This window comes from Dichotomopilus funicola (assembly GCF_033296635.1).
Source record: "Dichotomopilus funicola strain CBS 141.50 unplaced genomic scaffold C8A04scaffold_23, whole genome shotgun sequence".
In the NCBI taxonomy this organism is placed as follows: domain Eukaryota; kingdom Fungi; phylum Ascomycota; class Sordariomycetes; order Sordariales; family Chaetomiaceae; genus Dichotomopilus; species Dichotomopilus funicola.
In genome coordinates this window covers 223795-356921 of record NW_026944044.1, presented here as the reverse complement: position 1 = coordinate 356921, position 133127 = coordinate 223795, and the positions used below count along the sequence as shown (strand labels likewise).

The window sequence follows — 133127 nt, the reverse complement described above, 5'->3', positions numbered from 1 at the left end:
AAGTCCACTTGATTCATCATCCGCGCAAATGGCTTGGCCTTATTAATCAAATCCCTCTCCTCTTTCGATCGTTTCTTTTCCAGCTTGCTGTTTTCCCTGTAATCCAGCAGGTTGTGTTCGAAAATGACCTTCTTTCGCTCCGCTCGCTGCGTTAACCTACAGTTGTAGATCTCCATGACAGTAAGCTTCAGTTCCATCTCCGGTTCCAGCTCGCCCGTGCGAGGGTTGATGCCATCTCCAGGGTCAAATTGCATGAGCTGCACCGCTTCCTCAGCTTCGTTGGCGTATTCCGTCTCAAATTCCAACCGACCGGGCATGTAGCCTTGGATTTCATGGCAAGACGGTACGCTAGCTGTCGGCTTCGTCTTAGGTTGTAAAGCTGGCGCGTTCTTGGCAGCTTCACGCCGCTCCTCGATCCTCCTCTTTTTGCGAGACTGGAACTCCTCTCGGGATATCTCGTTCGCGAGCTCGGTATCGTGTGGACTACATCGCTTTGGTAACGGAAACGATGGCGACTCAACATAAACTTTGTAGTAATGGTCGCGGACCTCATCCTTGTGTCGGTATCCACCGATATGGTCGGAGATATCTGCCCAAGACCCCAAGCCGTAGGTGTCGGCACCTTCGAGGAGGAGCAGCTCTTCGTCGGCGCCCCATTCTCGGTCGAAGATCGGGAAGGAATTCTGTTCGATCACGCGATACGGGTGTGTTGCCGGTTGGTGGGCATTACTGGCGGAACCGTTGGAAAAGCATTGAACGCAGAGGTCGTACTCATTGCAAGCACTATGGGCGCATCTTATCCGAACCTGTCAAGTACTTTGTTAACTTGCGTACTGATCGGAAGGTTCTTGCCCTGGTCGCTGAACATGCGCCGTGGATGCGCCAGGGAGAAACCCAAACCGGGACCCAGAACCGTGGACAGGGGATAAACCGGGCGAAGTACTTACGGTTGACGTGATATCCGCCGAGCAGACATCGCAAACGTATTTCACACCTCCTTCACCACCCCTCGCCGCGATCTTCTTCCGGATGACGCCCATTTCAGGCCGGCGCGTGGCGCCAGTGGAGCGCGAACTCAGACAGGGGTAAGGCGAGCAAGCACGGCAAGCGACGGGGAGCGAATTGATCGGGCGCGCAAACGGCGTCCCGGTGACGCACCAGGAAAGCCTGGTTCAATCGCGTTCAGCTACACGACGCCGGCGCGACGAGTATTTTGATGATTTTCCTCTATGACGTTCTGGAAATCGATGGAAATAGAAGGCGATTGATGTGCGCGTTAGTGGTCGAGTTGCGATCCAGCGCTAGCGCTTTGAGCGCGATTCCCACTCTTAGTTTGGGTGCTTGGTGGCCCCAGCACGTTTGCGGGGAACCGCATCCGAGAATCTACCGGCGAATAAGCAGGTTGCACACGCTAAACCCTAACCCTGAATAGGCCGCGTTTGCTTCCACCGGCAGCAAGGAAATCGTGGCGGGGGTTTGGTTTCCAAGAGGCCCTCTCTCCCAGGGATGCCAGTGTAGATGAATCTCGATCATCCTGCGCCCCGGGCCGAAACTAAATGCTCCTTTGTGAAGATTATTCGTCAGCTTCCAAATGGAAGGTACCTAGGCTTCTAGGTACTCATCCGTGCGATAAGTGGTTTTGCTAGTACAAAGAACGTGCACGCACCCTGCATCCCCTTTGCTCATTGTGAGGTGAAATGCATGGACGTCGGCCTCCTCATATCTTCGCATGGCCCAAAAGCTAGCTGACGTTCGACCTTGGAGGGGTCCGGCATTTAAATTTGAAGAGCCCGGGCCAACACATTGATTTTCTGTCTCTGTATAGAAACCTGCTTTTCTGCTTCGGCGCCCCAAAATACAGCCGGGACAAGGCCGAAGAAAGTCCCGAACAAACCCCGCGTCCATCATTTTAAGCGACTCAGCGGTTGCACAATTACAATATCAACTCCCACGTGGGCAGCCCACGCGTAGGATAGAAAGTTTTGGTGAATCCGGAGTTCCCAATTGCGGTATTTTCTAGTTAAGTTTCCGTTCTAATTAGATTGGGAGTTTCTAATTTCCCTACAGTTCGCTACCTGGTGAATTCGGCCGTCAAGATGCCGGACCAGGTTCTGGATGACATTTCGCATCGCCGATATAACCCGTTGACCGGGTCTTGGCTCTTGGTGTCGCCTCATCGCACCAAACGCCCCTGGCAGTTAGTTTCTAGGTCAGGGCTAATGAATTGCATTGCCAATGCTAACCCAGAACTAGAGGCCAGCAGGAGGCACCGTCCAAGAATGTGCTTCCCGCGTACGACCCCAAGGTATGTGGGATAACTCACCTTGAATGAAGTACCGCTTACACCAATTCCAGTGCTACCTTTGCCCCGGAAACAAACGTGCCCAGGGAGACAGTAACCCTCAATACAAGGACACCTTCGTCTTCGTCAACGACTACAGTGCCGTCAAGGAGCAGCAGCAGGACTACCACCCTGAGCCCACCGACAAAAATGATATCGCTTCGCTTCTCCTCCAAGCCCAACCCGTCACGGGCCGGTGTTACGTGCTCACCTTCTCACCGAAGCACGACGTCACCCTTGCTGACATGACCGTCTCGGAGATCCTGCCAGTGGTCCAAACCTGGACTCGCATTTATGGAAGCCATTTATCGGCGACACATCCGCTCCGGCCAGCAGCGGAGGCGACGTTAGCCCGGATCCCTACCAACCCTAATGGTGAAGTCGAGCCACCAAGCACAAATCAGCTCCGATACATGCAGATCTTCGAGAACAAGGGCGCCGCCATGGGTTGTTCTAACCCGCACCCTCATTGCCAGGTGTGGACAACCAGCACCATGCCTGAGGAGCCGGGCAAGGAATTTACGCAGATGGCCCGGTACCGGGCCGAAAATGGCCGCCATCTGCTTGCAGACTACGTCAAGTTGGAGATGGAGAAAAAAGAGCGCATTGTGTGGCAAAACGATGGGTTCTTGGTAGTCTGCCCGTGGTGGGCTGTATGGCCCTTTGAGGTCATCATCATCGCCAAGCGACACGTGCGCGCACTGGTTGACTTGACGGACGAGGAGCGCGTGCAGTTTGCGGAGGCAGTGCAGGAGGTCACCCGACGATACGACAACTTATTCGAGACCAGCTTCCCGTACAGTAGGTGATCCCTTTTGTTTTGGGCAGGGGTGTAGCTCACCGTACTGACATGATCCAGGCTCTGGCATCCACCAAGCACCACTCGACTGCACCGAGGACGAGGCCGAAACTAGCTGGTTCCACATGCACTTCTACCCACCGCTCCTGCGCTCGGCTACTGTCCGCAAGTTCCTCGTCGGATACGAGCTGATGGCCGAACCACAGCGGGACATCACTCCCGAGCAGGCCGCTGCGCGGCTGAAGGATTGCGGTGGCGAGTTGTATCGTAGGCTTCTGAACTGATTATGGATGCAGGACACACCTGATTGGCTTTTGTAACGGAAAATCAATTATCATTAGCTAGCCTAAGGACCTTGCCTAGTATTGAGTAAGAGATAATCAAGGCGGGAACAACAATATGAGTAGGTATCGGCGATACACCTCAATTTTCCAGCCTATACCGTTTATTGCACATAGTGGTTGTATTGCAAGTACATCCAAATCGCGCCACTGTATCCGGCTAGGAACGGGAGCGCCTGCGGCCCGTTAAACTTGATGGTCTTGAACACCAACAGCTCAGACGTGAAGTGGACAGAGGCGATGATGTGTGTCCACATGGCGAGTTGGTACAAGCTGGGGTTCTCGAGCTGGTAGCAGGCATAGAAACGGATGATGCCCGCAGCAAATGTGTACATCCCAAACAGGCGGGCCGCGAGCGGGGAGACCTGGTCCTTGGCCTTCTCCGCGTCCTTGCCCGTTGACGAGGCCGGCTTGATGATGTTGGTGCTATCCTCGGGATTGAAACGGTCGGTGGCAGGGGGCAACGAGTGGTTTGTCACGAAGAGCCCATTGTAAATCCGGCGTGTGTAGTGGAGGGTTGCGTAATTTTGAACGGCGTTGCCCATCGCCACGACGGAGACCTGAGATCGAAAAAGAATTTAGCTAGGATATCTTCGACGGGTTTTCAAATTGTTGAGAGCTCGTCTCGTACCACGAATAAGTAGTAGGGCAAATAGCCCTTCTCCCCCGAAGGAAGGAATTCTTGGAGTTTGTCCATCGCTGTGAGGGTGTAGGAGTGGCTGGGTGTCGCAGAAATCTACCCCGATACGGTCCGATGAAGTCGAGATGAAGCGTACTTGTTGTGCGAGACGCGCTGACTTGCGAACTTCGACATGTGAATGGTTAAGTCAACGCTAGCGCGTTGTGGTGTCGCGTTGAACCACTACCGAGTGGACCGTCAGCGTGTTGGCCAATGCTTCTGGGATTACGCCCCACCAGCAGGCCCCTGATTCTAAGAGCAGCTCCCCAACATTTTTTTGGGCCAGCGCAGCCTCCGTCATCAACACGGTGCTGCGACCTACATCCGCAACATTGGTCACCTCGAGGCATTGTCACCGTTCTCAAGTACGGGAAACCGAAACACGATGGCGTTCAACGGCAACATTCAAGAAACCCTGGATCGGGCCGTGGACCTTTGGAATTCGATTCCGCAGGCCGGCCAGTGGGCTCTTACTGGTGTTGGGGCCCTTTACGTTGTCTCGAAAGCACTGTCATTCCTCCAGCTTTTGCTGAATTGCTTCATTCTCAGTGGCACCAATGTATGTCTAATCCCACATGAATCTACCGTGAACATTGGGGCTTTTCTAACCATTCCCGTGGAACCAGCTCCGCAAGTACGGCAAGAAAGGCACCTGGGCTGTGATCACCGGGGCATCCGATGGTCTCGGCAAGGAGTTTGCGCAACAGCTGGCTGCGAAGGGATTCAACCTTGTCCTCGTCTCCCGCACGCAGTCCAAGCTCGACACTCTCGCCCGCGAACTAGAATTAAGATGGAGTGGTTTCAAATCCAAGACACTGTCCATGGACTTCTCCCAAGACAACGACGCCGATTACGAGCGCCTTGCGGAGCTAGTCTCGGATCTTGACGTCGGTATCCTGATCAACAACGTCGGCCAGAGCCACAGCATCCCCGTTTCATTCCTCGACACCAGCCGTGACGAGCTCCAGAACATCGTGACCATTAACTGCCTCGGCACCCTCAAGACTACCAAGGTGGTCGCACCTATCCTGGCCAAGCGCAAGAAGGGCTTGATCCTGACCGTTGGTTCGTTCGCTGGCGTCATGCCCACTCCGTATCTCGCCACCTACAGTGGTAGCAAGGCCTTCCTTCAGCACTGGAGCAGCTCGCTGGCCTCGGAACTTAAGCCTCAGGGTGTCGATGTGCAGCTTGTCGTCAGCTACTTGGTCACCACAGCCATGAGCAAGATCCGCCGCACCAGCCTGTTGATCCCCAACCCGAAGCAGTTTGTCCGCTCGGCTCTGAGCAAGATTGGCCTGTCTGGTACCGAGCAGTTTCCCAACACGTACACGCCGTGGTGGTCCCATGCCGCTTTCAAGTGGGTAATTGGAACCACCGTGGGCACTACCAGTGCGATCACCATCTGGTTCAACCGGAGGATGCATGTTGATATTCGCACTCGGGCATTGCGGAAAGCTGCGAGAGATGCCAAGAAGCAGCAGTGAGCGGGATATGGAGTGTAAGGAGTGTACAGAGTATGACGAAGGCATGAGTCGAGGATGTGTACAACGACCAGCTACTAAAGCTACTAATTGATAAGGACTGTTGAGGCACGGCGGGCTAGCTAGCTATATTCGGGGTCCTGAAGGCGTGCAATACAAACCCCGGTATTTCATAATGAATTTACAATCAAATGTGTTGAAACTGGCCACTGCAAAAAGTTGATTCCCGGGGTGTCGCGTGCTTTGAGGCATGGAGGTGATGGACGTTTGGAGTGCCCCAAATAAAAGGCGGTGGCAGAACCGCGCTCAATGCAGCTTAGCGCGCTGCAGCTTGACGACCCCGGCGCGTTGGCGCGTCAGAGCTGGCCTGGTTTGGCGACTCCAGTTCTCCAAAAATTGTTTACGGCTCACGAACCGCCATTTGTGCCCGGCTTCCTTGGCCATCACAGCGCAAAAGCATTCCGCACCCTCAGCATCACGCTCTCGCACCAGTCTTGGACGCCCGGGCGTGAGTGACAAAGCTTTATTCAAAGAAGCTCACTTTGATGATGCAATTGTTCTGACTTCCGAACTTCAAAAAGTCGACTCCGCATCGACAGGCGAGGCGGGGAGCTTTCATCGTTCCCATCCCAACCTCTCGCCACAACCAACGATTGATTTAACGATCAACTTAATCAAGCTGCCTACCTATCACAAGAACAACATCACGGCTTCACCTCTCACGATTTCGGCTCACCAGAGCCCCTCAAATCGCCCACCATGAACCCCGTCACGCCTGCGCGCCCGATTCCCGGCGCATTTATCAACACACCAGCGCAAGGCCCGAACACGGTGCGACGACGACTCAATTTCAACGAACCTTCAACCGCGGGCACAAATGGGGCGTCGGGGTCCGCTCCAGTATCTATTACGAGTACCATGGCAGCAGGGCAGCAGGATATTGCTACTGGCATGCTTCCACCGCCACAGTTGCGCGATGACCTTCCTCCCGTCGTCAAGGCTGCGCAGGTCGTCAACCAGACCCTGCTTCAAGATGAGAGCTATCCAGATCTTGATTCCTACTGCAGGCGTACGTTGGTCTCTTTCATCTGCTCCCCTCCATCTATCCTTGCGGACAACTGACCTTGAGAGTTTGCAGCCGGCGCATCATCGGACTACTCGATCCAACACCCGGATTCCGCATGGGCTCCGTTTCTGAAGACCTCGACGTATCCCATTCCGGACAAGGTTTTCACGTATCTCAACGAAAGCGCGGTTTCCACCAAGATTGGCCTGTTCCCGAGCATCAACTACGCCTGGGCCGCGATCGACGACTCCCTCTTCCTTTGGGATTACACCCACCCCAACCCCGAGCTCATTGGTTATGAGGAAGCCACCCACACTATTACCGCCGTCGCCCTTGTTCCACCCAAAAAAGGGGTGTTCGTGGACACGATTACGCATATCCTTGTAGTCGCGACATCCACCGAAATCACCTTGCTTGGTGTCTCCGCGGCCCCCACTCCTTCGGGGTCCAGGTCAGTGGCATTGTACCAAACTAAGATGTCGGTCCACCGTGGGAGCAGCGATGTGAGCCACATTGTCGGCACCGCGTCAGGCCGAATCTTCCTTGGCGGCGACACCGACACCGACATACACGAGTTGTTTTATCAACAAGAAGAAAGATGGTTCTCCAGCAGGTGTGGCAAGATCAACCACACACATCAGGGGTGGTCCTCCGTTGTACCAGGTTTACCTCTTGCGGGTCTTCCCTTTGGCCAGAGGCAACAAGAAGGGCTCGTTACCCTCGCTGTGGACGATACTCGGAACCTCCTCTACTCCCTGTCTAATCGCTCAACGATCCGCACGTACCACATAGAAAGCCCGGAGAAACTCACGAGAGTCATCGAGAAGGACAAGACCAGTTGTCTACGTGACTTTGCACACATGGCAGACAGTTCGCCTCTGTTCACAGACCGGACTAGCATTGTTTCTCTCAGCCCTATCCCGGCAACAGAAGCGTCCAAACTCCATCTGATGGCACTCACAGATACCGGATGTCGACTGTTCCTCAGCGCCACGAGCTCCGCATCGTATACGATTGGTGGCTCGACCAGCCTTGCCCCACAGAGCATGCAACTCCAGTTCATCAAATTCCCTCCCCCCGAGCCGGATGCTCGCCGTGGAGTTGTGGCGGGGACAACGCCCGACGGAGCGCTAGACAAGACTTCTCGAGCTCTCGAGGCTAGTGCCCTCGGTAACCGCTTTGCGCCTGGCTACTTCTTCGACGTCGTCCGAAAATATCCCACCTCAGATATCCTTTTTGTGTCCGCCCCCGATACAGCCAAGATCAAGGCTTTTTCGCCTGCCTCGGCACTTAAGTATTTCGAGCAGGGAACTTGGATCGAGTTGATAGAGGGTAGCCGGGTCCTTGAAGTTGGTATGACGACCGCTCCTTTCTCCGCCTCGAAGCAGCCCCTAGGATTCGGCAATGAACTTGCGGTGCAGTTCGACGACGCTCCAGGCGAGTTCGCCGTGCTTACCAACACGGGTGTGCATATCGTCCGTCGGAGGAGGCTCGTCGATATTTTCGCCAACGCTATTAGGACTAGCTCTGGGGAAGAAGGGCTCGAGTTAGAGATGCGCGCGTTTCTCAAGCAGTATGGCCGTGTTGAGACGATCTCGACTGCCCTGGCCGTTGCGTGTGGGCAGGGGGGCGACGCACGTAGCGGGGTTGGGCGGGTGGCAGACCCGAAGATCGAAAACCTTGCCCGCCTAGCTTTCGTTGATTACGGTGGTCAGCCGAGACTGACGGAGTCCGACGGGAAACAGCTTCTTTCCGACTCTGTGAGGTTGTCCTCCCGCCACGACGCCCTGGCGCTTTACCTTACCCGGCTCGTCCGCACGGTCTGGAAGTCTAAGGTCGTCGCTACAAAGGTTGAGGCGAAGGGTTCCCTGGCCGTCTCTTCGACTGTTCCCGCGTCAAAACTTGTCATCATCCAAGAGACCATCGAACGCCTGCGGAACTTTTTGGAGGCGAACAAGAGCACGATCCAGGGCCTTTCGGGACCGTCCGACCGCACTTTCGACCGGAAAGAAGAGATTGCCAACCAAAAGGAACACCAAGCCTTGCACGGCTTGCGGAAGCTAATGGAGAGCGTTTCCGAGGGCATCTCGTTCGTCCTGATGCTGTTTGATGAGCGTGTTTCGGACATTTACGCGCGCCTTGACGCAACGTCGCAGCAACACCTCCGCAACCTAACATACGAGCAGCTCTTCTCTCAAACCCCCGGCAAGGAGCTTGCCAAAGTTCTAGTCAAAGCTATTGTTAACCGCAATATCGCCAGCGGCGCGAACGTCGAGACCGTTGCTGATGCCCTGAGGCGTCGGTGCGGCAGCTTTTGCTCGCCCGACGATGTCGTCACGTTCAAGGCCCAAGAGCAGTTGCAGCGCGCCAGCGAGCAGGTCCAGAGTCCCAACGCCCTACGCACTCTCCTTGCCGAGAGCTTGCGACTCTTTCAAGAAGTCGCGGGTACGCTCACCCCCGCTAACCTCGGGAGCGCCGTCGAGCAATACCTGCAGCTCAACTACTACGCCGGCGCCATTCAGTTGTGTTTGACGGTCGCCCAAGAAAAGGATCGCGGTAACACAGCCTTGACTTGGGTTAATGACGGCAAGCCGCCCAATGACACACGCAAGAAGGCATTTGACGAACGCAAGATTTGCTACACCCTAATCCATGACGTGCTCGACCGGCTCGAGGTTGCGTTTGCGGGTGAACCCGAGATCATCGATGGGCGGCTCACTCTTGCCGCTACGAAACGTGCCGAGGCTTACAATGTCGTCAATGATTCGAGCGACGAGGTCTTCCACTTCGACCTCTACGAGTGGTACATCCAAAAGAACTGGACTGACCGGCTCTTGTCTATCGATTCGCCACACGTCATCACCTACCTACAGCGGCTGGCGGAGACAGACTATCAACACGCCGAGCTGCTCTGCCGCTTTTACACTCACCGGAACAGATTCTTTGAAGCCGCCCAGGTCCAGGCCACACTCGCCAAGTCGGACCTCAACATTGGGATCAAGGACCGCATCACACTCCTCAGCCGCGCCAAGGCAAACGCCAGTGTTAACACCATCGGCGTGTCCCGGCAACAACAGCAGCTCCTCAACCACGAGGTGACGGAGCTCCTCGAAATTGCGCATATCCAGGATGATTTGCTCGAGCGTCTCAGGGCCGATTCACGGATTGCTCGGGAGAAACTTCCCGACATTGAAGAGAGGTTGGACGGGCCGCTGAAGGGTGTCACAGAGGCAAGTAGTTTTCTTCTTTCTCCTTTTCCCTCCCCACCATTATTCATATCGTGTCTATGCCGTTACTAACTTGCATATTCTCAGCTCTACAACGAGTACGCCGACCAAGCGGCCTACTTTGACATTTGTCTGCTCATTTACCATGCAGCCGACTACCATAACCCCCGTGTCATCATGGACACCTGGCTGCGCCTGATCGAGCAGACCTCCTTCCAAAACGAAGAGCGCCAGGAACACTGGAAGCTCATCCAAGCCGGTCGCCCCCTTCCCGAGGGCGCACAACCCCTCACAGGCGAGCCCGGTCTACCCTACGAAGCTGTGTCACAACAGATCCAAATCATCGCCCACCGCACATCGCTCGACAGTCTAGTATTCCCCGTGGACGCGCTGCTCCCCGAAGTGTGCAAGTACGCCATCAACAACGGCCAGGACGCGTCCATCGGCGCTAACCCATGCTGGCCGGTACATGTGTTCCTCAACCTGGGCGTTCCGCATGCTCTCGTCGCGCAGGTGCTCGAGGACGTGCTAGATGCGCAGGAGTCGCCCTTCACCGGTCGCCGCCGCAAGGCTGTCGTGCAGTGGATCGCCGCGACGGTCGAGGCGTGGGCTCGGGAGGTGGAGCGCCGTGCTGCAGGCGCGGTACCGGCCGGTGGACTGGGTGTCGCGAACGGCGGTGGCAATGGGGATGGGGTCATGGGTGCATGGGTGAGCGAGCTTCTTGCGCGCGCGGATGAGTGCCTTGCGCAGCTTGCGCCGGCACCGGTTAGTGCTAGGGCTGCCAACGCGATGTCGGCGGAGGCGGAGGAACTGTTGGAGCTGAGGCGGTTGGTCAAAGGGTTGAAGAGAAACGTAGATGCGATTGTGAATAGGGATGCGGATGGGTTTTTGGGTGGGAGTTTGTTGCGGTAAGGGGGGTCCAGGTTCAGGCCAGTCGGCAACCGGCACTTGTCTCCTCCTATCCTGATTGTAAAGTAACAACAGGACGATACAGAAAGGAATAGTGAGTAGGGAGGAAAAGTCTAAGCATGGGACGGGTGGAGGCGGAGTTGTTGGGTGGGTTGGGTACATGATGGATTGGTCAACCCCTGAATGGTTGCCAGTTGGTGTTTTGTCATGGGTGGCCGCGGAGGGAAGCAGCAGCCAGACCAGCGTGTTTTGCTGTGGTGTAGTTTAAATTCTGTTTTGTTGGTAGGGCGTAATACGGTGTATGTACATTTCTACACAACTGTCATTGGGAAACGGGTGCCACTCGAGTTTTGATTTTAGGGTTTGCTCCGATTAGTGCGTCTATGGGTGTCCGGATTGTGCCAATCTCCTCGAAGTTGTGATTCATACACACGAGCGGCTTCATCCAAACTAAACCCGTAGGCAAAGTAAAGAATTCTCGAATTCTTGACGTATGTCACACAGGCAAAGTATATTAAAGTTATTAGTTACTAAAAATTAGCCCAATAGTTGGATGGTATGGTCAATAACTACCTACTTAAATTATACGACCGGATCAAATAACAAGCATTATTGACACTATCGACACTATCGATTTAAGGTTAACACCGAATCCTACAGATCAGCACAGATCACCTTCACCTCTCCAGTTTTAATACGAGAATACCTAGGCATTTCTCCGCACACATATAACACGCCGCGGTTTGGCTCGGCCATCGAAAATGATGATTGGGCCGTCCAGATCCAAGTTTCGTAGCCGGGCTTAATTAGTGAACACCGCGATCAAGAATCACCGCCCAACCACGAAACACATCTAACCACGCCGGCCTTACTGGGCGACAATTTATGTATAAGTCACTCCGCCACTACCGCGTCCCGATGAGCCAATCGGGACGCCAGCGCCAACACCAGCGGGGGCACTCTCTCGAGTTTCGACGGTCTCTTGATAGTGGTGCCTGTCGTGTCTGTATCCCACGTTAATGTCCGCCTGGATTCCTCTTTTGGGTCCATTGAGGCAGAGGGGAGGGGGGTAATAGTGTGACTGGTGAAATACATACCGGCGGTTCTTGCGAGATCGGTAGATGCCCTGAGTAGTAACAGTTAGTCGGGGACGGGAGCGGGAGAGCTTTGCGGGACGACCGAGAAGTAACTCACCAAGATGCCGCTAATTAGATATAGAACAAAGGCAATGAAGCAAAAGGCTATCACGGCACGCCACGCCGCGCAACCCGCCCATCTTCTCAACCGGCCTCCTCCCGGTCGTAGACCGGTCTGGCGCACTCTGCTCCAGTATAAGCCCCAATAACCCCTAAACCAGCCAGACCGGCACGTGTGCAAGCCGGTCAGCTTATGGCGAATCTTGTTAGCCGCTTCTTCTTCTTCTTAGGGTCACCAACGTCAAGTTATTAGGTCAAAAGGTTGCAGCAAGCAAATAGAAAGACGATTCCGAGTGAAACGTACCGCTTCCAGCACAATAAACGCCACCAACCACGCGACTGACAACACAAAGTCGACCGGGAAGGCCCAGAACGAGAAGGCGAACGGTAGTATGGTTATCAACGCGGCTAGAATCGACAGGGCAGCGATTACCGCCGTGTAGATTAGCCGGCCGCTAGGGTGCGGGGCGCCGGCGCTCCGCGCCCGGTGGAAGAAGTGGCTCAAGAGGCCGAGAACGATGGCGCTGCTGGCAAGCTGGCCGAAGCGGAGGAGCACTGAACAAACTTTGGTGACGGCGCCCATGGTGTGATGTAGTCTGTAATGTCTCTCTAATCTCTACGTGTGTGTCTTGGGTCTGGCCTTGGTGGTAAACTAGCTAGAGGAGGTTGGGAGCAAAGAAGGGGGGGGACGGCGAGCACTCCGGATGATGTAAGTGCTCAAATTATACATGACATGGGAGCTATTCTGTTCATTCTACGACTGCTGTCATGATTAATCACACCTTCATCGCGGCGGTGGAAGGGCTCCGGTTGCTCTGGTGTTTCGAGTCAGTTGCCCATGGGCGAGGTGAGTTCCGGAGTCCCTTATGACACAGGCATCCTAGCATTGTGGCCAGTGACGTTGGTGTTTGTCTCGTGTGCAGGGGTGGGAGTTGAGACGACGGAAATCTTGGCACTAATTCACACACTGCCAAAGATGATAATGAAGAAGAGGGAATTCGGGGGGCCATGCGTAGCAAAGCGCCGAGTCCCTTGACAGATAAATTTTATACCCTTCGATGTCTAGAATCTCTTTCAGCTGCACGGCACCAGGCAGTTCTCGCGTGGTTTTCGTTTACACAAGGACCGATGTTGTGGCTTCAGCAATTGGCGAAGCTACAGATATGACGTATATATCATAACTCACCGAGGGGCGAGGTTGTTTGTGCGGGGGGCCTGACAAAGAGGTTTTACACAGAGGTGTTGTAGGTGTAGCTTAACAGACGTGCTTACAAAATCATCTCCCTAAGGCAGTCAGAAGGGCATTGGGGGTGTTCTTGAGCCGGGAATCTGCCGGTTCTGTGGAATTACAAGAAGTCGATACAGTGCACCCCTCCCTTTATCGTACGCTTCAAGAGGAATGCAACGATATGGGAAAGTATTACCTTGCATTTAGTGTATGAACGACATGTGGATTACAATGGTCATCGGACCGCCATCATGATATGCAGAAGCTCTCCACTTGCCTCAAGAGCAGCCTGTACAACTCGGTAGTGTGGACACCGCAGGAAATAATGATTCGGATCGGGTTCATGGCGGTGACACAGGGCGTGGGCCTTCAACCTCCTGTGCGGTAGCCAACCGTTAACCCGGAACACTTGCTTGCTCGCCGAGATCCTCCCCTGGAAAGCCGCAATTGTCTCGAGATCACAGACCGACGGATGCCAAGCCTGAATTAGGAGCACGGAAGCGAGGAACGGAGTGACCTTTGGGGAAAATGACGTGTGTTCTATGGAGAACTTGAGCCGAAGCCCACGTTGTGTTCTGGCATCTCGAACGCCGAGGCTGTCCTCTCATTAATCTCATCAAAGGTCCAAATGAAGCCGCTGCAAGGAACGACGTCCTAACGATGCAGTGGGCACGGTGCGTTTAACCACGCTCGAGCCACAGCGACGATCGGGGACGGACGGAGCTTGGCTCCCGGTGTTACTCCTGGGCTACTGCATGGCATGCCACGAGGACAGGTGGTTCCTGGTTTCTCCTGCGGTATTAATAGAAAACGGAAGAAAAGGAAGAAAGGGATATCGGGTGGTCTTATTTCCCCGATACTAAGGCACTCGTCGTCCGCTTGAGCGAGTAGGATAGGAAACGAGAGAAGGGGAGAAAAGAAGCCACAATATATGCCCGCTCTTCGCGAACTTGGCTCTAGTGTATGTATGTACACTAACGTAGGCCCGTCATCGAGCCGTTCATCCGTGTGTGGTGTGTGCGACTCGAAATTTGAAAAAGACGGCACGGTTCCGAAAAGCCATGATGGTTGCCGGCATGTGGGAGCTTTCAACCTTTTCCCCTAGCAAGGTCTGCACTTTCCAGACCCAGTTTGTCGGATGGTCGGAAGTATGGATAAATTGACAGACACTATGTATTTGAAACGGGGATTGGGTGACGTTGTGGGAGCAAGACGCGGGTTTGCCTTCCTCTCCGGGCTCCGAGACGTCGTCTGATTCGGTGGCTTATTGTTGTCGCAGATGGGGGAACGAACTCCCACATCTTGAAGAAACGGGTGGGTTGAAGAGGAGATGGCTCGATGTTTTGTTGGAACACCGGGGCCACCAAAGCCAAAAGCCCCAAAAAGAGTCCCAGTTCCCGTTGTTCTTGTCCAACACCCTGTGTGGTGAAGATCGTTCCCCTAAATGGACACTGGACCGGCCGTCGGTGTTGCGGGGACCCTCTGGTCTGATTGGCTCAACCGCCGGAAACCCTGGGTCTCTCGGTTTCTGGGCCATCCAGCCAAGATGCCGGAAATGGTTTTTTTGATGAATTGGGAACGGAGCGGAGGACAGCCTGTTCTCGCTCTGCAAGTTATCGACGCGTTGTTGCAGCCCGGTTATGGGCGCAAAAAAGAGCGGCGGAGGAGAGAAATGCCAACCTGGGAAAACTTGGAAGGAGAAAGAACAGTTGGCTTGTCTTGTAAGTGAGACATGATTGCTATTTTGATGGTGCCAAAAATTGAAACGGGTCTGAGCTCAGCTGGAAAGTTGTGTCCCACCTGGGGGTGGATGGATTGCATCTCTTCTCTCCCCATTTATCTTCGATTTGCGGTTGAGTCCCGAGACAACAAGCTGCACAAGTTCACAGCCAGGGGGCCAACGACGCTTCAATTGCTTGCATTGCATTGCTTCCACCTCTGACCCCTTTTCCACAACTCCGACCTGCCGACCTGGACATCCAGGCTCGCTTGGCTCGCCAACCATTTGGAATTTCATTCAATGTAACACTCCCCAACGAAGCCCGTCCGCTGCTTCCGAGTTTAGCACTCGTTCCTTGCGGAAATCACTGCAGATCGCCGACTCGAAGCCGGGATCCCCTCCGCCTCGACCCCGGCCGCGTTCCCCATTGTCTCCCCAGTGTCCGCCCCCATTCCTGATCTGTCGTGTGCTATCTCCATCCATCCTCCCCCAATTCCCGGCGCCCAGGTTTTCCTCCCCTCGTCCCCATCCTCGCCGAGAGTTCATATTTGTCGTTGCATCCCATTGTCGCGGCCAGCCGGTCAAGATCCCTGGGACCTGGGCTTGCTCCGCCAACACCGACACGCCCTCAAACTCACACGCCCCAGCTTCACAGCGTTCGCCACCACAAATCCTACCCCTCGACAACGCCCTCGTCCATTCCAGGCTGAGCGCCGTGCAGATTCGGACTTGTACAGACCAACACAGACGTATCCATACATATCTGGACATCCACCCTTCCCAACCTTTGTTGGCGCGAACTTCCGAGGGGTGTGGTCCCGTCGTCTTTGTGTTCCTGGTTCGCATTCTCCGCAGGCTAGCTAGCCTTGGTCTTTTCTGCCATCCCTCCCACACGCTCGTTACATACCTGGCTCGTTCGCACGCGTGGCTTTCATCCCGAAAAAGGGACGCTAAAACAGTCGCCCTGTCCTTCAAAGCCCCGCGCCCGTCCCTGAATAAAAACAGAGGCCCCGAAAAATTTCCCCGGAAATAAAACGCGTTCCCGACCGTTGGACTCAAACCCAAACCGAAAACCGAAACTCGCCGTCAACCATTACCTTTCAAAAATCTACCATCTCAAAACCTAGCATCTCAGCCTTCCTTCTTTTCTTTCCACAAGCTGCACCGAACCTCATCCCTCCCGCCAAGGATCGACAGGTCCTCTCGTACGCCGATCACTTCAGATCCTTGAATCCATCAAGTCACCAAGTCAACATGAAGGCACGTCATATCCAAACAAACCCCCAACCCCTTTACCGCCCCACCGCAATTGGTCACCGCTCTGAGGCATGATCATCAACCATCCTATCCTCTTCATCAGACATCAAATCTCCATCAAGTCAACCACGAACGTTTTTGCTAACCGCCCAACAGCTCATCGCTTTCATCGCCAGCGCCTCTGCGCTCCTCCTCGCCAACGGCGTCGTTGCCGTGCCGGTCTCCAACACCAACCAGTCCTCTAGCAACACTTCCAGTGCCTCGGCTGCTGCCGCCAACGCGGGCACCCCGCAGTGCAAGTCGGCTATGATGTCCGACCTGTGCCTGGCAGATAATGCTGGCGCCTACTGCGATGTCACTGGCTTCCACAATGACTTCATGAAGAGCTGCGAGGGCAACTGCTTCTGCGCTTAAGGGGTCTTCTCTTTCTCTCTTACGAAGGAAGATTTGATGGAGTGCAAGGCATTCTCATTTTCAGCGGGGGTTCTTCAACGTCTCTTTTTGATGTTATGATACTTCCTCGGTTCGTTTTGGGAGCGATGAAAGGAAGAGGAGAGGGGATGATTGCCAGCGGTAGAAATGAAGAGAAGGGTGGTGAATCTGGAGGATATGAGGGAATCGAGGAGCTCGGAAGACAGGGAATATGGCAGCGTCACGGGGAGAAGGTATGAACTCCAGATGCCAGGGAAAAGGAAAGGTCATTTTGATGGCACCCATTATCGGACCTCTTCCATTGCATGTGTGACCATTGGGGGAGGATGATTGATTCTGTCAGTGGTCGGGGTTTGCCAGCTTTCTTGTTTTGTTTCCGGTGCATTGGAGTTCCGGGAAACATGCCGCCATTTTGGCCCTCTTCTTCATCTTTTGTTGTCCTTGCTTTCAGCAGGCTTGTCAGGATAATAATCCTCGACGGCCAATCATGCTGATTCTGTAACGAAATCGTGAACTTGGAAGAACCGGAGGTTACGATTGTGCACCTGTGTTGATAATATCAAACGCAGCACTTCTGTTAAACGTGACGACACATCGTCAGACGTTAAAACTTTCGGATCAGGTGGGAAGAAGGTCGGTTACCAGGTCACAGGTGGAAAAGTGTGAGGACGATGCGGTTGCAGAGAAGAAGGGAGACGTATATACTGTTTATATGTGAATGTTTATATACTACAGTTGGCGTTTCTACATTAGAGGCTTATTATCCTTCCTCGTCGCGCTTTTTGTCCTTCCCTTATACAAAATACTCCTTCTTTCACGCTTCGCGCCCTCTCTTCACCATTGGTTTGGTCAGCCGTTGGGTTTAGTCGGTGCCACACTTCCCGCTGACACAGTACCACGGGTCCGAGCAGTCATCGTCGGTCGAGCAGCTGGCACCCTCGCAGTGACCGGCCCATTCACAGTTGTCGCCGCCGCCGCCGTTGCCGGGGTCGCCGCCTTCGGTGCCATTGCCACCGATGCGCTGAATGAGTTTGTCGCCGAGGGACTGGATCGACGACTGGAAGTCTTGCCAGCTCTGGGCGCCCCAGTCGGCACCGTTGGCGCCCGGCTTAGCGTTGGAGCCGGGGAAGGCGATGTACAGGACGTCGGTCTGCTCGTGGCCGGCGTTGCCGTTGACACCGGTGCCGAAGCAGGCCGTGGCCGTGGAGATGGCAGCCTCGCCAACCATCGGGTGCTGGCCGTCATCGCCGTTCTCGTCACCCCAGATACCGTAGATCTAAAGGCGATCAAGAGGTGTTAGCAAGGACATGTCATGGGCAAGAATGAGGAAGGAACTGGGACATCAGCAAGAAAAGCATGTACCAGCTTGTTGTTGCACACAACGGCCATGAGGGACAACGGCTCAATGCCGTACTCCTTGGGGTCGAACGTCTTCCAGCCCGACTTGCTCCCCGTGTTACCAAAAACGACATAGGTATGGACGAAAGCGTTGAGGTTGTCGACGCCCTTGTTGTAGCTAGCGACCTCATCCATGAAGGAAGTATCGCCTTGGGTGTCCGAGCTGCTGCCGCAACGACCATCATTACCGGGCCCATCACCGATACCGTCGCAGTCGATATCCATGTCGGCAAGGCGAGCATCTGTGCCCTTGATGTAGACCACATTATAGTCGTCGAGGTGGTCACCGCAGTACGAATAAGCTAGAGACAGAGGCACACTGGCGTTAGAACGTAAAAGGTTTATCTCCCAGAGGAAAAATATTATCTTGGGGTGATGAGCATACTGTTGGCGCCTCCGTCCAGGGCATAGAAGCCAGTGGCGAGCTTGTTGGAACAGGTCCCAGCGGACTTGACCTGGTCGTAGAAGGCTTGGACGTTGGCCGGGATATCGCGGGCGCTGGCGACGCCCAGGAGGGCTGAGATCAAGAGTTGGTTACGCATCGTGGAGGTGAGAGAGGCGAACAATGATACTTCGGGGAGCCTTGCGGGAGGTGACGGGGACGGACAGAGGGTAACACATCTCAACACATGGTCGGATGAGATCGTCTTATACCCTTCGCGATGCCTCACGTCGGCGGGCAGCCCCTTGGGCCCCTTTGGATCATCTCTTTTCTTCTCTGATCTCTCGGCTTGGCTGCCCAAGATCTTGCTCCTCGGTTTCAACTTCCATGTCCCGCATGCGCCTTGTGGTGATGTTGGCCCGCTCGGTGCATTCTGGCCGTGACGGGGTGCTTCTTGGGGCCGAACCCCTACCAACCAAGTCCCAATACGGACCCCAATATCTCGCGTACGTCAAGCCACCAACAGATCTGTGGGGAAGCTGGCGACACTGCAGCTAGGCAACGTCGATTTACAGTCGCATTGTTCTCGTACGGTTCTGGAAGCTTTACGCAATGTGGAAGGTCAGGGCTCGAGGAGTCCTGAGGTGCCTCCCGATCTCTCTGATGCCCGCTCGGCCGGCCGAACTCTCGGCCTCTCGGTCAGGGCGATGGGCATGTTACCCCCCGTGTGGCGCACCCGCTGCGGCAAGCCCTAGCCGCGGCGGCGAAGGGGGTTATACATGCAGACTCCAAGTCCCAATTGCTTGCTAGCAGCCAATAAGATAGGACATCCAGCCCATCGTGACCATCAAAACGCCCCGATTTGAAAGCTTAATTGTTCGTAGGAGTCCGGACTCAAGAACGGGCTCCGCGGGTTAGTTTGAAGCGCGAGGTGGGGTGAAGTCTCTAGACGTGCGATCGAGGTTACCCCACTGCAAAGGGTCGTTGGTGGTGCATTTTGGCGCTTGGTCGACGAAATGGGCTACCCGTCAAGGTAATCCGAAAATCCCCTGGACAAAACACGCCGAAACTACCACAGTACCCCTTCATTCCAATGCAGACAAACGAGTTACTGCCGGGCCTCTCCCGCCCGCATTGAAGGTTCCCCTGAGCTGAAACCCCAGCCCAGCCTTAGGTAGCCGCAGACGGTTGCCTGGTCGCAGCGCCTCGGTACCTCGGTATGGTCACAGCTGTGGCAGCCGACAAGTTTATTGGCTTCACAACCCCATAGTGTAGTATATCCCCGTTGCTGCAATATGAGAGCAAATGGTTCAGCTAGACATGGAGCCATGTTACGTTGTCTGTGGACTGAGGTGACATTCGAGGTTCGAATTGGAGTTCCCGTCACCATCGTTTTCCCGTTGCGGACCCGACCATACTGTGGTAGAAAGTGCTTGAGGATGCAAAACAGGGAGAAAAGTTATTGAACAAACGTCTATGTTACTGCGTAGTTGGAGGTGGAATTTCCGGGTTCCGTGGCAGCACCATCACTTTTTTTCTCTTCCATGGTGTCTGTTGACGGAGGAGGATATGTGTGTTGTTAGGGAAGAACAAAAGTTGTCGGTCACTAAAATGCATGGGCGAGGAGTGGGTCCACAGCTGGCTGTGTCAGGAGAGAGCAAATGATGTTATTGGTGGGCTGAGGTGCCCGGGCTCCAACGAATGCTTGCGACTCTTTCCCCTTCGGGCTCAATGGAGACCCGAGAAGCGATGCAAACCACACACGAGCCTGAAGTCGAATCGCGCAGGATTTTACTGACATAGTACTATGTACTTTATCCTAGGAGCTCAAACCTGTTGCGAGCGGTACCATGACCGAACGATGCCAGTCAGTTTCGTTCGTAGCTCCACACGACTCGGATCTGGGGGAAGTGTTTGAGAACGTTCATAACCGCATCCATGGTCCTGCCCGCGCATCTATTCACCCCGGAAGCGCTATCCTTCAACAAGCAGAAAGGATCATCAGCGATCGTTACCCCGCTACCTCGGCTGGAGTCTCACCAGAGGATCTTCTCCAATGGTTTTCTGTCCTCGGTTTGGAGGGATACGACGGAATTCGAGGCTGGTGGCATACGTATCGCCGCCCTGCTCCCAAGCCCGAGATTGCCAACGGAGGCGGTGTTTCTCTCTTCATGACGACATCGACCGACTTCGACTCCCGTACCGAGGAGGAATGGAGTTCCGTCCAGGTCATCGGCCAATCGTCTTCGAGTGATTCTGGTGGTGGCTACCAGGACGGACTCTTGAGTCTCTGCGATTTCGCGTTGGGCGTCTTTGCCTGCCAGCCGACGCGGCTCTTCTTGCATGGATTATACATATGCGGATCAAGGGTGGAGCTGTGGGTCTTTGATAGATCCGGGTTGTATTGTTCGGATGTCCTTGACGTCCACAAGAGCCCGGACCTGACGCGTTTTCTCAGCCATGTGCTCAGCTACAGGTTGATGACAGACGAACAATTAGGAAGGAGCGACCTCATCAAGAGCGACGAAGACGGCAACTATATCATGATATCGAACGCCGTCGTTGGCCCAGATTTTCCGAGCAAGTTCTACATCCAACCTGAACCCATTGCACTTCACGGCGACCAGGTCAGCGCGGGGACCACCTGCTATTTGGCTCGGATGCCGCAGATGGATCGGTGGAACTATGTGGTCAAGTTCAAGTGGCGCCGGGCTAGCGATCGCCCCGAAGAAGAGATGCTGAAGGCCGCTGACGAGAAAAAGATCTCGGGTGTGGTATCTTTGGCCTACCACAAGATACATTCCCTACTAAGCACCGCAAATTTGCGCCAAGGTCTCTACTGTGGGCCGTACAGGATGCAATGGGGGAGGTGTCGTGGAGTGCACAGAGGAGACCGACGAGGGCTTTGAGAATCGTACGCTGGTCTGCACTGTCACTTCTCCGGCTGGCAGGCGCCTGGGGACCTTCAAAAGCCGGATGGAACTGCTTCTCGTCTCTTTCAGGACGCTCGGATCATTCACCAGGATATTTCCGCAACCAACATCGTCATCGTGGATTCTGAAAGCGAGGGGCGCCCGGTGGGGTTCCTCATAGACCTCGACGTTGCCCTACACATAGACGTAGGGCCGAGAACGCCGGGAGAGGTCACGGGTACCCGTCCGTTCATGGCCATCGGCATTCTCAAGGGACGGCATCGGACATATCGGCACGACCTCGACTCCTTCCTATACGTCTTGGTATGGATGCTCATAACAAATGGAGAACACAGCCCCCCAGATACAAGCCTGCTTCGAGGATGGAGCCGTGGGACCAGGGAGGACTCCGCAATGCAGAAGATGCGTTACATGACCAAGGACAGTTTCCCGACGATTTTGGCGGAGTTCCCGCTGCAGTTCCACCACTTGAGCTCGCTCGCCGAGACTCTTCGCGCCATCCTATACCCGGTGATGGACGACGGGACAATTTGGACGGGGACCGATAGTATGGCTGTGGATGAGATCTACGATGGGATGATTAGCGCTTTCGAAGAGGCGATCGCTCAAGAGCTAACCGAGATCTAAGAAATTGGAGTCTAAGACAGGTGGTACCAGCCGAATCTACACGCGTTGGTTTTATACTTTAGGTCTTGAACCCGAGGAGCGCGAGGGTGACGGGTAAGGAATAGTGGATGATGGAGCGCCTTTCCCACCACGTTCTCTTGCTAGGAGCGGCTGTATTTGGGCACCGGCAGGGCGTGAGGGAGCCCGCTGACCCCTAGTTCTGCCCAACGACCGTTTGTTGGATGCACCGATCCTGCGCCACTTCGGTGGCAGAGAGGCGTCACAGCCGCTGAGACCGTTACCCTCGTCGTCGCTAAGTACCAGCTAAAGGGGTAAAATTATGGCCATTGACTCAATTAGGGTTTGCCCATCATCTACTTTATCATAGGCACTTCACCACCGGACACAAGCTAACCTCCACTGCCCTTGGTCAGAGTCTGGTTCGGGGTCGCACACCTCGGTGAATTAGCACACCGATGGCAATCCTGGTGTACCGACCAAGGTGGTTTTTCGAAATCTAGTGTATGACCTCTTCGCTGCTCGATATCTCGCTTTGCTCTCACATTTCTTATAACTAAACTTAACGTTACTCGCGCCTTTCACGGGCCAGCCGTCCCAATATCGGAGTACTCCGCGACCTATTTTCGCCGACAATCCTTTTAATCGGGGGAACTCTTCAATACCCTTACATGCCGTACTTCCTAATTCCTAACGAATGAATCTTAGCGTTGGCACCCGCCGCGGAGATAGTTCGTAGTTTGTTTCTCCATAGTTACAACCAGCGTCATCTTACGTATTGAGTCGCATTCGTCGTTAGTAAGCGCCCTAGCAACCAAATATGACGACTAGATGTGTCATTCAAACCGTTGTCCTCGGCCAATGTGCTGATAAATACAAAAACATATGACTCAGGGTACTGTGTTATAAAGATCAAGTGAAAATTCAATCTATTGTTCTTGTCGCGGCTCATTTTCCAAACCATTGCGTTCTCCTACCGTTCAGCTAATAATTGCTCTTGACCATGTCTGATACCATTGCCGAGCACGGATGGACTGCTGTCCCCGTGGACGCTGAGGCAATCTTCAACGGCAAACCATACCTTCACAAACCCGGCCCAGCCAGTGTCAAGGACTTTCCTTTCCCATCTGACGACCCCATCGTGGCTAAAACCCAAGCTTATGCCAAAGAACACCTACCGCAGCAGACCTACAACCACTCCATGCGCGTCTTTTACTGGGGTAATTATATGTCCACCCTCGAAGCTTTCAGCAGCAAGTCATGACCAGTGGTTAACATCTCCCACAGCATCCATCATCCAAGCCCAGCAGTTTTCCTCACTCACCAAAATCCCTCCCATCTCCCCATCCACCATCGCCCTGACCGCCCTGCTCCACGATCTCGGCACCGCCCCAGCCTTTCTCACCACCACCCACCTCTCCTTCGAATTCCGCGGCGCCATCGCCGCCCACGCTTTCCTCTCCTCCACCCCGCACGCCGCACCCGTCCCGCAAACCGAAGCCGTGGTCGAGGCCATCATCCGGCACCAAGACCTCGGCACCACGGGTGCCATCACCTGGCTGGGCCAGTTGATCCAGCTGGCCACGGTGTACGACAACCTGGGGGCACGGCCGTACTTGGTGCATGAGACGACGCGGGGGGAGGTGAATGAGGCGTTTAAGAGGGAAGGGTGGTCCGGGTGCTTTGCTCGCACGATTCGGGAGGAGGTGAAGGCTAAGCCGTGGGCGCATTCGACTCATCTGGGAGGTATGGATGGGGAAGGGTTTGCGAATGCGGTCGAGGGAAATATACTCATGGAGAGTTATGAGTGAGCTCGTATCCCCAGGGGGTTAAAATAGTATCATAGGGTGGGAGAACAGGACTATTAACATGCTATGCCACGATAACCTCCGAGAAAGCCCGGTAAATACCGAGAAAACTCTTAGGAAATGTGTGAGGGAAAGTGCTCGGTAGCTGAAGCGCGGGATAGAAAAGACCATGCAGTCAACCAAGTGGTTTAACTCCGGCCTCTCAACGACTTCGAACCTTCGTAGGTCACCTTATTAGGAAGGGGGGCGGGGGGGGGGGTGGATTTGGATATAAGTTCATTCTGTGATATTCAGACTGCCTGTGACTAAACAAGGTGAATACAGAATATAAAAAGGCTATCCCACAGCCTATAGTGCGGAATACTGGTCAAATTCGTGTGTTATACCCGGATTCCTGTGCTCATCCGTTCCCTGAAACTCCGTTCCAATCGCAAAATGGTGCAAATAAACTGACATGTCCCAAACAAGCGGTCTGTATCCGTTCTTGGCTCATTCGGCCTATTCCCAACTGATTCCATCGAGCCTTTTGTGCATATCCTTGAACGAGCGTGTTCATCTCTTCAAACGGTATCCAGAGTTGCGATCAACCGACAAAGTAAACTCACTCATCATCTTCCCAACCACCACTGACCGTCCTACCACCCCCAACCCTCGGTCCTCCTCCAACGCCAAGATATCCCCCACGATCGCCTTCCCCATACACATATCCGCCGAACTCGCCCTCTCCACCTAGACCCCCTTCATCCACATCCATCTCTACCTCCACCTTCGTCCCCAACGCCTCCCGCCCCTGCCGAATCATACTCAACAACTGCGCATTGAATGCATCCACCTTGGCATCTGTATCCCGTTCCACGGCCATTTTGCGCTGCGCCAACTGTCGCGCTTCAGCGTCTAGTCGCGGACTTGTGGATTTTTGGTGCAGGTCTGAGGGACCTTTGGCGCTCTGCCGTCGATTCGAGACTGACATCGTCGTCGCGCTGCTGGCGCCCCCGGCAGCTGGCCCCATATTGAATGACGATGCCGCGGAGTTAGAGGCGGAGGAATGAGTCCGGCGGTGACTAGGCCCGGCGGAGAGCTTGGAAGGAGAGTTGGGACGGAGACCACCGGTAGTGATACTACCTCCGAGGCTTTGGCGTGCGCTGTGGCGAGATATCGGGCGGGAAGCAGGTCGGGGGGCCGAGCGGGCGCCTGCCGTGGTTTTGAGCGGTGTCAAGCTGGTCTTGGCACGAGAAATGGTTGGACTGGGAACGGCAAAGGGGTTGGGATTGTAACTCTGATGGGCGGGTGACTGGATAGGGACGGGGATTCGGCTGGGTGTAGAGCCGGCAACGGGGGAGGAGCGCGGAGAAGCGAAGCTGGCAGGTTCGCGTTGGGCAAGGCTAGGCGAGCTAGTCTGCGAGACGTGGAGCGATGGGCGTGCGCGGGTTCGAGGGAAGGTTGGAGTTCCACCTGTGAATCGCTGGGAGGGTACCGAAATCCGGCGATGGCCGCTCACTGACGCCTGGCTGTGGTATCCAGGTCGAGACTGGGCTGGGCCATAGGGCCTCGTCCCTGCAGCTTTGGCTTCATCAACAACAACCCAGTTCCTAAGTTCGTCGTTGTTCGCGCTGACTTGCCGTCGCTTAGCTGCCGGCTGGGGTGACCATTCGCTTGGTCCGGGGTCATGATATTCGGGAGAATAAAGGACAGGGGCGGGATCTGGCGCATACGTTGTCGGGTTCGTAATCATGCCGGTTTCTTCAGCGGATTGTATAGGCGCATCCTGTTCTGTCGCCCACGGCTTTTCGCCCGTGGTTTCGGTCACTGTTGCTCCGTCCATGTTGTAGGCCTGGCCGCCCCCTGCCTGGAAGCCCCTGAATGCGCCTTTCTTGCAGAACTCCCAGACCTTGCCAACCATCTCTCCTATCGTTTGCAAGCTCAACAAACTCCAACTCGCTACCGGCGCCACCGTGTCTAAGGCGGGCAGGGTCTGGTCAGATGGCGATTCTGCTTCGAGCATCGCCTTTGGTCCCAGCGCCCTTCGGTAGTCAACATCCGAGTACACACTGTCCTCGAGCAGACCGTTTTCAGCCCCCGCTGGAAGTTCAGCTGGTGAAGTGCTGATCTGCCCCGCGAGCGTATACCTGAACGCCTGATTCCTATGTTCTTCCCGGCTATCGTAGGTACCGTCCATGTTCATGCCCCAGTTTAATGGGGTTGGGTCTCGCATGGTCGCACGCTTTCGCTTCATTGTTCCCGTCGCGGGCGCATTCGGCATCGAAATGTCGGAGAGGAGGCTGCCGGTTGATTTAGCTAGATTATAGCTCGAAGAGGTTGGCGATGGTGGGCGAAAGATATTGGCATGGAGTGGCTCGCCAGGTCTTGTAACTGCGTCGACTTTGAACCCACCAGGGGATTGAAACTGTGGTGGGAACGACATGATTGGAACGACGCGAGACGAATGAATAATCTATCGAAAAGCCCCACAACGATGTCGATGCCCGACCAGATCACCACCGCCGATAAGCGAGCTCAGGCCTCTGTTTGGATCGTCGTATGCAGGTCGCAGCCGGGTCCTGTCTTGGAGCTGGGGGCTTGTGCGCCGGGCGTGTTGAATCGTAGGTATGAATCTCAATAATCGACCACGGGCATTTGGTCGCTGGCGGTCTCTCAACTCCCTCCTCTGCTTGAAAGATTCAAGCTCGATTCGAGTCTCGATGCGCCGGCGGCGTGTGATCGCTGAGCGCGGGGTGTCGGACAAGGCTTCGAGGTGCAGCAAGCCGCTCGGGGCAACCAACCAGAGCTTCGACCGGAGCTGATGTGGTTTGGTGGGGTTGTCCAGGCACACAGGCACAGTTCGCCGCTATCGTCTATCCCTCTCGCTAGCTAAGCAGCATGATATCTGAACCTTTTGTTCCCGTTCTTGATCGATCGCGGCTCGCGGACTTGAGTCGGTCAGTATACTTCGTATATCGGGTGTGGTCAAAGGAGCGAGCTGCAAGCGGCGCGCATTGGGGGGTTCGTTCAAAAATCGGGGGTTCGTTAGAAATCGAGGGGTTCGAAAAGCGCGGTTTATTTCCCCCGAAGAGCATCCGCTTCGCGATGCCGAGAAACCGAAAGATATTCGGGGTTAGAAAGGTCCGAGAACAAGTCGCGGTCAATGGCTTCGAGAGCAGAGCAAGTGGAGCCTTGCCAAGTGGTTCAGCCTGTGGGGCGTATCCGAAATTATCTGTCGAAATTACTTAGTAACTATCGAAAATATATTATTACGAATTCGTGGCGTGTCAATCCCCTGTTCAGAGACGTTCTCACAGTTTTGGACTTTGTTGAGGTCGCTTCGTGGACGCTGGCTGTGATGGATAAGCGTATGGTTGCCGTGCCAAAATTGATGATAAACAAAGCGCATACGGAGCCGGAGGTGAGTCCCAGTGGGAAGTTTGGAGAAAGTGCGGGCAACAGGCGAAACTCATGCGACCAAGCATTTCCAGCGAATTTCAAATGCGGGGCACCTCCATTTCCCCAATACACAGCAGCAGTTAGGACAATGCAACGCTGGGCACTGGGGATATTGAAAGCCGCGAGGGTTACTACACGGTCACCGATGGCCAATCCCGGAATGATCTCAAACCTCGCGGTGTATGGTATCTAGTCTCGAATGCAATGCCAGTTTCAAACCCACCAAACAAGATACGGATCCTCCCTCGCTCATGTTCATACCCGATGCTCGGTTCCCAAAACTAGTTAGTAAAAAGTCCAGAATATAGGGCCGGCCTGAAGACAACACCAAAAGAAGAAAATACCCCATCATCTACTCCTTGTTATAGTATGCATCCTGCTTTGCCTTCTTCTCAGCGGTCACGCCCCCGTTGACCCCCGCCTCGCCGTTGACGTGAGCCTGGCCCGCCCAAAACGCCTCCCGCTCCGCCATCACTTCCTCAGCCCAGGCCTTCACTTCGTCAAGGACGATCTTAGTCTTGACGTACGCAAATTCGCCTAGGTCGAGCCTCCCTTTCCCGCGCTTCTCATATTCGACCATCTGCAAGAGCAGCTCCATCTTGTCGATGTCGTGAACGTACAGGCTGTCCAAGGTCTTGGAGTCTTCGTACTCTTGCCAAATTGCGCGAATATCAACACCAACATTGCCGCCATCAACACCACCCAACAGCCGCTGCGTAATGTAGTCCATGGTGGTAGCCTCGCGGCGGCTCTTCTCGGGTTTTGGTACATTGTCGACAGGCGTAATGTCCCCGACCAGTAGTTCGGCCATATCGTGGATTAGGCACATCTTCATGCACTTGGTAAGGTCGAGTCGGGCGGCGAGCGAGGGGGGTGCGAGCATGCTCATCATGGACATGCGGTACATGTGGTCGGAGATCGATTCACCTCTGGAAAGGTACAACCAGTTAGTATGTGCGATCAAAGGGGGGGTGGGAAATGTACGGCCAGGTGGGCGTCCACGAACCGGTTGATGTCAAACCTCCGCCAGCCCTCGCGCTTCGTGGTCTTGAGACGCTCAAGAATGTGGAAATAGCTAACTGGAGAGCTTGTTCCCTCAGCGGGCTTCCCCGTCGGGATTGTTTCCAGAACCTTGTCAACCGCCCATGGCCCGGTGATGGTTGGGTTCGGGTTAGGCACGATACCGACATCTTGTGGAACGTCGGCGTTCTGGATTGGTTCAGCACTTGGGGACATCTTGACGATCTGAGGCTATCGGGAAAAGAGAAGAAAGTATATATATATGATTCTGGGACCGTATAAGCGTGTAAAAGCCTTGACTAGCCTTCTAAATAAACAAGGGAGATGGTGTTGAGGAGGGGCGAAGTGATTTTGGGCGAGGGATGGGTTCCTGTGCCCCACATCACAGGGCCAACCTTCTGGAAGCCCAGGGTCTGGAACCAACAAATCCCTGATCTCCACACGCTGAGAGCCAGTCTCGAGCCAATCTTAAGTGGTTGCAGCCAGTGATGTCACCCTGCAGGGACTACCTTAGTCGGGATGGTTTGTTTACTTGAGCCATCGACGTGGTGACCTCCTGGAGTAATAAAAAGAGATTGGTTGCCCGGCTCACCTAAGCCCGGCTGTGCGCATTGTATGCCGTGGCACTCGAGAGCAGACTTACATAGGGTACTGTATCGGGGACATTCATTCCCAGCAAGGAAGGAATATCCCGCCAAACCCAAGCATGCTTGCACCTGAGCGCCCCTTCCTGTTGCCATGTCCGATGTATGGCCGACAGGGGTATTTTCAAGTTTTGAGTGCGTTCGTGCTAAGTACAAGCTCTTCTTGCCTGTTCCCCGCCCTAAAACGGGTATCTAAATCATGAACCGTCTTTGCTTGCCACCTCGATGGACATGATAAACCAGCTGGGCCAAGTGACATTGCCTAGATGTGTGCTCAAATCCCTAAAGAGCACCCAAGGCGTCTTTCATGCATAGGTACCTAGGTAAGTAATCCACACACCCATCTCCTTAGTGCCTTGCCAAACTCTCCCGCCCTGTTTCCTCCTATGGCTACCCAACCTGGTACATAATTAATTACGTACGGCTACTAAGCGGGTACATGTACGTATCTAGCTACCCCAAATGGTTACCTTCCCCCAACTTCTCTCTCCACCTTTGCACTACAAACTTGACTCTGTCTTGATGCCCCCCTATCTCAGCTTTCAACACATGATACCCAATGCCTTGCCCCTTTAAAAACTCACAAAACATCTCATGAAACCCTACCCACTCCCCAAGGTCCCGTGGCATCAACCGCACCCCATCATCTGTCAACCATCCAGCCGCGACGCCGCTCGCCTCACAGACGACGACCACGGAGGCACGCATCCGGTCGCGTAACTCGCTCGACCATTCCGAACAGTTGATCAAGTCTTGAGTCGCATCTGATCCGACATACCGGATTGCATATGCGATGGGGTCAGCACCAGAGCGGTCAGATATGAACCATCCTGGCCCTGCTTCCCCTTTTGTTTGTGTGGCCGCCGCTGCCTCAACTTCTGATTGCGTCTCCGAAGATTCCGACGGGGTCCTCGCCGCCGTCGTTGGCGTTAGGACCGCTCGCTCGGCGATGGCTTGAGCCTGAAGAATTAAACGTTGGAGCTCAAGACTGCGGGCGGGGATGCGAACGTCGCGGGCGGTGAAGTGATGGGTTTGGAGGACGGTGCGGGCGACTTCAGTCACAATGGCTGGTGGCAGAGCGGAAGGAATTGCACTAGCAAAGTAGGCTCGGAGGTTGTTGACCAGGGTGGTCTTGCCGGTGCACTGGGCGCCGACGATATAAATACTGGGTGGTGGTTTTGATGTATCCATTGTCTCTCTTAATTTGGGTTCTTTTCTCTCGGTCTTACAAGATTGAGTGTGGATATTTCCTAAAGTCCGTGGCTGCCACCCAGTTTATCACCCTCAAGCAGAAGGATCTTTAACCCTGATATGCACCAACATGGCTCACGCAGTGAGGCCTACAGCGACATTGAGCGGGGAAAGTCAGGTATGGTGGTCAATCACAAGTTCTCGCGGCCTCATCTTCGCTGTTGTGTAACTTCACTTCTATGCCTCCAGGCCACTGTCGTTCCTTTGTATATAATTCCTGCTCCGTGTAGAAAACAACCCCATGATTTACAACGATTTTTGCCGGGACGTCAAATTTTAAGTTTCCCAGTCTACTGCGCAGCCTGTTCTCATTCCCAAATCACCCGCGCCCCCAAACATCATGGCCTCCAAAAACACCAAATCTGCGACAAAGAAACCGAACCTTGCAAATCTCCGAATAAAACTGCAAGACCATGTCAGTTTAGATGACCATGAATGGAAGTACCAAGTCAAAAACCTCCCGTCGCCTCAGGTACTCGACCAGAAACGGCTAATGAAGACCGTCAGCGTCATTACCACGGGAGGGAGGAACGAGATAGTCCTTACCTTCGCAACCGCCGAGGACAATCGGGCCATCCGCGGCGATCCTCTAAACAAATTCCTCGTGGTCTCTATTGCGGAGCTCCGGGCCCAGCCACGGGGTCAAAAGCCAGAAACGAGCAAGACTACCACCAATGCCCCAACGGCAACAACGACAACAACGGCCGGATCAGCCGCTACACAACCTCTGACCAGCAGAGAATGTGCCGACTACGCCACGCGTCTCCTTAGAACAGGCATCATTCTCCAGGGCGTGCATTACAACTTCTACGGCCACAGCAACAGCCAGCTCAAGTCGCGGACCTGTGTCCTCTATGCCGCACCTCGCGATGTTGTCTCGCGCAAGGTAGATTCCCTCGGGGAATTCTCCAAGATGAAAACAGTTGCGAAGAAGGCGAAGCGGATCGGGCTCTTGTTCTCTACCGCTCGGGTAGCAATGACAGTTGATCCGAGTCGTGTGGAGGATATCCCGGATGTGGAGACGGCGGATTATATCTTCACAGATGGGTGTGGGCTGATTGCGCCTCGGTTGGCCCAGGAGTTGGCGAGAAGGGTTGGTGTGGTGTTTCGGGATCGGAGATACACACCGTCGGTTATGCAGATTCGGTATCGTGGGTATAAGGGGGTTGTGACGGTCGATCCGAGGATGGGGGCGGCGGTAACCGGTGATAAGAAGGTTTTATTGAAGATGAGGAAGTCTATGAAGAAGTTCGCGGGAGGGGATGATTATTCGTTTTCGGTTGTCGAGTACTCCAAGGTGAGATGCAGGCCCCTAAACTTCGCGTTGTGTTACCCCTATTTATTTGCTGACCATACCACGGACTGAGTCCAGCCATATACGTATGGGTACCTCAATGACGAGGTCATCGTTTTGTTAAGTGCGCTAGGTATGGATCGTACGGTGCTCAAGCGCAAGCAAGAAGAACACTTCCAATATCTGGCCGAAGCATCTCAAGACCCCCGCGCCGCTTTCCGATTTCTCTCGTACCTAAACATGCCCCAGCTCGCTGAACAGGTCCTCCTAGACTCGCTGGACGCCGTCCGGCCAAGGATCCAGGCTCTTGTGCGGAACGAGTACACGAAAATGTTGAACAAGCGGGAAGAACAGCGATGTCGGATCCTGCTTCCTAAATCAAGACTCCTATTTGGGATCTGTGACGCCTGGGGCGTTCTGAAGGAAGGTGAATGCGCTGTCAAGATCACGCTGGAGGGTGATGGACAGCCTACTGCGTTGAAAGGGTGCGACGTTCTGGTGACGAGAAACCCCTGCCTCCACCCGGGGGACCTACAAAAGTTCAAAGTTGTAGACAAGCCGGAGTTAAGCCACTTGGTGGACTGCATCGTCTTTTCTACCCAAGGACGTAGGCCAGCCGCAGACATGATGTCGGGAGGTGACCTAGATGGTGATACCTGTGAGTATTCCTCCCCATCTAGCGAAAAGCAACACGCATACTAACATGTCCAACAGTCTTCGTCTGTTGGGATAACGCCATTGTCCCGCCCCATCTTTCTTGGCCTGCACAATACCCTGGCGTCAAGGAGCGACTCCAATTCAAGCCCATCACCGACGACGACCGGCTCGAGTACTTTGCCCGCTACACCAACGCCTCACTCGGCCGTGTCAAGAACCTCTACCTCGACTGGGCGCGGGCACGCGGGCCCATGGCGGAGCAATGTCAGGAGCTGAACCGGTTGTTCTCCCAGTGCGTCGACGGGAATCGCATCCGGGTACCGCCCAAGCTGGAGCAAGCGCCCGCCCCAGCCGCGGATGCGCCACCGTTTATTCTAGATTATCTGCATGACGCAGCGAAAGAGCTAATCCAGCGGACCCAGGCGCCGTCGTCGAGCCGCGTGACTAGGTTGGAAGGGTACGATTTTGACGCCATCGAGCTTCTGTTGAGTCGTGAGGATGTGGCCATGTCGGAATTTGATCTCCTCCGTCTGACCCTGCGGTGGTGTCGTAAGACCGGCACCAAATTCGAGGACCTGCTTCATTTCTTCGATATGAACGTCCTTAACAGCGAGGAGAGAGCGTGGGTCCTCGAGCAACTGCCACCCACATCGCCGCAGCTCCCAGTCCTCCTCCGAAACGCCGTCTACTCCTCAAATCTCCTCCCCCGAGAAGCGGCTGCTCGCTTCCAACTGGACCATCCCAATGTGCAGTGGAAATGCGTCTTTGACTCGACCACCCAAGACCGTCTCGGCACCTTCCTTGACACGGCGGCCCGCACCATGGGGATGCTCCACCGCAAACTGCTCATCCTGCGCGTGGACGAGCGCCTGACCGTCGCCATCTACGTGCCGAAGATCATCGAGCAAGCCCAGGATTGCCTCGTCGACGACACGGTCCGACTCTTTGCATTTCCCCATTCTCAGGGTACCGAGACGCAGAGCCGGACGTCGCTGCCGACCAAAAAGACATACCAGCTGTTCTGCGACGACGGAATCTTTCAGCTCTTTGAAGGCCAGCGGGCCAATACGTGGGTGTATATCGCCCGAGGCCGGTCAGACGATAGCACGTATCGGAGTACTGAGAATGTAGGCGACCGCCGGAGGCAGAGGCAGGAAACGGTGGACGCGGGGAAGAATTTCGACTATCGCGTCAGTATTGCGCTGAATAAGTTTAGCAGCGGGCTTCAGAAACATGTGGGGAGGGTTAACCGGAATGGACTTTCTGCTGCGGTGAGTTCTTGATTTCGGGAAGAGCGGCCGAGTTCTTACTGACAAACCTTTTGCATCAGGAAATATATGTAATCAGTAACCGAGATGTCAAGTCCATGAGGACGTTAGACCTTTGGATTGAACACATCGACACCGAGAAGAGGCTGCCGCTCTTTGACAATGAGGTGGAGGACTACACGATCGCCAACTTGAAGGGGGTCGACTGGGACTCAGAGCCGGTATTCATCGTCAACATCGCGCGGCGCCAAAATTTTGCCGCGTACAAACGACTCGAGAGGGCCGAGCTATTCAACCAAGCATTTACGTGGTTGCTACGCCGAAACCAGCAGCACTTGCTGTTGAAGAGCTTCGACTACCTCCTGGCCAACATCAGGGACAGAAGTGCAATGGACCTGCCAGCGGGAACTCTCCTGCCGGTAATGATCAGCTTCCTCCGCCCAGCCCCTTTCCTTGCCCTTGCTTTCGGTCGCATGGAACCCCTCGGCTCTAGCGAGGATGACGAGTATCTCGCCCACCTACACACCCTCCTCGACACCTACTCCCTCGACATCCTCCGCGCCTACATCATGTGTGCCCACGAAGCCCAGGACCTCGTCATCCGGCCGCTGCAGAACTTCTTGTCGCGAGTGGCCGGCCTGAGCTTTGCCGCTTTCGCCAGCTTGGTCGAGCTTACGGCTCTCACGGTGCGCCAGCCCACTCTAGCAACCGATATCCTGCTGGAATGTTTCGAGCGCGAGAGCCCGCGGCTGTTGACAGGACGCCCGGCGGTCGTCCGCCACTTTGTGAGAAACACGATCGCGATTGCGCTGGATCATGTTGGCGAGTGTCCAGAACCACTGGAGGACCGGACCAAGACGAGAAAAGACCTATTGAAGCTAAAGCTTCTACCAGAGGAGTCGGAGGGGTTTCAGGTCGTGGAGATTACATTTCGCATCGACTCGACCGGGGGTACGCCAGAGAGAGCAGCACACGTACGTCTGACGGCGGCGATGGCGCCGTCAAATGCGCCCCTAGCTACGCCGTACTCAATCGATGCGCTGGTGACACACTCGGAGCAAGGTCTGGCACGGTTTCAATGTCTTCACCCGCTGCCGCCGTTTTATGAGGCGTGTCCGTGGAAGTTGACGTATTGCGGGCCGTTTACTACCGCCAAGACAATGTTTGATGCGGTACGAAACTTCGCCATCGACTTTGAGGATTGCTGCGGGGTAGCAAATCAGCTTCTGTTAGGTGATGTGCCGGGATCGTCCAGCCCGGGGGTCCTGGAAGGCGGACTCGAACGGGTGCTGGATGATTACCCTGAGAAGGGAAACCTCAACACCAGCCAAAACAAAGCAGTCCAGGCAACACTGAACTCGCCCCTGACCTGTCTCTGGGGCCCACCGGGGACGGGGAAGACGGAGACCATTGTTGAGATCATCCAGGCGCTCCAGATATGCTTCGACAAGCCACGGCTCCTCGTCACGGCCCCAACACACAACGCCGTCGACAATGTCATGCGCCGGTACCTCAGTCGGGTCAGCGCGACAGTGCAGAAGGCAAACCCGCATCTCGCCCCACTACGCGTCTCGACGGAGATCCGGAAGGTGGCTGAGGACTTGAGGAGGTACACGTGCGATGCCATGGTAGGGAAAGAGATCTATGCCGACCGCCGCGCAATGGACCAAGCCAAGAAGCAGGTCCAGGCCTGTGGTATCATCTTCACCACCTGTATTGGCGCGGGGCTAGGCTTGCTCCGGGACCAGGTTTTTGACATCGTCATCGTGGACGAGGCATCACAGCAGACGGAGCCAGCGTCGCTGGTGCCGTTAGTGAAGGGGTGCGAGAAAGCTGTGCTGGTGGGTGACCACGTCCAACTACGCCCAACGGTGACACAGCCGGCCCTCGGGATGGAATTCGATAAATCCCTCTTTGAGCGGCTGTTCAACCAACCCTCCCCTGGAGACGGTAAAACCCAAGAAGACGAAGAGGAAGACACCTCCCTCTTTGCTTCGCCGCCATTCCTCGCCCGTTTGATGCTCGACACGCAGTACCGCATGCACCCGTCCATCAGCGCGTTTCCCTCAGCCGAGTTCTACGATGGCGCTCTCCTCACGGGTGTAGCGCCCACCGCCCGCCCGTTGTTCCATTCGGCGTTTCCCTGGCCGAAGGATCCTAATGGGGCGGGGGACCACGCGAGGACGGTGTTTGTAGACTGCGTCGAGAGGGAAGCGCTGGGCGGGAAGTCCAAGACGAACCAAGGCCAGGCCGAGCTGTGCGTGAGAGTCTGCCGACTGTTATGCACCCCGTCCTCGGAAACATCGCCAAAGTCCCCCACGCCACCAAAACCCCAAACCATCGCCGTCCTCACGCCCTACGCCAAACAAGCCGAACTCCTCAAGCGCCTCCTCTCAGACCTCCAAACCGCCAGCATGAGCGATACTACCGTCGAAGTCTCCAGCATCGACGGGTTTCAGGGTCGCGAGGCCGACATTGTGGTGCTGGTTACGGTGCGGTGTAACGAGAAAGGAAACATTGGGTTTCTGGGCGACCGGCGGAGGATGAATGTGGCGCTGACGAGGGCCAAGGCTGGGTTGGTGGTGGTGGGCAATCGGATGACGCTGACAAAGAGTACTGGGACTAAGGCCGGTGAAGGTACTGAGGGTGGTGAGAGCAAAAGTGACGTTGAAGAGGGTGGCGATAAGGAAGGGAAAGAGTTATGGAGGCGGTTGATCGCGGGGTTCGTGGGAGTCGAGATGGAGGAACCGGAGGGTGGTGAGAGTGAGAAGTGAGGGGGAAAACACAGAGAAGAAAAGGAACGAGGTAAGGAGGTATTTATACTGGGAAACTCGGGACGAGAGAAAAATGTGGCCTTGAATTCGATTACGTCCTCAATTCGTTATTCACCGTCCCTGGCTGTTTCCATCAAGTTCTATTGGGTGTCCATTTTGCGGTGATAGAGGAACCTTAAAAGGTTTCGGACGGCTGCCAAGGCTGCACAACACGACAAATCCCTGTACTACATGGTAGGTACGGGAGTATGTACCCCTGAGCACAGGCCGTTGAGCCTCATTTCCAGCAGTAACCTTAGCGTGTTTGGCCCCACTTCTCTGCTTCCACCACATTCCCACTGGGGCCTTTCCAACGTCATGTCTTCCAACCCGCATACAAAGTTCGTGACAACGGAGAGTCCTCGACATATTTAAAGCAGGCCGTGTGTCCGCCATTCTGGCCATGGCCGCTTATCGATCGCTCATCTCACACCCGAGTCCTAAACTACCATCGCCCCCATGAGAACTCCACCAAACCCACCGCCGACATGTCCATCCTCCACCGCCATCTCCGCAGACCACGAACGACCCCCGGGTTGGTCACGGCCCTCAAGCGATTGCTCCTAGTCTTTTTTATTTGGACCGTCATTGATGCGCACTTTATCTACTACCGCATCGCACACGCCGAGCGCGAGGCGCAGACTCGCACCGTGGTGGTCGAACCGACGCGCATCTTCATCGCGAGCTTGCACTGGAATAACGAAAAGATCCTGCGGTCCGACTGGAACCGCGGCGTTATGGAGCTGGTGCGCGCTTTTGGCGCTGCCAATGTTTTTGTCAGCGTCTATGAGAGCGGGAGCTGGGACAATTCCAAGGGCGCCCTGCGCGAGCTGGACGCCGACTTGGAGAAGGCGGGCGTCGCGCGGAAGATTATTCTCGAGGATGAGACGCACAAGGATTTGATTGAGGGGGCATCTGAGCAGGAAGGGTGGATTAAGACTGCCGATGGGAGGACGATGCCGAGGAGGATTCCATACCTGTCCCGCCTGCGGAATTTGTCGCTACAACCGCTGGTGGAACTGGCTGAGAACGGCACGACCTTCGATCAAGTCCTATTTTTGGGAGATGTCGTGTTCTCTGTATGTTCCCCCGCTCTATCCCCACCAGATCTGTCTTTTCAATCCGAATTCTCCCCGCTGACAGTAACACAGGTTTCCGACATCCTCAACCTGCTCAAAACCAACAATGGCCATTATGCCGCTGCGTGCTCGCTCGACTTCAGCAAGCCGCCCTCCTTCTACGATACGTTCGCCTTGCGTGACGCCCACGGCCATGAACACGCCACGCAATCCTGGCCCTATTTCCGCTCCGCTAAGTCGCGCAAGGCAATGCTCCATGCCGAGCCCGTCCCTGTGTCGAGCTGCTGGAACGGCATCGGTACGTCCTATCCTATGCTTACATATTACCTCGCTGAAATGGTCCCTAACACGTTGTGCGTGCATACTTTAGTCTCCATGCCCGCCTCCACATTTACCGGTCTCCGCGGTTTACGTTTTCGTGGCCTCCCAGACTCGCTCGCCGCTTCCCACCTAGAGGCTTCCGAGTGCTGCCTGATCCATGCCGACAATCACATCGCCTCGCGCGCTCGCGGAGTCTTTGTGAACCCGGCCGTACGTGTTGGATATAATCGCGCTGCCTACGATTCTGTCCATCCGTTCGCTGCTGCTGCTCCTCCCGCTGGAGATGAGGGAAACAGTGAGAGTGGAGTAAGAAGCAATGGGGGGAGCTGGGTATCTTTGAGGCAAATTTATTTTGGTCTGTGGAAGAATAGGCTGGCAAGGTGGCTGATGACGCCCTGGTTCGAGGAACGCCAGGTGAAAGGAAGGATTGAGCGGTGGGCAAAACAGGAGCCGGGGAGAGAGGAGAAAGGAGGATTTTGTGCTGTGGATGAGATGCAGATTGTGGTGAATAATGGGTGGAAACATCTGTAATCAGCTTGGACTGGTCATGGTTGATCTTGTTTGGATGTGTCAACATGGGAAAGCAGCGTATATCTGGACTTGGATCTTGACCATATGGGATTACAGCTTGCGATTTGGATTGTGGTTAAAGATACCCCGTTTGTGTATAGACAGTGATAGATACTGTAACTCAGCGATGTCTTGGCAACTTCCTTCTTGCGGGAGCATCTTTTCATGCCCCCTCGTTAGTGATCCTAATGTGTTATCTTGTATTATTTCTTGCGGATTTATCACGGAATTTCACACTCCTTTGCACTCTTATCTCCCTTCGGTGAGATACGTCCCCTGTTTGACAAAACTCAGCGCCGATGTTCGGGGTTTTCTCTTGTTTTTGTTGTTCAGGAGGAACAATGACGTGGACACCAACGACAGACAAACATAACGGGAAACACGGCGTAATGACTGTCCTGCCAAATATAACAAGCAGCCTCACAACTATAAAGTGAGGGCGGAGCAATGAAAGCATTATTCGAACCCTCTTCCGACTGAGATATCGTTAATAACGAGTATGGAGCGTGATGTCTGTCACGTTTCAAGCTAGAGGTAGTTTTACCCAAGTCCCATCCCCGCGCTCCTTCCAGTCACCAGTTCATATGATTTCTATGTCCGTTCTTGCACTCGGGCACAGTTCTGGTCAAGAACTTTCGTCTCAGGTAGCCAGAGGAAAGAACAAGTGTGCAAGGGTAGTTAATCCGAGTTCAAAAAGCAGTCCCTGCCTACTATATAGTGCGTGACCGTTTCCTCCTCTTTCAAAGTTACTTCTCCCTCTCCCACGCACAACACATTACACCAAAGGTATCAGAGACCCGACTTTATACGCTCCCACAACGCCCATCTCTAGGGCATGTATCACACGCAAAGACTAACTCGTGAATGTAGATAATCATCGAAATGACTTCAGCTTCTAGAAGTAAGTTGCCTACTTATACACTTTATCCACTCCGGCCCCGGCCTGCCGGATGACCCTCGATCCTCGCATACCTAAGCTAACCACCACACCCCCCGGGGTAAATCGCAGAATCCTCACTCGGCCACTCCCAACCGGAGGGTTTGGCCCCTTCCTCAAAATTTCTCCTGGGAGAGGAGAAAACCCCGACCGTCCTAGGCAAGACGGTTGCCCACGTTTCCGAGTAAGCTTCTACCGTCCTCCTCGTCATATCCGCATGGTTCATTCCAAATACACACTACGAAGCACCCCTCATATTTACCCCTTTGGCGGTGTTTCGTGCCCATTTGGCGATTTCGAAATCCCCATCGCATATTTACCATACCTACACTTCCTCCTTGGCCTCTACCGACACGTGCGACTAGCCCTCAACCCTCGGCGCGAACGTTTCCTACTTTCTACACTTTTTTTCAGCTCCATGTAGCTCTTCCTTACCAAGGCGAGAAGCTAAAACATACAGGACGGAAACCACGAGCACCCCGGATGCGCTTACTCGTAGAAACAAGTACGCTTTACCTGGTCGCCCTCAGGAGGCACCTCCTGGCCCCGTGTGCGGGAACCCGGTATGTCCCCCGTCCGGCCACGCCATCTTCAAAAACGAGTATGCTGAAATGCTCATTCCCAAGATGGTGGCCATCACTCCAGAGCCCATCGCAGCGGAAACCATCGCCGCGGAGACCATCGGCACTGCTACCCAGGGGTATGCCCAGCGCCCTGCCGATCCCGCCCATTCTCCCGACCAGCAACCCAAGGACCGACGTGCCACGGAGAAAAAAGGGGAAGCCTTGATTGCCGCGGCAGTAGCAGCGGTAACAGGAGGAGCGGCGACGTTCCCGATTCCCGAAACCGCCACAAACACGTCCGATTCAACCTCCTCCTCAGCCGCCATAGCGGCGATTCACAACAATACTACGTGCCACAACGAGGCTACTGCTGCCCCGAGCCGTCCTCTTACCTACGGCCAAGCCGAGGAAAGGCCTTCCGCTTTCGAGCCTGACAGCCCTGAGACGTCCATCCCTAACAGGTTTCAGGAGTTTTCAGAGGCCATGGAAGACATGATCAAGTGGGTGCAGAAAATGCAGAGCTCTTGAGCCTGTTGTTACACTCCTATGTTCGTGTTACAACACTTTGTTTTCGTTGTGGATACGTGGAATCGGCCGTATAGACATGTCGAATCGGTCGTATCGTTAAAACACGCAATATAGAAGTCACGATGCGGTGATTCTGCTTTTCTTCTCTTGCCAATGAGTTCATCAGAGCAATGTGACTTTTTCTCTATTTCCTTGCTTGTCTTCTCTTTGCCAATGAGATTGGCGTTGAGATGTTCCTTTGGTTCAACTTCTTTATATCCTTCCCTTTGCCGATAAGATCGTCATAGGGGTATTTCGCTATTTCTTTTCTTTCCTTCCCTGTCTTTTGATCTCTACGCCGATGAGTTGTCAGTGGCATAATCCGATCCTAGTCGGGCATCAGTTGTTTGTCACAAGTCACAAATCCTGGGGCCAATTCCAGCAGCATAATGATAGGTGGCACAAGCAGGGATTCAGTGTGGGAAGGATGGGATGGGTTGTAACATGAATTCATGGTTCATAGGAGGTTAGCTAGGTAGGTAGGATTGATTATTTCACCACTTTACTTTTGTTCTCCTGTCTCGTGACTTTGACAATTCCTTTACCAACAAGACTCAACAGCATGTCGATCAATTCAAGCTGACGAACCGGGTTTCCCTTCGTCGCGGCGAACTGTTGAAGTGGTTGGCTCAATTACCTAGGATAGCCAAATTCAGCACCACAGTCCTGTCATGTAAAGCAGGTCTGATGCCGTGGTTATTTCAGTCCTAGTCTTTAAGAGGGACGGCCCGGACCGAGGACCTAGAGACAACTTGAATAATGTTGACAAATCAAGTTTCAGCCGACCGCTTCTCTCGCACACTGAAATTTCAAGCATGCAGCCCCGATTAGTGAATCCGATTTCTCGCATTCTTGTAAGTTCGAGCCTGTGAAACAAAGCCCCACATGAAAACTGGCACCATCCATCACCTTTCCACCTCCCTGATTAATCATCTTAGAACTCTATCTCACATTTGTAGTTTTGTGATCGATAAGCGAGTCAGGGGGTTACCAGACCAAGGTAAATTTAGCCGCCGAATGCGGAGTATCACGACATCGGTATCGGCATCGGCCGCAGAAGTTTCTACCCCGTAAAGGCGCATTAGAAATCAAGCGTCGCACGAAATCAAGGTCCCTTGTGGGCCCCTGAAAAACGATACACCCCTCTCTTTAACATTCGAAAGGTTTCGGTCTATTGCACCTTGACTCGCTGCTTTTTTATAAATCGTGAAGCCCCTCGCTTTCGAAGTTAACATTTGTCCATCCCATCATCGGCTAATTAGGTACTTACATTATAAGAGCCTTTAAACCAAATCATAAGGACTCGACACAACCAATTTAATCCATCAAACCTCCGACTCCATATTTACGTTGCCTGACCCAGCAAACAAACCCCTTTCCGCACCTACAACCACCATCATCGCAACCACCACCTCAACCAGCCTTTCTATCAACATTACCAAAATGGGCTCTATCCCAACCGCCGCGTCTCGGCTCTTCCAGCCCCTCCAACTCACTCCCTCCATCTCCCTCAGCCACCGTCTTGCCATGGCCCCCCTCACTCGCTTCCGTGCCACCGACGAACACGTCCCCGTCCCGGCCCTAGCAGGCACCTACTATGCCCAGCGCGCCTCCTCCCTACCCGGCACTCTTCTCGTGACCGAAGGCACCTTCATCTCCCCCACAGCCGGAGGCTTCGAAAACGTCCCCGGCATCTACAACGCCGCACAGATCGCAGCCTGGCGGCAAGTGACCGACGCCGTGCACGCCAAAGGCGGGCATATCTTCGTCCAGCTGTGGTCGCTAGGCCGCGCGGCCGACGAGAGCGTGGCGACGAAAGAAGGGTTTGTGGTGCACAGCTCGAGCGCGGTGCCGATTCCGGATTCCCCGTCGGCGGCAACGCCTGTGGCGATGACGATCCCTGAGATCCGCACGCGCATTGCCGAGTATGCGACGGCGGCGAAGAACGCGATCGAGGCCGGGTTTGACGGCGTGGAGATCCACGGCGCGAACGGGTACTTGGTCGATCAGTTCACGCAGGATACCTCCAACCAACGGACGGATGAGTACGGCGGCAGCATTGAGAACCGGTCGCGGTTCGGCGTGGAGGTGGTGCAGGCCGTGGTGGACGCCATCGGCGCGGAGCGGACGGCCATCCGGCTGAGCCCGTGGTCGCGCTTTCAGGGAATGCGGATGCAGGACCCGATCCCGCAGTTCGAGGACCTGATCCGCAAGATTAGCGTGCACGGGCTGGCGTATCTGCACCTGGTCCAGCGGCGCATAGATGGGAGCAGAGATGCGCCGGAGTCGACGCCGGTGGAAGGGGAGAGCCTGGACTTCGCGGTCAACTTGTGGAATGGTCCGCTTTTGATCGCCGGGTCGCTGTCGCCGAACCAAGCCAAGTCCCTCGTGGATGAAGAGTATAAGAACAAGAACGTGCTCGCGACTTTTGGACGCTATTTCATCTCCACCCCAGACCTCCCTTTCCGGATCAAGGAGGGCATCCCCTTGAATAAGTACGACCGCAGCACCTTTTACTTGCCCAAGTCCCCCGTCGGATACATTGATCAGCCGTTCAGCAAAGAGTTTGAGGCCTTGCACGGGGCGCAAAGTGTCAAGTTGTGAAGGGTTGGTTTTTGAACGGTGGGCAGACATTGGGTTTGGATAAACGGCGTAATTGGTTGAATTATAGAGCGACTTTTGTTTCACACATGTGTTTCGGCTTGTAGAGGAAGCACATTAGGATATTTCCGGCTAGGTCAGGTCATAGGTCACTAGTTCTGGTTTTAGCAGTGTTTACAATCTAAGGCTTAGATTATATTTTGATTTTGGTCGGCCCGAAGAGGTCGGTTCGACTTAATTAGACTCCCGTATTTCCCATCTCCCGCCTCACATGCTAGAGACGACTTAGCGCGACTAAATACCGTACAAACAGGCCCTGCCGTGTTGGTTGTCCGTTGCCACCATTCTAAGCCGCCTGGTCGTTGAAGTTCTCGAACCCCTGGGCCCTCGAGACCTCCGCAACACTCAGGCCGGTGGCATCAAAAGGCGTTGCCAGCGATGTAGCAGAGTTAGCATTCTGAACATCGGCCCCGTCAACGGCCGGGTCAACAGCCGGGATGATACCACGGAGCTCAGGCGTGGCCGGAAGGCTGGCGTCACTACAGAGGTTTGGGGTGTCTTGGGCGAAAGGATTGAAGTTCTTTTCGGCAGCAACCAGGGCTGCAGCAGCCGCAATAACCTCAGGGTCGGTCCCGAGCTCAGCCACGATCTGGTCAGCGAGCTCAAGCTAAGATCGCGTGTTAGTCAATGTATATACCCTGTGTAACGCTGTGGCGGAATAAGTTCCTCCATCGGTACAATACCTGGGCACAAGCGCTAGCACCTGCAAGAAGGACACCAGGGGTTTGACCAGCGAGAGTGCCGGCGGCCCCGGGGTTGCCAAAGGCGCCAAGTCCTTGGATAATGTTTTGTACAGAACCTTCCTGGCCAAAGCGAGCTTCGGTCAGAGCCGCGAGAGCGACGAGAAGAAAGATCTTGGTCTGCATCTTCGGGAGTAAAATGGTGAATAACGTCTGGGGGATTATATGAGAATTAAACATGTTACTACCGGCAAGCCGTGTTGAAGCAAAAGGAGCGTCAGAAAGGAAAAGCGATCGAACCCGTCGGTCAAAAGAGAGTAAAGCCAGCGTGCGGTTGAGGTCGGTGAAAGCAGAGGGAAGGGGGAATAGTCCAAGTATTTATGTTAGTTGCCATTCCGAGCCATGCCGGCGAGGATTTGGTGATGCCACCGCAAAAGGCCCCGGGACAATGCCGTGCCTGATTTTGAACCCCTCAAAGTGTGGCGATCACACAGACTCGCGTACGACAGGGCTTGGCCAGCCGCAGTCGGCGGCTAAGGCCTGGTGAGAGTCGCAGACATGAATGAGGGTCCCGTCGAGTGTCCTCGGAAGGGCTGTGTAGATTCGCGACGTTGGGTTCGGTGCACCCCCACGAACACAGGCCGCATCGCATGCCCAGAGATATTGCCGAGCTGTGGCGTCTCTGGGACGAGCCGGAGTCAAGCACTCTTGGCTGATGCGGCTCCTTGCCAAGGGCTATTTACCCTGGCGAATTCGGCAATCTGCATCTTGAATCGAGTTTCCAATACCGAGCTCAAACCCTTTTAGATTGCGCAAGGGGCAGGACTTGTCTTGTGCTTATGCCGTGGGGGTCGCAATTGTGGTGGTGTCGCATAATCGGCGCGTGTGGACGGGAGTTTAAGTAGGGCGTTTTCAATGTTGTACGAAGTATCTGAGCTAATTAACGGGCGGGCCGGCTGAGCGAGCCTGCACGTTGGTGGAACACCTCGTCCCCGCTAAGGGGTAGAGACGATGGGGTTGAGGAGCCTTCGGAGGGAACTCAAATCTATCGGGCCCGGCCTGTCGGGAGGAACGGCCCGTAACCGTTGCGGGATTGTGACCGTACCTAAAGTAGGTAATTATTGCGGCACAAGCAGGAAGCAACCAGCCGTGACACTCACGAGAGTTAATCCGGCAAAGGTCGTGCAGGACCCCGTTCGGGGTACTCCGCTCAGGCTGTGTCTATCGTGCCTTCCCTTAAGGTACCCGTGCGCAGTCCTATGAGTGCAGTTGTTTTAGCCCGGAGTCCCTGCAAAATCTTCCTTCCTTTTCCAACGCCACGTCTCATCAACTCGAGTTTGTGGCGGCTTCATCGCGTCCGATTTTCGCACCTGGGTGTATTAGCTTTTGTCGCGGGCTAGCTTCAACGGCCTTGTCGAAAGTCGGGGTTGTCGATGCGGCCTCGATTGATCCACCACTTACCCCAAGTCGCACACCTCTGTTCGGCGGCGGGCGACCGGCCCCTAGACTAAACGACATGACCACACAACTAATCGCATACATCGATCGGACCGGCCTTGTTTATATTGGGTATTTGTTATTAGTTATAACTTATCTAATGCCCACTCGGGTTTGGGTAACGGCAACGGTTCAACGCGCCGCTCCAAACCCGGTCCAGCAACGCCAACCGATGGAAGCAAGTGCCCCGACTTGGTCTAAAGCAAAGGTTATGTACATCGAAAACGGTAAGTAATGCATCCCATCCAGACACCGATATTTTCCTTCGTTGTGGCGCCCGCCAGTCACCGTCGGCCCATCTCTCGACTTCTCTCCGGGCCGACGGTGCCGTGCCGGGAGCGAGTCATTACACCGTGACCCGCCCACCCCTCCCTCCCACCGGCATGGCTCCGGGTTCGTCGTACATAGACGTCTCTCATTAACTCAAACCCCTAGGAACTCCACAACGCAAAACAGCCCTCGCCGCTCGAGGAATGCTGAAAACAGAAAGCTTCTTGACTCATGTGAACCACCCAGACTTCTTCTCCTGCTGGTTCTGGTTGCCCCCAGCCGCCTTCCCCTTGTCCTTAGCCGCCTCTTCCTCTTCCTTCTTCTTACGCGCAGCGGCCTCTTCCTCTTCTTTCTTCTTCCGTGCCGCCTCTTCGTCCTCCTTCTTCTTCTTATCAGCTTCCTCCTTCTCCTTCCTCTTCTTCTCCTCCTCAGCTTTCCTCCTCTCCTCGGCTTCTTCGCGCTCCCTCTGCTTCTGGTCGACGATCTTCTTCTTCTCCTCGTCTGACAACTTGGAGAAAGCCTCGACGTCCTTGTCCCACTGCCTGACGCAGTCCGGGTTCCAATTGCAGCGCTCAACCTCACCGTACGCCGGGTGGCTGTAGCGGGGGTGCCTGCTAGGCCAGTTGGACGCGTGGTAGTGGTGCCTGACAAGAGCGGCTCGGGCCTCGTGGTTACCTGAGTGCGAGTGGCCCTGGCCAGCAGCAAACGCCTCGACGGTAAGAACAAGTACACGGCTGACAACCCTGGACTCGCCCAAGTCGTGGAACAAGTCCCAGTCGATCTTGGTCCTCGGGTCCTCCTTGTGTAGATCCATCTCGATCATGATGGCCTCGGTGAAAGCAGACGGGCCGGTGCCGCTGATGATCTGATCAAAATCCAAATCGACGTCGGAAATGGAAACGCCCTGCTCCTTGGCAACACCGTGCAGCCACGACATGATCTTCTCAATGAGCCTCATCATCACAGGCAGCTGGGGTTTGCACATAAATGTCCACTGGCAGAAGGAGCGCGACTTGGGGCCGAGAATCGGGTGATCCCTCCAGTCAGGCTCGTCAATTTCGACGCCGATCACCATGTCGATGTCCTTTTCGGCGTATCGCTCTGGGACAAACTTTTGAATCGGCTTCAGGGCCTCGACGTCGATATCGGCATACAGGCCACCTTCAGCATACATGATCATGTAGCGGAGAAGATCGGCCTTGACAATGGCCGCCTTGAGATCGCGGTAAAAGTTGACAATGTCGGGTCGGTTGAAGCCGTCGGGGCCAAAGTGGTATTCGACATAGCGGAGGTCATTGCCGTCCGTCAGGACCTCGTATCGGTAATCGGGGTTCTTGGCAAGCCATGTCCGCGCCGTGTTGAGATCACGCTCCTCGAACTTGAGCGGGTTCACTTTCCACGTCTGCCAGATCTTTTTCGGAAAATCCCCGCGGACTTGGGGGACGTTGGCGCCCGAAACGGTTGGGCGGCTGAGAGGCACGCGTCCGCTTGACTGGAAAAGGTTGAGGTTGAAGATGAATAAAATCAAGCAAACGGCGCCGATGTAAATGGGGAGAGCCCGCCGGAACTGGGTGGGCAGGCGGTTTCTGAACTGAGCCGCTGTCGCCGCCAGGGAAGGCGCCCCAAGCGGTGAGCCGATTTTGGCGATCATGCTGGGAAGAAGCGGTGCCGAGACTTCACCAGCTCAGCGAGAGTGATGTGCTGCCGCCTAGAGGAAGAAAGCGAGTGGCATCAATTGATGAAGAGTAATCTTTGCTATGGACAACGGACGAAAGAAACGAAGGGCAGAAAGAAAGGGAGAGGGGAGGAAAAAGATGTCGGCGTCAGATGGAAAGGGGGTGAGAGAAGAGAAAACGCCAGACCATCATGAACCCGTCCGCAACCAGGGCGCCGGGCCCCTAATCAAGCGCCCCAGCAGTCCTTATCATGTCCCCGGATTGGCCTGGCCGCGAGCCTGCGACCAGGAAATTCATCATGGAGGCAGGCAATTTGGTCGCGGAGCGGGACTCGTCTGACCAGGATCCCAAGCCGTTTGCCCAATCAGCCCATCGAAAAAATCTTCCCAGCAGGGGGAAGCTGGCGTCGGACACCCACCGGGTGCGTGCCTTCATGTGGCAACGCTGATGCGAGAACAGGCGTAAAATTTCGCAGCTGCCGTTCCCGGCCAATCGTCAAAGGCCGACACCATGGCTTGGGGAGAAAGAGGCAAATGGGCCAGTGAGAGAGCCAAGCGGAAAAGGGGTCCTTGGAGCGACGGCTGCTCGATCGGCCGCGGAGGCCCCCGAAAAGGGGGCGCTGCAACCCCACTGCCCCGTAATAACTCGAATGGGCTGCTCCTCCTAGGCTGTCAGAACGATCGGATTACACCTCATCGTATCGCACTGTGCGCATTTCGCTCAACGCATCGTCGAAAATTACGGGCCACCTCCCTGCACAAATTCTTACTTTTTGGACGTCGGGTCGGAAGAGAAACAGACTGCGACTCAGCTGCGGCAGCCCGCCCAAGTAACGAGTGGTCCTCAGGGCGCGAGCACAAGCCATTCCGTCATCCTTCCACTCCCACTGGATGAACAAACACATTTGGCCAGACTCGGGAGGAAGCCGTAGAGCTGAGCAGGTCTCTTCGCAGCGTGGTTGAAGTTCATAGGACGGGTCGCAGTCAATTCTTTTTCACCTTTCCTCCGTTCACTTTCCTTCAACAAGGGTGAAAGTGGCTCCCCCAGACAGGCCAGAACACGTCAAGCCCGCGTTGGTGAGCACAGTTCCATTCGCCATTTTCGGTCGCAAATCCCTTCCCTTTTTCGGCTGACCTCGCGCTCCACTCGCAGTGCTTCTCAGTGTTTCGGCCCTTCAGACAAAGAGCCAACATTTGAGCTTCGCGGAGAGGAACCCTTAGTACGGAGTGGTAGCGACACAACGACACCCCCAAGGATTGATATTTATCCGGATGGAGCGATCCTATCAGTAAAGCTCCCCAAGTTCACCATGAAATCGGCCACCTTCCGTGGGCTGCGACAGCTGCTGTGGCCCAAAGGCAACAGCAGTTCAGACGCTCCCCGACAGCTGCGGCCAACAGCCTACCTTGATGGCTTGAGAGGGTTCGCGGCATTCTTGGTCTACATTCATCACCACCAACTATGGGCGCACGACTTGAGGGCTTATGTGGTCTTTGAGAATGCGTACGGGTACGACAATGAATATCACCTCGCGACCTTGCCCGGGATTCGGAATTTTTTCACTGGCGGCCACATGGCCGTGGGGATTTTCTATATTATCTCCGGTTACGTCCTTTCCGTCAAGCCGCTGTCCTTGATTCATGCTGGCGAACACTTGAAGCTCTTCGACAACATCGCCTCGGCCTTCTTTCGACGATGGTTCCGGCTCTATATTCCAATCATGGTGACGACGTTGGTGTCTGCCGTGTCTTGGCATCTCTTCGGTAACGTTATCTGGAACCCAACATGGGAGGGCAAGTCGACAATCGCCGAAGAACTCTGGAATTGGTACATGGAGATCAAGAACTTCAGCTTCATCTACAAGGAGGGTTGGCCGTGGGTTAGTTACAACACCCACCTGTGGTCCATCCCGCTGGAAATGCGAGGGTCTCTCATCACATACACCGCTTGCATCGCGCTGGCGCGAGCTTCACACCAGGCCCGGTTGCTCTGCCTGCTCGCGCTTACCTATTACTTCCTCTACGTAGTCGACGGGTACTACTGCGCACTGTTCACGGCGGGTATGATCCATTGTGATCTCGACCTGCTTGCGAAGAGGGAAGGCGGCTACTTCCCTCGATGGCTCCGCCGGTTAGAGCCGTACAAGGTCCCAATCTTCTACACCCTTTTTGTCTTCGGCATGTACCTCGGCGGCGTGCCCTCCCACACTCAGGACCTTGAGGACTTGCGCAAAAGCCCCGGCTGGTACTACCTATCCTTCCTCAAGCCGCAAGCCGTCTTCGACTACAAATGGTTCTACCTTTTCTTTGCGGGCAACATGATCGTCGCCTGCATCCCGCGCATGCCCTGGCTCAAGCGCTTCTTCGAGTCGCGTTTCTGCCAGTTCCTCGGCCGGGTCGCCTTCTCCCTCTATCTCGTCCACGGTCCCATCCTTGCTACCGTCGGCGATCGCCTCTACTACATGGTCGGTTGGATTCGCGACGCCGCGGATAAACACGAGCGGGTCGCTCACTGGGCGAACTTGTTCCCGCTACCCAAGACCGGGCCGATGGGGTTGGAGTTGGGGTTCTTGCTGCCGAATATAATCTTGCTCCCGTTCACGCTGTGGGTTGCAGATGTGGTAACGAGGGGCGTGGACGAGCCGGCTGTGAAGATCGCGGCGAAGTTGTATAAGCTTGTGCAGTCAGGTGAAGAGCAAGAGCAGCAGCAGAGGCCGATGACACTGGCCCCTTTGACGCGCGTCGATTAAGCCCTAGGCTGCGGAATGGCAGGCGGGACGGTCGTATAAATCTTTGTATGAGATGCGTCGGAGGCCCCTTTAAACACTACTTTTGCGACGTTAGAGGTTGGGTCATGTTTGTTGTTATTTACTCCTTAATTTTTATTTATTTACTTATCAACAGAGCGAGGACCATATTCGTACTTGCATGAACTTCCTCTTTAGATGAAAAACTATTGGTAATGATTTCCAGGACTGCCCGTTGCATGCCACTCACTCACTATGGTTGACGTAAGATCACAAAACGCATATTTTCGCAGTGGCCGCGACGGTATCTAGATTTCCGCCATGCTACTACCTGTAAGCTCCCAAGATTCCGCACGAAACTCATTCCTAAAAATATCTCTCTACTAACTGTGCAGCGAACCGCTGAATCATCAGATCACATCGCCCTCCAAGTCATAACTATGAGCAGAGTGGGCTTACCAACCTCCCGGTTGCGGACGCATCAACATCAGCCACAGCCAAGGACGCGGTCAGCTCACCAAACGCGACGTGAACAGACAAGCCACAGCACTGCCGCCTTTGCATTGCCATGCATGATTCCCGCCAAGGAGTCCGCAAATCTTGGATCTCGAAGCTTGGCAACTTGGCTGCTTGGCTCGCTCCAACCAAGACTTTGCCATTCTGCATGTAGGGGTAACATGGTTCGTATTTTCGAGGCAGGTCATTCAAGATGCACACCATCAAATAATTTTGGGGTGGATTGGATTGGTATGGAGGTATCTTGTTCATAATACCATTCGATCAGGCTCGGTTCGGCCGCGATTGCTCGCGATACCGACCTCATAACTGACTAATGCCTAGGGTTCTATTAACGCTAGTTTGTCCAGCGGAGCACACAGTGAGAAAGATCGAGGGAACCCCCAAACATTTTCCGCTCCCCCGGATTTTCAACAGCCCATTTCTTGTGTCCTTATCCTAGGCACTCATCGATTACCCCATTAAGTAGTCGCATGGAGTTGGAGTTCTTGAGTTCCCACTTCCCAGTTTGGGAGAGCAGGTCGAAAATCGACGGCCCCCGCGGAACAAAGCCCCTGAGCCCGGCTTGATCCTCGAAAATTACCTCCGTGTACGTACATACAGTGTCTACTGGTTTGCAGCCAGACTGTGTCAATGCGCTTCGGTACAGGTACGGTACGGTATCGACATGTGTACTATGTATTGTCGGTGGAACCCGCTCGGCAATACCATCCGTGGGATTCACCTGTCAGTTTTTTTCTCCTTTTGTCGGTTCTTCCTCATTTTCTTCGTTGCGAGAACCACGTCCGACACTAAGATTGATCAGGTAACCACTTCCGGGTAGGAAGCGGAAACTGTGGTGGGTTTCTCGAAAGGCGGAAAAAAGGTTGCGGGGTGTAACCGTCAACAAACGGTCATTTCTCAGCCCAACAACCCTGCTCGAAAAGAGGATCCTGTGAATTCGGAATGCACGACAGTCGATATATTCCGAGTTCAAGAAACCGGCCTGAGAGGGAAGCTGGGAAAGAACAAGCTCGAGATGGGACTGAGGAGCAGAGATCTTTCTACACTAGATCGGGGTCTAACCGCGTTGCTTTCGCCGATTGCGAAACCATCCCTTCTGCGGAGAAACTTTTTGGCCCAAGCCGAGGATCGACATTTCTCCTGCAGAAGGAATTGCGCCAGTGCTGACAGTCCGGCCGGCATCAGCCTTTTCCTCCCGCTTCCCCTGGCTCGCCTGGGTGCTTCTCACGCGCAGATTTCGGTCAACTTCGCGAGAATGGAAACCTGAAAATGATCCATTGCACATGCAGACAGGCCCTTCGCAGGGCAACACACAGCCAGTCGGTCGGATCAGCGTCCCCAACACGAATCCTAGCTTCAACCCCGCCTCGGGTTCGCTCTTGTTTCAACTGAAAAGATGGGGGCTCTCCTGATCACTGCACGACACGTGAAAGGAGAAGAAGGGCAAAAACGGGTAACGGTCCTGGATTTAAGGTCCTGGGAGCTATGCTAATTGCAGTTTAGCATACACAGTGTTACACAGTGCATGTGCCGCATTGTCACGGCACTGGACTTTCTGGGGAAATGATCGAACATCCCGAAGGGAAACCCCCACTGCGGGATTCAGGGGCTAAGTCAGTGGGCCCGATCAACGCTCAGGGGAACCAGGTTCGAATCTCGATTCTCGAAGGCAACAGGAAAGAACCGACACAGAAGGGAAATGATGCTCAGAAGATCGGGAGGGAATCTCTGTTAGTGTACGAATACAACAACGGCTCTAACGGCGCTTATAACTAGTATAGACTACAGATTATGGAGAGACGGTTGAACGTAAAAAATGCCGAAGGGCAGTCCCTCCCTCGGCAGTCGAAGCCCCGAAATGAGTATGTCCAAAGCTCAACGCCTCCGGGATGCCGGAAAACACGAACCCACAACGGGCACCAAACCGGCGCAAATGCGGGCAGCGTGTCCCACAGCGGTACCTTCCGTAACACCTCACGGGTGAAATTTAAGACATGGCTGCGTCGCGTGCTCCGGTGGTAGTGTAGAATCGTACGAGACCATCACCGCCGTAATACAAGGTTCTTCCGAGAAAGCAAAATGCCCGGCCCAAAGTCTTCTCACCCACGGTGGCATAGACCGGCATCCGGCCGCCAGGGTCCTGTTGAAGGCAGTACAGCATGAGACCGTATCATGCTGTGTTCCCCAGCTAGCTAGCCACAGTCGGGACGATCAAAGGGTACAATAATTAACCTCTGTCCAACAACGATCTGATCCACAACTGTTACACGCGGTACATGGGGCCGGCAAGGGCGCGCATACCTAGGTATTAGTTGAGAATCACGGCGTTGATGAATAAAGCTGAACTCGATGACTTGTGTGGGTAGAGAAGAGCACTGGCCAATCAAGCTGAAGGCCTAGCTTTCGATGTGATCTAGGCCCTATCCCGTGTTGGCCAATCTTCCACTCTTAGTAGGCGTCAGGCGACGAGGGCCGGCAGCATTGTGGTGCATCCGGCGGCCAAACTCGGGACCTCCCAGACGGCAACAACACCACAAGCAGACACGGCAGGATGGCGTTGGTAGGGTCGATAGGTGACCATTCTCGTCCGTCGTGGCTCCCCTCCTCTCCTTGACCCAGCTTTAAATAGGGTGTATGTACGTATGGGACTGCTTAGCCAATTCGTGGACGATGACGATGAATACGGCCCGTCGAAGTGCCCGATAAGTTGGGGAGAGCGAGTTGTATCTGGTCTCTCACGTATATCCCATGTCCGGAGGATGCAACCCCGGCTCCAACGGGATCGACATACAAAAGAACCGATAATTGGTGACAACTGAGAAGCAGATCATGAGACACCCCTTATAGGAGCTTCCTTGACAACGCTTCCCCTGTTGAGGTTGCCCGGATGTGCCATCGGAGCGTGTTAATCTAACGATCCAAACGAAGTCCCTTTTCCTGCCCCTGAGACTTCCATTCATATCCACACACTTTGCTCTCCAACTAAGTACACTTTCCCCAGTATCTTCACGCGGCTCAGGATTATTATGATGTCGAGAGTTATCATGTTGAGCGAATTAAGAATTCACATATATATTTGTCATCCACAAGAGTTTGTGATGCCGGCAGAGCGTGAGAGCGGCTTGGCCTCGAACAATCTAGACTACCTAATTAGGTCTTACGGTTATCCAAGCTATGGTCAATGGGATAGCTACATTGTGACCAGAGGACATTTCTAAACGGTTTTATTCTCACAAGTTACAACTCCATACCTCCCGCCTGACCAACGCTTGCCCAGCTCGCACAAAATGTGAGCTTTTCTTGGCTGGGAATTATCGGGAAATTGAAAAGGGATAGTCTGGGTGATAAAGACAGGATAACGAGCGGCATGGGCCCAATTATGTTGTGATCAGATTCGAACTAGGTACCTTGGGTTGTGCCACAGTCCTCCTAATGTCCTCGGCAATAAGGAACCGGTTGCTCGCCATTCTTCGTATAACAACACCCTGGCCAACATCGCCAGAACGAACTCAAGTGATCTCATGCTTTGGAGGTGCGCTTGTCCACTGCGAAATACCGCTGGCGTCTCCTAGCATTACACTGACGCCAAATATGTCGTCATGAACCGGCTGTAGGATAGACAGAACCTCTCCTGTTACCGACAGCTCTTTCCTGTGAAGAGCACCTCCAGTGACCGGCGGAGCCCGATTGATCCTAGTTTTTGGATGTGATTGAATGCCGTATTACGTACTCCTCTACTCTAAACTCTCTTTATTTCATTTTCTATCTTGTGGTCAAAAAGAACCCGTCAGTCTCTCGCAATACTGTTTGAAATTGAGCTAGGCGACACTACCATGGCCGGGGCAGAACGGCTCTTACCCACGCCATGGATATTGACAGCGAGGCAAGAGTGATTGTTGTCGTTGTTTGTGTTCAACATCTGGGAGGGGGGGCCTGGAGGTGGGCTGCCAAGATGCCTATATCATGTGAAGACTAGACGGGCCAGGACATACACCTCGTGGGGTTGGCTGAAACACAATTGGAAAGAGAAACAATAAGAATATAATCAAAAAAGCAGAAAGCAGTTCTCACAAGAGCCGAGAACCAGGTAAATACTAAGATAGGAAATATGAAACGACTGCTAAATACTCTTTCCTTTTCTCTTCTTTCCTAATTCCACCCTCTTCCCCTTCCGCCTCGTGTGCTTTTAGTATTTCTTCACTGCATATGACGGTCCTGCATCACTGTCGTCTCCTTTCCTGCCACGCATACGTCTCCTTAATTACTTCAAGTTGGCACTGATCGGCCGAGTACACCGCCTGCGTGGTGGAAGGAGAAAGTGGGATGCTACAGAAAGGGTGATTAATAACTTTGGCAACGGTGAAGGTTTGTTGGGTTGGCATTGACTGGTCCCTAGGGCAGTCATGGTCGACGCTGTGAGTGGGACAGGCTAATATATAATTCTTACTTTGTCTAGTTACATGATACCCCTCCCTAAAGGCTATCACTCCTCACATAAATGTGTTAGAGAGCTACCAAATAAATAGAAAACCCACACTTTATTCCCCGCTAATGGCATGAACTAATTCTGGGGGCATTGGGCAATTACTTGCTAGAAGTCCCTTTGTTATAGTCAGTCCGCGCCTCTGACATAGAACCTTACCATAAATCTAGATCATGAACCACATGGCTCCCTGAACAGAGTCTCGGTATTTTATTCCAAATTCCTCGACGGTCAACATTTTTATTGGGGCTTTGCTAGAGATCTGGTGTTGTGAGAACCACTGGGCGAGGGACAGTAAACAGATCTCTGAACCAAAGGGAAAGAGAAACATGGCTGTTGACGAATCCTCTTCTCAAAACTCATATCCCATCCCACTTGCTCAGTTCGAGAACACGAAGTAGAGCGGCTGCTGGCAAGGGCAATTGATGACTATGAAGTGCTAGAGGGGAGCTCGCCAGTTGCTAATCTAGTTGTATAACGTTACTAGATCGATTTGATTGAATCACATGTCACTTTCAGCAAAGCTTGTGGCCTAGTTAGTGAGCTCGTTGCTTGCTTGAAGAATAGTACTACAGCTATCTGGGGTGTTTTGTTTCTCATCGTCTCGGCGGCCAGCAACACGAGACTGACTCGGTAAATTGCTCGAAACGGCAGGTTGTATTTGATTGTGGCCAAATAGATCTAGCAGCTTTGGTGGTGATATTATGAATGCCGGTGCTCGGACCTCTTGGACCCTCCACACACACCGAGTATTATTGGCGTGTTTTGTCATTTCCCCTTGTCATGTACCTCTGCCATGTACCTCTGCTATGTTGTGTTTCAAACTTGGGTCGTGTTTAGGGATCATCATCGGATCCAGTACCCTGATGACTCCGAGGTCCGGCATGCGGGCCTAGGGATTCCGATGAGATAATGACATATAAAAGAGCCGGATATCGGCTTGCATTCTTTACAAGTTAGAGTCGCAACAGTTCCTTGCATTTTATGCCTTCAAATCGGCTTTACTGCCTACCCATCACATTCAAGGTTGTATTGCTTCATTCCTCAGTCCGCCGCCGATTCCTGTGCCTGGCGACGGGATGGGCCGTTTAGTTTTCATTTATATGAAACGAACCCTTTGCGCACCCGTCTGCTTGGTCACAGGCTGGTGTGGCTGCATGCGCATGGGTGCATTGCAGCAGCTGAAGCTCAACCTATAATATTGTGACACCGGGAGCTAGCTACACCATGATGGACCGAGCGTCATCAACCGAATTTATCAACACTTTATCTTCATTGCAGGGTTTAAAAATTGCACGAATTCCATGTTTGCGATTAGTCTGTGCACATGCACTGAAATTCTCATTCAACCTCTCGGCAGAGTCATAATCGTCTTTATAGTCATGGTTATGGCGGTGTTGTGGTTGCGGGCCTTGTTGCGTCGTTCACGTCGACAGATCCCGAAGCTACATCTTCAACAATTGACGGCAAGGTGGCCGAGCGGTCTAAGGCACCAGGTTCAGGAAAACCTGAATTAGTGAATCTCAGTAGATTTCCTGGTCTCAGTAATGGGGCGTGAGTTCGAATCTCACCCTTGTCACAAACCTTTTGGTGTTTTTCTCTTTCGACCGTTGCCAACCCTTCGAGATCCACAGTTGAAGCAAGCATTGGGACAAAGTACACATCGTACTGTGTATGTACGTGCCCGCCCGCCTATCCGGATACTTTGAGACCTGGTCCGCACTGCATTCTTTTGCAAGCGAGTGCTCCAGGGCTCACTCGGCTGCAAACCGCAGTCTCCTCTCTGTGTTTCGCGGCTCGCAGTGTTGCAGAGCGCCTCAGCAAAACGCCGATTCCAGCTGCAAGCGGTCCCCTATTTCGGTCTGGGCGTCGCGGGAGCACGGGATGAGTTAGTCCAAGTTTGGTAGAAGGATGCATCCGAAACCATCTTCACTTTTCGAATGTTCCTGATTTCCTTGCCGCGGGTGTGTTCACATAAACTGGGATTGTTGGTTGAGGTCACATGTGCTTTCCTTGGCCATCTTTCTTCGGGTGCTCTCCTCTCGGCTCGAATACGATAGCGTGGGATTAGCGAGTCGCGTCTGTGCCGTGTATTTTTCGTCGGCGGATCAAGTCGCTGGTGGCTCAAATGTATAAAACAAAGTTTGTCCAGTTGCGGGTTGAAGTGTGTGGTTAAGTGTGGGGCTTGTGTTCTCGGTCGATCTGCACGTCACAGAAAGAGACCCGTCTGAAACATCAGATAAAAAGTCCGATTGAGACATCTCAGAGCATCAATCTTTGACGACGGCCGCGGCCTGCTCTGCCGCATGGCCCGTGCTGCACAGATCAGAGGCAGACAGCGCCGGGGTTTCGGGCAGGACCAAGGAGACCCAGCTCAGGAACAGGTGCCTGAGCCAATGGTAGCATCACGGTTGACGCTCCCTTTAATTGGCTGTGGGCGCCACAGCTGCGACTTCTCGATTCGGATGATCGAAATTAAAACACGTCCGCAATTGCTTCAGGGGGGGGAACCGCGAGGCTCGAAGCTCGAAGCGCGTTGTGTTGCTCTTTCCAGGATTTGCTTTGTTCTTGCTCTCGCTCTGGCAACAACCGCAGCTTGCTCCAGGCGCCCAGCAACCGGCGTCAAACGGCCCGGCAAGGCAAGGCCAGTTTCTCAGTTTCCCTCTTCTTTGTCATGCGAGTGGTTCTTCATTCATTACAGATTCCAGATTCCAGACCCATTCTTTGGCGGACAACCGCGCGCTCCCTCACACCATTCACATTCGTTCGTTATAGTCGCTCATTTTCCGTTCTGCCACTCTCCTTTTCCTATTCGCATGACCGAATTACCAGCCCGCAGCTAGCTGTCCCACGTCGCAGCAAGCGCTTCAGTTGTTTGGTTACCACTGATGCTGCTGCTGTCGGTGCTGGTGCTTCTCGTTGGTTTCGCAGCCCCCAGTCGTTACTAAGGAGACGACCATCGGAGGCGTCATCAAGGGGACCCCCAGGTCTAAGTCGTCGCGGGGCTCGCAATTCGTGGTGGAGCGCGACTGGTTTCTTGTCTGGTGCTGCCCGCCGCGCCCTCCTCCACCCGCGCTTCCGTAGCTACCACCACCGTGCTTCAAGGCCCGAAGCTCAAGGCCGGACCGGAGGATGGAACCCGGTGCCAGGGGCCGGTCCCCTGCCTCCCGGCGCGTCACACAGAAGCTAGGCGGCGACACCGTCCTCAGCATCCCTTATCGCCCTCGGAAAGATGCATCCAAATCGCGGAAGACTGCAGCTGTCAACATCGACACGACCGTTGCCCGGCGCCAGGACCCGGAGCTTGACTTCAAGCTCCCAGCCGCCGCCGATGCTCTCTCGTTATCCGGCACCACGCCCCCCACCAGTCCGACTATCTCCAACTTCCCGGTCATCTCCAAGTCCATGACTCCCGACTCCAAGACCGGACGTCCTCAACTGGTTCTCACCGACGCTCAGGGCAAAGTGGCCTCCAAGGGCGGAGAGGACGCCTCCTTCCGAAAACATAACCGTGGCATCGGCTCCATTGACTCTCTCCTATCGTCCACAACCTATGTCAACACTCAGTCGGAATGTAGCCGAGCAGAGTCTCGCCTTTCCCGGGAAATTCGCATCGAGGTGGAGGACACCGATGCTGGCGAGCCCGTCACTCCTCACCGTCAGCCGAAGAAGCAAACTAGCAGGTACGTTCACCACTGTGACGGAGTACCACCGACTCTCCTGTCTGGGAATTCGTTTCGCCTTACTCACCACTGGGATAGACTCCAGCTGGCCCCGCCTAGCATCGCGGAGTATGGCTCCGTGGTCACTCGTGTTGAGGGCCGGGACTTTGAGGAGGAGGATGAAGCCAAATTGGTGGATGAAATCTCGTCTTTGGTTCTGCGAAATAGTTTCGGCAAGGATCTGGACGACTGTGCCGCCCCGCTGTTAGTTTGGGATTGCACCTACCGCTACCTGCAGGAGCTTTGGTCCGCCTCTCACGAAGGAAACCTCGGGTTTGTTCAGGCCACATCCGGCCACGGTACCCCAACATCTCACCACGGGGGAACTCCAGCTTCCAGCCAGGACCAACAGAATTCTGGACTATCTGGGAAAGGGAAACGGAAGGCGGATGGGGGTAGCGACGATGGAAGCGGTTTCAACGGTCGAGGAGACCAAGGCGATGATGAGAGGGACATCTCGCCCGTCTCACAAGTTTACAGCACGAAAGGGAGCATCACCAACTATAGTTGCCCTTATCGGAAGCGGAACCCCCTTCGATTCAACGTGCGAGACTACTTTGTCTGCGCTACACATTCTTTCGCCGATATGTCCCAACTCAAGTAAGCGCTACGCTCGTGGGATAAAACGGGGCCGTGTGCTAATTAAGACCTAGAAAACATATCCGAGCTCACCACCCCCCTGTGCAAAGGCATGCGGGTCCGTTTTCTTGTCCCCGGTGCTCGGAGGGGTTCATCACGAAGAACGATCTTGACTCTCATCTGAGGCAACCCGAGGTCTGTCGCATTTCGTTCGACAATGGGGGCACGGACCCCGAAGATGGTATTACCCAGAAAATCATCTCGTCCTTGGAAGCTAGAAGCCTCAAGGCCAAGATTGACAACTGGATTTCCTTGTGGAAACTTCTCTTCCCTAAGGACCCCGAGAGCCAGATTCCTAATGCAGGTAAGCTCGTTCCCACCCCCCCCCGCCGCCGGCCTAAGACGGTCTCTAACCGAAGTAGTGTTTGTCCCGGTGATGGAAGTATTCGACTTCATCTCGGAATCCAAAAGGTTCCTTGACAGAATGAAGGATCTGCTCGAAATACAGTACCGGCACATCATCGAGGGGGCATCCCAGTTGTTCGACGTCGAGCTCAAGATCCATCAGGGCTTAGAACGGAGCGCCAATTCCATCTACACCTGGATTGAAACAGTGGTCCAGGACTGGGAGAAACGGATTGCGGGCACCGTGTCGCCATTCACGAGTTCGGCAATAAGCCAACCGGCGACGAGCGATAGCTGGGCTTCAACACCTCGCCTTCCGCCTTCTCCTGCCCCGACCCCCACCGTCGTTGCTGGGAACACGGCTGCAACAGGTGTCGCACCCGGGACTGAAAGCCCTGGTGCCTCTACCCCTGCGGGGCTTCGGGGTGTAGCTGCCCGGAAGCGCTCAAACCCCCAAGTTAAACGAGCCAAGCGGCCTGATATCCTGCCTAAAATTGCACCGCCGACTCAAATTCCGCTTCCCATACAACGGGCCCGGACGCCACAGCCGCAAGCGAGGGTTGCAAGCAACCCCTTTGGCCCCGCTCCAGCTGTTCTCCCTAGCCAGTCCGTTCCGATGCCTCCCTCAACCACGCAAGGGCTTAACGCCAGCGCGTCTTACCACGGTAACTGGGACGCCCCTGCGGTGACAGTTAGCGGCGCATATCCTGTTTCCTACACGAGTCCTAGCGACGGTTTCCCACACCCAGCCATGGCAACCGCGCATTATCAACCGATCCATCCAAATCAACTCGAAATCCAACCCTCGTACCTCGGCCCCAAGCAGCCTGAGACCATATCGCCCGATGCAATGCACGATATAGACCCGCGCCCACAATCTGCTGCTGCTATCCATGTCAACCGACTGACCATGTCCACGAACCCCAGGTCATCGCTTGGCACCCTCAGTTGGATCCAAAGCCGCGACGAGAACCGGGACTCGAGCCAAACACTTGTTGAAGCACATCCTCCGGGAAGGTGCGCCAACATGTACTGCCCCAGCTGCAACAAGACGTTACCGGACGACATGATGGCTCAGCCGTCGCCTGTGGGCATTCACCCGGTCACTGGAGCCCCCCAACACCACACTTTCCACACTTCAAATGCTGGACAGGGCCCTCCGTTCCAGACCTCGAGCCCCGGAGAGGTGCATGGATTCAACGATCAGGTGTGGTCATTCAATACCGCAGGAGGGGGGATGCCCGGGGAAAATGATCACATGTTCGGAGGAGGCCATCATGGACCGCAGGCGGGGTACTAGTATCCGTTTCCATTAATGGAATGCAAGGAGGAAAAGCGTGTCACTCTTTTTTCTTTTCTTTTTTTGGATACCATTGTTTACTGTACACTAACGGAATAACAAGGGATTTGTACTAATGTTAATGCCGAAGGCAATGAAGCGCCCGTGGCCCAGGACAGATGAGTGGGTGGACCATGGATGGGCAAGGAAAACGGGTGAAACAGGAAGGGAGTGGCGTTGTTGAGAATATACAGGCGAGGGGCAGCGTGCATGTGGTAACAACGGCACACTACACGATGTTATGACTAATGTATACCACCAATCTTTGAGTACTTTCCTTTGTGGTCGCTTTCTTACAATTTTACTCTTGTATTATACGCTTAGATTTTGCTTACATCGGGACCTTGGGGGTGGCAGAGAATGATGGGACAAGGTGTGTGGCCTTGAGTTGATGTAATTCTAGTATTCGAGATGGCCAAAAGGGGATTAATTGGTTCATGCTAGCGAGTCTCTCCCTGCTTGAACAGCAGCTCCATTGTGAAAATGTGTAACTAGCTCAGTGGAGAGAAATCATAAGTCAGAATACGCGACACGCCTGGGACCATTAGACTACGAGGCTATGTCCATGCACCTTCGACCTGATTTCCAGCAGGTCATGATACCGGAAGAATCCTCTCCTGCCCTTCTCTGTCGTGATGGTACTATAATTGTGTCGACATGGCTTCCGGGCGAACGGTGTAGGAAAAGCAACACAACGGAAACGAACGCCGAGGCGATGGAATTATCGCATAGACCTCAATACCAGACAGACTATTAACTGATTGCTCGCGGCGTAGAATACTTCGAAAGAAATATGGGAATCGAGATTTGGGGATGGATGGAGAAAGCAAGAGAAAACACCAACGCCGTGAGCACGCCGCAAAAGACTGTTTCGTCAGAAAATCTGACTCAACAGGATGGAACCCCTTTCCCCCCAACACATCACTCTCATTACTCCTTTCCAATGGCAATTTGTCCCTACCTTAAACCAACGCGCGCTTCTCGACCTTCAAATTGAAAACTTGCGATTGCTGGACTCCGTGCCAAGGCACCAAGCTCCATGGATCCAACTTCCAGCCTTCTTGAAAAAAAGACCTTCCCAAGACGTTATCAGATACCTCCAGCTCAAGCACCATCGACATCACCCAACCCCCTACTCTGCCGCGCCTGCATCCCCAGTATCAAATCCGTCAGGCGATCAATCTTGGCCGACAGATCGGCAATGCGCACCTCGACGTCGCTCGACGGCTCCCCAAAGGCGTCGTCCTCGGCGGCTTCGGCCGCTGCGCTGCGCTGGGCAGAGGTGAGGCGCGAGGATTCGCCTGGGCCGAGGGGGCTTCTTACGTTTCCGCCCTCTTCCCATGCTCCTGCGCTTGGCCCTGCTCCGGCACCGACACCGGCACCGACACCGGAGCTCGTTGCGGTGAGGGTGGAAGAGGTGGTGGTGTTGAATTGTTTCAGAGGAGGCGGGCGACGGCCGAGAGACGCAGAGGAAGCGGCCAGGTCAGCGTGGAGAGAGGAAGAGGAGATTTTGTGGCGTTGTTGCTGGTGGTGCTGGAAGCGCTTGGCGGTAGCGGCCGGGTTGGGGGAGCTGATGGTGGCGTGACCGCCAAAGCGAGGCCCCCCGAATCCGCCGTACTGGGGTGCGCGAGAGGTGGTGCCGTGGAGCCACTCGTACAACTCGATGACGGCGACGATGGGGAGGTGGGTGACTTTGAGGAGGAGGATGCGGGCGCGGCGGAAGTTGTGGTCGGAGGGGAGGAAGAGCCGCAAGGGGCGGAAGATGACGAGGGCGAGGAGGTTGAAGGGTGGGTAGAAATGGGTGAGGCGGTTCGAGGTAGAGGCTTCGAGGACGTAGACGCTGTAGACGTAGAGATACTCCTCCCGGGCGTGGGTGATGACGCGGGAGAAGGAGTTTGAGAGCATACCGGTCAGGGAGCCGGTAAGGAGGATGGAGCTGAGCGTGACGAAGACGATCATGAGAGGTGGGCCAAAGATAGGATCGATGTTGTTCATGATATCGAAACCGACGTAGCTGGATCCGAAGAAGATGCGCGTCAGAAACCCTGTCATATCGTTGAGGGAGTAGGCATCGCGGCCGACGAGGGTGAAGGTCGTGAGAAAGCCGAGGTAGATGACGACGACGAGCACCATGAATTTGAGAAAGTCTTTGCCCATCTCCTTGAGGCACGGGATGAGGGTCTGCAATGGATAGTCAGCCTCGCCGTCAATCAATTACGCCGAAAAAGGGTTACTTACGCCCCAATACGGGCTCAAACTCAGAATGGAAAAAACGCGCGGAACCATAAAGAGGGCTTCAAGCGCCAAGACATCAAAGGCGAGGTCGACGAGCCGAGAGTTCTCAGTTTGTAGTCCAACAATTCCTAAGCAGGTTAGTCAATATGTGAATCTCCAAGACTAGCGGAAGGACTTACTAAGAACAAAGTACGTAAAGCCAATTCCTATCATGGCCATATCGAATATGTTCTGGTTGTCTGATCAGCACCTTCTCTTGGAACACTTACACCAAAAGGTGTGAATAGGTACGTACCCAGACGTCAGCAGCGTAGAAGATGGAACCGGCATCTATCCACTCGCTCAGTTCGTCGTATGCGAAAGCGGCAAGCCAAAGGCACAGGAAGACTTCCAGGGTCGTGATGCGATTTGGGTCTCGCTCGACTAGAACTGCATAGTAGAGAAACAGGAAACTGGCAAAGAAGAGCACCTCGAAGGATTTGAGATACTTGGGCACACGTAGACGCGAGAAGGGGTCGGCTGTGGTGGGCTTGTAAAACCGGGGCTTCTTGACCGAATGCACGGAGAGCGAGTCCCAGAAGATGATGTCGCCGTTCCAGATGCCGGTGATGATGCGCTGTACAATGGCCTGGCTAAGAAAGCGCTTCGCATCGGCGATAGCAGCGATCTCGAGGGCATTGAGGTTGGTGAAGTGCGCCGTGGGGTCTTCTTCCTCATCATCATCATCATCATCCTCCTCATTGGATGTCATGCTCATGGTGAGGCGCGAGATGGAGTTCATGAGCAAGTTACGCTTGGAACTCCCCGTCAAGTTGAAGGCCTGGCGGGCGGACTCGGCGGTACCGCGCAGGGCCTGACCGAGGAGGGCGCTGCGCTCATCAGGGCCAGCTTCTTCGTCGCTAGGCGATGACGAGTTAGAATGACTGGAGTCCGGGATCTCGTAGAGGCAGTAGTCAACGGCCTCGCGGTCGGACAGGTGGGTGAGGAAGCGCCAGGCTATGATCTCGCAGGCGTGGGCGCGGGCATCATTCAACCCCTTGTCCTCATTGGTGGTGCCATAGTGCCATTTGAGTGCTCTATGAAGTGTTAGAAGGGAGAATCTGGGAAGCAGGGGGCTAAGGATAACAAATAACATACAGCAAGGCATTAACAATGGCCGGGTGGGTACAGTTGCGGCCAAGATGTTCGACCAAGAGCCGAAGCCCATCTCCGGCCCCGGTAGTTCGTAGCTGTTCGAATGTCAGGGGCAGAAGGACGACGTCCGCAATATACACAGACAGCTTCTTGACTAGGACGCGGAAGGAGTCGTCCTCGCTGATTTCGGGTAGCTCCACGATGTTATACCGGGCTTGGCGGCCCATTGGCGACGGCGTCCGGAGCCCGGCCTCTTCGCCCTGCGCCGGACGTGATTTGACGCGGATGGGCATCGGGAATGAAACTGGAGACGTCGATACGATTGCTGCGCGGGTTTCCAGGTTCCTTTCCGCAAGGAATTGCTCACGTAGTACCTCGCTAGGTATTTCGAAATGTTGCTCAGTCACGGTCCTCAGGTCCCGAGGTTCCCCTTCGTCACCAGGGAGGGAGTTGGGAGCAACAACAAGAAAGGAGGAGGACGCTCCGATCAAAGAGGGGAAGGGAAGGGGAAAACGCGTTACCCAAATGGAAATCAATGATGCTGTCGTCGGCATGTCCACATGCACAGAGACAGGGGCTAGGTTGCGCCTAGGCCCGTCTCGGACCCGCTCTTTGCCTGTTGCAGGGCCGCCCGCGCCTGTGAGCGGCCACTGGTCAAACCCCCTGTAAATGGACGGATTCGGTGGAAGGGAGGGGCTCCCCCGCTGAAAACGTGGCTGCTGAGTGGTTCACCGTTGGCTTCCACTGTTTCAAGACTCTCGTCCGTCTTAACTCCTCACCACAACGATGATCACCCCGCCTCCCTCAGAGCTGGAGCCAGGGCTCGCCTTGCCGGTGTTGGGCCATGGGGCCTATCGAGAACGCGATCAGCTGAGCAAGCCAGCCGTTAGGGGCACTCCGGATTGGCCAATTGACTATTCACACCTCCGGCTGAAACACGGAATAGCTCCTCTGAACCCTCATTGATACAGAGCCCAGGAGAGTTGGTTCGACACATACGACTCATGGCCATCGTGATGGCGAACGGAGAATTTACCATGTAGGTCGATGATACTACTTCGGGCGAAATCGTCCAGGTCGAAATGTCGGCCCGAACGCGTGGCTTGAATTAGAAGAATCCTTGCTTCACTCCCCATCCTTCCCAGAGTCCACCAAATACCTGGTCGACGACTCTAAAGTATATCCATCTTCGGTATGCGGGGGCCCCGCTCCCGAGGTCAACACCGGAGTAATTTACTAGCGGCGGATTTTTTTCAACTTTCAGCAGCGTCAACGCAAATCATCGCCAGAGTCGTCACTTGTCGAAGAATACACTACCCGGAATGCCATGTAGAAACCAACGCGATGGCCGCCCGGGCGACTATTTATCGGTCCAGCTGGCGGCATTTCGCCGGAAGAGTTGTGCCCTTAGATCACACGAACTTCGTGGACCACCCAATCCTCGAGTTATCTTGTGAAGAAAAATCAAGCACGCGATTATGAAGACCGCCTTTGCTGTTGGCCTCGGCCTCCTCTCCGCCACCCAGGCCCTTCCCTCGACCCGAGTCACAACCCGGGCGACAGGGCCATCCACCACGGATGGCACCCGCTTCTCCATCGACGGCGAGACAGGCTACTTTGCCGGCACCAACTCGTACTGGATTGGCTTCTTGACCAACAACGCCGACATCGATACCACCCTTGACCACATCTCGGAGTCAGGACTCAAGATTCTACGCGTCTGGGGTTTCAACGATGTCAACACCAAGCCCGGCACCGGCACCGTCTGGTATCAACTCCTCTCGGCCTCCGGGTCCGAGATCAACACCGGCGCTGACGGCCTCGAGCGGCTTGACTACGTCGTTCAGTCGGCCGAGCAGCGTGGCGTCAAGCTCATCGTCAACTTTGTCAACAACTGGGACGACTACGGCGGTATGAACGCTTACGTCAAGGCCTTTGGCGGCACCAAGGAAGGCTGGTACACCAACGCGAATGCTCAGGCCCAGTATAAAAAGTACATCGAGGCTGTTGTCTCCCGCTATGCCTCGTCCGACGCCATCTTCGCCTGGGAGCTGGCCAACGAAGCCCGCTGCAACGGATGCGACACCGACATCATCTACCAGTGGGCCACCGACACCTCGGCTTACATTCGCAGCTTGGATGCCACGCACATGATCACCCTGGGTGATGAGGGCTTTGGTCTGCCGGGTGATACCTCCTACCCGTATACATACGGTGAGGGTGTTGACTTCGTCAAGAATTTAGGCATCAAGGATCTTGACTTTGGAACCTTCCACCTGTACCCCGACAGCTGTGCGTATTCCCTAGCGATGATTTTTTGAGAGTTTTAGTTGTTAACCAGGTGTATAGGGGGTGTCCCGACTTCGTTTGGCGATGGCTGGATCTCAAACCACGCGGCAGCGTGCAAGGCCGCCGGCAAGCCATGCCTTCTCGAGGAGTGTAAGTTCCCATTCACCCCCGCGTCTCTATCAGTTCCTCGATACAGTAGCACTGGCTGACCACCGTTATATAGATGGCTCCAACGCCAGCTGCGACATCCAGGCGCCCTGGCAAAAGACCTCACTCTCGCTCGCCGCTGACGGCATGTCGGCGGACCTGTTCTGGCAGTGGGGTGACAACCTCAGCAATGGCCAAACGTCGAACGACGGCAACACTATCTACTATGGTTCGGATTTGGCTACCTGCTTGATCACCAACCACGTTGCGGATATCAAAGCCGCTGCTTCGTCGTGAAAGAGTGTCGGTTGTTAGTGTGCGAGTGTGCAGACCGGAAGAGCCAAGGCTCGATTTTGATAGCGATTGCGGACGTCGTTGAGTCCACTCGCGCTGACTGTCGAGCGCGTATGTATTTCTACTAGTAGCAGGCAGGATACTGCAGGGGAAAATAGGGGGAAGTGCGGATCTTGTTTAAAACTGGATCGTCTGGCTTTGCCGCAGTCTTAAATGCTATGTCTCTGTGTGATTGATGTAAAGCTGAGGCGAAGCGGATGAGCAGAGGCCTCGTCTCAGCAAATCTAACAACTGACAGATCATTAGCCGCGCATCCAATCCAAGACCAGAAGACGTGTTGGGTGGCCGGATGCTGATTTCCCCCCCTGCAGTCAGAGGTGACGTTGAGTTTAGAGTTGGGCTTCGGAAGGTTCATGCCCGTTGCCCTGAATGTTGAAACTTTCCGCTACCTACCGAGGGAATCGCGCGAGGAAACGGAAAGAGCTACCCAGGTGCAGATAACCCCCAATGTAGAACCTGTTAGTGCAGCCAATTTTTAACATGCAAAAATCATCCTCTCGACTACCTCTCTTAACAGAGAGTTCAAGAAACCTCAGAGTTTCTCGATCTGTCTTGATGCTACCTGGGCGGTGCGGCCCCCACAAGGTACACGGAACGGAACACACCTCTCGAGATGCAAGTAACGTACAAAGCATCACATCTTACAAGTCGGTTTGTCGACAGCATCAGCCGGTTGACCAAATGGGAGAAATCAAGGGCGGAGATCTAAGATCGACTGGATCGGAACCGTTGAGTAGCGTAGTGTAGTTTTGTCGTATCGCAAACATCCCTCACCCGTATCCGTGTCCATGGTTCCTACCGCGATCTATCCCAAGCCCCCCCTGTCTGACGAAAATCCATCTCGGGTTGGCAGCGCGACAGTGACATCGCGGCCGCAACACGCGGCAGGTGGTCCACTCAGCGTCGCAATTTTTGTGCGGCGCAGCTTGAATTCGAGTTCTGAGGGGAGAACTGGTTGATGAGTGAGAGCGAGTGGGAGCCTTGGAGGATGGATTTGTTGCCAAAGGGAATTATTACTGTGTCGCTAGTTTGGGGAAGCGAGGATGGGAACGAGGGATCTCGGATTTGTTTTTTCTCCCCCTTTCTTGACGTTATTACTCACCCCAAACATTTTGAGGATTCTGTCAAGCTGTTGTTGGGGGATCTGCAGCTCGAGGTCCGGTGCGGCCCCCACTGCGGGTTTGCGACGAAACAAGCATGGAAGTGCGCGGCTGAAAGAGAGCAAGTGCTTGGCAGCTGTTGCGAGGAACAAGGCACCGCCAAGGCGGTTCCGCAAAGCAGCCCTTCCGGAAAGGGCAACCAAACATCCAACTTGGCGCTCGCGGACTCTAAAAAAAGGCGGCACAGCCTTTCCACTGCCGCCAACATGACAATTTTTTATTTTTTTTTGGTCTCGAGCGCCAATTAACGTTACCTATCGTCCGTGGTCAATACGATTCTTTACCTTCGGGCGGAGTAAAACGGATAGGAAAGTCTTTGTTCAGGTTGTGTATCGCCTCCAACGAACGGAGCTTCCGGAGGAGAAGTACCTTATTTCATTAGTCGGTGGTGACCTGGCCCAACCCGGAGGACGCCCGTTCCCAGGGAAATTGCGCCTGTCGGCCCCGTCCCACGCCGAGATCCTCCGGCTGACCCGTCGACCTCTCCGCACGCACCAACGCGCTTGTTAGCGAGCTGGCCGGCGCTTGTTCACAATTTTCACAGCAACGACTTCCCAGGCCTGTTCCCTCCAAAAATCATGTTCCGGCGAGTCGACGCCGGCCCGTCAAACACGGGGTTGCTAGCCGTGTTTCAATGCGACTCATGGGGTTCCGGGCCCCAGGCTCCAGGCTTGCCGAGTTCCGGATGCAAAATCCCCTTTGTTTGAAGAAACAGCATACGAGTATCCATAAATCCATCGCATGAAGGAACGCAGAACATTATCGGAAAGAATGGGCGCAGCGAACCTGCTGCTTGGCATTTGTTTGACTGCGGCTGGAGCGATGAGATTCCAGGGTAAGGCGGGTAACTGCATCGGCCCTGCAAGTCGAATGTTCCCAACTTCCCAGCAGCGGCTGGACCCGCTTCGAGACGACCAACAGCCCTTGAAATCAAACACTCCGAGCTGTCTCAGTGTCGACGAGGGCTAAAAGTTTGAAGATATGGATCGTGTTTACCTAGTGTAGAAGCACCGTCGAATCTCTAGCCACTCGCGAATACTGATGATTGCCGGTAGCTTCTTTCCTTCTGTAACTCCCCTCATCAAGCTCCCCTCTTTCTCGCAGACCTCGACTCGTAAGGCTCCCCGCTTTGGAGGATCCACGAACCACGCAGCGAGCAGAAAAGGTGCCATCCCTGCCCACAGGGGAAAAGCCAAGAGATGGGGTCAGGACACACACCCAGGGCCCCCTGTCCCAAGCTGCAGGACACAGCATTTTGAATGACCCGCGCCACTGTGCCTCCCGCTCTTTCGCGTCCAGCGGCGGGCACCTTTCGCTCCATCTGACAGGTCGGGTGCGCTGAGCGACTGGACTGGGGCTGCTTGTGTGGGTGCTATTTGACCGTTGCAGCCGCCCGCATTTTTAGGTTGCGAGCGTTTCTTTTATTCCTGATTCCGGTTTGGCTGTCGAAGTTTCAAGCATCGCCCATCGCGGCCGCATACGGTGCTTTAAGTGCGTTGGGCGCAAAAGGCGCAAGGGACGACGCTAAACAACTCGACGAGCGTAAAGCGAAGGAAGAGACACCACGATGAAACCCGACATATTTGACCGTTTGCCGAGACGGACGGCCCTCCTGATCCTCGCGGGCGCGATTCAACTCACCAGCGCCCACGCGGTGCAGAAGCTGCCCAGGCAAACACCACAACCGACCATCACCGTTCCATATCACGTCCTCAACGTTGCCTCCTGGCCACTGTCGCAGCAGCAGCCTACCCCCCCACCAACCGCCGACCTGTTCGCCTACCGGCGTCGCCAGCTCGACGACACCTTCAATACAATATGCGGTTACATTGATGGGGATATGGCCCTGCCCGCCACGTGCGGGTCGGGCTCTCACTGCGTTGTCGATACAGACCAGAATGTGGTGGGCTGCTGTCCCAACGGCGCCCCCTCCTGCACGGCTGGTGTCTTCACAGGGTGTGTAGATGCCAACAGCGGGCCCCAGACGGAGGTGAATCCATACGTCTATAGCTGTACAGGGTCCAATGTCTGCTACAAGAACTTCTTCGACGGCGGCTTTTCCCAGTTTGGATGTGGGACAGCCAGCGACCAGGCGGCGACAGTGCAGAACAGCGCGAGCGGAGCCACTGCCGCTGTCACCCCTCCCACTGTCAGCATCTCGTATACAAAGGGCATCAGCACACTCACCGAGCCGACGACGCTGGGGACCGCCAGCAAGAAACACACCTCATCTACTACGCATCGCTCCTCCTCGTCATCTCGCTCTTCTTCCTCGACCGCGGCGGCCACGACGGACACAACCACCGCCTCGGCTGATCCAGCGTCGTCCACTGACCCCTCCGCACCACCCGTAACCGATACATCCTACCGCACAGGCGCCATCGTCGGTGGCACGATTGGTGGACTCGCCGTTGCTATTGCCTTGGTTGCGCTGGCCTTTTTCATGCTGCGGCGGCGTAATGCCAACGTCCGTCGTGGCCCCGGGCCTGGCGGTGCTCGCAATAAATTCATCAGCTCACCTCACGCAACAGGCGGGCGTTCGGGTTTCACCCCGCTCACGGGCGAGGAGCATCATGATCCGTCCCAAGACGCGTTTGAGGCTGGTCCCGCAGGCAGCGTGTTTAACCAACCCACACCGCAACAGCAGAGAGAAATGCAACTAGCTAATATGGCTCCAAGCGCCGCAACGGTGGCAGCGGCGGCAGCGGCCGGTGCAGCCGCCCGCAACCCCCTTGGCTCATCCGGAGCAGGGGGGCCGATGGCAGACCGCAGCATGCTCCCACCGTTATCTACTCACCCACCCATGCCCTTCCAAAACGAAATATCACCCATCGACCATCATGATCTCGATACGCCGTTTGCATACGGCAACTCAGTGCTTAACAGTACCGTTGCGGCAGCCGCTGCTACTAGTGCGGGCGGTAGTAATAGTGCCGGTGGTGGTTTAAGTGCGGGCGATGTGAGTGGACTGGGGAGTGCTGGCGGCGGGCTCTCCGCGACGGCGGCTTCGGTATCGTCTTACCCACCTTCCTCGTCGGGCGGGCTCAGCGCAACGGGTGTCACGCCGGTTGGGAACAACGCGAACCAAGGGGCAGATGCTGCTGCTGCTGCCGCTTATGGCGGGTATAACGCTGCCCAGGGCTACAACCCTACCGGGTACGGCCACGGCTACAGCAACAGCGGTGGCAGCGGCAGTTCGGTTGCTAACAGCAGTGCCGCATACGCTGGCGGGAGCGGCTTGATGATGGGGATGAACCCCCTGCTTCTCAAAGGCGGTGCGGAGCGGCATCTTCAGAGCGAGCAGGTTCCTCTGACGGGCCCGCTAGGTGGGGGGCCCATGGGTGGAAGCGGGGGCGCGCGGGAGATCGATGATTTCTCTCAGGGGTTCCATGCCGCGCTGGGACGGATCGGGGAGGAGGATGAGGAAGAGGAGGAGCGACACCAACAACAAGGCGCGTATAGGGATCATGTTCCTGGGGCGGCGGCGCCAGCAACAGCGGCGGGCGGCCAGGGCCAACAAGGTCAAGATGCCGGGGCGATGGGTAGTGAGGATTCCGGGGGCCGGCCGCTTTGGCAGCAGAATCGGAGGCAGAGTCGTAACATGATGTGGATGTGAGGAAAAAGCGGGGTTGTCCTTGTTTCTGTCTTCTTCCCTTGACATGTTTGCGACGGCGTTATAAAGGTTCGGCGGGAAACGGGATGATACAACAACACTCGGCGTCTAGGCTTGTGTTTTACTTGCATGAGAATACCGGAGCGGTTAATTATATTGAGGAGAATTACTCATACCTATCTTGATTAACACCTACCTACCTTGTACCGAACTATCCCCATTTAAATGATGTGCTACGCCCTGAGTCACTGATTGTCAAAGCCTGCGTCCCTCTTCGAAGTCTGGAGAAGTCATTTGTGTGCCATGGGTCCCTAGGATGTTCACGAGGGTACTAATGACAAGAGATTATATGACCTCCAGCAAGCGTTTGCTGAAACTTTTCTGTCAATTTGAGTTTGGACTCATCGTTATCTCTGATTAGAATGGACATGTGACTGGAATTGGAGGTTTAACTTCCAGGCAGACAACAATCGACATTGACCTTTGAGTCAAAGACTCTCCTGGAAGGTCGACGTGAGCTCGCGCTCGTGTGGACCCAAGCCTTCCTGTCACGTGCAAGCAACTGCAATTGGCGCAACTTTGCAGACGTGCACAGACCACGTCAGATGGGTATTTAAACGCCGCTCCCCTCCCAAAATTTTCCTACTCTTTTCTTCTTTTTTTCTTTAGCTCTCTTTGCCTTTTGGCTTAGATCAAGTGTAGTATCTGTTCTTTTCAGTTTAATCTCTGAAACTGCTCTACGGAGTAGATTTATTTGATTAAATTAATTTTTGTCTTCCGGGACTCAGTCCACTCGGCTTGCCGAGCCTGAATCCCACCGTGTCTCCAGTATTACACTGCCTCTGGACGACGCAAATCTTTTTTTCATTACATTCTCGGGCACTGCTCGGGTTGTGAGGAAGAAGACCCGTTTACCCTCAGTAAATTTGGTTGCCTGCACCATTTGCGCCCCAGCTTGGGTGGAAGAGATTGAAAGCAGAGTCCTGCAAACCAGTCCGAGTGCCGCATTATACTGGCAGACCACGACCAAATGTCGCCGCTTGTTCCTTTCGTATCATGTTCATGGTTTGCTATCTGTACAGCGATGACCATCATGGACGCGAGCCTTCTGGAAAAACACATCTCCGTCTGGGTTCTTAGCATGCCCGAAAACGGGCATTGGCAAGATGAGTAAACTGAGGAACGAGGAGAAGGCAAAACGCTTTTGATGGGAACCGCCGAGACTCCCAACAGAAAGCGAGCTGTCAATGCTCGATTAACCTTTAAATAAACATGGAAAGTACCTGGAACTGAAAGCAAGGACCAAAAACTGCTTCAGGCTGCATAAATCACCCAGATCTTCAACTCAGTGGAATTGCAGGACGCAACCGTCTGGAGCTTGCTGCTGAACCTTAACTCCGGGTTCCGGTGGGGTTCTAGCACAGGGCTCGAAGTATATAACTACCTCCCGCTTCGAGCAACTACCAAGTCAACGGGATACATTTCTTCCCCCAACCAACTCAGAAAAAACATCAAAACTGAGAGGTAAGCCACAGGATACATTGTACTTCCGATGATACCATTTCTAGCTTTTTTACGTCATCGAAAATATAACGTGTGACGTTATATAAAACCTCGGCCTCGAAACAATCTCTTCTCTTTTGCGGGCTGCTGCTAAAAGATACTTCCATTCTTTAGAAAGCGCCGACCAAGTGCAGGTTACCAACCTTGCTAAGCGGATCCCCCGGGAATCATAGCTCCACTGGGACCTGGAATCGGGGTACCCCTCCATGACCTCAAATAGATATCCGGCGAACGCATTTTTAGACGGATTCGCAACACTTTACGCCTGCCGCCCTTCGCCGTTCTCTACGAGATGGCTTACATAGCTCCCATCCACCGCCCAAGCAGCGCGCGCCATGCGATCCGCGCTCATATTTTCTCCGAAAATGAGGAGAGCTTGGTGCTCGCGTAAGAGGCTATATTCCCCTCCTGTTTCCCCTCTTAAGCTGAGGCGGAGAGGGAGTCTGTGTTCAAATGCTAACAGGATTTACATAGAAAAGCTAATCGACTAGAGATATGGCTACTATCCGAAGGCGCTCTTTCCCTCGCCACCTCCAAGGCCGTCAACGGCACTATCACCATCCTCCAGAAGCTCCGTCCGAAAGACTCCAAGACCGACCTTTTGTTCATCGGCACCGAGAGGTTCCAATATTTCACTTTAACATGGAATTCGGATACGAGGAGATTGGATTCAACAGACACAATATTGGACCCTGGCGAAAGGCACATGCGGGATTCGCAGAGTCAGGACCGGTGCCTTGTTGACCCGTCTGGGCGATACCTAATGATGCATCTTTGGGAGGGCGTGTTGACAATGTTGCGGCTGGGAGAGCGGAAAAATAAACTCATGATGACCTGGCGGAACCAGGTCCGATTGTCAGAACTCTTCATTCGAGCCAGCACATTTCTGTACACCGAGACAGGGCAGCCCAAGATCGCCTTTCTCTACCAGAGCCGCGCCGACGCGACCGACGCGAAGCTTGCAACCTACCGGGTGACGGCAGACGATCGAAACATCGAGCCATCCAAGTTTGACCCCGACCGCGATCGAGACATCGATACCGACATTCCCGACTCGAGCGCATCCATGCTGATACCCGTCCGGAAGGTCGAAGAGGAGGTCAAACGGCACAATGTACGGAACGTTGAGTCTGCCAAGGCGCATATTGGCGGGTTGATTGTAGTAGGCGAGACAAGACTGCTCTACATTGACGAAGTCACAAAAGCTACGGTACAGTCAGCCTTGAAAGAGGCGTCCGTCTTCGTGGCCTGGGCTGAGTATAATGCGGTCAATTATTTTCTGGCTGACGACTACGGGAATCTCCACCTACTCACCCTCATTACTGAGGACGCCGACAGTGTTGTGGTGACAGGCATGGATGTAAATTTCATCGGCAAGGCGTCCCGCGCATCAAATTTGGTGTATTTAGGGGATGACCTCCTCTTTGTCGCGTCACACTATGGTGACAGCCAGTTGTTTCGCCTCAATCTTCACAGCGAAGATTCTAAGACGCTCATCCAACTTGTTGAAACGTTGCCGAACATCGGCCCTATCCTAGATTTTGCCATCATGGATATGGGCAACAGGGGCGATGAGGGCCAGCTAGGGAATGAGTTCTCATCCGGCCAAGCCCGCATCGTCACATGTAGCGGCGTGCACAAAGATGGGTCCCTTCGGAGTGTGAGAAGTGGCGTTGGTCTAGAAGATGTGGGCATCCTCGCCGACTTGGAACACTGCCGGGGGCTGTTCTCCCTTAAAAGCTCGGGGGCTGCAAAAGCCGACGTCCTGGCTGTGTCATTCTTGACCGAGACGCGGATGTTCAAGTTTGACCCACAAGGGGAAGTAGAAGAGGTGGAATCGTTCGGAGGATTGGCGTTCACCGAGCAAACGCTATTAGCGCGCAACCTTCCGACGGGGCATATTCTTCAAGTCACACCAACAGCGGCTACGCTTCTTGATGTCGAAAGCGGTGTCACAATAACATCGTGGACACCGACCGAAGGGAAAAGCATCATCAGTGCTTCGGCAAACGATGACTGGCTCCTCCTTTCCGTAGAAGGCACGGAACTTGTTTCACTTACGATGGCGACGGACCTGAGGGTAGCTGGACAAAAGGACATCGGCAAGCAGGACCAGATTGCATGCCTTCATGTTTCTCCTCACAAATTCGATGTCGGCGTGGTTGGGTTCTGGTCCTCGGGGACTGTCTCCATCATTGACCTGAAGACTCTGGAGCCAATCCATGGCGAGTCACTCCGGGCCTCCCAGGATGACGCCTCTATCCCTCGGGATCTTGCGCTGATCCAAATTCTCCCGCCTGAGGTGGCAGGCCTGACCTTATTTGCCTCCATGCAAGATGGCAACGTTGTCACCTTCAACGTCTCCGCCCCTGGCTTCGCTTTGTCCGGACGGAAGCGTGTCATCCTAGGAACCCGCCAAGCACGTTTCCACCTGCTGCCGCAGCCGGACGGCCTTATGTACAGCGTCTTCGCCACCACGGAACACCCCAGCCTCATCTACAGCTCCGAGGGGCGCATTGTTTACTCCGCGGTCACCGCCGAGGAGGCCACCTATATCTGCCCGTTCGACGCAGAGGCTTTCCCGGGCTGCATCGCCTTGGCTACGGACGGGCAGCTCCGGATCTCACAGATCGATCGTGAACGCCGCACGCACGTGAAGTCGTTACCCATGGGCGAAATGGTGCGGCGAATTGCCTACTCGCCCAAGGAGAAAATTTTTGGGCTGGGCTGTATCCGGCGTGATCTCGTTGCGGGCGAGGAGCGGGTGCAGTCGTCCTTCAAGCTCGTTGATGAGATCGTTTTCGACCGTGTCGGCAAATCCTACACACTTGGCAACCCGTCCCGCACCGAGTTGGTCGAGTGTGTTGTGCGCGCCGAGTTGTTAGACTCATACGGCAACCCAGCTGAGCGGTTTCTCGTTGGGACCAGCTATCTGCCGGACCCCGACTATGGGCCAGCTTCGGGCCCCAGCGGCGACATGAGGGGCCGGATACTGGTTTTCGGCCTGGATAGTGAAAGAAATCCTGCACTTATCCTTAGCCATGAACTAAAGGGCGCTTGTCGGTGCCTCGCGGTGTTAGACGATAGGAACATCGTGGCTGGCCTGACCAAGACTGTTGTAGTCTGTGGTTACGAAGAGACATCGACCACGAGCGGAGAGATAACACGGTTGGCATCTTACCGCCCTTCGAGCTACCCAGCTGAGATCAGCGTTGAGGGCAACACCATTGCCGTCGCGGACCTAATGAAGTCGGTCTCGCTCGTCGAATATGTGCCTGGCCCCACGCCAAAGTTGGTGGAGAAGGCGCGGCATTTCGGCAGCGTATGGGCGACAGCGGCGGGGCATGTGGAAGAAGGCAGCTGGCTAGAGGCGGACGCACAGGGGAACCTATTGGTGTTAAGGGAGAACGTAGAGGGGGTTACGGCAGAGGATAAGAGGAGGCTAGAGGTGACGAGCGAGATCAACTTGGGCGAGATGGTGAATCGGATTCGGGCTGTGGAGGTGGAGACTACCCCCGGAGCGATGATTGTGCCGAAGGCATTCTTAGGGACGGTACGTTATGACCATGAAACTCCGGCGCGGTGCATTTGCTGACGTTTTTTCTCGTGACAGGTTGAGGGTGGTATATACATGTTTGGAACAGTCGCACCACATGTTCAAGATCTCTTACTGCGGTTCCAGACAAAGTTGGCGGATACCCTGACGACAGCTGGGGACATAGAATGGAGGACATACAGGTCGTTCAGGAATGCAGAACGGGAGGGCGATGGGCCATTCCGGTTCATCGACGGGGAGATGATAGAGAGATTTCTGGATTTGGATGAACCAACGCAGGAGAATGTTTGCAAGGGGCTCGGTCCATCTGTTGAGGATCTACGAAATTTGGTGGAAGAACTCCGGCGGATGCATTAGCCGAACAGCGGTCGGCATTCTAGTGTAATGGAATCTTGGAGTCAGAATAAAATTTTGCTGGGTCAATTGCCTCCTTCGAAGCCCATCGCCTGCGCTATATTGCCATAACTACTCTGAATACTGACTGATTTCTCGGAGATCGTGGCAATGGCAATCCCGGTTTTGACACACTGGCTCGACGTGATGCCAGCTGCCAGAAGCTGCCGGGAGAAGCCGGGGAGGCAGCCAGCCAATCAGCACGGCTGTAATTACTCGAAACCGCCCGCCAACCAGCTTTCCCCAGCTCCACGCCCGGGAAATGTGGGAACCGGCGCTCGGCCCAGCCAAGAGACAGCACCTTTGGTGTCCCGAGAAAAACCTCAGTCCACGGACTCGGCCGCCGACGTCGAAACAGAACTTGCCATTCGCCCTCCCACCCGTCCGCCCACGCATACCCCTAGCCGGGCCGTTTCGTACCGATCTCACCGACGACAATCCCAACCCGCGGCCGTCGAGACTTCTCCGTTTGGCGCGCCGAACCGAATTGAGCCGGTCCGATTGAACCGTTCTCCCCCTCATCCTCGGCACCACCACCACAACACCAAATAATCACAATGGCTGCGCCCCTCCGCACCGCCTCGCGCGCTCTCGCGAGGTCAACCGCGACCGCTGCCTCCGTCCGCACCGCCGTCCGCGCGATCAGCTCGACCCCCGCGGTCCGCGACGCCTCGTCCTCCTACCAAAGCCCTTTCAAGGGCGGCGAGTCCACGACCAAGGTGCCCGACTTCTCCAAGTACATGTCCAAGGGGTCCGGTAGCACCAATGCGTTGTTCTCGTACTTTATGGTGGGCACTCTGGGCGCCATCAGCGCGGCGGGTGCCAAGTCGACTGTTCAGGGTGAGTTGTTTTCGATATGGGTGGGATTGTTGTTTTGGGGGGCCGGCCGAGAAGGGCGGGGTCGGGGCATGGTGGGGTGGGTAGTTCATTTGTTGGCGCACAGATCGGGCGGGGGATTGGGAAAGGGAATTGGGATAACAGCGATGGTGAAAGCTAACGTGGGTTGGTGGAACAGAATTCCTTGTCAACATGTCCGCTTCGGCAGATGTGTTGGCCATGGCCAAGGTCGAGGTTGAGCTCGATGCCATTCCCGAGGGCAAGAACGTAAGGATAACCCCCTGCGCGCGTCTTAACCGCCTAGGGCCACCAAGCTGACAGCGTACAGGTCATCATTAAATGGCGTGGCAAGCCCGTCTTCATCCGCCACCGGACCGCTGCCGAGATTGACGAGGCCAACAGCGTCTCTGTTGCCTCATTAAGGGACCCCCAGGCCGACGAGGACCGTGTTAAGCAGCCCGAGTGGCTAGTCATGCTGGGTATGTAAGGGGTGGATTAGAGGGGAGTTAGGATCCGGAACGATCGGCTAATGTGTTTTTGTGTTAGGTGTCTGCACACATCTGGGTTGTGTGCCCATTGGCGAGGCGGGTGACTTTGGCGGTTGGTTCTGCCCATGCCACGGTTCCCACTACGATATCTCGGGCCGCATCAGGAAAGGACCCGCCCCGCTGAACCTCGAGATCCCGGCATACGATTTCTCCGATGACGGCAAGCTGGTTATTGGTTAAACACCAGAATGGAACAACAGAAGCCGCTGCTTGGGTGGATATCAGCTAGTTGAGAGGTACAGAAATGCGATGAGGTTGTGATGCGGTTGTGGTCGTATGGTGTATCAGTATGGGGCAACGGGGTTCGTGAGCGAAAGAAAGAGATTGCGTTTGCAGGGTTTTCTGGTTTGCAGCGTCCCCTCGATAGACTATAAACCGCGGAGCAAGCCTTACTGCTGTTCAAAGTTTGGCGTAGCTTTTCTTCCCTTTGTCCATCTCGGGGGCTCTGCCTCACGCCTAGATTTTGCTCTTTGGCCCTTACTTGTACAAAAGCCGAGAAGTAACATATTTGAGGAACGCCACGTCTTATAGCTGCGGTGATGGTTAGTTAGTTGGCACGAATGACTGTGGTGAGGTGAGAGCTTGGGCAAAGGGGCGGTTGGTTGGCGGGTCGTCAACATAGGCTACATTGGTCCGGCTTGGCTTTGAGGGGCTGTTCGAGCGAACGGTTGGTCCGTGATATGAGTGGGATGCCACGGGAGACCAAAAAAGCCAAGAACTGGTGAGCCGGGCTTTTTTCTTACCACGTCGAAGGTGGTTCCGGTTTGAGTTTGGACCAAGGTTTACAGCGGGGGAGAACATGGAGTCAGAGCTCAAAGCAAATCCATGTCCCAGACAGTTTATTGGCGGGCCATCTCTCAAAGTCGATCGCACGGGACGACTGATGGAGGAGACAGGGACGAGTATGTAGCTGATGAGGCTGATCAAACACAGGGGGTTGTTGGCATGCCGTGTCGAGGACAGAAACCCCCATCTAAAAGATCAGGCCCGTAGTCACACAGTCGAGACCTGTGCCCTGGATATGGCCTCCTGATTAGGTAGTGAATGTCGCATCCTTCTTGGGCACACTCAACCGCATCGGGCACTGAGCAGCCGGCCTCACCTCACGCGTAGTTAGGGTTGTTCGACGTTTCATGAACCCCTTCGGCGGCAGCAGGTCCGTATTCGCATGCTGGCCCGCGCTTGTCGTTATCAATCTTTTTTAGAGCAAATATCTGGCATAAGCGGGTAAAGCGAGAGCTCGGAGCTGGGGTTGACCAACTGTTTGTCGCTTCGTTGAATTAAGTGCCTCTAGGCCAGTTACAGAGCATCAAACTCTACGCCCGGCCATTTCTACGATCCGGCTTACGTGCTCCCATGTCACGGTCGTTATGAGATCCAGCTAAGATCATGTGTGACAACCGTTCTAATCCCCGCAATCAAAACAGTGAAGAGCCGTTGGGATCATCGTGCCGGTTGCCGTTAAGCGGTTGCCGCCTTTCAAGAATTCGCCTCGTTTCGTCTCATGTATTCGCGGTTTGGAGCACGCGCAAACCAGCGCTTTTGGGTCCAAATATAGGAAGGCGGAAGAGCAGTCCAATATGGGTATTATGGTATCTGTTAAAGCGGGAACTGGGAAGGATACACGAGAGGTGAGGCAGATCTCACGGCGGGGCTTGTGTATCAACAGGGTGACGCGGGGTGCGTTTCTACAAGGGCCTGGCCCCTGTAATTGCAACGGTGTCACCCGAGACAGGGGCAGCTGCCGAACATCCAATGGGCCACCACAAGTTGCTTCCCTGCATGCGGCTCTCTTTGTCCTGCAGGGAAGCTGAGACGACGCATGTGCCAGCTCTCGTCTGATCTGAGGTTGCCCGCTTAAACGATACCGTCGAAATACTCCATTCACGGGCACGGGGGATTGTTTTTTCAGAGTCTCGTTTGACACGGGCGTCCCAGGCCAATCGGCTTCTTACCTTAGCAGAGACTGGTGGCTCCTTCCTCCTTGACCACAGGGACTTGCCATCCTAAGACGATAGGTAGAGCTGGGCTCGGGACTAGGCAGCGCACTTCCCTACTTTTTGTCTCACCCTTGCTTTTCAGCGGTGCTTTTATCATCGGAGTACACTGCCTAAGCAGGAGCCATGAGATGATGGCTGGAACCCACGAAAATCGTGGCCCAGTGATATCGACGACCAGGTTCGGCTTGGTCGGCACAATGGATCGCCTTCCTGCCATCTCCCTTGCTAAGATCGGCTGCCCGCTTATTTATGGGGAGTTGGCCCAGGAAACGCAAGCGAGCGCCTGTCAAAACGCCAGGGGCTCAGTCATATGGACGAGTTAAGTGGACGCTTCAAGAAATTTTCGCCCAGTTCCTCCCATGTCGTCTGAACATATTGGCGAGGGCCAGGGTGACCGCTTTGTTCCGGAGCCCAGTCAAGCCGGCGACGTAGTTCCAAGGGGGCGGTTTAGTCTCGGCGCATCAACGACAGCCGTCCCGCCTTACCCCCTTCGCTCGCTTTCTGATCGCCAGACATGACTGCTTGGCAGTGGATCGAAGATCAGGACCAGAGCGTAGACTCGTGGTGATGCGGGACTACCAAGCTGTCCCAGCTGGGCTTCGCGATTTGGGGGGCAGCCTCTGAAGCTGCATATAAGCCTCTGGTTATCCCATGGACTGATGTGGCGTCCTTGCTTTCTCACCAACGCTTCTTCCATCTTCATTCCGTTCTTTACAGTTCTGTGAACTTTGTTCTTTTCGACACTCATTTGGTTTTTATTCATTTCTTCGTTAGGCCGGGCCTTATTTATCTCACGCTTCATTTTTATTACTTAAAATATCGATCCATACGTCTCACAAGACCACGACATCATGAAGTATGAAACTGCGTTGATTACCCTCGCGGGTCTCGCCTCAGCCCGCGAGATTAGCCTCTACACGCGGAAGGTCTCGAAGCGCGAGGTTCCTCAGGAACATTCGCACGAGCCCATCCTGCGTGCTGTCAACACTGCTCTGCAACTCAACAACCCCTTGGAGATTCAGGACACCGTTTTCGCCCTGCTTGGAAACAAGGCGGCGGCGGAGGGTGCTCCCAATGTCGCCAACTTGGACTGCCTGCAGCAGATCATTGCCGACCAAGCCTTCACCAACGCGAAGGCGGCCGGCGATGTTGACGCCCAGGCCCAAGCTATCCTGTTCCGCGCTTTGGAACGGAACACGGGCTCCGTCGGTCTTGCCAGCGTGCTTTGCAACGAGACTGCGGTGAACCCTGAGATTGCCAACATCCAGCAGCACCAGGATCCCGCCTCTGCCGAGGCCGCTGGCAATGCGGACATCGAGCTGGAGGTTGCCAAATCTCTGGCTTCGATCGGCGCCGACCCTCTGCTCGCGTTGAACAGCGCTACGTTCCCCCCTGGCGAGGTGAGTTAGACGGTGGTACACTAGTCACGTCGAAGCTATTAAGAGCTCCGGGATAATACTGACCCCAGACTACCTAGATTGGCGACCCAACCGCCGCAGGCAACACTTGCGACGATGCCAACGATGCCAACGGCTGCATCTTCACTTTGAACCTTCTTACGCCGGCCACCACCGAGGCCGATATCAAGGCCGCTGTGGCCAATGTCGCCGCTGGTAGTGCCGCCGGAGCTGGCGCTGGTGCTAACGCTGGTGCTGCTGCTGGTGATGGTATGTTCACACCTAACCCTGAGCGGAAAAAAAGACTAGGAGGATTAACATTCATACAAAGCCTGCGCAGCCCCCGCCGCAAACGCCACTGCCGGAGCCGCCGACGCTTCCGCCAGCACCGCCGCCACCGGCACCGTCAACGTGCAAGCTTTCACCGGCTCCCTCGGGGGTGTCGCGCCCGCGGTTGAAAGCACCGCCGGCTCCGACCGCCCCTTCTCCGTCAACGGCGCAACTTTCACGACCGCCAACGCGGCCCTCCAGCGGTCATGCTCCGTCCAAAAGAACGCCTGCGCGAACGCCGCCAACTCGGGCCAGATCGAGGGCGGCACGGCCCAGTGCGAGGCCCAGGAGGCCGAGTGCAAGGCCGCCAGCGCGGTCAAGCGTGTCCGCCGCTCGTCGCTGTCGCGTCGCCAGGCTGGCGCTCTTGACTTTGGTGACTGCAGCAACCCGGCGATTCAGTTCGCTGAGGGCCTTGATGGGCGCAAGGAAGCCAGCTTCCAGAATGTTGATAAGTCCAGCTTCAACCACGGTTCTGCCCTCAAGATTGGGGTCATCGCCGACTTTACGTGCTCGCAGCTGGCGAGCTCGTGCAAGGCGGCTGATGAGACGGTGCAGGCTTGCAAGCAGGCTGCGTCGGCTGCTTCGGCGGCTACCGGTCAGGCTGCGGCTGATGCGTTCAACTCGGCTCTTGGTGTTGCAGCTTAAGAGCTGGTTAACCCGATACAGGTGAGGCCTGGGGAACTGGTTTGTGGAAAGGGGGCGGATGAGGAGGGGTGGGGTTAGCAATAGGAGCAGCGTATTGTTGGACAGGAACGTAGCGGTTGGAAAACTCCAGATGTATAGATCTGCTGGGAATCTCAGTAACCGCTAACGCGGGAGTGAGAGTGCGGTTTCTTCAGTGCCCTATCAACGGTAGTCCGCATTGTGTTAAAGTCAGCTGGAATTATGCCCCTTCGTGCAGGTCACTGAACACTGGCGTTCACAACCCAGATGAGAAACGGTAGCCACAAGCTTCAGGTCGGCCGCCCTCCAACCAAGTCTTTGGCCCAAGTAAACAAGACTAAAACACACGTTTCAATATGTCTTTTAACGCTATGCCTCCCGGAGTTGGCGTCTCGTCCTGAAAGCTGAAACGTAATGCAACTGAAGGAAAAAACCAAGAAGAAAAAAACAGACTAGACAAGCCCAGAGAACCAACCGGAGCAACCGATGGCTCCTTTGCCCGTCTGTTCCATGAGAGGAGAATAGAATAAGCATACCCCAAAACCGGGGTGTGCCCTCGTATATCATGCCCAATGCCATGTAAACCGCTTGTGTTTGATCTAATTATTAACACTTCACCCAATTGCTATTCAAACCCAGAACTAGTCGGGAGTTTTAAGCTTAAAACATTTCCCACAAAGGCGGTGGTAAGGCGGGCAGTCTGCCAAGCTCGCTGGTGTGTGACTGGTGATGGTGAACCCCAGCTGCCGCGTGTTGTTGCTTCGTCTTTGGCCTAGGATTAGGCTTCACGCCAACGTAAATAACGCGACGGGCTGGGTTCCCGACTAATGCGGACTTGGAGTCGAGGCCATAATAATCCGAGATGGAGTGCGTGAGCCAGCGTCTGGGAAATGTTAGAAGGATGTGGGAATAAGACAAGAATAAGTTATGGAAGAAAGAGGGGAAGTGGTGAGAGTGAAAAGAAAACATACTTGAAAGCCCCGCCGCTATTCCCACTTCCGCCCCTCCCATCATCCTCACCCATTTCCAGCACCATTCCCACCTCTTCCTCCCCAGCCCGCCCAGCTACCTGTCGTTGCGCCATCTTGAACCGGCACGCTGCTTGTGGCGGCTTCCCGTCACGCGTGCGCAGCCCGCGCCGGCCCACAAACACGATCTCTTCGTCGTCCGGATCCGTCTCGTCACTGCTGCTGTTGTTGGCGGCGTTGTTGTTATCGTCGGCCGCATGGTCGGCCGCAGCAGCAGCAGCAGCAGTAGCGGCAAGGGGGGCAGCCAAACCACGCTCAACAACAAACGCACGCACTGGCTCTTCCAGAGCGCGCAACCAGGACTTGACAGCGGGCGTGCGCTTGGCTGTGTTGCGCAGGTCACGCGGGACGTGACCGAGCTCGGGGTCTGCGGTGCCTGGCGACGACGTCTGGGCAGCCTTGCCTCCACGACGGCGGGTACCATCGCTAGTCCGGCGGAGATGCTGCTCGCGTAGACCTTTGTCCCAATATTGGGCTAGCTGGTAGGGCACAGTTGGGAGGACGCGGTGGGTGGGGTGGATTTCCCAGTCAGAGGGCTGAGGCGGGACGACGTTGGGAACGTGGAGGAGGCGGTCTGTGGGGGGAGAAATGTTAGAGAAGAAAAGTAGGAGAAGAAGAAAAGTAAGAATCTTGTGACGCATTATTCCCATATCAGAATGGAAAATGGAGCCCTACCATTCTCCCACCGACGCCGCTGCCGGCTCCCCTCCTTGCCCTTAAGCAGCGCATCACGCTTGCGCATGCTATCGCGACGAGAAGGGGGCCGGCGCGGGGGCACGATGTTCGCCCCATAGGTATCCGCGTTGCTATCAAACACAACACCGCGCAGCGTCATGCCCGCGCCCGCATGATGCGCGTCCTCACCGACCGCTCCATCACCACCTTTGCGGCCCCCCGAAACCGGAGCAGCAGCACCGTCAAGTGGAATGGACAGGGCGGACCCGGTCCCGCGCGCGATGGGCGCAATGCTAAGCGATTCGAGCGCTGAGACGGTCCATGCCTCGATGTCAAGGCTCACTGTCGAGGCCTCGGAGAGGGAGCGCTGGTGCAGGGTGTTGGGGGGGTGAGCGGGGTGAGTCGGTGGGGGAGGGCCTTGGTGTTGCAACGGCTGCGACGGCTGAGACGGCTGCGAGGGGTAGTCGCCCGGCTCATCGTCGTCGTGGACGGTTGGGGCGCGCGTGATAGCCATTGGGACGGATACGATATGGGGATGGGTCCGGGATGATGAGGCGCGAGGTTCGCAATGCGCTACGGCGGAGGTTGTCTCGGGTTGAGAACGTCGAAAGTGGCGAACCCTCACGGCTGCTGTACCTAACCCTGACTCCCTGATACATAAGCGACCAGAGCGGGCCCCCGGATTTCCCACTCGAGGACGTGGACTGGATTAAGGGGAAATGGAAGAGAAATTGGGAAGAAACAAGGAAGAGAAGAAAGCCGAACTAAAAAATGATCCGTTTATTATCTTCCTCAACCCATAACCTCCACCTAAGAAGTGTTGTCCGTACGAGACGTCTCCGGGAGATGTGGAAGTTGAACCTCGCCGGCATGACGCATCCAGCACCCACGCCAGACGCGGGCCAATCGGGTTCTCAGCGCAAGCACGCCCCCCCCTGAAACTCGCTTTCGGCGGTCCCTGCATCTGAACCTCGGCGCTGCGGGGGAGGAACACCGGGACAGCTTCCGGAGAGCATCAGTCATGATGAATCGGACAAGTTGTTACTATGTCGCATCTGACGAAGCGAAGGGGATAAAGGTCAAGTCAATGTTTCAATTTCATAGCTCGCTTCCAACTCCATGCCCGCAAATCACAAGCTCCAAAACTTACACAGCAAGTTACAATTCCACAACATGAACCCTAACCCTCTGCATCACCTTTCCCACTTACACGACTCCCACTTACACGGCCCAGAGATCACTACCCCTTAACTCACTGCGGCCACTTATTCTGTCCCAGCCCGTTATAACTCGCCCTCAACTCCGTCGTCCTGCCATTCCCCTTCGGTCCCACACCTTCGCCTCGACTGGCACCTCCACCATTCTTCATCTCACCACTCGTCCTCCCCTCTCCCTCTTCAATATCCTCCAACCGCTCCATTCCCATCGGCCGCCCCGTCATAAACCCCACCACACTACCCCTAACATCCATACTCCTCCTTCCTAAAGCTTCCACTTGCGCAAAATTCCCCGCTCTGCTTTGTCCTCTTCCTCTCCCTACACCAGCAGCATCCCGCGACCGCTGGCTCTCCTTCATCCTGTTGCTCTTCCCCAAACTCGGCAAACAAGCCGCCATCAAACCCGCCCAATACCCCTGTTCTCCGCCGCTCCCCCCACGGTAGGCTTTTCGTTTCTCCTGCCCTCCGTTCCCGCGCCGTCGTCGCCTGAGCATGATAAAGGATACGGCGACTAGTGCGATGGCTGCGACACCGCCGACCACGGGCGCGGCGACCCATGCCATGTTGGAGGTATCGGTCCCAGCGGTGTTGCTGTTACTTCCAGAGGCGTCGGGTGCGGTGCTATCGCTGGGACTGGGGGTGGGGATGGGGAAGATGAAGGGGATTGTGTTTAGTACGGGGGGTGTGGAGGTCGTAGAGGTCGTGGATGTTGCGGATGGAGTGGACTCGGAGGGTGATGGGAGGGAGAGAGAGGATGGAATGGGTGATGATTCCTCCGAGATCTCTGAGGGTGCTGGCGCGGTGACTAGAACGGTAGTGGCGGAGATAGACACGGAGACTGGTGGTGGTGTTGTTGTTGGAGGGGGTGCCGGGTTTGTGGTAGCCCCTGGTGGTGGGGTGAAGAACACACCTCCTCCACCACTGCTGGAACTCGGAGGTGGTGGTGGTGGTGCTGGTGAAGGGCTGCTGGTGGAGGTGGGTGGAGGAGGAGGAGAGGAAGACGCCGGATCCGCCGCTGCGGCAGCCACCAAGGCTGAGTCGGTGCGGCGGTCGGCCGCGATGGTGTTTGGGTTTGCGATGTTGGTCTTGAGGTAGCAGTTTTTGAAGCCCAGATTCAGGCTCGGGTCATACGAGACGGCCGCGCAGCCCCGCGTGGCTGCACACTGGCCCAGGCAGTCCTGGAAGGTGGGCGCAAAGTTCTGGCCGATATCGCTGCCATTGATAATGAACCCGCACATAGTGGTGAAGTTGGTCCCTAGCGCTCGCTGGGAACCGCCCAGCGTTACGCAGTTCGAGCTGGCGTTGGGGAATGAAGCGATGGCGGAGTCTCTTGTTCTTCGACGCCGCTGGCTCTGTCGGCGTATGTTTGCCATCAACATGCATTGTCCTCCCGAGAAAGTTGCGCCGTCACATTTCGGGTGAGAGGAGGAGCAAATGTCGACGCAGGTCGTAAAGTCGAAGGCGGGGAGTTGCATGAGAACGTCTCCATCAAGTGCCGTGTTGCAGAGGGTGGTGAATTCTTGAACGCTGCCTATTGTGGTCCCGTTCCCACCCGGACACGGCGCCCTATTTTGCTGTCTCTTGAATAACGCCATGATTTCGGTGTGCTGCAACTCTTGTAACGGCATCGCGAGGCCAAGCCTGTTGGCGTTCGATGTAAGTAACGTGCAGTCAATATGCTGGGCCTTTGCTAGAGCGGTACAAGCCAAGTTGACAGGTAGTATGCGCAATGGACATCACGAGTGAGGATAAAAACCGTAAACAGCAAAGAACACCAAAAAGTTCAGTCAAGGCTCTAGGACGACGACGAGAACCACAATTCTTGTGATTATAAGAAAGTGGCCTGGAAAGCCCCAGACACATGCATATTCCCCGGCACATCACTCGCCGCACGGTGGGCTTGATCGACAGAAGCTGGGGTGAGCCGGTCGAAGCGGTTTGAAATGCGGCTCCCACTCACTCACGGCTAGGTAGACGGAGAGACGCCTCCTTTGCGTAGGTGTGGCTGAAATGCCCGAGCAAGAATCGAAGTGGTGACCAGGGGTACTAGTTGAATGTGGCGGTTAAATCGTTCGCATGAACCCGAAGGAGAGTCTATGGTGTTCCAGCGTGTAGATCGGTTCTGCGAGCCGCAACTTTCCGCACGGGAGCTGGAGCCCCTGCAAACACAAGGGTCCTAGCCGGAGAGTATTTTTTGTTTGGATCAGAAAATGTCCGGCAAACCCGTTCCGTGGGCGTTGGCGGCTGAAAACTTTATCCAGAGGTGTTTGAAGTTTGTCGCCATTCGTTGAACAAGAGGTGAAGCTCCGAGTAACTATTTTGCCTAACAAGCCAAGCACCCCCTGACAGCCCAGATAGACAATAAGGGGTCACTGAGTGCCTGAAGACCGCTTTTTCCAGCCATCCTGCTAAAGCGCTGATTGCGGGTTGTTTTTACTGCCGAGGGTTGCGATCGGACGATTGTGGCTGCGGCTGCAGTTTATGGTACGGTGTGACAGACTACGACCGTGCGCATCTAGGCGCCGCGTTGACACCCCGCCCAAAGAAATGCGGTTTAGGATATGAGCGTTCAAGAGGGTTGGGAATCAAGGAGGTTGATGGTGGATACGGGTTATCGGTGATTTCTTTTGTTGGTTGGGAAACTCCGTCCTATTATCAAAACGAACAGATCAAGAGGAGCTCGATGTCACGGCAATGGGTATTCAAGACAATATGCTGTGAGAATTTTGAATATCGGGATCTCCATCTGCTCAGAAGGCGTTAGCTCGTTGAGCACGAATAAAAAGACGCCTCGCTCACCTGGGCTAAAACATACGATGCCATGCAGAACCTCTGATACCCCTCGAACTGCCACATCTGTCGCTGACCTCGAATGTCACCACATAACCTCGCTTGGGCGTTTCAACTCCACGGCAACCCCTGTCATGTCATCCGATCCCAATGAGCAGACATGAGCGGAATAGGCAACTTGACAGTTCTGCGCTGAATGCAGGTAAAACAAAGAGAACTTTGGCCAAGAATAAATCAATACGGAGGATAGATTTAAGTTACGCATATGTCCAACCCTTTTATAGCCCCTTTAACGCCGATTTGTGTCGTAACTCTGGTGAGAATCTCCACCTCCACCGCTTCTCAAGAGCGGGGTGGTATCCGTCGCTGCGCCGCTGTCTTGACGATCGAGGATTGTCTGCAAGTTAGAGCGCGCATCAGACGTATGGCGGGTTGTGCCGTGGTTGAGTCCGTTTGTTTGCGGCTTCGAGGGATCGGTACTGCTAGCGTGGGCCTGGACCTCGTAGTAGATTGCCATACTGAGCAAGACACCCTGCATCGTGGCGGTCAAAACGAAGATACCCCAAGAGCTCCAGCCAGCCCAGCCGAGCCGAGCAAAGAGGCTGGCCGCAAATACGAAGCCGCCGGGAGTCTGTATACACATCATGGGGATGCTCAGACTGCCGACATGCTTCAAATTGTATGTTGTCCAAATCTGCGGTATGTATTGCACAGCAGCAAGAATCGCAGCCATGACACCGAGGGTGTTAGCCCAGGTAGGGAGATGTTCCTTCGCCAGAGTCGACAAGATTCCCGTGATAACAATGACAGCCAGGCCGTGCAGCAGCGTCAGTGACGCAACGACCAGCGCAGTCTGCCACCGTGGACGCTCAACTCCCGTGTCTTGTTCATCGTCGGCGTCGGCGTGGTCATCGTCGTCGTTATTGGAACCGTATCGAAAGAATACGAGAAAGAGGACGAAGCTATTTCGGTCCAGGTTAGCTTCGGTGCCAAGACGCTCTCCGGCCAGCAAGGTACTTACATGAAGGTAAAGCATATCCACTGCACGCCGAGCTGAGCAATCCCAAGCAAACCGGCCACGCAGTGGAATGCCTCGAGCTCCTTACAACAGGCAACATCCTGACGAGACTTCGGGAGAAGGAGGATATTGGCAAACGCCGAGGTCGCGGATGTGGTGCCGAGCAGGACAAAGTAGGGCGAGATGCCCTCGGAGGTGCGGCGCTTGATGATGCGTACGTGTTGGGGGAGGTAGCTGATAAGCATTCCAATTACGAGAAGACTGCGGCGGGTTAGCATTGCGATAACTGCGCGTCGTTGGGCGAGTCGCACATTGACACGATGAGGTTCACCACGCTGAGGTCGCGAAGCTCCTCGCAGCGGCCGGTGCTAATCAAAGCGTCCATTTTGACAAGTGAGGGAGACGCTACGCGGATGTTGACGGATTTATAGGGTTATACATTGATCGAAGGCGATCGCAAATTGTCTTCCGAGATGGGAATTATGATGAAACCCGACTTGAGGCCGGAGTCTCGAAGTCGTTGTTGGGCTGACGCGTTGTCAGTTGATGATGGAGGGTCGTGGACCTGCAGCTTGAAGGTCACTCGGAGCTCCCCAGTCCCCACTGCCGAGCGGATGGGGCCGCAGGCACCCCTGCGGCAGACTGGGCCAGAGCGTTGGCTTAACGTTAGCGTGTGGGTCCGTTCAGGCCTCATCCTGCGGATCTTTTTCAGGTACCTTCCCACACAATCTGTATGCTAGAGTACTTATCAAAGCTGCAAGCAGCATCGACGTTATTTCACATCTTGCAACGTGCATCTTTTTTTTGACAACCACGACGAGGGCCGCCAACCATACACAATACAGTTAAGAGCGAATGCCTTGATGCCTTCATCGCCTGGAACCCCCTGAGATGAGCTCACTCTCAGCCAACCTCGTGGCATCGACCACCAACCCTAACGGGTCGATACCCCCAAAGAACGACGTTCGGGTCCGCGATTCGTTCTTCAAGAGCGTTCAGTGGTAAGTTGCGCCCCGACTTCCGAGTCGTCCCGAGCTCCGACTTACTTCTCACAGGTCCGCCGATGGGACAACTCTCTTCACCTCCTCCTTTTCTAACCGCATCTGCACCTTTGTATTGCCAGAGTCCCTGCTTGAACCACGATCCTCCCCCGTGGAACTCGTTCCTCATAGCACTCTGGCCCTCCCAGAACCGACCAGCGCCATCGCTCCTTGCCCCTACTTTGCTTTAGAGCATCCATCAACTCAAACCTTCCTGACCGCGAGCACCGATCATCCAATCCACCTCCACCATGCCTTCCCCCCTTCACCCCCTTCCCCATCAACCAGCATCACGCATGGGGCCGATAACGACGGTGACGATGTTGATATCGACGATGGCTTTCGCCACCACCACCACCACCTCCTCCTCCAACCCCCACCTCTCGCAAGTTTTCGCCTCATCAAACACGAAACCGAAGCCTACCTCCCCATCGCCTCCCTCCTCTGGCCGGCCCCAGGCACCCACTTCATCGCCGGCACCACCAACCGCATAGCCCTCTTCGACGTCTCCCGCCCCGATTCCCTCGTCCCCGACCCCCTCCTCACCATTCCCACCATCCCATCCACGCGCCACCTCGCCAAGGGAGGCGGGGTGGGTATGCGCGGGACGGTATCTGCCTTGGCCGCGCAGCCTAGCGGGGAGGATGGCAGCGGCTGGGGATTATTAGCAGCGGGGACGTGGACGCGGAACCTCGGGTTGTATGACCTCGTGCGCAGCGGGGAGTGCGTCGCGACCTGGAGTGTCGCCGACGCGGCGCGGGAGGCTGGTATTGGCGGGCGTGGCATCATGCAAACGGCGTGGTCGCCATGTGGGCGGTATCTCGTGGTTAACGAGCGGGGGGCAAAGGGGCTGTTGGTGTACGATTTGCGGGGCACGCATCGGTTGCTTGGGACTTTGGAAGGGAGGGATGGGACGACGAACCAGCGACTGAGTTGTGATGTGTTTCCGGGGAGTGAGGGGGCAGGCGGGTTTGAAGTATGGGCGGGGACGAAGAAAGGGGGGGTGGTGGTTTGGCAGGGGGTGGGAAATCAGGAGGGCGCTGTTAAGCCGTCTTGGGACTGGGAAGCGCACGATTCTGCGGTGGGAGCAACGGCTATGCATCTTAGTGGGTCGGTGATGGCGACCTGCTCGGGTGCGTGGACTTTTGTGGATGATGAGGATGATGATGACAGCAGCGATAGTAGCAGCAGCAGTGATAGTAGGAGTAGCGGCAGTGGTAGCGATAGCAACGGGAGTAGGGGTGGGAGCGGGAGCGACGGTGATGATGACAGTGAAGATGATGCGGACGATAGTGGCTCCGACAATAGCTCCGGGAGCCCGAGTGTCTCTAGCTCGGAGGAAAGCCTAAGCCCAGTGCGACGTGGCAACCTTAAAACCCGCGTTGTCATCAGGGAGACGAGCCTCAAGATTTGGAGCTTGGGAACTACGCAATCATCTCCGTTAGGTAGAGAAACTCGTGGTTCTGATGATGGCGAATCATACCCATGAGTCTTGTACTCTTGTACCCATATCTGTGGCTGTTCACACCAAGCGTGCAAATTACTTCCATCTCAGATCGGTAAGTCCGAACATATTGAATCAGGTGGTTTAGATCATGTCTATATGTTACCAAGTTTCGTGCTGACTAGTGGCTGAAGCAAAGCCTAGATACAAGCAAGGAGTGTGTTACGAAGCACGCGCCCGTACGTCCTTGCCCACACGTTCTCAGGGTACATCTATCCCCAATCCTTTCCGTCTTAAGTCCCGGTAGCTTAGTTCTCCCAAGGTCCGTCGAGAACATCGCTAACCCGATCAAGAACTTTCCGACCCCCTAGCATCTGTGCAAACAACTCGACCCTCTCCTCCCTCGACATCATCACAAACCGCGGCAACCCAAACACACCCCCGTCCCCGCACCCGACAGCCGGTATACCTGCCGGGACCTTTAATGTCCCCAGCACTACCTGCGCCGCACAGGCATTCATCCCCGCCCTTCTTAGAAACACCTCCCAAGATGTCTCCACTGGCAACAACATCTCGCTCACTTTCCGCGCCACCTCTTCCCCTTCGCTTGCATGATACTCGCACACTACCGCCGCCACCCACTTTGCCAGCGTCTCCACTCCACCCCCAACGTACACAAGCTGCACGATACCAGGAATCCCAGCCACAAGCCCCTGGAACTCGGTCAAGGAGCGGGCGTCGGATTGAGAGAGCGGGCTAGCGGTCTCGCTATGTTTGTTACTTTCCGAGACGAGCACGAGGAGACGCTCATGGCGGGCCGCGACGTTTTCAATGATCCGATAAAAGCCAGGTAAATTGTGAGGTTTGGCGGCCATAGCAGCGTTGGTGCTGGTGGCAGTACTGTAGACGCCAGCAGAAGGTGGCGCCTTTTGGCGCAGCTGGACCATCGTCGTGAGGAGGATCCCGGTGGATGGGGTCACGACGAAGTCGGCTTCGTCAAGGTTTGGGGAAGGCATACCGGGTGTCCAGCCCGGTGGACGGTGTTTTTCGTAGATCCGAGGTATCAGCTCGACGGCCGGGAGGAAAGCCTTGACGTGTTGTATGAAAGGCTGGGAAACAGTGGAGGACACGATGGCGCGGTGGACTGACTGTGGTGGGTTGATGGGCGGAGCAAGTGCAGGAACGGGTTTAGGGGGAGGGGGCATGAGCCTTGCCGCTTCTTCCTCTTTTGCTTTGGAGGATGCTGGCGCTATTTCGGGTGGCCCAAAGAAAGGACTGTGGGTAAGCTTTGGCTTCTTGGGGAAGTTCATGTCACAAAAGTTGTCGACAAGGGGACCGAAATCCGTGTATTCGTTCATGAAACCCCGCAGGACATTCGTGGACGGAACCAGGGCCGTATCGACCATATCCGTAGCTGAAATACTGAGAGGAGTGGCGAGCCCGCATTTTCGCTCGTTGTTGGATAGTTTTCGGTCCGCCGCTTCGTCGATAAGCCGTTTTCTTTTGCTGACGAGCAAAGTCAAGTCCTCAGGGTCCCGAACCGTGGTCCGAGCAACCGCCGACAGGCCCTCATCCAAGTCCCGGGTCGGCTGTTGTACGAGCGGTACACCTTCCTTCTTGGACCTATCTTGAGGCACTTCTAATGCTTTCCTCTCCACCAAGCCAAGCGGTTCCAGGCAATCGACACCGTCCTGTTCGGCGTTTGGGATGCGGAAATTGGCTAAGCCTGATTCTTTGTGGATGTAATCGACGCTCGTGAGAACCTCATCGTTGCGATCCCGCTCTAGAAACAACTCGAGATCATCGGCGTGAACCTCAATCTTCTCTACTGTGAGCGTTTTGTCCTTCATATGAGCCACAGGTGTCCATATCATCCTTTGTTCCACATTTCTGTTGTGTGGCCACTTAGGACCTCGCCAGTCCACGTCTGTATTATCTTGAATGTATCGGAACATCTCCGAAGTTTCCCAGATCCCCTGTTCCCATTCAGGAATGGGAACTGAGAAGTCCAAGACTGGTACCGACACCCTAGCCTTAGCGTAGAGCGGCTGGAGCTTTTCCTGTTCCGCGCTTCTCATCACCTTAGTTGCGCCCTCCTGAAAGAGGGTGACAAGTTGACCAGTTGGGCCATCGGAACCGGACATCGTATCACTGCTCACTACTAATTCTTTTGCAGCGGCCAGTTCGTTAGAAACGAAAGCCCCCGATCTTGGCAAGCCATCATTATTGTCACTCCATGGAAGGAGGGGAACATCGACCTTGAGATCTCTAGAAACCGGTGTAGGGGAGGTCGGCGAGGCGGGAGAGTTGAAATCTCCCCATTTTATCACTGTCGATATGTCGATATCATCGTCTCCCGCCGGCGTGGTATCTGTTGCTATCACACCCTCCCAAAACTCGATTTCGGATTCGAAAATCTTGCCTTCAGCCTTTTTGATGTCCTCACTAAGTCGGGACTCGGAGTCAGAGAGCTCGGGCACTTGGCAAACTTCAAGATCAGGCGTAAAAGGGTCTGGTAATGCTGCGATCAAGGGACTCAGCGGGGGGGTTAAATGTTCAGTGGCCCCGATCTATGCACGGCGTTAGCTCTTCAATATAAAAGATCACCCGCATTCTCCTTACGTCTTGGTAAATTGGTGGTTCTTTGAGAAAGTCTTGCCGGATGTCGTCTTCCCAATTCAGCGTCAGGGTTTCTTGGAGATACAATAATGTGACTTTCGTCACCCTCAAGCCTTCGGCCCCGATGCCATCCACTCGTTCTTTATCCCTCTGGATTAGTGACGCAGGAAACTCGAGCCCTTCCCCTCGTTCGGTATCAGCGGGATGCAGCGGCAAGCCATGGTCTCTTAAACGACACCGGCGAAACGCCTCCACCTGCCTTCGGTATTGACGGCAGTCTGCATCGTGGTCGCTGCGTAATGCGGGGACTTCCAACTTCCAGGGCTGTTGCGTCTTTAGGAAGTGTTGCCGCGAGATACACTCCATCATTAAATCTTCTCGTTTGGATATTTTGCAAACTTGCTGTAAAAGTTGTAATGACGCGGCCGGTAACTGCCACTTTTCTGCAGTGGGAATGATGGCACGGAACAGACATTCTCGCAACTCCGCGGTTTTAACTAGCTGTCCAGGTTCCAATTCAACTAATGTGGAATCAATACCCGCGTCTAGCCTGGACAAAAGATCCCAGTCGAACTGAAGACTGTCGATTGTCAGCTCATTTTGCCTTGCATACAAGTCAGGTGTGATAATCGAAGACTGGCCGTCAGTTTCTGGCAGCCAGTGGTGGCCTTGAACGGGCTCTTTTGGCGCAACAAGATTATTTCTAATGCCTAGATCCATAGTGCTACAATTCATTGAGTAAATATCCGGCAACTGAGGTGGTGAGCGTGGTTGTTTAACGAACGCCGACAGAAGATATTAGTCAAATATGGTAAGAGCACGTCGTCAGTGTCAGGTTCGACCAATTCGAGATGTATGTGACTCAGGAACCTTGCCCTGAGGCTATGAAATACGTGCAGAAATACTCGGCAAGCGCGCGGCTTAAACGGGGGGTCGTGACTGCCCTCTCAAGTCCCCCTCAATACCCAATGCCAGGTCGGCCGATCTTCGATTCTAGAAGATTCAGGCTGAATAAATGAGAGATCAAGAACTACCTATTGACCTAGGTTTAATCAAGAACGGTCATGTTTTCCTTGATCGTGTAATTTGCATTCCGTTAATAATGATTCATACTTTCCAGTTATCTTGACCGATTCCAACGACCGTAGGCCCGATACAGACAGCCCATGGTTCAGGCAAGTCAGGGTTTCTAAGGAATAGTTACAATTAATTCAAATGATTTTCAAACAGACCTGATATCATCCGAGGGGCAGAAACTCGATCCGAATCTAATCCAAGAGCTACTCGGCTTCCGGGCACGGTTTGCAGCTTTGGTTGGGTTCTCTTCTTTCATCTAATATAACTTGATTTCCATTCTATATTCACATCCCAATTCTTTGTTCTTCAATTCCCCATCGATCCTCCACCAAGAACCCGAAACCCGCTCCTTCCACTAACGGTATATAACCCCCCTTTCCGCTCTCACTTCCACCGACGTCCCAAGGGCCACACACGCTGTGTGGCCCAGGCAGCATTGGGACGGCCCCGACTCGAGAGGCTGGGGGTTCGATCCCCAGTCTTGCAAAAGCCCTCCCGTGGACTTTTCGTAACCATCGGGCCTTATCATCGAGATAAGGCCCGGTGGTGAGCTTTTGCCTTTTTTCTCTCTTGTTTCTTGTTTCTTTATTCCTGCTGTAGGATCCTCGGCAGCAGGTGCATCATCATCGTCATCGCCAAACGGCGACTTTGGCAGTTGTTCCTTCTTCGCCTGAAGCTTCTTAGGGCTCTGAGTATTCGTCGGGGCGGCCTCAAGCTCGTGCACCGCAGCAATATCACTGCTTTGGATCTCATCCGACACCGCGCCACCATCTTCGTAGATTTTGAAGAATTTGGAGTGAAATTCTTCAGCCCCATGGCGTTTCCTTGCCTTTCGAGTTCTTTGGATTCCGCAAGTCAATATCCGCAATACTGGACTTCATGCATCACGACTACCGCTCTGGAATGACACCTTTAAGGGATTTAAGGGGCTGACATTAGTACATATCTCTACAACAACAACGTGCTCTTTAGTTTACATTTTCTGAGTCACGTTTCCCCATTTTTTTTCTCATAACTATTGCGTCGGAGGCAAAACTGGGTGCTTCTGATCCCCCTTTACAGCGTTGAAGCATCCCTTTAACAAAACTCCCACTTGTAAGTTCCCGAAACTATCCCAACCCGCCAGGGCTAGAAACAGTGGTACGTGGCACCCGGAAGACTCGCCGGCAATGATTTCACTCTCCAAACCCCGCCGCGAAGTTGACGACCCTCACTGTGGCCAAAAACAGGCAGCAGGCCAAGTTCCTAGATGCCCCACCTTCTACAAAAGGAAAGAAGACAAACAAGAATAAATCAGGCCATCGGTAGCTTAAAACAAGACTTTGAACAAATAATACCAAGATCAGATGGATATTAGGCTTCTCAACAGCGATTCCAGTTATAATCGTCAAAATCCGTTAAGATGGGATCGAATGTTGACAGATTGGACTCAAGCTATCGATTTTAGTCTGCCGCTTCTTTCGGCCACAGCAAGGGTCTCCATGATTTACCTCGAGTTAGGCAGGAAATAAGCTATCCCAGTTTTTGCTTGCCATGAAGGTTGGAACCCGCATGCGCATCCGCCATGATCGAATGTTTGTGGCGGGGAGAAGCTCCCATTTCGTCGAAGTGCATGAGCTAGGTCGCTGGGGACCTAACGGAGCTAGCGCCGGCCTCGAGACAACAACTCAAATGATATTGTGACCGCTCGGTTAGATGTACGTGTAATCAGTTGTTCGCGATGCCTTGGATAATTATGCCTGGCTCACCTGGGGTAAGACAAATCACGTTTTCAAGGGGGCCTAGACTCGACTTTAGGCGAACGGCAAGCGAACGGCAAGGGAGGAATGCCCCATTGTTCCTTGCTCGCCATTTTCCGTGTCACGCAATTATCTGCAGTATTGAGTAGCACATTTCTGACTGCCGGACCCGACAATCTGGGCGGCGTCGGCTGCGGGGGTGCTCCCGAAGCGATGTGATTGGCTTTTTGAAGGCTCGCAATCAGGATTAAGTCGTGGAGGTAGTACACGTTCATGTAAGGTAGCGGAGTGGCGCACAGATGGCAGCTGAAACTGGAAAACGGGCCAAGGGCTTGGCTGTGAAAACAAGCTTTCGGGGTGAAATGCCTGCTTGTCAAGATCGAGGCGTCCAATCCAATCTAGGCAAGCAGAAGACAGAACACTCCGAGGCGTGCTATTCATTCCTATAGAATCGTTTTTTTTTGTTCTTAGGTCAAGGTAGTGTACACCTCGACTGGAGTGAACACAGCCCTGAGCGTACATGTATGTACATCCTCTTCTTGGTACCTAACGCCCCGGATTCCCATTGCATTTTCTTGCATGCACCCCATCGGCTACTTGCTGGATCAAGATCTAGTTTTGCACCTGGCCGCGCACCCGGTAGACTGGGAGCAGGCCACGCATGGCCCTTGCCCCGCATGATGCTCAGCTGTCCCGTTCCGCCGGGTTCTCGCATGCCTCCGGTCGTCGTTTGGTGACGTACGGGGCTTAACCTTGGCATTGGCAACGGAACAGGGTTTTGCTAGCGGTCACGATGATTGAGACGTAATTATGTTGTGGTTGAAGGAAGAAAGTTATTGTTGTTTCTGATTTGAACGAATAGGCAGCAGATGTTAGGGGAAAGGCCATGAGAAACATAGCAAGGATTCAAGGCAGTCTTAGTATCTATCCTTCCATCATTTGTTGCTAACCTGTGTTAAACTGAATCTGAGAGGTGAAAACCGTGAAATCAACCTGTATCCCATATCCCAAGGAGGTAAATTCAAATAAGCTTGTTTTCATTTCCACAATTAGATGTGTTTTGACCTCTTCCCGATCACGACGAGGGATGAGATTTGTTCACAATAGCATGGCCCCATGTTGGTGAATCACGCCAGGCACTCGTCTCTATCCCGCCATCAGCTCTCTTCCCCTGGCTCTTTGAGTTATTAGTATGCCCGATGCCGGAGTATTGATCCAGGTCCCTTGTGGTCAAGTGTGTTTTCCGACGTGTTAACATGGGGCTGGAAAGTAAGAAGTTAACTTTTGGCCGCACAGGCGGGGGCCGATGGACGAACCGTAACGTCCAGAGAACGGCGATAGTCTAGCATCGTGACAAAGATGGTGAGGCAAAGAAAGCCGAACCGTTTACTCTGGCTGAGAGCCATGTTGTGGGCCGGCAAGGCAGGTTACGCATGCATTCTGCCCAGTGATGCTTGGGTCCCATCGAGAAACTGCAAGCTCGCGCAAACCTTATGGGAGGCTTCGCGATAGTATGGCTTAGTAAGACGCTTGAAACGCCGGTTTAGCCGAACAGGCTGTGCAGCCCGGTGGAACTCATCACATCAAGCCAGTGTGTCCGCCGTGGAAGTTCGGTCTCTTGATCGTAGGCGTTCCAAACCGCTCGCATCAGTTGCTTCGCTACACCGATCGGTTTAGGGGGTAGGCAGGTCTCGAGATGCTCTAGACGCTCCATGATGGTTTGTCGGGCTTGTGATGTCTTGATCGCATTTTCCGGAACACTAAGACTGGGGGAAGGAAGGCCGGGTTCAATGGCGTCAGGGGTTGGCAGAGGTTGCCCGGTGGGGCCGGTGCTCAAGAGATAACTTTGGGGTCCGGTTCTGAGTGGGACTTTGTGATCATACCTCAAACCACTGCCAGCGCAGAGGCAGAGGAGCGGTTGAATACAGCTCAAGTTCCCGGGCGGAACTTTGCTGAGCACATCCGTTACGTGCAGGGCGAGGGGAGAGATCAGAGTCTTCCAGGCGATGAACTCATCGGTCTCTTTGGCGTTTGGAATGCGTTGAGAGCTCAAGTCGGGAAATGTTTCGTAGAGCTGTAAAATGGCGCATAGGCGATATGCTTCTGTTAGGTGATAAAGATCTCGGGACCGGTCGGTGGTTTGTAGAGGCTGGACGCCGATAGGAAGTTGTGGAACATGGATCAACAACAAGCGTTTCTCCATCGCCGTGGCTTCCTCAATATCCTTCATGGCGCCTTGAAGTATTCGATAACTCGTTCCTCCATTGATGCGCCACCGAATACGAGACCTCCGGCAAAGTGCGACAGCTTTGCCAAAAAGCCTCAGGATATCCGAAGAGACACCACTCCAAGGATGTGGAACGGCCGGCGTGAGGGGACCCGGGGTGGTTGGCTCAGGCCAACTGAGCATGTGTTGGAAGTCCACCTCTTCCTCGCTCACGACACTGCGAAGCATCTCCTCGTACACGAGACAACCATTGAAAAAATTGAGAAGTTCTCGAGACTCGTTGCTTAGCGACTGCGTGTCCAATGATCTCAACACCTCGCGCGCTTGCCTCACAAATTTTTGACCGAGTTGACTTGCTTCCATCCAACACATGGATGAGCTCATGCAGAACAAAGAGAGGAGGAGAGCGGTGGGGAATTCGCGTTGAGAGCCACTAGGTCTGATGATGAGCTCCTTTCGTATCGAGTCGAATGCTTTTCGCGACGCGGACCGGGCCGTGTCCCTCATGACTCCCGGTAAGCGTTCGACGAGGGAGGCCGCTGATATGGCTTGTAGGGTATAGAAGACTGGTTCTGAACCGGACCAGAGGTCTGCTGTCAGTCTCCGATATGGGTTGGTTGGAGAGTCGAGAGCAGACCACGAGGAGCAGACTGAACCGAACCAGTGATTGATCAGAAAACTCGGTATGTCAACGACCTGTTGGCACATGGCGACGTCGAGAGCCTGGCCGAGGGGGTTCGGGGTTCCTCTGATGACGGCACCAGTACCTGTTGGGGGAAGTGGGGGAGGTGCTGAAGTCACATAGCTTTCGGTACCTGTTGCCGGGTCTTCGTACTGAGCTGGGGGGGATGCTGTTGAGGATGATGGAGAAAGAGAAGATGGGGATGTTGTTGCTGTTGGCGATGCCGAAGCGGACGGTGTGAGAAAAGATGGGGCGGGGAGCGTAAGTTTGTCACAAGGCTGTGGGACGACCAACGCAGGTCGATTTCCGTCCAGGCCGGAATTCTCAGCGGTTGTCGTCGTGGGAGGCGTGGAGGCAATGGACTCCGAAGCGGCAGTGACAAGTTGCGTGAAGTTGGCGGGGCCGCTTGTTTTTGTTGCTGTCGTCGTTGTCGCCCTTTCGTGTTTGGTGGACCATTGGAGACGCTGTTGATAACCGGGGCACTCGAAACCTTTTTGGGCACAGTTCCGGCATCCGGGTTTGGTTTCATCACACCTAAGCTGCTCAAGAGGTCAGTGGATCTGATCCCCACCCGCCGAAGGTTCGGTTCAAGGTGCTTCGTCTCCATCTCCATGTTGCAGCGGTAGGGGTAGCGTGTACTGTGTGTAAGGCGCGATTTGCAAGAACAAGACGACAACGTACCCGCCTCAGCTTACAGGTCCGGCAGCCGCTTCTGGACTTTTGCCTGTTCTTCATCTTGGCTCCTGGCTCCCGCTCGCTTCCGCAGCGCCGGGTCGGGGTGGTCGTTTCGGTTCTAGACGGGGAGGTCGGGGACGAAGAATCGGGAGACCATGGACATATGAAGCCATCTCTCTCTGGCCAGGCACATGGCAGGGCAACTTCTCAGCTCGCAAAACCCCGACATTCCCGGCCCTGGACGCCTGGGCGATGCAGTGCTGCCCCCAACCTTCGGACCCATGTGCGAGACCACGATGAGCTGGAACCCTGATCCATAACCTTGTTTGCAGGAGCCAATCGTGGCGGTTCCCGGCATTTGAGAGAAACCGACCATGGCTGCCAGGTGCCCGAAGGAGCCTTCTCGGGCGGGCGGGGGCGGCCCACACGACCTTCTCGCGCGAGCCAACCGAGTTAGGTGGTTGTGTGGCGCCACACTCGCAGGAGCAGCCTCCTGTGCACCGCGTCTTAATATTTCCTCACGGCGGGAAATCCGCGCTCTACGTGTCGCTCAACACCGCCTGTTGGTTGTTTTGGCTGGTTGTTGCCAGCCGTTGATTGCAGCGTGCATGTGCTGTAAAACAGGCCAATTCCGGCTGTGGCACATCCCGGGGCGACTGACTGATTTAAGGCCAATTTCCATTTCACGGCTCTTGTTCCCCACATGCCCATTGGTGACCAAACAACGGAACTGGGGTCTCGCGTCTCGTCTCTTACAACTCGCGTGGCGCAACCCTGGGAGACGAAGACTAGGTGAGCTTGAGGCGAGCCCGGGGAGGAACATATCTGTCCTTTCAAGAATCATAGGTCGCCAGACGAAGAAACGTCGACAAGCGAGGTTCGCGTAGTTAGTCCCCGCCAATCTGGCACGACGAGACCCGCGTGGAGGCGCCCTCTGCAGATCATCGTCATCCTGGTGAATGGGGGTCGGATGATGGACAGCACTAGGCAACGCTAGGCCTCTTCGGTTCGGCCCATTATTGATTTGATTGTGTTTTCGATGACATTCCCGATCTCCTCATGGTTGACGCGCCGGCACGGTCCAAAGTTGCCGGTCAAAGGGGAGCCCGGGGGCGTGGCTTGTGGGGGGTTTTCGCGGTGACGGTCGCGAGAACCGTTGACGAGGCCCGGATGGATGGAGGGGTCCATGTCAGTCCCGTCCCGAGGCGGCGGGCCCTGGAAGCGGGCACTGTTAGGTTCGGGTACAGCATCAGTAGTGTAGGATGCAACTTCCATCCGGGCATCCATGATCAGACCACCTGGAACGTCCCATGTCCAGGTTTTAAGCGGGGCCGCATGTTTAACGCTGTTGCACCGTGATGAAGCGGCTGCCCGGTGGAGTTAACCTGGCTTTTCAGGCATGAAGCCCGCAAAGCCCACCCCTCCGAGCGCCGGCCCGTTCAGTCCAAAAAATTGATAGGCTCACAAATTTTTTACTCACTCACACCTGCCCCCAGTACACCGTGCTCTGTTTTTGGAAACACCTGCCCCCGAACATCGTCCACTGGGAAAAGCAAGAATAAACACCAAAAGGAACGAGTATCTACCATGGCTGGTGAACCAGGCGAGGCGATGGCCCATAGCGCCTTCGACACCATTCTGGTGCTCGATTTCGGGTGAGCAACACTCGTCAAAACCCCGGCCAATATAAGCCAGGATCAGAGACTGACTACATCATATTCACCAGCTCCCAATACACTCACCTGTATGTTGTGCCCATCACAGTTTCGCCATATCCAACAACAAAAAATTGTTGCGGGCCGTGGTCGTTATGAATCAACTCAAAATGCCTTCAAAAAAAAGACCATGTCGACTGTTCGCCCCGCCCCACCCGATATGGCAACTCGAGCTCTCAGCTCATAATTCAACTTCTCGTCTTCACCCATCTAGTTGAAGCACACTAACCATGGCTTATGTAAAGGATCACCCGCCGTCTCCGTGAACTCAATGTCTTCTCGGAGATGTTGCCGTGCACCCAAAAGCTCTCGGAGCTCAAGTTCACGCCCAAGGGCATTATTCTCTCTGGTGGTCCTTATTCGGTTTACGAAGAGGGCAGCCCTCATGTTGACCCCGCCGTCTTTGACTTGAGTAATCTTCCTGCCCTTCACGGATGGTGCATATGTGTTTTTGACTGACCGTTTGGTTTTTTACCTCATTTTTAGACGTGCCCATTCTGGGCATCTGCTGTACGTGCCCAACAGACATTCTGTAACCAATTCCAATCACGCGGCTCGGAACTGACTTTTTTGGGGGGGTGTGCTGCAGATGGCATGCAGGAGCTTGCCTACCGTCTCAACCAGGACAACGTCATTGCTGGCACCCACCGCGAATATGGCCATGCCATGCTCAAGGCTCGGTCCATCGACAACCACGTTGACCGCCTCTTCCAAGGCCTCGAAGACTCCATGCGTGTCTGGATGAGCCACGGCGACAAGCTCGCCAAGCTTCCCGAGGGCTTTCACACCATTGCAACATCCGACAACTCGGAATATGCCGCCATCGGACACGAGAACAAGCCGATCTACGGCCTGCAGTTCCATCCGGAAGTCACGCACACCCAAAATGGAACCGAGCTTTTAAAAAATTTTGCTGTCGGTATCTGCAGCTGCAAGCAAGAGTGGACCATGCAAAAGTTTCTGGAAGAAGCGGTTGCCCAGATTCGCCACACTGTCGGTGAAAAGGGGCAGGTTTTGGCTGCAGTGAGTGGTGGCGTCGATTCAACAGTGGCTGCAAAGCTCATGGTACGTTCCCGCGCCCTCGGTCCTGGAGATGGGAGCTGAAAATGGCGACGTTTAGAAAGAAGCGATTGGCTCCAGGTTTTGGGCCGTGTTGGTCAATAGTACGTAATCCTGCAGGTCTCAAATTAACACTGACCCGGGCTAACGGCATCGAATCAGACGGCGTTATGCGCCTCAACGAATGCGAGCAGGTCCAAAGGGACTTGTCGGAGGCGCTTGGCATCAACCTCACGGTTGTTGATGCTTCGGAACGTTTCCTTGATGGCCTGAAGGGCATTGATGATCCGGAGGTAAGCGTTTCGTAATGGGCCCTGCCTCCTTTGAAAGGGTTCTATCCGCAGTAACGTCGCTGACTATTATCAAAGAAAAAACGCAAGTTCATTGGTATGTCCACGGCGCCGGATTTTTTCCGTCAATTTTCCGCCCGGAGTCAGGCTTCGCCGGATCTTCGCCAAATGGAAATGGGCTGTTTCGAAATTAATTGCATCAATAGGTGGCAAGTTCATCGATATTTTCGAGGAGGAGGCAATCAAGGTATTTCGCCCACCTCCCTTCTCAAGGTTTGACAAAGACATCTGACCAGTCATAGATCGAAGAGGCGGCCGTCAACGACACGTCCAAGACTGGCAAGATCGAGTTCTTCATGCAGTGAGTTTCCGTCGACCCAAGTAACCGACCTTGTTCCTTGACTAATGACCGTGAACAGAGGCACACTCTATCCTGATGTGATCGAGTCGCTTTCGTTCAAGGGTCCATCGGCCACTATCAAGGTTAGTCCCGCCACTTTTCTGGCCCCCAAACCACCCGAGTTTCCCTTAGAGGATGATGTATGGGGACCAGGGGCACTGACAGGTCTTACTTCTTCACAGACTCACCACAACGTGTACGCTTCTCCACAACAACCCCCTCAGGCCCACCCCCCCCCTTCCCCAGATTAATTGGTGCTAACCGAAGCTTCAAAGTGGTGGTCTCCCCGCGCGGATGGCCAATGGACAGGGTCTGAAGCTTATTGAACCTCTTCGATCCCTGTATAAGGTTTGTCCTGCTTGTCGCTTAAGTTGTTCCCTGGCCTCACCCCTACTGACGGCCGAATAGGATGAAGTCCGCGGTATGTGGCGCGCCAAAATTCAAACATCGCTTTTGGGCCCCACCCCTCCACTACCTCCGGGAAAACAACTAATACATGTTTCATAGCGCTTGGACGTGCCCTGGGGATCCGCGAGGAGCTGGTGATGAGAGTATGTCTGCGGTTGATTCGTCCATGGCGTGCTATCTGCTGACCGATTTCTGTGACAGCATCCTTTCCCTGGCCGTATGGCAGACCGCTCCTTTCTGAAATTGCGAACAATATGGACACTAACACTTATCAGCTGGTATTGCCGTCCGAATTCTTGGAGAGGTCACTCCCGAGAAGGTGGAAATTGCCCGCCAGGCTGACCACGTGAGCATTTCGGCCGTCGTTTGATTTCGGTGGCCGTGCTTTGTTGACCGTGGCTTACTACAGATCTTCATCACTGAGATCCGCAAGGCGGGGATTTATGATGAAATTTCCCAAGGTCTGTTCACTGCTGCCTTGAATGCACAAATGAGAACCACTGACTGACGTGCTTAATAGCCTATGCCGCTGTCGACCCCAGCCGCGCCGTTGGTGTGATGGGTGATAGGAGAGTCTACGGTTATGTATGAATATCGACTATACCCGCGCCCATGCTCTTTAACTAACGATTTCATAGATCGTGGTGCTCCGCGCTGTAACCACCACAGATTTCATGACGGCTGAGGCGTACAACTTCCCGTGGGATTTCCTTCAGCGCGTCATGAACAGGATCGTTAACGAGGTCCATGGGTACGTGCTCTTTCAACCCCACACCAGTCCCGTTCCATTTCTCATGCACGTTCCGATTGCTGTCATTCTTCCTAATCACCGGTCTCTTATTGACGTGAACCTAGGGTGTGTCGGGTTGTGTACGACATTACTTCGAAACCGCCCGGAACGATCGAGCTCGAGTAAGAGCTGAGCGGCCGCGACGAGATAAGCTTGTGCTGTTGTAAACTACGCGGCCGCAGAGTCTGGTGAGAGGCAGACGGAGTTAGGTGCATTGCCAGGAGCTTGTTATCAGACACAAAAAATTAGACTTGTGCGATGGTGGATGTTCAGGATCAACACCGAGAAACCCGATCGGTATCTATTGGGATCTGCGACGCATGTTTTAAGATTTGTATTTCTTCCATGCAACTTCATGATCTGCAAGGCACTGAACCACGTTATTTCTCTCCCATTCTAAGACTCGGACCAGTCAGCCTCATATCTCAGCCCTCCCCGCCACTCCTTTCACACATGGCAACTTCAATGCCTATCTGCAGATTAGCACGCCTGCCCCCCACGCAACTTCCATGATGCCACCCACGTGTGCCCCCTCCCCCCTCCCCGAGTAGCGCAACGTGGGAACGGACAGAATGGGCGGGGAGAAGGGTGAAAAAAGCACAAGGATGCAGGATATGAGAAAACAACTGACCTCCTTTGCGGTGATTCGCCATCCACTCTCATACCTCAACAACCCCTCCACCAAAGCCCTCCAGTCCGCGTCTGCGCCCGGCAGCAATCCAGCCCACCCACGCCCGCCCCCTCCGCCCTCGCCTTCTTCACCAGCTCCCTGGGAAACGATACCGGGAAAGATACGGTACATCTCAAAGGGCGGTGTTCGAAACCCCTTTGCCTCGGGCCAGGTTTGCGGCGTAGGCGTGCCAAGTGTGCGGAAGATACTGAGGACGAGGCCGAGCTGGTTCCCGTCTTCATGAGCAGGACGTGAATCGAAGAGGGTTGGGCCGCGGGCGGTCATGTTCTCGTTCTTCGCGTCGTCGTCGCTGTCGTTGTCCTCCCCGCCGACGTTCCTTTTTGCTGGCGAGCCGGTTCGGCCCGTGCGGAAACACTCGGCTAGTGTGGTGCCGGCTGCCCAGAGATCGACTCCCGGCCCGTAAGCACGGTTACCGAAGAGGGTTTCGGGTGCGCGATAGGCGCCTGTGCCGACGTCGAGGACCTTGTGGTCGTGTGGCTCGCCGCCCAGTGTGGGGGATAAGGTGGGGTGCCAGGCTGTCCCGAAGTCTGATAAGAGGATTTGAGAGGGTGATTCTGGGGTTGGGTGGGTGAGTAGCAGTGCGGCGGGCTTGATGTCGCGGTGAATGATGGACTCGACGGAGTGGAGATGATCCAGGGCGCGGAAAAGGGCCGTGGTTATCGTGCGGATCAGGGAGGTGGACAGGAATTTCTGGTGTTGTTGGTGTTTGGCAAAGAGGTCCGCGAGGGTGATTGGTGCGTAGGGGAAGACGAGCACGAAGTTTTGAGTGTAGGGGTCATGAAAGGTCTCCAGGAGTGTGATGATATTGGGTGCTTTGGAGGCGTGGAGGATGTTGAGGATCTTAACTTCTCGGTGCGGGTCGTGAGGCTCGATGTTGTGAGTTTCGATGATCACTTTGAGCGCGCGGGCTTGCGCGCGGTAGACTTGGGCTGTGACGCCGCTGGCGATGTAGTGACAGTTGTGATAGTCGCCGATGGTAATGCCCGGGGAAGACGCTACGGCGTCGTTATCCTCGGCGTCTGCATTAAGAGACCCTTCAGGCTGTATCGGCGGCGGTCCTCCATCTCCGCCCCCATCCCCCAATCCAGAGTCCTGTTGGTTGCAGGCTGCGTCATACTCTTCCTAGAGAACACAATTGGGCATGAGCCGTGTTCGTTGCTTCTCTTTGGCTGTCAACGTACCCTGCTACTTGATGCTTTGTATGCTTCATTCTCGATTTCGAAGGCGCTCCCTGTTAGGCCCGTAGCCGCAGACCATTTTGTTCTACAGAAAACAACCCATCTCAGCATTTACACATTACGCTGCTAGGGTTGATGTTTTATCCCCACATGTTCTGAATGTTGTCATATCTCTCTGAAGCTGTGAGTGAGCCTCTCCAATTCCTTTCGTTGGCCATTTCCTCGGAGAACAGATTTTACTCGGCGTTGAGTGAGAGCCGCGGCGTGTGGTTGAATTGAACGATGTACTATGTACCCAGGAGCAAGCTGATGGGTGTCGCTTGCATGCTCACTGTTACCGGGGATACCAAATCTCGAGTTCCGGTTGGGCATCAACAAAACACTGCGTGAACACTCAGGGCGCCGCTTGGCTCTCTCTGTGAAGGCCGGTTTAGCGGAGCAAATCGAGGCCTTGAGTTAGGGCAACCGGAAATGTTTTTTGTTTTTGTTTTGAGGTGAAGTTCCTTAACTGGCCACCCTTTGACTTGAATCCTGCTCGGCAGGCTCCGGGGATTTGCTGTGTCTTCAGTGGGAGGTCGGCCGAGCGAGCTTTCCAGAAGCGACTTATTATTAGTATCCGTAGAGCCCCGCCGCCAACTTGATGACAGGGGCGCTGAAACGGTTGGCGGTGGCCCAATTGGCTACCAAACCCAGGAGCATCGATGAAAGAGAGAAGCAGAGACCTATCCTTTATCCAGTGGTTCGTGTTGGCACCGGGAATTGATCGATAATGTCCCAGGAAATCGTCTTAGCATCTGTAGTTGATGTTTGGAGGTCGATGGACGAATCTCATGCAGCTGGCAGCCTAGCATGCGTCGGCCAACGGAGGTCCTTTCCGGGGGCCATGGAGCGGAGCTTTCCCGAGTGCTGTGAGCCTTTGGAGGAATTTCGCTAGGGAAATAGAAAGGTGGGGCCGAAGGAGCGCTGAGCCGCCCTGCGATTGGTGGATTAGGGCGAACCATCTCCATTCCCCGTGATTGACATCAACGCGCGCCGTAGTTAGGTCTCGGCCAGCTCGTTTCTCCCAGCAAGTAAATGTCGGAGGCTCCGTTCCCGGCTTTCAAATCCCCTCGTCACACGCACACCCTACCTATTTATCGATACCGCGGACTCTCGTGGTTGCGCCCGGCCATCAGTGTTATGTGTTAAAAGGGCCGTGTCGTCGGATTGTTCCCCCATTCGACTTCCACGAGGACTATTGGCAAGATGGCGGCCCCAGTCGACGACCTCTCTCGGTCGGAGTACCCGGCTATGCTCGTACGGCCACCTCCCATTGTCCTTCGACAAACTAAGGAACATTTTTAGATCGGCATGTGATTGCTAACGTCTTGCTTGCGGTAGGCCAATTTACAACCCAGCCAAGCTGTGCAAGCCCTTTCGGACCGAGTCAAGCGCATTACGAGAGCCAACCAGGAGATTGCCGACTGGCTTCAGGTACGGTGACAACGCCGTCGGCTTTTGGGATGGGAACAGGGCTGAATTATCGTTAGGAGCGTAGGCGAGTCGAAGAACAATATGTCGCTGGTCTGCGGAAGCTATTGGTATTCAAGGTCCCGAATGCTGCCTCTGAACTTGGGTTCGTTACGCGCTTCTGGCTTCTTGCACCCCGATTCCTACTCAAAGCTGACGCCGCATCGTGGTAGAATTTTTCAAGCACCATGGGACAAGATTCTGAGCTCCACCGACGGCATTGCCGCGTCCCACCAGCTTTTCGCGCAGCGTATCGATAAAGATGTCGAGCAACCTCTCCGGAACTTCCAGAACAAGAAGGAGATGCAAAACATGCACACGATCAGCGCCAACCTTAGCGCCATGGCCAAGGAGCTGGACGATGCAACCGACAAGTCGGAGAAGCTGAACAGAAAAGGAGGCAAGGCAAACGCCCAGAAAGTGGACCAGGCTGCGGCCCGACTTGAGTCCGCCACGCAGACGTGGGAGTCGCAGGCGCCCTTCATTTACGAGACTTTCCAGGCCGTAGATGAGCAGCGGATCAACCACCTGCGCGATGTGTTGACCCAGTTCGAAACCCACGAAGTCGACCAGGCCACCCGAACCCAGGCGGCTGCCGAGGAGGTTCTTAATGTGATGTTAGAAGTCAACACTGCCCAAGAGATCCAAAATTTTGTGCAGAGGGCGACGGCTGGCAAACCAAGAATCGAGCGTAAATCGACCAATACCCGGCAGGCCACTCCCGTGACTCCAACGGCCGCCCCCCCAAGCATTACTGCCGACGACGTGAGCGAACACTCGGGACCCCGAGAGAACCCTCCAGGTAACCCCACCCACTGTGCCTTTGATTGCGCCTTGTTGGTTTTCTAATGCCGAGATAGAGTCGAAGCTTCGCAGCCGGATTGGCACAATGCTCGGCCGGCGGCGCCAGAGCGTCCATGCTGGCTTTGGGCAACTGGGCTCCCCTCCAAAGAGTCTTGGTTCGTTTTCCCGTGGTCTTTCGAGCAGCCACAGCCAGACCCTCTCTCCACGGGCTTCATCTCACAACCTGGCCGACTCTCAACATAGACTCCCGTCGGTGGTCGAGAGCCCGAACCCGGAACAAGGTCGGCAATCCACAGCTGAGAATGAGCCGAGCAAGAAGTCGCATGAAGCCACGAATGGAGTTTCCGGTGGGGAAGGCCCCTCGGATGCCAAACAGTCACAACCGAGCTTGCTGAATGGGACGGCGGAGGATATTTTCGATGCCACCCCGTCGGCCCCACAGCCGCAGGGTAAGGAGCAGGTTGGTAAGGACTCGGATGGGTTCACAATACCCCCCGAAATGAATGACCCCATTTCCCAAGCCCAACGGGAAGCTGCAGCTGAGGAAGGCGACCACGTTTTCAAGCTGAACATTCAAAATGAGCCCATCCCCGAAGAAGATCAGGACGCGAAACAGGCAGCTCTGTCAAGTGTTGCTAATGCTTTGAACATGGGCATGCCATCGCGGAAGGCGGGCACCGTCCGGGGCCGGAGAGATGTCAGGAATACCGTGTACATGCCGTCTTTGCCAACTCACGAGACCCCCGAAAACACATTCCCGCTCTCAGCCTCGCCGTCGCTACCCACGAGCTCCACGTTCCCGAAGCCTACGCCTCCCGCGACTTTCGCCTCTGAGCCTAGCCAAGCCTCTGATACGCAATCCATACGGTCTGGGACTTCGTTTGGCGGCTCCTCCGCCCTTGCTGGCGCCGCACGATCAAAACACCCAGACATGGTTGGGCCATCATACGGTCCGGGGCTGCACTCGTCCATCATTGAAACGGTGTCTGCGGTCTTCCAAGAAGGAGAGCCCACCTCTGTCAAGATGAATGGCGAGATTGCTTTCTCCTACGTTCCCGACCCTGAGCATCCCTTTGCAGGTAAGCCGATTTCTTTCGTACGACTCTTATGGAATTCAAGCTCACAACTTTAGACCATGAGACCATCCGCCTCGACAAGTTTGCCGTCCTCGAATCAATTGGCCCTAACCGCGTCTTCGTAACCAACACCACCGCCCCCGACGAGTTCTCTATTGACCTTTCTTACCTCAATACCACCACACCAGCTTTTACCTACCGTGTCCATGCGGACTCCGACACCGCCCTCGCCTCTCATTGCCCCATAGCCGTCTATCCCGTCTGGAAACCCCAGGCTGACAAGCTTGGCCTGCTTCTGCAGTACCGCCTGAATCCGTCTTTCTCTCAGCACCAGGGGCCTGTGGTGTTGTCTAACGTAGTATTCATCGCCACTTACGAAGGCGCCCGTGCCAGCGGCGTGCAGACCAAACCGTCAGGCACCCATCTCAAAGACAAGCATCTTGTGTACTGGCGTCTCGGTGACCTGACGCTGACCGATGGCTGGGCTAAGATCATTTGCCGTGTTATTGGCGAGCAAAATGCGGAGCCGTTGCCGGGCAAGGTGGAGGTGCGTTGGGAGTGGACGCCATCACCGGACGCGGAAGCAGGGAGCGGGATTTCAGTGTTGCGGCTGTTGCCAGAGGGCAAGGGGAAAGGCAAGGCTACTGAGGCCCCGGAGGAAGAGGATCCGTTTGCTGATGCTAGCTCTCCGCCGGGATCGCCGAGCCCTTCGGCATCACCAGGGAAGGTGTGGAAGGATGTGCCGCTTGTAAAGCGATTGGTGGCCGGGAAGTACGAATCGAAATAATTGGTTGAGGGGTGAACTGGCGAGCGGACAAAACCGATTGAGGTGTAATTCAAGCGGGACCGAACCAATGATGCGTTGTCTTTTCCATATTTCATTAATGTCCTTGGAAGGCTGTTGATTTTTCCAGTCATACGGCGAGCGATGGATACCTAGATCGATTTGTTGATACTGAGGGTGGCAAAGGAGGCGAACATGTTTGACCACAGCGATGTGATCATTTTATTCGTGGTGTAACTTGGTGTTGGGAAGGGCAGGCGGCGTGCCTCAAAGCGGAGGAAGAATGCAGATGCATTTAAGTGTACAGAATACAGATGAAAAGTATATTCCTCGATAACTGATTTCCACGATTACATTCGAGTAATTCAGGGATTATGTATGTACAATTTGTACGTGGACATGTCCCCATTCAGCTGTTAGTAAAAGAAAAAGACGTCGATCTAGCACATCTTGAGATGGCGACCAGTTCTCTCGCGGTTATGAGGTGTGGAGCAACAGCAAGCACGACGGTCCGGAGTTATTGGCGATGGCAGTCATGATACATTCCATGTATTCCTAAAGAGCCTCTTCCTAAAACGCCCCCGGCCATTTCCATTCTTCCAATCCACTTGCCTTGGCCTATGCCTCGTACATCATTGACTAGGAAACTCTCGCAAAGATAGTTCTTATAACGCCTCCGCTTTCCTTACAGAAAACCAAGTCATTACCCTTCAATCCTTCCTTCAGCTTTGCTCTGCTCCTCCCAAAACTCCAAGGTCAGAGCCGCAAGGAAACACGGGACACATCCACGCTCGCGCACCCAAAACTTAATATTATCCCCGATCCGTTGGGCAAACGCGCTCCGAGGCCCACCACCGACCTTCATCGTGCCCTTCTCACCATCAAACACGATACTATTTTCGTGTTCGTCCGTCTGCGATGGGTAATACACGCTCTCCACGCGCATCTTGCCACCGGGGATGAAGGTGACCGTCCAGCCGAGCGTGCTGAAGACGGCTTCCTTGAACTCGGCTGACTTGGAGGCCCAGACTTCTTTGAGGCGGCGCGCCGACTTGTGAGCTGAGGCGGTCTCGGCGCGGGCATCGGCGATCTCACGCTGGGCGGCGGCGAGCTGGGAGGCTGGGACAGTGGCGAAGAGGGTGGGTTTGCGCTCGATATGAGCCAGGAGCTCGGCGTTCTCGAGTTTGAGGGCCGCCAGCGTAGACGCTTTGGCGGATTCATGGTCAGACGTGGGGTTCGAGCGGAGCGAGAGGACGCGGGTCTTGAGCTGGTTTTGAGCCGAGGCAAGCTGGGACGTGCCAACCTCGTGCTCTTTTTGGAGGAGGCGATGGGCGGTTTGGAGGTCGGAAAGCTCCGACTGCAGCTTGCGGTTTTTGCGCGCAAGTGCGCCGAGTTGCTCGTTCTCGCCGTCGTCGCTTTCGCGCGGGCGTTTACTCCCGAGCATAGGTTGGGCTGGGCTGGCGGTGGAGGACGAGTCCAAGGAACTGAGGTCCGCATGGAGCATGGTTACTTCGGCCTTGTACTTGTCGACTAGATCCTCAAGTTCTTGGATGCGCTTTATCTTCTGTTGGTCCACGCTCTCGGGTTGCAGGGTCATGTCTTCCATGTCAAACGTCTTAAGCTGCGCGCGAAGATATTCGACCTCTTTAGCCGCGAGGGCGCGTTGACGTTCGAGGCGGGTACGAGCCTTGTCGTTACCTCCTGTCGAGGGCGCTGATGTGCGCAGCTTTTCCATCTGGTCGAGGAGCCGAGCCTTTTCATCCTCTAGCGATTTGATGATATTGTCGCGGTCGGCGATCTCTGGTTGGAGCTCTCCCAGCTTCTCAACGAGTGACGCCGAGTGCAGACGCTCCGATACTAACGCCCTAGCGACAGATTCAGGGGAGTCAAATTCGTTCTGACCATCAGCGCCTCCTTCGGACTGTAAATAAGCCGCCCAGGACTGCCGATCGTTTTCCAACCTCTGTCGTTGTCTCCGCTCTTCGTCCAGCTCGGCCTGAACCGACCCTGCCGCCTCCAGCTTGCGTTGCAGTGAGCGTTTCTCCTCTTCGACAATCTCCACAGCCTTGTGAACCTGGCGAAGATGCTTGAGCTCAGCACCTTGGTCCCTGTTCTTTGCTTCCAGGTTTCGGATGTGCGTAACCTGGTCGGACAACTCGCGCCGGATGACAGCAATAGTCTCCGCATCACCCGTCTGCGCCTTCAAGCGAAGAACATCGGCTTCCAGTCGACCAATCGTCTCATCACGATCGGTTAGTTGTGATTGTGTCTTCTCGAGCACCTCTTCCCTTGTCCTGGCCTCTTCCTCGTGTTCATGGGCAGCCCGCTGCGCTGAGGCCAGCTTTGCCCTCAGATCAATCGCCTCCCGCTCTGCTATGCGCGCAGCCTCGTCCTTGGCGGCGTTTAACTCTTCCAGCTGTTCTTGTAATATCCTCGCTTCCTCCGCCGCATCTCTCGCTTTCGCCTCTAGGTCTCGTTTTTGCTGCTCTTTCTCCACCCTTAGTTCGTCCAACTCATTTTGGAGCGCCTCCGCCTGCCGCTGGGCCTTGCTCTTCTCAGCTTCCGCGGCTTGTTTCGCCTTGAAATCATCCTCGGCCCTTCGCTTGGTATCACGCATTTCATTCTCCATCTGCAAACGTGCGAGCTCTTTCTCCTGTTCGTAGCTGCTGATTTGGTAATGCAGTGTGCCTACCTCGGCCTTGAGCTCCTCGATTCGCTTCCGTTGCGTTTCGTACTCTTCAGCATCATCTGGCGGCCGGTTCTCCTTGCTGCTTTCGCGACTAACGTTGCTTCCAAGGGTAGCGGCCCGGCCCCGTGGGGGAGATGGACCGGAGAGGCCGCCCTGTCGTGAACTAGGGCGCGCCATTGTGCGGTTGGGGGTCATGGTCCCCGATTCACCGGTAATGATGTTGTAGGGGGGTTGTGTTGTACTGTTCCGAAAGTTGGGAATCTGTGAGTTTGAACCCATGTTAGTGTTGACCCTGTCGCGTGCCTTGCGATGATGGCGCGTTTCCTTCACTCCCTGGTTCTGTCTTACCCTTGATTCTCGAGGTCTTGGGATACTGCCGCTCACAGTCGCTCGGAATTGAGACCCCGCACTAGCCGAAGGGCGTCGCGCGGAGTCCGGGGGATCACCTTGTGACGTGAACGATCGCATCGTTGACAGTTGGCGTTCTGAGAAACGCGATCTGGGTCGACTTGGCGTCCGTGGATTGCAACACAGCTGTTTTGGGTGCCCAGGCTTGAGGGAATGGTGTTGATTGGCTGGGAGTTCGACATCGAGCTCGGGCCAACCTTGACAAAGCCCACCTTGACTGTCTGTAACTACCAGGTAACTTTGTATAGTACTCCGTACATGGACGTCTTCAAAAATCGGGAGAGTGAATCTCCCAGCTTTTAACCTAACAAAAATTAATACATTCATTTTCGGTCAACCTACAATCCCTCTAATCTTCAAAAATTCACCATTCGGATATTTGATACCCGGCGGACCAGCCATGAACTCGGCCCCGGGGGGTCCTGGAATAAATGGTGGAAAGATTTGAACGGGCACATATACAGTGGGCTTGAAAGAACTTTGCTTCAAGATCCCACTAGTTTCTCACTCAAACTAACTGGGGTCGTACATATGCTCACTCCTGACACAGTCTCTGCGAATGGAAGGACAATGATGGCTCTCTTCACGGGCAAGAAGAGACTTGGGCGTTCCAACCAGTGACGCTGAGTCCCTGCGCGAGCCCCGGCTTTGTGATGCCCCGCCAAGACAAGCCAATTCTGTGGGGTGCCTGCGCAGGGCCATTGGAGTGTCAGTGAAGCAGCCCTGAAAGCTGCTCAGCTGAGGATAAGCGACCTATGCCCCCGGCGATGACGCGGGCGCCATGCGGTCTGTGATCTCTCCACTCCCTTCTCCATCCGCTTTCTACATTTGGTCGCAGAGCTTCCGGCAAACGCCGAGCGAGCTCTTCCCGACTTTCCAACTTCTCGCTCATGGCAATCGACCGGAGGTGACAGCCAGCTTCGCCGCTACGGCATCGTCCCCAATTCCTCGTCTAGGCTCGACAGATCTCAGAAATCTCGTCTCAAATCACTCGAAGAACAACAGAGCGGATTGTAATGGTTCGGGGTCGCATCCCCGCCCTAGTGCGGGTAGGCAAGCTCAGCGTGGGTTGGCTGGCTCCCATGACAATCGCCGCGCCCAATGGCGTTTGGACGACAAAGCTAACCTTGTCTCTAGGGCCGCCCGTCGCCGCGACCGTTGCCTTTGTGCCCTGCCGTTGCGAGACATATTTCCACTTTTCGAATACGTCAATTCAGCCCTGCCTCGGCCCCGGTGCGTCGTTATGGAACAACGAAGAGCGATGAGAATGCGGGCGTGGACGAAAAGGAACAACGGGAAAGTGCACAGCATGGCAAGGCGGCAGATTCAGCAGCGGATGCGTCGAGAGAAGATACGAAGTCGGCACGGGCAATAGAAAGCGAAGCGAAGTCATCGTCGAGCCCCGAACCTCCAGCAGAAAGCGAGACACAGGCCTGGGAATATGACCCAAACGTCAAGGTTGAGACATTCAAGGACCTACCCCATGCCAACTTTGGCGTCAACCAGCATATTCCGTTCGACGCAGATTTTAAAGAGGTCCTCAAGGCCATACCCTGGCAGTTTCGAGCCCCGATCCGATATGCATTCGCCTATGGCTCCGGCGTGTTTCCCCAATCAAGCTCCAGCGGCAAGACCCCGACTGACGAAGAGATCCGCGCAATTCATCCTAGGGCACCGCTCGCCGTGCAAAGGGCCCAAGATGGCACACCGAAGATGATTGATTTTATCTTTGGCGTCTCGCATACTCAGCACTGGCACTCTCTCAACATGAAGCAGCACCGCGACCACTATTCCTCGCTCGCTGCGTTGGGGTCTGGTGCCGTGTCATACGTCCAGGACAGGCTAGGCGCTGGGGTATACTTCAACCCCTATGTCATTGTCAACGGAATACTGGTCAAGTACGGCGTGGTGCAGTTGAGCACACTGGAAAATGACCTCACTCAATGGGAAACCCTTTATCTCGCGGGTCGGTTGCACAAACCCGTCAAGATTCTTCGGGATGACCCAAAAATAAGACTCGCGAACCAAATGAATCTCCTGTCGGCACTGAGGACTGCTCTGCTTCTCCTCCCACCCGACTTCACAGAAGAAGAACTTTACGGCACAATTGCCGGCATCAGCTACCTAGGTGACCCACGCATGGCGCTACCTACCGAAAATCCACGCAAGGTCAAGAACATAGTTGGCAACAACATGGCCAACTTCCGACGTCTTTATCTCCCCCTTATTGAGACACTCCCCAACGTCTCTTTCAACGACCCCGGGGCTGGCGCTGAGGATTGGGTCTGGGACAAGTCTAAGAACCTCAAGCTCACCCAGGATATGGACCCTATCAAGCGTGGAAACATGGTCCGACGGCTGCCACAGGCTTTCCGGTCGCGCCTCTACTTCCAGTACCAGAAGAAGCTGGCTATTCCTGGCAACGAATTTCGGAAGATGATGGACGAGAGCAAGCACGAGGACGCCGTCGCGTTTAAGAGGCGCGAGGGCGGTGGTTTCGAGCGCCGCATCGCTCAGGATGCTCCTATCGAGCTGCGTAGCTATATTCGCACTGTCATCAAGCAGACGATCAGCTGGCCGGCCACCACCCAATCTCTTAAGGGTCCTCTGACGAGCGGAATCACCCGTACGTGGCGATACATGACAGAGAAAATAGACAAGTACCGGCAGGGCAAGAAGGCTGAGGATGATCCTACCCACATCCAGGATGAGAAGGCCGGGCGTGAGGGCGGAAAGAAGCCTTGATTTTATCGATCCTTCTAGCATCGGAGGTACCGGGGGGTTTAGAGAGGGAAAATGCCTTTATCTACCTGAGCATGTCCCTGGTTAGGTTGGTCTTGTTTGTACATACTGGGTTTGGCATGTATGGCATCATACGCATGGAACTGGGCGGGCGATTGGACTGGCTGGCTTGTTGATTAAACGTTGATTTGGCGTTATGTTCTCGCCGTTTCACTTAGCTCCGAGGTGTACCAGGGGGTTCACGGAAGGAGACGGGATACGGGATCTGAAGCTCGGAGGATTTACCCAGGGGCTTTGGCCACAACACCGGGCAAACTTGCCATCATGTGTAAGGTACTTGTAGGGACAACAACCTGCCCTATTGAGGCATAGATTTTACAGGCTTCCGTAATCTACAAAACGGTTACTCCGCTAGTTCCACGTATTAATGCCGCCTCTGCTAGCTTCGGGCCACATTGCAGTTGCCGTTAACCTGGGTGTGATATGGCGGGCTGCGCTGACCCTTCTTGATCAGGCAGGTTCGACAATGCGCTCGTCAAGGGCACCTTCCACCCAGCAGGCAAAACCGCTTGCTCACTAGCCAACGGTCTTTCGCTTACTTAGATACCTAATATTCATTCAGACCTTCAAGATTATCGCATCGCCTTCTTGACAACACTACCACGACTTTATTTCTATCCCCATTGCTGCATCCTACCGTGTCTATATACGACCTTCATCTAGGGCCTTCGTCCCCCCTTATGAATTCCTCCATCAGCACACCGGCGGTGCCCACTTCGACCGGAACACCCTCACCAACCCCCATCTCGCCTGAAACCAACCCAACGCCGGCACCCACCGCCACTGCTCCCAGTCAAGCAGACAACGTCACCCCTGAGGCTCCTCACCACCTATCCCCCCCAAGCATCACCAAGCCAACCGTCAGCCCGGTGACGGCTACCCCAGTCTCCAGCGCTGCCACTTCAGACACGCCTATCGTCGAAGCCCCAGCGACGCCCAGTCCAGACGTTACCGCATACCTCCTCAAGACCGTAGCCCACGGCAACAACAACGTCAAGAGCTCCAAAAAGTCTGGATCGACCTCGTTCAAGATGGGCCACAGAACACGCAAGGTCATCCTCTGGGTATCGTCCTTCTTCTGTCCTCCGCTGGCGGTGTATTTGAGGAGAGGAAGTCGACACGACCTTGGCCTCAATATTTTGTTGACCATTCTTGGTTGGTATGTAGTCTTTAGGCTCCTTCCTATTTGCCCTTTTTATTTGTGTCAAAGGGTGTTGTTGGTTAACAGCAGATAATAGGATCCCTGGGGTGCTGCACGCCATGTATCACATTTCAAAGTAGAAGTCACGAAAGGTGAAGGTACATGGATCAACGACGGCTGTCGAGGTCGGGCTTCGGACTGGGAGGGAATTTGACGTACATGTAGACACTCATCCGTTGCTTTGGGGCCACTCGAGGAGATATTGATATTTTGATGCAGGGAGCTCTCGGTGTCGTTTGGTTAGGCGGGATGATGATGGTCGTGTGGCCGGTGGAACAAAGGGGAGAGTAGCAGGGTCGTTGTGAGGGCTCAAAACTCGTTTGGTTGGGGATGGATATGCTCCTAGAATTCCACACTTAGTAACTGGTAGTTATTCAACACGTGTTAGCTGACTGTCTGATGAGGAAACCGTGCTAAGATGGGCTGGGTTCTGGGCGGACATGCTGAACATGGCTATCAAGTCTCGGCGTGTACCTACACCTGCTACCTCCTAGGCTAAACGACGGTGGTCGAACAAGACTCAATTCAGCAGCTCAACAAAGACAGCACACTAACACCAAATCGCCTCGGTCTATCCTACAGTGTACAACTATAAACACATAACACGACGTGACAATGCAATTCCTAGACAAGCCCTAGCAATTCGTCCCTTCATATGTACATAACCCAGGACCCCATATCGCCCAACAATAAACACAACAAAACTACCCGGCACGCTGTGCCAAAACAATCCCAGAAAGCCCACTTCCTTGGTCGCTCAAGTTAGGTATTCAACATCTAACCTTCCACCACCAGCCCCTCCAGCACTGTCATCGCCCGCTCGCCTTCCGCCTCAAACGCTGCCACCATGGCCTCGCACTCGCGTTTCAGCTTCTGCTCTGCCAACCCAGCATTGTGGTAGATCCACTGCTCGACCGTCATTTTCTTCTCCGGCGAGGTGAGTTCCGCACCGCGCCGGAGTAGTGCCGCTACGGATTTAGAGGATGATGCTGACTTGGTGTGTTTATGATGGGCGTGTTGTGCGGTATTTTCCTTGCCGTAACCCATGGCATACCCGTCATTGCGGACGTCATCGTTGCGAGAGTAAGGGCTTTTGATCGGAGAGGAGGAAAAAATGAGGTCTAGGTCGGCCGGATGCCAGGGGTGGCTACTCTGCAAGCCCGCAACCGCGTTGCGCTTCGATGGCGAGCCCATGATGTTGCGCTGGGGAGTCTGGGAACCGGCGGTGTACAACGGAGCTAGGGCGACACGCTTGGGAATGACGCTTGCAGCGGGCTGCAGGGAGGGGTAGTGATGCTCAGCCTCTGACTGAGGAGTGGTCGAGGCTGGAGCCGTTCCAAGGGCTGAGCGGGAGATGGAACCATGATGCTGGTGGTGTGTCCGGGACGAGGGGCTGGCGCGGGCCCTGGGAGTAGAAGGGGCGATGATGGGGGTGCGGCTGGCTGAGGGGGGGTAGCGAGGACGGCCAGTGGAGGAGACGGGTGCCGCCAAAGCCTTGGAGACTCGTGGGGGTGTGGCTACCGCTGGAGTGGGAGCAGGGAGGCGACTCGACACGAGCCCATGGGAGACCGACGGAACCGCCTTCTTCGGAAGGTTTTCGGGGGTACTCTTGCGAGCGGGGGGCTTCCCAGAGTCCATCGATTCCAAATCATCGGTGATTTGCTCAGGGGCATCAGCATATCGCTGCTCTTCCGTGGCTTCTACCGACACTTGGGATGCGTTTGACTTCTTCGAGGGGCGGCCGCGCTTCCGCTTCTCCAGACTCGGACGAGCAGCAGGTTTTGTAATAACTGTGCCGGTACTAACATCAAGGTCCCCTGCAGGCTCCGGATCAACAGCTGCGTGCGATTCTTCACTCGCGTGGATTGAGGTATGCCCCGGTTCCTCCTCCGCAGTTGGCTCGGGTTCAGGCCCCGGCTCCTTGGGCTTCTTTGCTTGTTTGGACACTTTGCGGGTGCCGGGTTTACGTCCCTTCTTAGGGACGACTAGGGTGTCCTCCTTGACGGGGGGCTCTCGCTCAGGCTCCATCTCAGCTTGTAGGGCTTCAAGGTCTGCCTCAATTTCGGCCTCATCTGGGACCATGGGCGTTGGATCGAACATAACAAAGGACTCACTTTGCCCTTTCTTTTTCTGAGCACTGGCCTTGCGCACAGTGGAAGCTTTTTTAGGGCGTCCTTTCCCACGAGCATGAGCAGGAGCAGGTTGCTCAACTACATCCTCTGATGCACTCTGGTAACGTTCAAGATCAGCCTCGAGCTGACGGTCGAGCTCGTCATCGTCGGGAAGGTCGTCACGCAAGGACGCGGCGGATGCTTGAGACCTCGCGGAGGCATCAGAGACCTTCCGCGTCGCCTTGGTCGAGGAGGCACGCTTCTTCTTGCCCACTGGTTGTTGTGTGGGAACGTCGATCATTTCCGTATCGGCCGCATACGAATTGTCGGTAGCAGCGCTGGCTCTCCCACGAGTGGCTCGCTTTTTGGGAGCGGGTGCTTCCGCATTCGTAGTACCGACATCCTCCATGGCGTCACTAGCTCGCTTCTGCCCCCTGGAAGCAGGCCGGGGAGGCTCCAATGCGTTGTCCTCTGGTGCCTCGGATGCCTCCTCTTTCTTGGTCTTGGTGTTCCGCGCCTTTCCTGCAGTCGCTTTCCTCCCTTTCGCCGTCTTCTTCCCGTTCTGGGTCATGGTGGACGCTGTCGTCATGACGCTATCGTCGTGGTCGGCAGTGATGTCGGCGGTGGAAGCAAGATCAGATGCCGTTGTGGCGACGGTAGCGACAGATTGCACAGAGAGCCTGGAAGAAGCCTTGGACGTTCTGCCTGCCTTCGTCCTCCCCTTCTTCTGGGCGGGATATTGGTTGCTCAGGGCGAAGAACAGGCAATTAGGCTCACGCCGGTAATGTTCATCACTACGCAAAGGTCAGTATAAGGCGAGTGGAGAGAGACGTGAAGGACCGTACAATGGGTTGTCACCGGCTTCCCAGCCTTCCAGAGCCAGATTGCAATACGCACAAGTGGCCATGTCATCGGCCTCGCGAGATGGTGTGAACTTCCAACCGGCCTCAACAAGCTGCATGCCCAGATTAGCAATTGCTTGTCATCTTTAAACAGGGAGCGCCTACCTTCTTAGTTTTGCATTTGAAGCCCTTCTTAGACTCATACGGCCAACGACCCCCAAATGTCGCCTTCCGCGCCTCAATCATGGCTGGATCCAGCGGAGGCACCTTCCCGTAATTACCGTACCCGGCCTCAATTGCCGCCGTGATTGCCCAGCCGCATGTTGGTGAATGCTTCAAATGTTCCTCAAGCGGGTTGTCGGTCTCCTCCCAGCCATCGAGTGACTTCTGGCAGAGGAAGCACACCACATTGTCGGGGCTCTTGGGGTGAGGCTGGAAGAAGAAGCCGGCTTTGGCGAGCTGGTAAACAAGCGCGTTAGACAATCTACACAATGCATAGAGCCGGGTGTTGCACGCTTACCGCAACTGGTGACAGCGTTTTGTGTGGCCAAGATGTCGCTTTCGAACCACGCCCGCCTGCGGTTGAAGCTTTTCCCTTGGAAACCGGCTGGGGGCCTTGGAACGAGTCGAGGCGGTTCTCGAGGATGAAATAAAACCCGTCGGCATCCATCTCCATCAGAATAGAGGAAGCGCGTCGCGTCCTCAACTAACTATTTCGACAGTGACTTGTCGTTGCTGATTGTTGTTTTCGAGGCGGAGAGATAGGCCGGTGGGTAGAGGGAGGGTTGTGATCGGAATGACGAAGATTCGAAATGAACGTGGCCAGCCCGGTGTGTTTGAAAGGCCTTACACGGAGTTCATGGCGTGTTGGGTCGAATGAACGAGCGTGCTGTTCCTAGAACGACGGTCGATGGTGGGAGGAGGGATGTTGCAATCGCCAAACTCCAGATGCCTTGTGTTGATTGGACAATCGCGCGCCGTTTGTTTACTTGCCGGTTTGGGACCCATGTTTTTGTCTTGGCTGTGGCTGAACATCGCAGCCACAACCTCTGGGCCACACATGTGACATACTCTATGATTTTTGGCGTGTTCACACAGATCCGGATGAGACTGTAAAACATGCCCGAATCCAGCTTGCGATGATCCCGGAACCAATCTAGAAAAGATTCTTACCTGCCTTTCTCGCTGTATGCGTCTGGTAGCCCCTTCCTTCCCCGGTCGGCCATCTCGCCCATTTAGACACCGACTTGTTCGCAAAACACGTAATAATGGCCCTCACGGTTCACTTTTTGCATTCCTTCCTTTTTTGCACTGAGGCTCTGCCGCAGCGGCGAATGGGACGCAAGCGCCGAGACTGCAACATCACCAACCGATCGCCAGGTCATGCTGACTGAGCCGGACGAAATTCCCTTTTTCTATTCGCCTTGCGTGTGTGCCCGCCAACCTGCGTGCATACACTAACTACACTGCGTTGGGGTTCGGATATTCCCGTCCCTCCATCGACGAGCTTCGGGGGCGCTGTGCTCGCACGCTCAGGGCCATTGCCACCTCGCCCTCTCCGTTTCTTGGAAAAAATTCCCTCTTGAGAATCTCCCCATGCCGTCGCCGGCCAACCACCGGGCCACTTCGGGGTCAACATCCACATCTTGTCCACTCGCCTGTGGGGTTGACAGTGGCGGATGGAGACCAGCTCACCAGGCCGGGCTTCACCGAGCCCAATCCAGTGTAGCATGGTCTTGCCAACACCGGTCTCGTAATTGTCGCGTGCCCATTCCTGTTGATCCTGTCGCGGACTGATGACATCCCCAACATCTGTCGCATTTCCCCGGGATATCCACCCTTCTTCGGCGCTGCGAGGAAGCCACTCTCGTCACAAACGGCGAACAGATCAACTCCCGTATGTCAAGCTTTTTAGCGTCGCCTTTTGCGCCTCATGTGCCGAAGCCCTGGACAACACCGCCCCATGATTGGCCATCCAGGCTTTGCACTCCACACCTTCCAACCCTGGGACCTGAGAGCCCGAGTCGTGAACGGAGATTATGAAACGGAAACTCGGGGAATCGCCCAAGTTTCATCCCCAAAGCCCCCTCGAGGCGTAAGTTTTCACCGATTACCTCACTCTGTACCTGATGGACTGCACACTATTGGCCAAGTTTTGGTCACAATCCTTGCTTCGGTCCATAAAAGAGAGCAGGCCATTCCTAGGAACGGGAGGGCTTCTAGAAGACGGGCGAACGGATGACCGTCTTGCGTCTCTGTATGGAGTAAATAAGCCAATGGAGATACGACAGCACCTCTCGTGTAGAATGACGGCGTTAGGGAAAACCCGAAAACAAGCGAAGCTCAGAATCAACCCAGTTTGCCTTGATAGTCATAGGATGGGATGAACCATGGATAGCCGTCGATGCCTTGGCACAACCGCCAGATCAGGGAGGTCTGTCGAAGGGGGCAATAACAACCTAGAAAGCGTCGGTGCCGAGGGTCCCGGCCGTATTCACTTAAGTGCCCGAAGCTGGTATTTGTCGCAGGGGTCGGTCGGCAACTATCGACTCAACATCTCGGGGCTGGCCCTGCAGATCGTAAGTCATAATCATCATGCCTGCTGCGCGGTTTTCCCCAACTTTGATCCCCTACCCCGTTTCCTCTTGCCCCCTCATTGTTGTAGAGCCGGGAGAGACCAGTCTTTTTGAGGACGTGGGACACCCCTTCCTTTCCTCTCCTCCCCTCTCACACAGACTCGCCCATTCCTTCTAGGGTCACAAAGTCACGCTCCCTCCGGAAGGACCGTAGGTCTCGACGCCTCCACCCCCGACAGGCTCAGACAAACCCGCGCCGGGCAGACGGACGAAGGTGACAAAAAGACACCCCGATCCTGCACCACACGACATATCGGCAGCCATGGCTCCCATCGCCCAAACTTCAGACATTAGCGCTGTAGAAAAAAAGACGAATCCTTTCGACAACCCAGACCCAGCAGCTGAGCACCAACAGGCCGACGATGAGGTGGTTGGTGAAGTTGGCCCCGCGGTCAACATGGCGGACTACGAGAAACAGAAGATAGCCCAGGGCGAAGCCCATTTCCACCGTCTCGGGTGGAAGCGCCTCACCATTGTGCTCATCGTGACAGCCGTCGCGCTCGGCAGTCTCAGTCTTCCCGGCGCCTTCGCGACACTTGGCATGGTGGCCGGTGTGATTCTGTCGGTTGGCATCGGTCTCGTCGCCTTGTATTCCAGCTATGTTATCGGCCAGGTGAAACTCAAGCACCCGCAGATTTCTCACTACGCCGACGCGGGTCGTATGATGTTTGGCAACGTCGGCTACGAGGTCGTCAGCGTCATGTTCATCTTGCAGCTCATTTTCACCACTGGCTCTCATGTTCTCACCGGGGCTATCATGTTCGGCAATCTCACCAACAACGGTGCCTGCACGGTTGTCTTCACCGTCGTCTCGGCCATCATACTGTTCCTGGTTGCCATCCCGCCCAGCTTCGCTGAGGTGGCCATTCTCGGTTACATTGATTTCGTTTCCATCGTCGCCGCTATTTTCGTCACCATCGTCGCAACGGGCGTACAAGCCGGGGAACTTCCAGGTGGTGCCGCCTCTGTTGCGTGGTCTGCGTGGCCCAAGGACAACTTAACTCTCGCCGAGGCCTTTATCGCCATCAGCAACATTGTTTTCGCGTACAGCTTTGCCTTGTGCCAGTTCAGCTTCATGGACGAGATGCACACGCCACAGGACTACGACAAATCCATCCTAGCTCTCGGCGTCTTCGAAATTTTTCTCTACACCGTCACTGGCGCACTCGTCTACGCTTTCGTTGGCCCTGACGTCAAGTCGCCCGCTCTCCTCTCAGCTGGACCCGTCGTTTCGAAGGTGGCCTTTGGTATCGCGATCCCCGTCATCTTTATCTCAGGCAGCATCAACACGACGGTGGTCGGTCGCTACATCCATGGCCGCATCTTCAAAAATTCGGTCATTCGCTACATTAATACTCCCATGGGTTGGGCTACATGGATCGGGCTCGATGCCATCATCACTCTGGTCGCATGGATCATCGCCGGGGCTGTCCCGTTCTTCTCGGATCTGCTCGCCATCTGTTCATCGCTCTTCATCTCAGGCTTCACCTTCTACTTCCCGGCTATCATGTGGTTCATGTTTATCCGAGAGGGAAGATGGGCCGACCCTAGGAATATTGCCCACGGCTTTGCCAACGCTATCTGCTTCTCCATCGGTGTCATTGTCCTGGGCGTGGGCACTTACTCTGCTGTTTGGGATATTGTGAGAACTCCCTACCCTCTAACATTGGGCAGTCGGTCAGCCATCGGATGTACTAACTTTGGCACAGAAACACCAATACGACGTCGGTTCGGTATCTGAGCCTTACAGCTGCGCGCCAATTGCTTAAGTTGGCTCCGACTTCTTTTGAAAATGATGCCTGGGATTACTTTGGGGAGTAAGGAGATTTTTGTGGTAGTCAGGGTGCGCCGAGGGTGTTGGATCAGGAACATCACCCGGCTGTCCCACGTCTTTTTATGATGGGTAGACTTTCACGACTCATTGATGTTGCAGCATTGCCAGGAGTATAGCTTTGCCTGCGGATTTTGCATTCCGGTTTATCATTTTCTCATAGCGAGCCACGGTTGGGTGTTGTGCGGTTGCATTACTGCTGATAAATTCCGGGCTCTGGCCTGGCCGTTCAAGTTCTCCCTCTCCTTTTTACCTGGTGACTAGGTGTGCTTTCGAAGACAAACCAACAGTGCCAGCCAGACACAAGACGAACAATACGTGGCCCACCCACAAGGTAACTTCTAGAATAAAACCGGCCCCTAGTTATCCCTTTTTGACTGTCAAATACTCACGGTTCATGGCTCACAGAGTGTCAAAGTACCCAGGCACAACCATGAACAGCCAAACTGTGAACAGTCCAGTGAGTCATATGGGTTGTGGGAAAGAAGGCATGGAAGAGAAGTGACATAGGCACATCGATCGAAAAGACGTTGCATTGTTATCTGTGAAGCACTGAACAGCTCCTTCTACGATACCCCTTTCGTGTACGGTAGAAAGAGGACACAAAACCACGTCTTACATAAGGCACCCCTGCCCCTCTACGGTACGCTCAAGCCGCTAGCCCCAGCTCTTTGTAAAACGCCTCAGAACTCGGCTTCCTCCCGAGGAATTGCTCGAGCGTCAGCATCTCGTCTTGCGACCCGCCTTTCTCCAGCACCGTGTGCCTGTATCGGCGACCTTGCGTGGGATCCATTGGGTTGCTCTTGAACACGGTGTAGAACATGTCGGTCGAGTACACTTGGGAGGAGAGGTAGCCGTAGTATCCGGCGTCGTACCCGCCGATAAGATGGCCGAACGTGGCCTGGCCGTTGCCCCATGTGCTACAAACGCGAGTTGGTTACCATTTTACTTCTGCTACAAATAGGATGTTGGACGGAGTAACGGATAGACGTACCTGGCCTCACCCTGGGCCTCGGGGCCCTTGATTTGAGAGATCTCCACGCGTAGGTCGTTGTACAACTTGCTGACGTCCAATGCCTCCAGCTCCTCGTGCGTCTTGGGGCTGTGGACAGTCATGTCGAACAATCCAAAGTGTAACTGACGGAGATTGAACAAAGCGTCATTGACATGCTTGGTGGAAATCAACTTCTCGATCAAGTCGTCGGGAATGGATTTGCCGGTCTCGTAGTGGTTGCTGAGGCTCTTGAGCTGGCTGGGAGTCCAGCACCAGTTCTCAAGCATCTGGCTCGGCGCCTCCACAAAGTCGCGTACTGTTGACGTGCCGTGGTATCGAGAATACCGGGTCCGTCCGGCCAAATCGTGGATTCCATGACCCAGTTCGTGGAAAAGTGTGACAACCTCGTCGTGCTTCAGGAGAGACGGTTTCTTCTCAGTGGGCTTGCTGAAATTGCAGACAAGCGCGGTGGCAGGATATCGCCTGGTACCATCCGCCTTCAAGTAGCCCGGTTGGATACTAAAGTTGGCTGCATGGCCGTACTTGCCAGGCCGGGGATGCAAGTCAAGGTAGAGGTAGCCAACAAAACCATCCCCCTCGCTCGCATCATCCCATACGCTGAAGATGATCACATCCTCGTGCCACGAAATGTCTTCAGCTTTGCCGGTGGGGGAGATACGCTTGCGGTCCTCCGGCCCAAGCTCGACAAAAGTAAGGCCAAACAGCTCCTCAAAGATACGGAGCATGCCCGCAACAGTCGACTTGAGGGGGAAATACTCGGCGATGGCGTTCTCGTCAATTTTGTACTCGTGCTCTACCATGTAGCGGTCATAGAAGCGATGGTCCCAGAGGTAGTAGTTACCGTCGAACGGGAGGCCGCGAGCTTCATGGTCTTTCTTCTTGATTGCCAAGAGGTGCTCGATTTCCTTAACACCTCCTGCCGCAAGGCGGGTCTTGAGATCGCCCAGGAAATCGAAGACGGTCTTGGGGGTCTTTGCCATCTTGTCCTCGATGCGGAACGAAGCATGGTCGGGATAACCGAGTAGGCGGGCCGCCTCGTCACGGAGAAGGATCGCCTCCTTAAACAGCGGGACATTGTCGTTGCACTGCAGACTAGATTAGTACAAGCCGTAATCTCCCATCCAAAATTCTTTGAAGTGCAACACGATACCTTATTCTCATTTTGAATAAACACCTTCCGACGCGTTTCCGGGGTTTGGGCAAACTTCAGCGTGGGGAAAAGATCTGGATACTTGAACGACAGGCGAATCTTGCCCTCGTTCTCGCCCGTCCCTTTTTCCAGAGTGTCCAAGACATCCTGTGGGACACCGGCGAGTTCCTCCTTCGTGAACCAGATGCCACCGTTTTCCTCGTTCAAGTTCTTCTGGAAAGCGATTTGGATCTGGCTCAGCCTCTTCTTGATCTTCTTGAACCGGTCCCGCTTGGGGCCTTCCGGTAGTCCGAGGCCGTTCCGGAGGTAACTCTTCCTCTCCTTCTCAAGCAGCCGCGCGCTCTCGATATCGTCAAACCCGGTGCTCTTCGCCAGAGCCGCATCGATCACGCGGTCCTTATTCTTTTCAAAGCTCTCCACAAGGCCCGAAGTCTTGTAAACAGCGTCGACGAGGCGGAAGACATCCTCACGCATACTGCACTCGATGGCAAACTCGTCCATGATCTTCTCGGCCTCGGTGCTGGCATCGCGCAGGGCGCTGTCGGCAGATACATATTGGTAAAACCCCAGGATACGGGCGCTGAGGGCGGCCTCGTTCTCGTCTTCAGTCTGGGGACGGATGACCGACTCGAATGTAGCGGACGCGGGGTCATCGGCGGGTTTGATCTTGGCAACTAGGGAGTCAAGGAGCGAGCGGGTGCGGTCGGACAAGGCATTGGCGTCGGCGACGATGGTGTCCTTGGTGCCGGTGAAGAGCGGCGGTGGCTGCGGGGGGTTGGCGTACTTCGCCATCTCGACCGTGGGCGCGTGGGTAAAATACGATCCGAAATTCGAGGATGTCAGGGTGCCCAGAGCTGGAAGAGTAGGTGTGATAACAGTATGCCCCCCTCCGAGATGTGCTCTGCTGTACTTGAGCTGGGTGAAGAGGGTGAAAAGGCGGGGGACGAAGCGCGGGGCAGCCAGGATGACGGTAGTGGTGGAGAAGAGGACCACGGACAACAACAGGAGGAGCACAGCCTGCCGAATGGGGGGTGCAGCAGTGCGCGCCAGTGTGAATAACGAGAGGCAGACACCCAGCGGGAAGTACCTGTTGACTGTTGCTTGTTTGGGAACGAGGGGTTGTCACGTTGGGTCGAAGCAAGAAGACGCGTGGGACTCCAACAACCGTGGGGCTCGGCGCCTGATTGCGGGGAAGCTTTGGCGTAGGTTGCGGTGTTGGTGACCTGCAGCTTGGAGGAGAAGGCTAGAAGTTTGTATACGACTTGATGTGATGAAACGGGTGCAATTGGTTCGTCTGCTACTCCTACGAGTTGAGTCCACTCACCGTCGTCAAAGATGTCAATTGAAATGAGTTGATGATGGATCCTCCCATGTCAACGAGGACGGGACCGACGCCGAGACCCGAGCGACCCGTTCTACCCATGTAAGACGGTCTGTGCCGTTACCATGCGTGAGCACCATACCATTCCCCGCGTCACCCATCTCCGAAACGCAAGCGGAACGGCAAACCTGCAGAATGACTTCCTGTTACTACCTAAGTAGATATCTAGGCCATACCCGTGTGCCCTATCCCAAATCCTGAATGGCGACAATACCGATCCAGGCGCCCAAATTCAATACAATCCAGATTTGCGCAACTCCAACGCCGGTTACCCATCGCGCTGCAATTTATGCATTCCCCTGCTCAAGGGTCGACTCATAGACGCGTCTCGTCCAAACAGAAAAGGCCACCAATCAACTCCCGCAAACTTCACACCTCCACCACCATTAGTTGGAGAGGATGGTCCTCACCAATTCTGTATAAGGGGGGAAAAGTCAGTACGAAGGTTCCATCGGGCAGAGCGAACAACTCGTACCTGTGTAGTTGACCTGCCCGGAGCTGGTGTCGACGGCCTTGAGCAGCTCATCCACCTCCTCTTCTGACATTTTTTCACCCAAATTCGTCAGGATGTACTTGAGCTGGCCGACCCCAATAAAGCCCGTCATGTCCTTGTCAAATACTTGGAAGCCGCGGCAGTATTCTTCGGGCTCGCCCGGGTCACGGAAACCGCCCGGTCGGTTGAGGATGCGTTGAAAGGTCTCGAAGTCGACTGAATCGGCTGCGTTAGCTACCACCCCGAGAAGTGGTAAATTTTGTAGCCACTCACATTCACCGCCAACGCTTTTTTCCAGGTCGCTAATCTCGGAGAGGGTCGGGTTCTGCCCGCAGGCACGGAGGAGGTCGCCGAGCTTGTCGAGGACTACGCGGCCGACACCGCGAGTGTCAAAGAGTGAAAACGCTTCCTTGTAGTTGGTAGAAGCCTAGATGTTCAAAATTAGTGACCCTTTCGTCCCATTTTGTCTTCTGTCTAAGAGACAGCTTCAGTGGCACGACGACAGTGCTGCAGAACTCCGACTCGACCGAAAGGAGGCAGGGGAGTGGGCGGCATCGTTCACAGCAATTGTTGTGTGTGGCCCTAGGCACGCGGCGTTGCTACTGCGTATAACCACCAGGGATGGACTTTGGTTTCCCTGTGTCTGATGTGGTCGCCGCGACAGGCCGGTCGAGGTGTGTTCAAGTTTGGTTGGAGGTAACCCGACGGTTTGAAGAATAGACTTACCATTTTGTTTTCGAGTCAAACCAAAATTGATTATGGGGGAAACGTGTAAGGTATTGCGGTGACAAAAACGCGATGCCGGGGTCAAGTGTTGGTCAAAATGGCGGGCTGCGAGGAGGGCGTTTTAGGGAGCAGCCTGAGTGGTGCGTTCCCCACCCCACCTTGGCCATTCTTGTTGTTCCCTCAAGAGGTTGTCTCACGGGGCAACCATGCTTGCCATGCCACGGCGACAGCCCACAATCAACAAGGGTTAGGGTTAGATACAGCTACCCCTCAACCACTCGGGCCAGGCCGGAATGTCGAAGCTCAACTGGAAAGACCTTCTCAAGGACACGGATTACAGTTGCCTCGAATTGGGTACTCCGATCATCCAGTGTAAATGGCAGCCCTGGGGTCATCCTTTCCATCCAACTAGACCCTGTCGATTGAGCGATTCATTGCTTTTGGCCGTTGTTAGAACCATCACTCATTGCTCTAGGCCATATAGGTCTTCAAGACTTGGCTGAACTTCGTTGTGCATCCTACCAGTTCTCCCACCTCATGTCGGAGTAATTCTTGTCCCCCAAACCTGGAAACTCCGGATTGCGTTATTAGTCCCTTGAGCTCAGGACATTCAATCCCGATCTGGCGCTTGGTCGCACGCAATAGAAATGCATTGGCTCCGCCCTCGGTACTTGAGCAGAGCTGGGAGAACCTCTGTCCCCAATGGAATCCGCAAAGAACCCTTTTTCATCCCCGCAACTTCAACTCTCAGGAACTCCATCTGTCAATCAAACCCCCTTCCACATCACTGCAGTCCCCGCCGACACTTCAACTCCACAAAAACAGCCATGGCCGCAACAACTGCAACTCTCAAAGCCTTTTTCGAGGCGCAAAAATTCGCCGTGGTCGGTGCCAGCACTAACAAGGCCAAGTTTGGCTACAAGGGTAAGCTTAAGGTTCTGGTCTCATATTAGCTCGTTCAATGCGTCTGCGTCTGCATATTGGCACGATCATCACGACCCATTCTATATGATTCCCCAAAATTCCAGTCCCTGTGCTGTGCTTGTCTTCTTCGCATTTGTTGTCTTGGGTGCACTTTCAACGGATTCCCTTTTCGAACAGTTCCGTCTATCTGCGTGACGTTGTCCCTGGCTACCCTGCGAAGAACCCAACAGACACAAGAATGAATGACACACTTAGGTACTAACATTGTCGGACTTGATCCGCTCTAGTCTTTGAGTGGTACGTTTACCACGATCTCCTCGTGACACCCGTCAACCCGGGCTCTCCAGAAATTGAGGTGGATGGCAAGCCGTTCGCAACGGTCGCCTCGCTCTCAGCCTTAGAATCCCCCGGTGTTACCGCCGTTTCCATCATCACGCCCCCGGTTGTGACCCAGAAGACTTTAGCCGAGGCCAAGGAGCTCGGTATTCAGGCGGTGTTCTTGCAGCCGGGGACCTTCGACGACGACGTCCTTGCCTACGCGCGCGAAAACTTTGCGACTGTGGTGGCAGGTCCGGGTGGCAGCAGTTCTAATGGTGAATGGTGTGTGCTGGTAGATGGCGAGAGGGGGCTGCAAGCCGTTGGGAAGCTGTGAGAGGGTTGACCTGAGTCGCATATCTGCGCTACATACCTAAGGACCTAAGTGCCAGTCATCGGGACGAGAATATCAATCAATGTCGTTCTACCCCCTTCCACGACTCGCCAGTCTGCGAGTGATTGAGGGCATTAAGTTCAGTGACGTACGGCTGTGCATGCACATACATACCAGTCCCACTCCCCGACTTTGGGTTTCCTCCCCGTACATGTAGCTTATTTCCGCCAGGTCGCCCAGCTGTTAGTGTGCGTTCTGTGGTCTGGTCTGGCGGCCGCAAACCAAGTAGGGTCCA

The 133127-nt window shown here is 54.7% G+C and overlaps 43 protein-coding genes and 1 non-coding gene across 44 annotated transcripts in view; 24 read left to right on the top strand and 20 right to left on the bottom strand.

Moving 5' to 3' along the window:
* Positions 1-1040, bottom strand: part of C8A04DRAFT_36581 (transcriptional adapter 2) — a gene marked incomplete at both ends in the record, with an annotated part of 1713 nt that extends 673 nt beyond the window's left edge. The window contains 2 exons of the mRNA XM_062783570.1: positions 1-806; positions 975-1040. The exon at positions 1-806 is cut by the window's left edge and continues 673 nt beyond it. Of these exons, the coding sequence (XP_062637962.1) occupies positions 1-806; positions 975-1040 (872 nt within the window). The remainder of the gene's footprint in view (positions 807-974) is intronic.
* Positions 1041-2096: 1056 nt separating this feature from the next.
* C8A04DRAFT_11402 (galactose-1-phosphate uridyl transferase) lies at positions 2097-3424 on the top strand (the record flags this gene model as incomplete). Its single annotated transcript, XM_062776960.1, has 4 exons — positions 2097-2197; positions 2254-2305; positions 2356-3142; positions 3201-3424. The coding sequence occupies 4 exons, from the start codon at positions 2097-2099 to the stop codon at positions 3422-3424; spliced, it is 1164 nt and encodes a 387-aa protein (XP_062637961.1).
* Positions 3425-3585: 161 nt separating this feature from the next.
* C8A04DRAFT_27776 (uncharacterized protein) lies at positions 3586-4178 on the bottom strand (the record flags this gene model as incomplete). The annotated part of the gene is made up of 2 exons (XM_062780406.1): positions 3586-4041; positions 4113-4178. The coding sequence occupies 2 exons, from the start codon at positions 4176-4178 to the stop codon at positions 3586-3588; spliced, it is 522 nt and encodes a 173-aa protein (XP_062637960.1).
* A 367-nt stretch (positions 4179-4545) lies between these two features.
* Positions 4546-5644, top strand: C8A04DRAFT_11410 (uncharacterized protein; the record flags this gene model as incomplete). The annotated part of the gene is made up of 2 exons (XM_062776965.1): positions 4546-4719; positions 4787-5644. The coding sequence occupies 2 exons, from the start codon at positions 4546-4548 to the stop codon at positions 5642-5644; spliced, it is 1032 nt and encodes a 343-aa protein (XP_062637959.1).
* A 756-nt stretch (positions 5645-6400) lies between these two features.
* Positions 6401-10846, top strand: C8A04DRAFT_27774 (Non-repetitive/WGA-negative nucleoporin C-terminal-domain-containing protein; the record flags this gene model as incomplete). The annotated part of the gene is made up of 3 exons (XM_062780405.1): positions 6401-6710; positions 6780-9937; positions 10022-10846. The coding sequence occupies 3 exons, from the start codon at positions 6401-6403 to the stop codon at positions 10844-10846; spliced, it is 4293 nt and encodes a 1430-aa protein (XP_062637958.1).
* Positions 10847-11983: 1137 nt separating this feature from the next.
* C8A04DRAFT_11361 (uncharacterized protein) lies at positions 11984-12622 on the bottom strand (the record flags this gene model as incomplete). The annotated part of the gene is made up of 2 exons (XM_062776937.1): positions 11984-12229; positions 12368-12622. 2 exons carry the CDS (start codon positions 12620-12622, stop codon positions 11984-11986), a joined length of 501 nt encoding a protein of 166 aa, XP_062637957.1.
* A 3619-nt stretch (positions 12623-16241) lies between these two features.
* Positions 16242-16658, top strand: C8A04DRAFT_27772 (uncharacterized protein; the record flags this gene model as incomplete). The annotated part of the gene is made up of 2 exons (XM_062780404.1): positions 16242-16247; positions 16401-16658. 2 exons carry the CDS (start codon positions 16242-16244, stop codon positions 16656-16658), a joined length of 264 nt encoding a protein of 87 aa, XP_062637956.1.
* An 880-nt stretch (positions 16659-17538) lies between these two features.
* Positions 17539-18616, bottom strand: C8A04DRAFT_11390 (glycoside hydrolase; the record flags this gene model as incomplete). Its single annotated transcript, XM_062776953.1, has 3 exons — positions 17539-17952; positions 18039-18376; positions 18460-18616. The coding sequence occupies 3 exons, from the start codon at positions 18614-18616 to the stop codon at positions 17539-17541; spliced, it is 909 nt and encodes a 302-aa protein (XP_062637955.1).
* A 1690-nt stretch (positions 18617-20306) lies between these two features.
* Positions 20307-22016, top strand: C8A04DRAFT_27770 (serine/threonine-protein kinase Sgk2; the record flags this gene model as incomplete). Its single annotated transcript, XM_062780403.1, has 2 exons — positions 20307-21230; positions 21408-22016. 2 exons carry the CDS (start codon positions 20307-20309, stop codon positions 22014-22016), a joined length of 1533 nt encoding a protein of 510 aa, XP_062637954.1.
* Positions 22017-23016: 1000 nt separating this feature from the next.
* C8A04DRAFT_11455 (uncharacterized protein) lies at positions 23017-23824 on the top strand (the record flags this gene model as incomplete). The annotated part of the gene is made up of 2 exons (XM_062776983.1): positions 23017-23233; positions 23301-23824. 2 exons carry the CDS (start codon positions 23017-23019, stop codon positions 23822-23824), a joined length of 741 nt encoding a protein of 246 aa, XP_062637953.1.
* A 598-nt stretch (positions 23825-24422) lies between these two features.
* Positions 24423-26243, bottom strand: C8A04DRAFT_11401 (uncharacterized protein; the record flags this gene model as incomplete). Its single annotated transcript, XM_062776959.1, has 2 exons — positions 24423-24882; positions 25114-26243. The coding sequence occupies 2 exons, from the start codon at positions 26241-26243 to the stop codon at positions 24423-24425; spliced, it is 1590 nt and encodes a 529-aa protein (XP_062637952.1).
* A 1368-nt stretch (positions 26244-27611) lies between these two features.
* C8A04DRAFT_36573 (HD domain-containing protein) lies at positions 27612-28495 on the bottom strand (the record flags this gene model as incomplete). The annotated part of the gene is made up of 2 exons (XM_062783569.1): positions 27612-28188; positions 28266-28495. 2 exons carry the CDS (start codon positions 28493-28495, stop codon positions 27612-27614), a joined length of 807 nt encoding a protein of 268 aa, XP_062637951.1.
* An 881-nt stretch (positions 28496-29376) lies between these two features.
* Positions 29377-30114, bottom strand: C8A04DRAFT_11403 (AAA domain-containing protein; the record flags this gene model as incomplete). The annotated part of the gene is made up of 2 exons (XM_062776961.1): positions 29377-29793; positions 29860-30114. 2 exons carry the CDS (start codon positions 30112-30114, stop codon positions 29377-29379), a joined length of 672 nt encoding a protein of 223 aa, XP_062637950.1.
* A 400-nt stretch (positions 30115-30514) lies between these two features.
* On the top strand, positions 30515-36167 carry C8A04DRAFT_11365 (RNA dependent RNA polymerase-domain-containing protein; the record flags this gene model as incomplete). The annotated part of the gene is made up of 5 exons (XM_062776941.1): positions 30515-31019; positions 31149-31471; positions 31547-32126; positions 32183-33396; positions 33456-36167. 5 exons carry the CDS (start codon positions 30515-30517, stop codon positions 36165-36167), a joined length of 5334 nt encoding a protein of 1777 aa, XP_062637949.1.
* Positions 36168-36694: 527 nt separating this feature from the next.
* C8A04DRAFT_11367 (glycosyltransferase) lies at positions 36695-38137 on the top strand (the record flags this gene model as incomplete). The annotated part of the gene is made up of 3 exons (XM_062776943.1): positions 36695-37285; positions 37358-37583; positions 37656-38137. 3 exons carry the CDS (start codon positions 36695-36697, stop codon positions 38135-38137), a joined length of 1299 nt encoding a protein of 432 aa, XP_062637948.1.
* Positions 38138-41770: 3633 nt separating this feature from the next.
* C8A04DRAFT_11435 (NADH:flavin oxidoreductase) lies at positions 41771-42847 on the top strand (the record flags this gene model as incomplete). Its single annotated transcript, XM_062776974.1, has 1 exon — positions 41771-42847. The coding sequence occupies one exon, from the start codon at positions 41771-41773 to the stop codon at positions 42845-42847; it is 1077 nt and encodes a 358-aa protein (XP_062637947.1).
* A 343-nt stretch (positions 42848-43190) lies between these two features.
* Positions 43191-43770, bottom strand: C8A04DRAFT_36568 (uncharacterized protein; the record flags this gene model as incomplete). Its single annotated transcript, XM_062783568.1, has 2 exons — positions 43191-43511; positions 43588-43770. The coding sequence occupies 2 exons, from the start codon at positions 43768-43770 to the stop codon at positions 43191-43193; spliced, it is 504 nt and encodes a 167-aa protein (XP_062637946.1).
* Positions 43771-45580: 1810 nt separating this feature from the next.
* On the bottom strand, positions 45581-47002 carry C8A04DRAFT_11373 (nucleotide-diphospho-sugar transferase; the record flags this gene model as incomplete). Its single annotated transcript, XM_062776945.1, has 2 exons — positions 45581-45793; positions 45899-47002. 2 exons carry the CDS (start codon positions 47000-47002, stop codon positions 45581-45583), a joined length of 1317 nt encoding a protein of 438 aa, XP_062637945.1.
* Positions 47003-48336: 1334 nt separating this feature from the next.
* On the top strand, positions 48337-49776 carry C8A04DRAFT_27761 (acyltransferase 3; the record flags this gene model as incomplete). The annotated part of the gene is made up of 1 exon (XM_062780402.1): positions 48337-49776. The coding sequence occupies one exon, from the start codon at positions 48337-48339 to the stop codon at positions 49774-49776; it is 1440 nt and encodes a 479-aa protein (XP_062637944.1).
* Positions 49777-56240: 6464 nt separating this feature from the next.
* On the top strand, positions 56241-56354 carry C8A04DRAFT_t61. Its single transcript has one exon. It is a non-coding gene; the product is annotated as a tRNA-Leu (tRNA).
* Positions 56355-57907: 1553 nt separating this feature from the next.
* On the top strand, positions 57908-60781 carry C8A04DRAFT_36564 (uncharacterized protein; the record flags this gene model as incomplete). Its single annotated transcript, XM_062783567.1, has 4 exons — positions 57908-58458; positions 58537-59097; positions 59151-59440; positions 59499-60781. The coding sequence occupies 4 exons, from the start codon at positions 57908-57910 to the stop codon at positions 60779-60781; spliced, it is 2685 nt and encodes an 894-aa protein (XP_062637943.1).
* Positions 60782-61924: 1143 nt separating this feature from the next.
* C8A04DRAFT_11407 (uncharacterized protein) lies at positions 61925-64482 on the bottom strand (the record flags this gene model as incomplete). Its single annotated transcript, XM_062776963.1, has 6 exons — positions 61925-62121; positions 62197-63001; positions 63059-63183; positions 63235-63286; positions 63351-64131; positions 64193-64482. 6 exons carry the CDS (start codon positions 64480-64482, stop codon positions 61925-61927), a joined length of 2250 nt encoding a protein of 749 aa, XP_062637942.1.
* Positions 64483-65667: 1185 nt separating this feature from the next.
* C8A04DRAFT_11417 (glycoside hydrolase superfamily) lies at positions 65668-66922 on the top strand (the record flags this gene model as incomplete). The annotated part of the gene is made up of 3 exons (XM_062776966.1): positions 65668-66481; positions 66539-66628; positions 66702-66922. 3 exons carry the CDS (start codon positions 65668-65670, stop codon positions 66920-66922), a joined length of 1125 nt encoding a protein of 374 aa, XP_062637941.1.
* A 2784-nt stretch (positions 66923-69706) lies between these two features.
* C8A04DRAFT_11430 (uncharacterized protein) lies at positions 69707-71755 on the top strand (the record flags this gene model as incomplete). Its single annotated transcript, XM_062776972.1, has 2 exons — positions 69707-71295; positions 71353-71755. 2 exons carry the CDS (start codon positions 69707-69709, stop codon positions 71753-71755), a joined length of 1992 nt encoding a protein of 663 aa, XP_062637940.1.
* A 1852-nt stretch (positions 71756-73607) lies between these two features.
* On the top strand, positions 73608-77228 carry C8A04DRAFT_36560 (uncharacterized protein; the record flags this gene model as incomplete). The annotated part of the gene is made up of 3 exons (XM_062783566.1): positions 73608-73702; positions 73790-76868; positions 76929-77228. 3 exons carry the CDS (start codon positions 73608-73610, stop codon positions 77226-77228), a joined length of 3474 nt encoding a protein of 1157 aa, XP_062637939.1.
* Positions 77229-77821: 593 nt separating this feature from the next.
* C8A04DRAFT_27755 (Rieske [2Fe-2S] iron-sulfur domain-containing protein) lies at positions 77822-78829 on the top strand (the record flags this gene model as incomplete). The annotated part of the gene is made up of 4 exons (XM_062780401.1): positions 77822-78104; positions 78280-78368; positions 78430-78580; positions 78648-78829. 4 exons carry the CDS (start codon positions 77822-77824, stop codon positions 78827-78829), a joined length of 705 nt encoding a protein of 234 aa, XP_062637938.1.
* Positions 78830-81500: 2671 nt separating this feature from the next.
* C8A04DRAFT_27754 (uncharacterized protein) lies at positions 81501-83021 on the top strand (the record flags this gene model as incomplete). Its single annotated transcript, XM_062780400.1, has 3 exons — positions 81501-82049; positions 82127-82316; positions 82378-83021. The coding sequence occupies 3 exons, from the start codon at positions 81501-81503 to the stop codon at positions 83019-83021; spliced, it is 1383 nt and encodes a 460-aa protein (XP_062637937.1).
* A 678-nt stretch (positions 83022-83699) lies between these two features.
* C8A04DRAFT_11356 (R3H-associated N-terminal domain-containing protein) lies at positions 83700-85256 on the bottom strand (the record flags this gene model as incomplete). Its single annotated transcript, XM_062776936.1, has 3 exons — positions 83700-83922; positions 84011-84641; positions 84743-85256. The coding sequence occupies 3 exons, from the start codon at positions 85254-85256 to the stop codon at positions 83700-83702; spliced, it is 1368 nt and encodes a 455-aa protein (XP_062637936.1).
* Positions 85257-85994: 738 nt separating this feature from the next.
* On the bottom strand, positions 85995-87554 carry C8A04DRAFT_11363 (uncharacterized protein; the record flags this gene model as incomplete). Its single annotated transcript, XM_062776939.1, has 3 exons — positions 85995-86266; positions 86363-86741; positions 86799-87554. The coding sequence occupies 3 exons, from the start codon at positions 87552-87554 to the stop codon at positions 85995-85997; spliced, it is 1407 nt and encodes a 468-aa protein (XP_062637935.1).
* A 1484-nt stretch (positions 87555-89038) lies between these two features.
* On the bottom strand, positions 89039-90152 carry C8A04DRAFT_27751 (uncharacterized protein; the record flags this gene model as incomplete). The annotated part of the gene is made up of 3 exons (XM_062780399.1): positions 89039-89711; positions 89771-90028; positions 90079-90152. 3 exons carry the CDS (start codon positions 90150-90152, stop codon positions 89039-89041), a joined length of 1005 nt encoding a protein of 334 aa, XP_062637934.1.
* A 506-nt stretch (positions 90153-90658) lies between these two features.
* Positions 90659-92296, top strand: C8A04DRAFT_36555 (WD40-repeat-containing domain protein; the record flags this gene model as incomplete). The annotated part of the gene is made up of 2 exons (XM_062783565.1): positions 90659-90768; positions 90823-92296. 2 exons carry the CDS (start codon positions 90659-90661, stop codon positions 92294-92296), a joined length of 1584 nt encoding a protein of 527 aa, XP_062637933.1.
* Positions 92297-92559: 263 nt separating this feature from the next.
* C8A04DRAFT_11421 (uncharacterized protein) lies at positions 92560-95590 on the bottom strand (the record flags this gene model as incomplete). The annotated part of the gene is made up of 2 exons (XM_062776968.1): positions 92560-94821; positions 94874-95590. The coding sequence occupies 2 exons, from the start codon at positions 95588-95590 to the stop codon at positions 92560-92562; spliced, it is 2979 nt and encodes a 992-aa protein (XP_062637932.1).
* Positions 95591-99229: 3639 nt separating this feature from the next.
* On the bottom strand, positions 99230-101128 carry C8A04DRAFT_11429 (fungal-specific transcription factor domain-containing protein; the record flags this gene model as incomplete). Its single annotated transcript, XM_062776971.1, has 1 exon — positions 99230-101128. A coding segment is annotated over one exon (1899 nt), but the record flags the coding sequence as incomplete, so codon positions are not given.
* Positions 101129-102857: 1729 nt separating this feature from the next.
* On the top strand, positions 102858-106058 carry C8A04DRAFT_11452 (uncharacterized protein; the record flags this gene model as incomplete). The annotated part of the gene is made up of 21 exons (XM_062776981.1): positions 102858-102925; positions 102997-103014; positions 103231-103397; positions 103472-103495; positions 103575-104050; positions 104106-104148; positions 104207-104337; positions 104413-104431; positions 104541-104581; positions 104637-104695; positions 104754-104817; positions 104917-104930; positions 105010-105082; positions 105143-105155; positions 105242-105285; positions 105344-105359; positions 105418-105488; positions 105552-105603; positions 105663-105727; positions 105781-105893; positions 105998-106058. The coding sequence occupies 21 exons, from the start codon at positions 102858-102860 to the stop codon at positions 106056-106058; spliced, it is 1632 nt and encodes a 543-aa protein (XP_062637930.1).
* A 270-nt stretch (positions 106059-106328) lies between these two features.
* C8A04DRAFT_36551 (kinase-like domain-containing protein) lies at positions 106329-108019 on the bottom strand (the record flags this gene model as incomplete). Its single annotated transcript, XM_062783564.1, has 4 exons — positions 106329-106376; positions 106564-107715; positions 107805-107886; positions 107952-108019. 4 exons carry the CDS (start codon positions 108017-108019, stop codon positions 106329-106331), a joined length of 1350 nt encoding a protein of 449 aa, XP_062637929.1.
* Positions 108020-109046: 1027 nt separating this feature from the next.
* C8A04DRAFT_27745 (muniscin C-terminal mu domain-containing protein) lies at positions 109047-111977 on the top strand (the record flags this gene model as incomplete). The annotated part of the gene is made up of 6 exons (XM_062780398.1): positions 109047-109097; positions 109182-109274; positions 109331-109416; positions 109484-110112; positions 110171-111193; positions 111247-111977. The coding sequence occupies 6 exons, from the start codon at positions 109047-109049 to the stop codon at positions 111975-111977; spliced, it is 2613 nt and encodes an 870-aa protein (XP_062637928.1).
* A 700-nt stretch (positions 111978-112677) lies between these two features.
* C8A04DRAFT_27744 (spindle assembly checkpoint component Mad1) lies at positions 112678-115131 on the bottom strand (the record flags this gene model as incomplete). The annotated part of the gene is made up of 2 exons (XM_062780397.1): positions 112678-114924; positions 115048-115131. 2 exons carry the CDS (start codon positions 115129-115131, stop codon positions 112678-112680), a joined length of 2331 nt encoding a protein of 776 aa, XP_062637927.1.
* Positions 115132-116087: 956 nt separating this feature from the next.
* On the top strand, positions 116088-117816 carry C8A04DRAFT_36548 (mitochondrial matrix Mmp37-domain-containing protein; the record flags this gene model as incomplete). The annotated part of the gene is made up of 2 exons (XM_062783563.1): positions 116088-116120; positions 116209-117816. The coding sequence occupies 2 exons, from the start codon at positions 116088-116090 to the stop codon at positions 117814-117816; spliced, it is 1641 nt and encodes a 546-aa protein (XP_062637926.1).
* A 737-nt stretch (positions 117817-118553) lies between these two features.
* Positions 118554-119154, top strand: C8A04DRAFT_27742 (uncharacterized protein; the record flags this gene model as incomplete). The annotated part of the gene is made up of 2 exons (XM_062780396.1): positions 118554-119032; positions 119112-119154. 2 exons carry the CDS (start codon positions 118554-118556, stop codon positions 119152-119154), a joined length of 522 nt encoding a protein of 173 aa, XP_062637925.1.
* A 697-nt stretch (positions 119155-119851) lies between these two features.
* C8A04DRAFT_11443 (uncharacterized protein) lies at positions 119852-122697 on the bottom strand (the record flags this gene model as incomplete). Its single annotated transcript, XM_062776976.1, has 6 exons — positions 119852-120067; positions 120143-120382; positions 120644-121979; positions 122031-122140; positions 122193-122459; positions 122548-122697. 6 exons carry the CDS (start codon positions 122695-122697, stop codon positions 119852-119854), a joined length of 2319 nt encoding a protein of 772 aa, XP_062637924.1.
* A 2228-nt stretch (positions 122698-124925) lies between these two features.
* On the top strand, positions 124926-126432 carry C8A04DRAFT_27740 (amino-acid permease; the record flags this gene model as incomplete). The annotated part of the gene is made up of 2 exons (XM_062780395.1): positions 124926-126305; positions 126373-126432. 2 exons carry the CDS (start codon positions 124926-124928, stop codon positions 126430-126432), a joined length of 1440 nt encoding a protein of 479 aa, XP_062637923.1.
* Positions 126433-127143: 711 nt separating this feature from the next.
* Positions 127144-129451, bottom strand: C8A04DRAFT_36545 (peptidase family M3-domain-containing protein; the record flags this gene model as incomplete). Its single annotated transcript, XM_062783562.1, has 3 exons — positions 127144-127414; positions 127489-128594; positions 128660-129451. The coding sequence occupies 3 exons, from the start codon at positions 129449-129451 to the stop codon at positions 127144-127146; spliced, it is 2169 nt and encodes a 722-aa protein (XP_062637922.1).
* Positions 129452-130426: 975 nt separating this feature from the next.
* On the bottom strand, positions 130427-131262 carry C8A04DRAFT_27737 (uncharacterized protein; the record flags this gene model as incomplete). The annotated part of the gene is made up of 4 exons (XM_062780394.1): positions 130427-130455; positions 130516-130749; positions 130807-130960; positions 131260-131262. 4 exons carry the CDS (start codon positions 131260-131262, stop codon positions 130427-130429), a joined length of 420 nt encoding a protein of 139 aa, XP_062637921.1.
* An 824-nt stretch (positions 131263-132086) lies between these two features.
* Positions 132087-132835, top strand: C8A04DRAFT_36544 (CoA binding domain-containing protein; the record flags this gene model as incomplete). Its single annotated transcript, XM_062783561.1, has 2 exons — positions 132087-132183; positions 132471-132835. The coding sequence occupies 2 exons, from the start codon at positions 132087-132089 to the stop codon at positions 132833-132835; spliced, it is 462 nt and encodes a 153-aa protein (XP_062637920.1).
* Positions 132836-133127: the final 292 nt, after the last annotated feature.